Here is a 115,614-nt window from a genome sequence, read left to right on the forward strand (position 1 = left end):
GGTCCCACTGAGGAGCAGGTTTCTGAATAGGCAAGAAGGTCTGGTTAGGCCTTTCCAGAATCTGGTGGTCAATGGGTGCATGGAGACTCATAGACATTAAGGTCAGAAGGGACCCTTATGATCATCTAGTCTGACCTCCTGCACAATGCAGGCCACAGAATCTCACACACCCACTCCTGCAATAAACCTCTCACATATGTCTGAGCTACTGAAGTCCTCAAATCATGGTTTAAAGACTTCAAGGTGCAGAGAATCCTCCAGCAAGTGACCTGTGCCGCATGCTACAGAGGAAGGCAAAAAAACCCCAGGGCCTCTTCCAATCTGCCCTGGAGGAAAATTCCTTCCTGACCCCAAATATGGTGATCAACTGAACCCTGAGCAAGTGGGCAACATTCACCAGACAAATATCCAGGAAAGAATTCTCTGTAGTAGCTCAGATCCCACCCCATCTAACTTTCCGTCACAGGCCATTGGGCCTATTTACCATGCATAAAGATCAATTAATTGCCAAAATCATGTTATCCCATCATACCATCTCCCCCACAAACTTATCGAGTTTAATCTTGAAGTCAGATAGGTCTTTTGCCCCACTGCTTCCCTTGGAAGGCTATTCCAGAACTTCACTCCTCTGATAGTTAGAAACCTTCGTCTAATTTCAAGTCTAAACTTCCCGATGGCCAGTTTATATCCATTTGTTCTTGTGTCCACATTGGTACTGAGCATAAATAATTCCTCTCCCTCTTCGGTATTTATCCCTCAGATATATTTATAGAGAGCAATCATATCTCCCCTCAACCTTCTTTTGGTTAGGCTAAAGTAGCCAAGCTCCTTGAGTCTCCTTTCCTAAGACAGGTTTTCCATTCCTCAGATCATCCTAGTAGCACTTCTCTGTACCTGCTCCAGTTTGAATTCATCCTTCTTAAACATGGGAGACCAGAACTGCACACAGTATTCCAGGTGAGGTCTCACCAGTGCCTTGTATAATGGTACTAACACCTCATCTCTACTGGAAATACCTCGCCTGATGCATCCCAAGACCGCATCAGCTTTTTTCACGGCCACATCACATTGGCGGCTCAGTCATCCTGTGATCAACCAATACTCCAAGGTCCTTCTCCTCCTCCATTACTTCTAATTGATGCGTCCCCAGCTTATAACTAAAATTCTTGTTATTAATCCCTAAATGCATAACCTTACACTTCTCACTATTAAATTTCATCCTATTACTATTACTCCAGTTAACAAGGTCATCCAGATCTTCCTGTATGATATCCCGGTCTCTCTCTAAATTGGCTATACCTCCTAGCTTTGTATCATCTGCAAACTTTATTAGCACAATCCCACTTTTTGTGCCGAGGTCAGTAATAAAAAGATTAAATAAGATTGGTCCCAAAACCGATCCCTGAGGAACTCCACTGGTAACCTCCCTCCAGCCTGACAGTTCACCTTTCAGTATGACCCGCTGTAGTCTCCCTTTTAACCAATTCATTATCCACCTTTCAATTTTCATATTGATCCCCATCTTTTCCAATTTAACTAACAATTCCCCATGTGGCACCATATCAAACGCCTTACTGAAATCCAGGTAAATTAGATCCACTGTGTTTCCTTTGTCTAAAAAATCTGTTACTTTCTCAAAGAAGGAGATCAGGTTGGTTTGGCATCTTTTGTAAAATCATGTTGTATTTTGTCCCGTTTACCATTGACCTCAACATCCTTAACTACTTTCTCCTTCAAAATTTTGAAGTGCATTTTTTGCATTTTTCCACAGATGTCAAACTAACAGGCCTGTAGTTACCCAGATCACTTTTTTTTTTTCCTTTCTTAAAAATAGGAAATATGTTAGCAATTCTCCACTCATACGGTACAATCCCTGAGTTTACAGATTCATTAAAAATTCTTGCTAATGGGCTTGCAATTTCAGGTGCCAATTCCTTTAATATTCTTGAATGAAGATTATCTGGGCCCCCCAATTTAGTCCCAGTAAGCTGTTCGAGTTTCGCTTCTACCTCAGATATGGTAATATCTACCTCATTCCCATTTGCTACCATTATCCCCAAGATCCTCATTAGTCTTATTAAAGACTAAGGTAAAGTATTTCTTTAGATATTGGGCCATCCCTAGATTATCCTTAACGTCCACTCCATCCTCAGTGTTTAGCGGTCCCACTTCTTTGTTTTCTTCTTATTTATATGGCTATAGAACCTTTTATTATTGGTTTTAATTCCCTTTGCAAGGTCCAATTCCACTTCACTTTTAGCCTGTCTCACTTTATCCTTACATGTTCTGACCTCAATAAGGTAGCTTTCCTTGCCGATCCCTCCCATCTGCCACTCCTTGTAGGCATTCTGCTTTTTCTTAATCACCTCTCTGAAATGCTTGCTCATCCAGCTTGGTCTACAACGCCTGCCTATGTATTTTTTCCCCTTTCTCAGGATGCAGGCTTCCAATAGCTTCTGCAGCTTTGACTTGAAGTAATCCCAGGCCTCCTCTACCTTTAGATCTATAAGTTCTTCAGTCCAATCCACTTCGCTAACTAATTTCATTAATTTTTGAAAGTCGGCCCTTTTGAAACCAAAAACCCTAGTCACAGATCTATTTTTGTTTATCCTTCCGTTCAGTTTGAACTGAATTAGCTCATGATCACTTGAACCAAGGTGTCCCCTACAACCATTTCTTCTATGAGCTCCTCACTACTCACCAAAACCAAATCTAAAATGGCATCCCCTCTAGTTGGTTCAGCAACTACTTGATGAAGGAATCCATCAGCTATCGCATCTAGGAAAATCTGAGCCCTATTATTATTACTAGCACTTGTCCTCCAGTTTATATCTGGAAAGTTAGTCTCCCATGATCATGCAGTTTCCATTTGTATTTACTTCATTAAAAACATTAAAGAGGGCTCTATCCATATCCAAATTAGATCCTGGCGGTCTATAGCACACCCCAAGCACTATCACAGAAGCGGCTCTAGTAGTTTTTTTCCCCAATGTGATTTTTTGCCCAGACGGACTCTGTCTTATCCATTCCATCGCTTCTTATTTCTTTACATTCTACCTCATCATTGATATACAATGCTACTCCACCACCTTTACCTTTATTTCTGTCTTTCCTAAACAGCACATACCCTTCAACACTGTAGTCCAGTCATGACTACTATTCCACCATGTTTCTGTTATCCCTATAATATCTGGTTTCACTTCCTGCACCAGTAGCTCTAGTTCCTCCATTTTGTTACCTAGGCTCCTCGCATTGATGTACAAACACCTTAATTTTTGCTGTTTGGCCTCGCTCACATTCTTTACCCGATTAGGCACGGACATTCTATAGCCAGTATGACCTATTAGACTGGTATCCACATTGCCCTTCCTCTTTGTGTCCATTCTCCTACCCACAGCTGTATCCTTTCTTGCTTTGTTTTCTTCCCTCTCAATGCTAAAATCTGGCATGGAGATTACCTGGACATCTCCCAACCATCTCTCCCAAATTCCTAGTTTAAACCTCTCTTTATCAGTTGTGCCAGCCTCCATCCTAGAAGTCTATTTCCTTCCCTACTCAGATGAAATCCATCCCGAGAGAACTGTCCTCTGTCCATGAATGCCTCCCAGTGGCCATACATCCCAAAGCCCTCCTTATAGCACCACTGCCTAAGCCATCTATTGATAGTCATAATCTTGTCACACCTTTGTTGGCCTTCTCTAGGAACAGGCAGAATCCCACTGAAGATCACCTGAGCCTCCATTTCCATAAGTGTCTTCCCCAGCCTGGCATAGTCTCCCTTGATACGTTCCAGCGAGAATCTACCAGTATAATTTGTTCCCACATGAAGGGCAATCAGTGGATTCTCTCTCACCCCCTTCAGGATCCTTTTCAATCTCAGGTCCACATCCCATATCTGATCACCTGGAAGACAGCACACCCTTCTATTCTCTAGATCAGCTCTGGTTACAGGCCTGTTTATTCTTCTCAGTAAGGAGTCCCCTATCACATAGACCTGCCTTTTCCTGGTGACGGAGCGATTCTCCAGTCTATCCCCTGTTCCCTCTGGCTGCAAGTTCTTTCCATTCCTATTCTCCCTTGTAATCCTCTTCAATCCATCCTGTATTCTAGCAGACCTGAGAAAGTGGATGATATGCACTGATCGCTGCCAAATGGACTCAGAAGGAGCTGATGGACAGGCCTGATGCCTTCAGAGGAAAGATATAATGTACGATGAGAGGAATATCTGCAGTTTCTGGAAGAATGTGCCTTATGTCCCCAAGAAGAAAAGCGTCTCCTTTTAGCTAGATAATATCTTCTAGAAGAGTCCTTCCTATTACTAGACACGATGTCTCATACGGCTGTGGAGCATGAACATTCTAAGGACAATGCCCACCCAAAAACCAAGCCCTGAAGTGAAGCGGACATGGATTGGGGTGCTTGATCTTGCCTTTTAACTGGGTCAGGAGGTCAGGAAATGTTGGGAGGATGATTGGTACTCGAGACAATGTGTAGGAGGCTCAGAAACTAAAACTGTCTGGGCCAGTGTGGGGTGACCAGAATAACCCATGGCCTGTCCTGCCAGATTTTGCAAAGGACTTGTGGCAGGAGCAGTTGAACTATGCATTCCCTAGACTAATCGTCTGGCCAAGGAAGAAGTAGAGCATTGCCTTGGGGGTTGTGGCTTAGGGCTCTCTGTAGCAGTACGTGCTGCGTTTCCTGTTTGTTTGAGAGGCGAACAGATCCCTGATTGGGGTTCCCAATAGTGCAGAAATGTTGCACAATACTGAGGCATGGAGCTCCCACTTGTGGTCAACTGCAAAAAGTCTGCTGAGGGAGTCTCCAAGCATATTTTGTTTCCCTGGAAGGTAGACTGCAGGTAGGATGATTTGATTGCTGACACACCAGTTCCACAGCCCAATGGCTTCTGCACACAAGGGGACGGATCTCACTCCTCCCTGCTTGTTGATGTAGACGACAGTCAAAACATTGTCTGATATTATGAGGACATGGTGAGAGTGGCTGAATGGAAAAAAGGACTTGCATGCCTTCTGGACTGCTCGCAACTCCAGGCTATTGATGACGTGCACCCGGGACACTCAAGAGGTCCAGGTACCTTGTGCTATGTCACTGTTCACGTGGGCTCCCCAACCAAATAGGTATGCGTCTGTACTAATAGTCCTGTCTGGTGAGGAAGGGAGAAAGCGGACTCGTACGCGTACCTGACGAGGATTCATCCACCACAGCAGGGAGGAGACTACCTTGGTGGGAACTGTTACCATGAAATTCATAAGATAGCAGTTTGGAGAGCATACCAACTCTAGCCACATGCGAAGGAAACAAAGGTGGAGTCTTGTGAACAGGATGATGTAAGTGCATCACGCCATAGGATTTAAAAGAGACAGACATGTCTTGACTGGTACCCGGGGGTTGTCTGATGTGGATTAGGATATTGTTCATGGTCTAGAACCTGTCCTTGGGTAGGCTCAGGCTTCAGTCCTCCCTTCTGGGGTCATCTAGTAATTTTTGTTGTCAGAGGGAGGTCGCAGTGCAATGAAGTTTGGGAACCCCTGCCTTTGAGGAACTGGGGCCAAATTAACAGCATAATCACATTAAAAGCAAGACCTCTGACATGTTTCAGGCTGCAGTCAAAAATGCTAATGCAAACCTGGGATGCATAAATGGGGGAATCTTGAGTGGGAGTAGAGAGTTTATTGTACCTCTGCATTTGGCACTGGTGTGACCGCTGCTGGGGAATATTGTGTCCAGTTCTGGTGCCCACAATTCAGGAAGGACATTGATAAATTGGAGAGGGTTAAGAGAAGAGCCCCAGGAATGATTAGAGGACTAGAAAATATGCCTTATAGGGGTAGACTCAAAGAGCTCAATCTATTTAGTTTAACAAAGACAAGGTTAAGAGGTGACTTGATTCCAGTCTTTAAGTATCTACATGGGGAACAAATATTTAATAAATGGGCTTTTCAGTCTAGCAGAGAAAGGTTTAACATGATCCAATGGCTTGAAGTTAAAGCTAGACAACTCCAGATTGCAAATGAGGAGTACATTTTGTAACCGTGAGGGTAACTAACCCCTGGAATGATTTACCAAGGAGTATGGTGGATTCTCCAGCACTGACCATTTTTAAAACAAGATGGGGTGTTTTTCTAAAAGCTCTGCTCTAGGAATTAATCTGTGGAAGTTCTCTGCCCTGCATTGTACAGGAGGTCAGATGAGATGGTCACAGTCGTCCCTTGGAATCCAGCAGTTCTGCAAGGACTTTATGCCAATTTCAGTGGCAGAGTTGTCAAACAGTCTGTGGCAGCTGCAGCAGAGAGATTGTGCAGGCAGGATAGCCTTGCTATACTGACACATCGTCCTACTCTCCTCAATAATTGGTTACAACCTTGACTGTAAACAGGCTGGGATAGAGAGGGTTCCTTTTCCTGGGTATGCATGTGATTAACACTAATCCTTCATTGGTGTCCCTGGGTGGTATTGCAATCCCAATAAACCACAACAGAATGGGAAATAGGGCACCACTTCAGCTTGAGGCCATAACTGTACACTGCCTATATTTCCACACACATACAATGTCCTATATATTTCATATTTATTCATAAATGAGTGGATAACCGGACTATAAAAGCAAGCACCTGAGCATACAAATGATCTGCTAGAGGTGCCAACAAAAATCAAATCTTAACCCAGACCCAGCCACGCAACAACGTCAAAAGTCTGTAGACCATGGCCCAGCCTAAAATAATTCTAACCCTTACTGCTTTTGCTTGGCAAGTCATAATTTGGCTTGTTTGGGCTTTTTAAAGCATTTTTCTTCTGTGGTTGTCAGGTTCAATTCCAGACTAGTGTTTTTTCATCACTTTAAATTAAACTATAATTTTAATTATTTTAATTACATTGCTCAGTGGAGAAGGAAATAGTTTCCTAATATTTTCTGGCACAATATGGCAGATAGCATTTCTGAAATTGGCACCTGGCAGCCGCGTAGCCAACTAACTTTGATTGATAGATATTTGGTTGTTCTCTGGCAGCCAGAGAAAATAGGCAAGAACTTTCCAATCCTGCTCCTCCTCCCTCCTTTAATTAGGTAGGAGTCTTGAAGGGGCTGATCCAAAGACCATAGACATTCATAGAAAGACTCCCACTGAATTCAAGGGCTGTGGATCAGGCTTTAGGAGGGTTTGCAGAAAATGATGGAGAATTAGGCGGATTACCATCAATGGAACCTAGGGGATTTAAGGGGTGATAATAGCAGTAAGGTGCCTAACACCCTTTGAAAGTCATTGGGTAAAGTGATTTAGGAGGCAAAATACCATTTATTTTCAATTGACTTTAGGAGTCTATAGCATTTAGGCACTTTTGAAAATTTACCTATTGGGGTGTGAGCACCTAGCTCCCACAGGCCCTTTAAAAATCACAAGCTTCATCTTTTTGACATCTTCTGTCTACAGTAGGTAAAATATTGCTCCAAAGTTCTACAATTATACTGCGGTTTGAAATAATTTCTGGCATCCCCCGCCATTCAAAGTGCCGCATTACAAGGAGATTTGCTGCAAGGAGGTAGCCCCGAAGAAGGAGGCAGTTTCTAGGTACCCAAATTGTGCCTCAAATCCAATTGAAAGCCAGAGCAGAGCATCAAGCACAGGTGTAACATGCTCCTCTCCACTTAGTCCTCCTTACTCAGTAAATGTTCAGCACAAGCTGAAGTTTCCACATGGTCTTCAAATCACCAATCCAATATCACTGACTGAAAGGCCTTGATGACAGTTACGAAGTCCAGCACCTGAAAGCAAAGGTATCATCTGTCTATACAAAGGATATGCCATCTGCAGGGCCCCATGTATCCCATAGTTCTGCAGTAAGCGATATGCTATGGCTTGCACTGTTGTGTTCCAGAATAAATAAGGGTAGTCCCATGAAAATAGATGCAGTGTTGATTTCCTGAGTCCGCAAACAGCCCGAGATGATGGCTCAGAGATATGAACTCCACCATTCATCTCCAAGGCACCATCTAAAGGAATGGGTTCATAGCAGCTTGTTTAAGCAGCAGCACTCAACTGAAGCACTGATTCCATCATCTCTAGCTGCCTCCAAACCCTTTGTTCTCCACAAATGCCAAATTAGGGCCAAATTAAAATCAACTCTGCCCATCAGTGAGCTGCGAAGCAGGGTAGGCCAAGAATTCTGGGAGTGGGTTTTAAAGGTGGGGCCTGGCCCCAAGATCACCCAAAGCTGTGGTGTTGTTGATTTTGTTGTTTAGCAGAACAAGAAACCCATTGTCAGGTAGTCTTCTATGGATGGAAGAAAAGTGTGATCCTGTGGTTAAACTACAAGAGAGAGGAGTCAGCCGCTGGTATTTTTCAATGGGATTTGGGTTCCTAAATCTGGGTTCTTCATCCAGCTGTTACTCCTGATTTCTTGTAGGACACTGAGCAAGTCACTTAACCTTCATGTCTCAGCTTCCTTTTCTGGCAGATGGGGAATAATACTCAGCATACTTCACATACTTCATACTGCCCCCGGGTGTGGCAAGGCTGAAATGTTTGACACACAGATTGAGGTCCCCAACTGGAAGGTGCGAGCCAAGTACAAAGTATCATTGTAACAGGGCTTGGTCCACTGCCCTTCTAACAGCTGTACACTTCAGTTCTAGAAATATTCAGAACTCCTAGAGGCTGGGTTGGCAGCACACCCTCCCCAGTTGCACAAGTTACAAGAATTTGATGCACTTTAAGTACTTTAAGGACTTTAAGAAAAGCAAACAAATGCTTCCCAGAACCGTCGGGCTCTGTTAGTTCCAAAAGGGCCTGCCAATTCAAGGTTTTCAAACCTCAAACCACCAAGCTGGTAAATTTCCCTTGTTAAAGAACCACCCACCTGTTAAAATCCAAGCTGCTAGCTACATGGACAAAGTGTTGCATGACATATCAAAAATACACCCCTCCATTTGCACAGGGGTGATCTTTCCCTTTCATGCATTTTGGCTTTGTTTGTTTGAAAGGCAGTGTCCAGACTATGGTTTTAAATTCATAAAATCTTGGCTCCAAACCACTATTTTGTTCCCTCCCTGGAAAGGAACCAAATGAATATTGGTGCTAGGATTTACTATGCTTGATATCTAACTCTGATCTAACTTTGATTAGAAGTACATTTGATGCAGTGACCAAGGAATGGAAATATCGGGAAATCACATTAGTATTGTTATGAATTTGTATTGCGGTAGTGCTCAGGCTCCCAGCCAAGGACCACAACCTCATTGAGCTAGGTGCTGTACAAACACAGACCAGAGATTGGCTCCCTCCTGCTGCCCAGATAAGCTCACTGGAATACTCTTGGATGTTAAAAGGCTAATGTGGAAGATCGGGAGGTCTGGGGAAAACACTGGCAAAGAAAAGATCTGAACAGTAAAGCCCTCGAAGGGTGGGAGAATTCTGAGAAGCAGGCCTCTTGCTGATGCCCAAAGACTGACCCAACTTCATCAACCTACATGTTAATCAGGACACAGAATTCCACAGCCATAAGATACCCTAGCACAAGCCCCATTATGGGGGAAGACGTCTGGTTTCTAAGACTGCTCAGATCAACAGAGTAAGTGAGGGACAGCAAGGTAATTCACACACTTTGTTCTGGATGGGTAGAACAAATGAACATGTCCACATTTCCATCTCTCTTGGTACTCATGTGGCCCCCATTACAAGGGAAGGCATGGCTATTATCCCCATTGTAGAGATGGGAAACTGAGGCACAGAGACACTAAATAAAAGACCTGCATTACAGCTGGATCTGGCCTGGTTCAGATAACTCAGGCTCAGGGTTCTAAAATGACAGTGTAGACATTCAGGCTAGAGCCTAGGCTCTAAGACCCCCCAGGGAGGTGGGTCACCAAGCCCAGATTCCAACCTGAGTCCGCATATCTACGCTGCTATTTTTAGCCCTGCAGCTCCAGTCCTGTGAGCCCAAGTCAGCTGACCCAGGATGACTCGGTGGGTTTATTATTGTAGTGCAGACAGACCTTAAGGGACTTTCCCTGAATCACCTTGGAAGTCTGTGGCAAAGCCAGGAATTGAACCTGGGACTCCCAAATTCAAGACTAATACTTAAACCACTGGACCATCCTTCCTATCTGAAGGCCCAACTGCTTTGAAATGGGCCTGTTGTCATGAGGCAGAGCCGGCAGCATGTGGCAGTGGAGGACCTGCAGCGGTATTGTCATGAAGTCGAATAGTTTAGGAACTGCAAAACGTTCCAACTTGGAAGCGTTTTACTCCCCTTTATGTACATGGACATCTTCTATTGACAGAATTATCACTCTGCAACACAACTGCACTCGTTTAAAGGACTGAATTTAAAAGCTGGCCTAACAAGCATATTATTTATTTGCAATAAATATGGCTGTGAAAAATCACTTGACGCTCAGTGCCTCTGGCACGACCTGCAAGCTCTATGCCTATTTCACTGGAAGATGCGCACTCCATTCACCTATGGTTCCCTTGGAAACCATTAAAGTATTGAATTAGTGGCAGATCCTGAGCTGGTGTAAACTGGCATTGCTCCAATGGAGTGACACTATTTACATCAGTGAAGCCAATGGAACACTGTCTATTTACATGAGGGGAAGGTTTGGCCCTGCTTGCCTAAGGGACATCAGATGATGCCCTAACACACCTCTGGCCAAGTCTGCTGCCTTTGCAGGTCACAGCTTGCAACACAGAGGATTCGCCCCACCATTGAAACAAAGCTCAAACTGATACTTAATGGCAGAGTTGACAACGTAGGACCAACCGCTACAAGCCCGAGGGTCCTTTCTGACCTGGGCACTGTAGCATGGGGAATTAGACTCTACCTGATGAAAGCCATACAAACACATATAGATTGAATCCACGGCATGGCAGCCCCAGCCTGTCATTCTGCTATTTTCAGCATAACTAATCATAGCGTCCACCACCAGATTCTTGTGGGGCTGGTACAATATTTCTGGTGAACCCTGCTAGAGGCTTCCAGCATCATAGGATAGGGCTCACACCCAGCCAACGAGAAAATGTAGGGGAAGAGGCACTGTCTATAGAAAGGGCTGGTTCCACGTACCGATTAACCATATCCCTTGTGGGTTTTCCTGTACAGGCAGCAGAGAAAGGTCAGATACTCCATAATTAGGACATGGACCAAGATCCTCCTGTACCGAGTTAATGTTTTCATTATCTTCCTCAGGGCTGCATGCTCAGTCTTAGAGGAGTCATCCAAATCCTGGTTTCTCTCCTCGCCCCCTGCAGGCATTGCACAATGCTGTATCAATACGCAGGGTGGAAGGGCTGAAACTGCCTCGGCAGGGTCCATCAAAGGCTGTCATGTCTACTAACGTAACACCTGCCGAGGCATTGCTAACAGGACTGGCTCTGTGCAGACCCCTGGTACTCCAGAGCCATGGATTTCACACTTGAAGGTAGAATTGGCTCTAGCATCTCAGGCTTGTTGACTGACCCAAGAGATGGTGATTCAGGAGGTGGAGACAAGGCTTGACAGCCTGAGGGCAGTGACACAGTCAGCTGGACCTGAGCAGTTTTGGAAGGGAACAGGACAGCCAGGAACAACTCTCTGCCAGCAGAGCTCCACCAGGAGTCTAACTGCTCTAAAGTAGAGAATAGAGAGTGGGAGGCGAATGAATTGTACTGAGGTGCTCCACAGTGGTCTGAAAAGAACCTACCCGCTGACAGCATAATGTAAACTCGCTAGGCATCTCAGCAGAGGTGGTGCAATGCCCTCAGGTAGCACCACCAACTCTGAGCTTGGGGAGTTCTTTCCAGGCACTCTGACCCATCGGTGGGATCTGCATGTCATGACAGAACTCTTACACCCAAGACAAAAGAAATAGTACCCCATCTTCCCTTGCATAAATATTAGCACACGGGACAATATAGGCATATGATAGTCATATGGAACCCTAGTTTTACACTCAGTAGTATTCCTTCCTTACTGGACTTTATCCAAATGGTGAATCAGGCATTATTGCATCAACTTGTGTGTTAGCAATAATTCAAACACAGAGCATTGGGTCATGTGTTGTAAAGAACAGAGCTTCTAATGCTCTTTTTATACCTTCAGAATCGCCCCATTTCCTTTCCACTCCCACAAAAGCCCCACATCACTGCAGCCTGTTATTATGGTAATGGAGGCTTGGATAGAGGCCTAAAGGCAGTACACTTTTGTTCTATTTGGGCTAGGGAATGAATCATTCTATTTCTATTTCCCCTGGGGCTAAGAAAGTGGCCTCTGTAGTGGTCCCAACTCCAGAAGCTTCAGTCCCAAACTCAGATGCCTGCATGGAACAACGGTCACCAGACCCATCAGCTACTTAAAATATATATATTTTAATAAAATGTCCATATTTATCATATATAATGCTCTCAGACCTCATTATTAACTTTAGCGTTTATAGACATACCTATGCTAACTTTGCTCTAACTAGATCGAACAACAATAGCAATGAAGCAGAGGTGACAACATGGGCTAGCTGCTCCATTATATCCGCAGGGCCATACAGCCCATGCTGCTGCGGCTTCACTGCTGCTGTGATTCGGAGTGCATAGATGAAAGGTAGCTGAGGTATGTTTTTTTGTGCTGCAGTAACACCTCTGCTGCGTGGACGTTTCCTGAAAAGTCCTTTCAGGGGCTCAGCGCGGAAGCAGTGTTCTCACACAAATAAGAATTTACAACACACTTTTTCCAAACAAATGGATTTTAAAAAAACCCAGTCACTTATATTTCCAAAAAGGTAATTCAACTACTATTTTAAATGTGAACTTCACAATCCGAACATTCCACTTCATAAAAAAAATAGTTGATCATTTTTAATGATTTTTATATAAAAGAAAAATAATTTTATGATACAATTTGATATTCTACTTTGTACAAATTTTTGCTCACACAGTATATTTGTTAAGTTTTTCTACATAAACAGCCCTAGTCGTATTTACAGATTTATGCAAGGCTTACATATGACCCTGAAGAGCAACAGAACTTCTGATGGTGTATCATGTTGAGAGTGTATAATTAAGACTAACTTCCAAGTGCCAATCAACACAGGTGGCTTAGTTCTAGCATAAACAAAGACTTGTACCTAATCTTTTAGCTTAACATTTTTGACCGATTACAAAGAAAGGCCTTAACTCCAATGTATTAGAGGTCTTGGTAGTTTTTTCATAGAGCCTTTCCAAGGAAAGCAACATGGCATCCTACTCAAAGGGATTATTTTGCTTATTCCACACACAAACACATTTGAAGTGATATTTGTAATATTCCTTAAAGAATAAAAATTCTGCTCAGAAAACTGAACTGTGCTAAGATGTCACCCCAAAACTCTCATTAGTGATGAGCCTATCTAGAAAAAATGAGTAAAGAATCAATCATTTAAAGCCAGCAAGTGCATGCGCTCACAGTATAAGCCTTGTTCTACAATTTAGACTGATCAATTCAATTACAGCCTAGTCCAGAGATAACTGAAATGCTGCATTGAACCAGTTTTAAGTCCCCAATGCTTCTTTAAAATTCCTATCAACAGTGACATACCAAGGTTGAAAATGGAGATTCATCCATTCATCTCTCTCCTATAAAGAGCATCTAAAATTTTGTAGCTTTTGAGAAATGCGTCTCGAAAAGGTCAAGATGCCACATAGTGCAGGTTTTCTAACAAACAGACCAACATTTTCTAGTTTACACACAATAAAAAAATGGAACCGAAGAGGTATTTGTACATTATAAAACCTTGAAAGAATGGCCTAAACTTTGGAGGAAGCTAGAATTCTCTGTTTCACATTAAGTTTAGCTCAACGTACTTGTGCTAGAAGTCTGATCAGACCTAATTTTTAAGCAGAACCCAAGCCCATGAGCGTTGGTTTGTTTTCCAACCTGACCCTACTCCAGCTCTTGCCCCCGGACCTGAGTTGCCACTGCCCCTCCTGCCTCTGGGGTCGGCACTGCTCTTCCTGCTTGGGGTCAGTGCAACAACAGCGGCATGCCCTGCTCTTGCCATCCGCTGACCCTCCTCTGCTGTGTGCACCTGTGGAGAGAGAGGTCCTGCCACTCCTTAGCAGAGCACACTCATTCTGGACCGCATCAAGGTGGTGGCGGCCAGCGAGAGTGGGTACGTAGCCAACACTGCACCCATGAGCAGGAGTGGCGGAAAGCAGACCTGACCCTGGAACAGTCCAGTTTTCACACCCAACCCGGACCTGACATTTGTAGTTGGGTCCTGACCAGATGGCAGGGCACTAATTTGTGCCACATTTGAATATGCTTTTCAAATTCATGAACATGCAAGGCTGGACCCTTACACACAGTATGCTGGGGAGGTCAGAAGGAAAACACGGCAGCAGTTAACTAAAATCATTGGAATTATTCATATACAAAAAACGTACATGAACATGCATTTGGGAAGAAATTTGTACTTCAATGAATCCTTTCCAAATGAATGTATGCAATAAAAATGGAATTAACACCTGTGCATATAAAATACTTTAGATCCCTTCCATGGTGATTCTTGTACTAAATTTTATAGGCCCTTTAATAAAATTCCTTGAAAGCTATGGAAATATGACATCACCCTTGTGACGATATAAGGAGCCATATGATAAACAACGTTTAATTTTTTTTTAGGACTTGGAAGGTACTGCAGACCATTCTGATCTGTAGGGATTTCAGAACTTTCTGCAAAAAAGGTACTTAATACCATTTTTCATGACATCAGGGTAGCCCACTTTTGCCCAAAGGTAACCAAAATGGGTACACGGTAGGAAAAAAGGGGCAAGTTTGAAAAGCAGATAGTTATAAAAAGGGGTCAGGGAGGGCAAGTGGGTTACAAATAGCACATAACTGTATCATAGCAGCCTATGTCTAAAGACACTTAAAAGAGACACTTTAAAAGCTCTAGAAGATATCTGAATTCATGTAATTTGACGTGGATAATACCAACCTCACAAGTAAACTGAATGTAATGTGTATAAACTAATATGAAATATTATAGGTCATTGTTCTTAGGCGCTTTATTTGTACACAGTTTCTCTTCATTCTTTTCCCTTTTCTGTCTTTATTTGGTAAGAATATAAGTTCATCCTTCTTTTCACCTTCTCGTAGATAAGTTAATGTTAAGAACCATCTTCTGGATTTTTTCTTCTTTCTTTAAAATATTAGCCTTTACAGCACAAATCTTGTCTTGCTGGTCTTTAATCAACTGTTCCAACTCAGCCAGCTCTGCTTTTAAGGGGTCCACGGCGCTGTCTGTGATGCTGAAAGAGACAAGCAACACACTACATTTTAGGGGATTACTACATCGTTTTGCATCATTTATGCCTCCGAGACAGTACATGAAACACTTGGAATTTGCAAAGAATTGTTAAAAGAATCCACCCTTCCTGAAACAGACAGAATTAGTGAGACAGCTGAAGGGGTAATGAACACAGACACAGAAGTAGATTGTCCAAGAGCTACCCTGATGTTTTACCACACAATTCATGGGCTAATGATGGTTTCATAGCTAAAACTGCTCTCCTGCTAAACTTTGTTTACTTTATGGTTATTTCATCCTCCCAGCCCACCCTACCCTGTTTGTCTATTTCATCACCTCTTGCATCCTGTCTGACATGTAGATACAGAACTCTCTGGGGTTGAGATTATGATGCCTAGTGCAAGGAGGCTCCTATCCTCAGCTGGGATTCCTAGGCACTACCACAATACAAATAATGCATAATGATCACCCCCCACACAATGAACTTCTCAGGGGGAGAAGCCGGCTTGCACAGACTAGGACGTGGGGAGGTTGAAGCTATGCCAGAGGCTAAGACACAGTTCAGTGACAGGAAAGGAAAGTTCTCCTGGCAAGGACTGACAGTCTTTCCACTGGCAGCTAACCTTGGAAAGGAAAGAACTCAGGCAGTTGGGGACCACATGGCCTCTTTGTAACCTCAGCCCTGAATGTTCAATGCTACAAGGGGTCACTTGCACAGCTCTAGACCCATTTCCGAGAAGGCTCCTGAAGTTCAGTGGCACCAGATCACACATACAATAAATAGGAATATGCTGTCATGAGGCTCAAAGAATTGTAAACTATTAGCTGCAAACCCAGGCAGCGACTGCACATTGCAAAGGGACTTCTCTATTAACTAACTCACTCATGAGTAAGGGTGGGTTTTGTTTGTTTATATGAATTGAGATTTTATTTTAAAACAAATATGCACCCTTCCTAAATGCTTGACTTAAGGTCCTACAGTTAGGGCAGTGCTGGACTGAAGTGCTCTGTAGCAGTTCAGAATTACACAGGCACTCCCTAGAGTCGTCATTTAGAAGTCCATATTTCATAACTTTTTAATTCTCCTTCCCTTCCACAAATCACAAAAAATTATCAATGAAAATTGCACTCGGATTTCCCCAGTGGGACCCATTAATTATCTTCCACAGAAGTAAAGAAAACAACACTGTTCATCCAAGATATACTACATATGGGAAACATTGTCTTCTTCATGTCTGATGCGGAGTAATTTTTTCCTGAAAGATGTGAACTGCCATAAAGTTGATGATGATCTTATTAGGATTTCACAATGAATCTGGCAAAGAATGTATTGTTGCAGAGTTTTCGATTTTTTATTTCTTCTTTATGTGAAAACTGAATGGCTATTACGAGGAGATGTTAGTCTCTCCATTGTTAAAGTAGAAGCCAGCAGGGTGGATTGATTTAAACATAAGCAATTTAAGTCACAAATTTTAATTATGATTTAAATCAGCAAGCAGAAAACTTTGATTGAAATCTTCAGTTTTAGTTGTGTTTTGCATTTGTGCTTTTTATTTATTTTCCTAAAGAAAAAAAGCACTCATTAGCTGATAACCATTAAAACATGATTTACAACTAAATATAACCTATACACTAAATTTGGTGCTTCTTTTTGTTAACCAGGAATCCTCCAGTATATGCATACTATATTATATTTAAGCAATTTTACAGCTTAATTTACATTTATTCAAATTCCTAATTTCTAAATTTTTATTATGCTAGGAAATGGGTAATGATGCATTTCTTATTTACTTGAAGATTAATGTTTTACTTGTGATTTCTGTCAAGCTGTATTAGGATGGAAATTCAAATTCCATTTAAAATGCGGCAAAAACAGCTTTATTATATATATAATAAAGCTATTTTAAATGTGCTGAATACATAAGAAAAAAGTTTATCAAAAAGTTTATCACATCATGTTTTGAATTTAAAACCAATGGGTTTTAAACAAAGAAAGTATTATCTGTAGTTAGCGAAGTGAACTGATTGTTTCTAGTCACCATATGAACCAGTCATTGAATGAAGCTAGCTGAATAAAGGGAAATTAAGAAAATTTTCTCCCTTCACCTGCAGAAGAGGCTACCACTGTCAAAAGCTGGTTTATCATTTATATATACTCTGGTTCCAGATGCTTACCAGTAACTCAAATCACTAAAACTAGTGGAACTTTCTTTAAAACATGCACTGTTTAGTATTTATTTTAAATTTAATTTAAATGATTTTAATAGATGATAATAAAGTTTAGACCTTAATATAGGCAGACATTTTCTAATTTAATTTTGAACAGGATTATGTTTTAAGTAGGGCTGTCAAGCAATTTAAAAAATCACGTGATTAAGCGCCCTGTTAAATAATAGAATACCATTTATTTAAATATTTTTGGATGTTTTCTACATTTTCAAATATATTGATTTCAATTACAACACAGAATACAAAGAGTACAGTGTTCACTTCATATTTATTTTTGATTATAAATATTTGCACTGTAAAAAACAAAATAAATAGTATATTTCAATTCACCTAATATAAGTACTGCAGGGTAATCTCTATCATGAAAGCTGAACTTACAAACAGGGCTTTGGAGCAGAGCCTGGAGTTGGAGCACGGAGCAACTCCGGAGCAGTGGAGCTGCAGGATTTTGCCTGGAGCTGGAACGGAGCAGGAGCACAGCTCCAAAGCCCCGCTTACAAATGTAGAATTATGTACAAAAAAAACCCTACATTCAAAAATAAAACAATATAAAACTTTAGAGCTTACAAGTCCACTTAGTCCTACTTCAGCCAATCACTCAGACAAATAAGTTTGGTTACATTTGCAGCAGATAATACTGCTGTCCACTTCTTGTTTACATCATCAACTGAAAGTGAGAACAGGCATTCGCATGGCACCGTTGTAACCAGCATCGCAAGATATTTATGTGCCTGATGCACTAAAGATTCATATGTCCTTTCATCCTTCAACCAGCATTCCAAAGGACATGCGTCCATGCTGATGACAGGTTCTGCTCGATAACAATCCAAAGCAGTGTGGACTGACCCATGTTCATTTTCATCATCTAAGTCAGATGCCACTAGCAGAAGGTTGATTTTCTTTTTTGGTGGTTTGGGTTCTGTAGTTTCCACATCAAAATGTTTCTTTTTTTAAGACATCTGAAAGGATGCTCCACACCTTGTCCCTCTCCGATTTTGGAAGGCACTTCAGATTCTTAAACCTGGGGTCAAGTGCCATAGTTATTTTTAGAAAGCTCACATTGGTTCCTTCTTTGCGTTTTGTCAAATCTGCAGCGACACTGTTCGTAAATCAAACATGTGGTGGGTCATCATCCGAGGCTGCTATAACATATATGGCAGAATGCAGGTAAAACAGCAGTAGGCATACAACTCTCCCCCAAGGAGTTCAGTCACAAATTTAATTAACTCACTAGTTTTTTAACAATCATCGTCAGCATGGAAGCATGTCCTCCGGAACGGTGACTGAAGCATGAAGGGGCACATGAATATCTGGCACGTAAATACTTTGCAATGCCGGCTACAAAAGTGCAATGTGAATGCCTATTCTCACTTTCAGGTGATGTTGTAAATAAGAAGCAGGCAGCAGTTATCACCCGTAAACGTAAACAAACTTGTTTCTCTTAGCGACTGGCTGAACAAGAAGTAGGACTGACTGGACTTGTAGGCTCTAAAGTTCTACATTGTTTTGTTTTTGAGCGCAGTTATGTTTAAAAAAAAAATCTACGTTTGTAAGTTACACTTTCAGAATAGAGATTGCACTACAGTACTTGTTTGAGGTGAATTGAATAATACCTTTTGTTTATCATTTTTACAGTGCAAATATTTGTAATAAAAACTAATATAAAATGAGTATGTACACTTTGTATTCTGTGTTGTAATAGAAATCATATGTGAAAATGTAGAAAAACATCCAAAAATATTTAATAAATTTCAATTGGTAATCTATTAACAGTGTGATTAATCAAGATTTTTTTAATTGCAGTTAATTTTTTTGGAGTTAATCGTGTGTGTTAACTGTGATTAATAAACAGCCCTAGTTTTAACAATATAAACCTGTATTTAATTTAAATTTAAAATTTACTTTTTTAAAAATCATTGATTTTTATTGATCCTGAAAACAAGCTTTTCATCATAATGCCCAGTTTGGACACAAATCCACTGAAACAAAATCAATCCATCCAAAATGTAAAAGGCATAATCTTGTCTGGAGCATAATTTGTCTGGAAAGTTAAGAGGTACATAAGAGACCAGCGAGGAATGTACAGTGTACAGCTGTCCTGTGAGAGCACAATGAAGGTAGATGAGAGGCATGGCATGAGCAATATTCTTCCCCTAGCTAAGCACAGACTTGGGGAGTCCTGGGCCCGAGTTCCGTTGCTAGCTCTGTCTAATATTGTATGTAAGTTGGAGTGAGTCACTTAACCTCTGGGCCTCAGTTTCTCGATCCATAAAATATAGTTAATATCATTTCCCTACTCTTTACGGGAGTGATGTGTGATGTTGAAAAGTGTGCTGAGATTCTTGGATACTAGGTGCTCTGTAAATGCAAGATACTAACATCATTATACTTCACATACAAACCAAAGCCCTAACTTATTCCCATCTCAACCATTAAACGCCTATGCCAGATGTTAGAAATGTATAGTTTTAACCCTCTACTACATTGTGTGATGAGGCTTCTTGCACTCCAGAACATCCTAAAAAAATCAAGCCTTCCACTTAGGCTACATATATAGTGCCATGTAGCCTAACATGCATGTCCTGAAGGCAGCAGCTGTAGATAAAACAGTGCAAGCACAAGAGTTTAAAATGTCCCCAGCTATCCAGGTTTATGGCAATACCAGGAAGATACATATCTGTTTCTTGACTTAAACAATATCAAGGACAAGAAGCAATGGGCTTCATCTGTGGCAACGGAGATTTAGATTAGATATCTGAGAAAAACTTTCTAACTAAACGGGGAGTTAAGCTCTGGAATAGGCTTCCAAAGGAGGTGGAATCCCCATCACTGGAGATTTTTAAGAACAAAGTAGGACAAACACCTGTCAGGGATAGTCTAAGTTTACTTGGTCCTGATCAGCGCACTACCTGACCTCCAGAGGTCCCTTCTAGCTCCACATTTCTATTATTCTAACACAGGAATACACTTAGTAGTGGCTCACTGAAGGCAGACCATTTCAGCTTCCTTAATCCTGCATTTTCATAATTTGCTTTAGTTAATTGTAAGCATAACTTTACTCTCCTGCTTTTCCAACATTTTTTTTAAACTACACTGATAAAGTTGTTTTTTCTATTCAATTATTCTTATGTATTTAAAAGTTTCACTCCATTTAAACCCTTCCCCCCCCCATAAGTATTTATTAAGTGCAAAAGAAAATCCAGTTTTAATGTAGCGTAGAGGTTTCAAGCTCAAGCAGACGAGTGAGGATTAGTGTGTTAGGGTTTTATAGTTGAAACTGCTCTGCAGACTTAACTATTGTGGACATTACTATGAAGTACTCATTAAAATAACTGCTTTATGGACCTCTTAACCCAAAATAACATCTAATTTACACCACATAACTTTTATTTGCATTACATGGATATTCATGTAGGCTCTTGGAAAGGGTTTGGAAAATGGTCAGTATTTCAGAGGTACCACTATCTGCCATGTAACTCATTTAACATCATTTATTCACATAACAGAGAAGCTGAAAAGACTTTAAAATCTGGGTTAAACCAGAACCTTGATAGAACACGTGAAACTTTTACTATTTTTTTTTAAACAAAAGGTAATTAAAATTGTAGAGACAGCCATTTGTAATTCAGCCTGTTCTAGATGGCAAACCAGCCTTGCCCTGAGGACACTCTTCTTTAGGTCTTCTTACCTCTGCTCCTTCTGGAGAGCCTCTGCATGCTGTTTGTTCTCATGCTGCCACATTTGCAGTTCGTTCTTCATGGAGTCCATGTCCTCCTGAATATAGTCCATGATTTTCCCAAGAGGAAGCGCACTCCGACACAGTGTCTGAATAGATCCACGAAACTTCTCTATTTCTTTTGATACTAGGTCCTTCTCCTTTCTCCTTGCTGCTTCTGACAAAAGCGGCTTCTCCTAATTTAATTGATTAAAAAAAAACAGGAAAAAACATGAAGTCAAGGAAGGCCCTGAACATTTTTAAGAGGTGAACTAAAGAATTTTAAAAACAGGAAGTTGTGCATTGTAAAGCAGATGTTTGAGATCGACTGCAATGAAGCTATAAAGCCAAAGCAGTATTCTAGAAGAGGTCAGCAGCATCACCCCAGTTCATTGAAAAGTGCTGGTCACAGAACCACGTAGTATCAGTAGTAGCCACATTAAAACAGAATGATTTCCAGAGCATTCAAGAAAAAAGGGCAAGTTAAGTTACAAGTGCAAATTCCCTTTTGGCACAGCTTATATGACATCACACAAAGATGAAGATCAAAGGAAAAAAGGAGGTCTTGTTTAATCTGAATCTTCAACCTCCCTTAAAGAGGCAACATCGCTACTGAAGACACCATCTCTCCAGGACTCTCATTCCTGGCAGAGCTCCCCCAGTTCATAAAGATTTGTTTTGTAATCCTTGAGGGCAATGGTAACAGGTCAAGTACAAACCAGTCACACCACTGCAGAGTGTAATTGTTGCCCAAACATTCCAATCTGTTCCTTCAACTGAATGGGGGGCCATTTGCCCAGAAAGAAAAGCCCATTCAAAAGGATCAGTGGAATATCAAAAGTGTTCGAGAGAAAAATCTATAAAAAGGCTACTGTCAAATTCTGACAGAAGGTGAGTGAGATTCCTACAAGATGGTATCTTCAGGATCCATGTGGCTAGTCTTCTCTTTAGCCAGGACCCTCTCACCACCAGCTTCTCATGGGTAGGGTGTTAGACAGTGTAAGTGGCATTCTTGGGAAGGATTTGCTTGACTGCTTAAGACAAAGAAGCTGTGTGAGAAGTCTGCCACATGTCCTTAACCAGTGGGTCCAAAATAGGTACACGGCCATGGCATCCTTTACTGGACAAGAGTTGCTGGCTCAGGAACCTATCAACTGTGTCCTTGTAGGTTCCTGGTCCAGCTTCAACACGAAATCAGCTGACTTGGACAGCTTCTGTAAGAACTGAGGAAAGGTAGGTTCTCCTCCATGGAATCACTAAATGACTGTTCTGGTGGAAACGTATGTGGCATCAGAAGAATTCTTCAGCTCATCCTAGTTCAACTAACAGCCCTCCTCCACCTGATTGCTCACTCTATCCTCATTACAGTAGCTGCAATTATACATTAGGCTATACCTTAACTCCAGGAATGCAGGTGCAACTTACTCCTTCAAAGTGGAGGCTGCCCTCCTGAAAAGGATAATTCCAAATCATTCCAGTGTGTTTTATGATAAACATCCCCAGCTAAAGACGGACACAGGACTTGAACAACTAATAGGCTTTAGTAAATCTGAGGTGCAGAACATGAGAGGAAATTAGAACAGCAGCTGCTTGTAATATTGTCTATCTGCCACTAGTTGTAGCTCATCTTATTATAATCAGATTTTTAACTCTTAAAAATACTGATAGTTGCCAGCCAAAAAAACTGGAGAAGACACTTTCCAAAGAATTATGAAAAACTATCAAAGAAGTGAACTATAAAACCATAGCAGGAGAAGGCTGAACATTTACTGTATGAAAGCATTTTACTGTTCTAAAGAGGTTTACAAGAGAGGATACAGTGCTCCAGGAAGATCTCTAGAACATGAGATCTGATCATTAACTGTGATGGTGGGAAGCATGACCCCTGAGTATCATGTCTACTGAACACCACCATGAGACTCCATTGGGTACAACAACATGGTTAGTCAGTGTGGTTCAGCTAGATTGGCATTGGTAAGCCAGTGTGCCCAATGTGTCACTAACTCAACATGCTGATTTTTGGATAAGATTTTCACAGGCACAGATGGCAGTTTAGGTGTCCAACTAAGACTGACTTTTGATAGAGTTGGGCAACTCACTGCCATGTGTGTCTTTCAAATTTTTCCTCTTGATGATCCAAGTACAGTAACTGGGGAAGACCAGATTTAAAAAAAAATTAAAAAGGACAGTGGGTGGGATTTTCAAAGCATCCCAAGGGAGTTAGGCCCTCAGATCTGACTTTCAATGGAAGTTGGTTGCCTAACTCCCTTAGGCATCTTGGAAACTCCAAGCCCACAGCATTTAACTTGGAGTGACAGACTAGTATTTGCCAAAAGTGACTAAATCACAATGGCCAATCTGACCTTAGCTGACACATCATTAACATTCTGTAACAAACCTATTCCAGTGAGCCTTCCTTCAATGCACCATTTGCTGCAACAGAAATTTCCATCTCCACCTCACCCCCGAAGTCCCTCCTTTCTGGATTCATTTTTCTTTCTATTAAAAAAAAGCCAGCAGCCAGAGAGTTTGGTTTCCAAAACTGAGTTTCCTTTAGTGCAAAGATTGTGCATGTGGAAGTTGATGTAAATTCCTTTCAGCTATTCAATGGATGCAGGAAAACTAGAAAGGTCTTTATTTAACATCCTAGCCCCAAGACTGATCGGTTACTAAAAGCAGTTCCTACAGGCTATATAAATCCAGAGGTGGCAGCCAGGGTGTGCCTCACTGGGCCACAATCTACTATACTGTCCCCTATTGCCCCCCTACCTGATTGGACTTTCTTCCTACACAAGCTGTGGATTGTTTCCTCAGCTGCATCTACAGGCAGCAGGGACGTCTGCCAACCACATTTCAACAGTCTTTGGCTTACTGATGAACTCAGATATATATTTTAGAAAAATACTTCTAAGATTAAGGCAGATTTACTTACTTCTGATGCTTGTATTTTACCACACACACTGTGTATGAAAACTATGGGACTTCAGAGTTTTCAGGGACTTTAGAACTTCAGATTTGTTTAATTAGGAATCAGGTGAGGCAATGAACACTGGTGAACTTTGTGACCTTGGCTTCAAAAGTCAGTTCTTGAGTGTTGTGGGCTTATGGTTTGATGGTTAAAGAAATACTCCATTTAATTCTTCTGTTACTTGCCCATTACTTCTTTCTTCAAAGCAGGTGTTTCATTATACTGCACCACTGTATCGATTAAAGAGGACATTATTCAGGTATTTTGCTCTTATTTGTAATACAAACTTCAAAGCCTGTCTTTCTTGACCAGTTTTGTTCTTTGTGATCTGGTAAGCACTGACACTCCCAAAATACCAAGCTTCTTAGAGGGAGTGTTCCACAGAGAGCTGTGATGCTTCACCTCCTTGGCAATCTCTTGGGGGAGATAACCAAATTAATGCTGATTATGTCAGTAATAATTCCCATTTGTTCTGCAATCCACACCACTCCATACATTTATCACGATGCACCATTTCTCTCCTGAGATCCACAGAACTTCCCCCTGGATCTCAAGACACCCTTCGGTCTGGAGGGCCACAACCTCTTTCACATTGCCTTCCACCACACCATATCCACTGGAGGTATCATGGCAAACTTCATGGACACTCAGATTTTTCTATTAAATTTTTCCATTCTACTTTGGGTCTTGTATTGAACCTATCACCACAGTATCTCAGCACCTTATGCTCGCCCACATTTTATTTTTTAATTCCTTCACAGTGGAGGGTATAATCTCGCCCAAAGTAACACCCCAAGGCATCAAAACTGGTGTTTTGAGGTTGAGGGCTAAGATGCTGAGGATTCAGAGGCTGATGGTTTATGCCTTCGAATCCTAGGCCTCTTTCGCTGTGGCTCATAGTAACGCTGTGGTGGCAGGTACTGGAGTGGTCAGGATCCGTGGGATGGCTAAGAACTGAATTTTCTTTTCTGACCCGGTGTGTAGATCCCTAGCAAGCGCAGTGTGGCTTTGGAGTCCTTTAGAGAATGGAGTGATGCATCAGTCTTGTATGCCCTCAAAAAGGAGGTCCCTCAACTGCTGTCTGTACCTCCTTTAGCAGCCCTGAGAAATGTAACCATGAGGTCCATCGCATCACCACCACCATCGATACCAAGCGCACTGCTGTACCTGCGGCATCTATGTGGTCTGAAGTGCCATTCTCACTACTAACTGACCCTTGTGTAGGATTGCTCGAAATAGTTCTCATTGTGCTTCTGGTAAGTGGTCAATAAAGGCATTACGTTTAGCATAGTTCACGTGGTCATACTTCACCATTAAGGCTTGGTAGTTGGCAATACTGAATTGCAAGGTCGCTGAGGAATATGCCTGCCTACCAAATAAATCAAGTCTATTCCAGTCTCTCTCATAAGGAATGGATTTAGTATGATATTGTCAGCCCCAGGAATTCACAGCATCCACAACTATAGAAGTAAGTGAAGGAAGACAGAGACAGGGGTTCTGCATCCTTGGAGGGCACAGAGTACTTTTTAATCTGCCCTTTTACACGTTCGTGTGCTAGAGGTTGGCGTTTGCCAAATGATCTTAGCAGGATCTAGAAGCATCTTATTGACTGGGAGGACGATTCTTGAGGAAGAGGAGATATGCAGTATGCATATCTAGTAACTTGTGCTGAGTATCTTTCACCTCTTCGGGGGGAATTTGTAGCATCTGCCATCCTTTTTGAGATCCTAAAGCAGTTTAAAATAATTCGCCATGGATGGTGATAGGGGCATCACTTGCCTTGTCTGGGGAGGAGATATTCCTGTGTGGTGTAACCTCTTCTTCTAGTCTGGCCTCTTGCTCTTCAATAAAGTTTCCTCTTGCTGTTCTGGATACAGAGGCTGAAGGAGACCATCTTATGGATTCTCGGTAAGAGACGCTAGATGCCGGAGAAGTATGGTCATCTGGGGTCAGATGACTGTTTCAGAGCGCCTTCCATCAGGACTAGTTTCTACTTTAACTCCTGGTTCTTTGGGGATCTAGCATTCAATTGTTGGCACAAGATATACTTCTGCGGAATATGAGTCTCTCCGAGGCACAGGACGCAGCAAGCGTGTCCTTCCGTAACTAGTACTGCATTCCTGCAGGAAACGCACCATTTAAAACTGGGGGATCCAGGTATGCTCCTTATTGTGGTGATCCCCGGACCGGGGGGGGGGGGGAGGGAAGGGAGAAGGTATTTTTAAAAAAACATGGGGAAAAAAACTAAAGAAAACTCTATAAAGCTAAAAAAAACAAATGGAAACTCTAGCAGGAGCTAACAAAGTGAACTCAAACTCTGAGGTAAAGAGAAAAGCAGACTGCTATTTGCTGTGTCTCAGGCCAGGGGCAGCGGAGAAAGAACTGAGGGTGGGTCACCCGCACAGAGCTAGTTAGCCTCAAAGAAGAGCACAAGGGAGGGAGAGTGCATGTGCGGGCCAAATGGACACTGCTATCTAAAATCTCTCATCAGAGGTGCAGGGACGCAGACAAATGTATAGTAGAGCTACTATTTCTAAAGGGTAAATAAGTAAAACTTTGCAAGAATGCCCAGTGAGAAAGGCAGTTAATAAAAATGAAGAGTTCCTGATCTCACAGCTACATTTATGGGTTAAAATTTGCTTGGATCATTTCTCTTTAAATCCCTAAGAATTGTGGCAGATGGTGCATTACAACAAACAATGTGGGTGGTAAAATCCTACATGTCACCTTTGCTCATTTTGCACAAATATATAACAGGATATATTCCATTTTAAGAAAAATGCCAGAATCATTTAAGTTGGTCATACACTTCAAACAACCCACTCTCAATAAAATCCAAGAATCAATAAACTGTCTCCATATAAAAGGACTATTTCACTCTATAGGCCCAGTGTGCCTCCTTTTCTTCATGTTTTTTTATGACACCAAGATAAATGTTTATTTTGGATGCCTGGGGAAAAGGTCTACCTTTTCCCTTACCTTGTTCAGAATAGACTGCAATGTGGAACTGCAAGCAGGGATTTGCCAAATTAAAAGGTAGGAACATTCTCTTTTTTTTAATCAATGAGGGAAAATCTACCATTGATGCAGGAGGTGCGGGTGGGAGAGGGGAGGGATGGGAACCCAAAATAAATCACCAACCCAAAGGATTACTTTCATTTCATTCCACCTTTCTTAAGCAACTAACACAAGGTTATGGTGTGCATAGCTCTGCAGATGGTTTATCACAGAACACCCAGTTCTAATATTCCATTTTTTTCGGTAAATTTGAAGTGCCTGACATCCTAAAAAAGTTAGGAAAGAAGTGATATAAGTATTCACCATTTGGAAAGGGTATTTCTAGAGTCAGTATTTCAATGAATTATTTGATAATAGTTTTTTATTTTATGTTTATTACCACGTACAGTGCTTGTTATTTGAAAATGAACGGAAGAGAAATATGGATTAAATTACAAAACATGCACACTATAAATGGTTAACAGTTTCTACATGCCCTTTTACCAAAGTAGTACATCCTGCTATCAAAGTAGAACAAAACAGTCACACTTTTATTGAGCTACACCGTTTCCTCCTTTTTTCCTATAGCACAGGAAAGGGCAGAACACTAATTTTGGACAAGTTTGTTTTTTTTTTTTTTTAATCCATTTGATTCCAAAACCACAGTTTGGAATTTTTATAATACAAAATATTATGTGATCATAAATAGCATAGTTTCTGCATTTTAAACAGACTATCTACCTACTAAGGAGAAACCTTTTCACCAAGAAAAACCTTTTCACAGTAACCATTGGAAAACAGTAAAACAAATCATTTCTCAATTAACAGGATATTTTTTCTGCTTACACCAGGTATAAAGTTCAAAGTAGGAGACCAAGAAACAAGGACACAATGTTCTTTGCCGTGCAAATTATGAAAGTTAGTGTTACCAGCTTCTGAACTGGAACCCACAAAGGAAAAAAAAAATCAGGTTTCAAAAAGAGCAGGGATATTATTTTTTATTTATAACACAATTTAAAGTTCATATTTATACAGAGGAATAGAAATGCTGAAACAAACACAAGAAGAGCCACCTAGCCCAGCTCAGCTTCTAGTGATCATCTTACTCAACATCAATGAAAGTTCTGGAGAAGCATCAAAACTAAATACTTAGCAAGGGTTTGTTTAAGCAAAGTCCTAGGAGGTTTTGAAACCCAAACACATCCAAAAACAAATCTAATGATTAATTTTTATACATACAGGAAGTTAAGTGGAAAATACTAACTCAGCACTGATTTATAGAGGGCAGTATTTCTATACAGACATTGGTTCTTTCCGAATGACATCTCTAAGATCCAGCAGTTGCTTTCTGTCCATTCTGCTAAAGCTTGTTTACATCTTCATTATCTTCAGCCTTGCCTACGACAATCTCTCCTTTCTTTGCCTTTGCAGATACTTCACCCCACCGCCTCTGCATTTATATCCATTCAAAAGGATACTGAAAAAAATCATCTTCCTGTCTTGTCATTTACTGCATGACCCCTCTCTTGCATCCCTTCACTGGCAATTTCCGTGCCTCATCCATCGCAACACACACAAATAACTTGTCTTCATATTTAAGGCTCTTCATGGCTTAGCTCTCCCTACCTATCATCTCTCAGACTATTAAACTGTTGAATCCCCATCTCTCTGTCAGTGGTACCAGCCTTCATCAGCCATTAGTCTAAGGATATGTCTACGCTGCAACATAAGCCCAGGGCCAACCATGAGTTAGCAGACCAGGATTGTTAACCTAGGGTTTGAGAGTCTACACTCATTTGTAACCCCAGATTAGGAATTGTTGAACCCAGGATCCCAACCTAGGGCTCCAGTGTCTACACTACATTATGTAGGCCCAAGTCCAACCACCCATATGCCAGAATTACTAGCGTCCTCCCACACGTGGGTGCTTTAGCTCTTTGTTGGTGGTACAGTGTAGGAAATCTTGACAGTCCACTAAACTTGACTCTCCAATGAGCAAAGAAAGTCAGCCTGTGGGATACTTTTCGTGGACTCCCAGAGCCCAAGTCTGGTGGGGCTGCGTCAACACTGCAAAGCAATAGGGCTTGAACCCTGCGTTCCAGCTTGATTCAGGCTTGGACCCTGCACCCCCATGGGGTCCTGGGACTGAGCCATGAGAAAGTGCAATTTGTGTGCAGATGGAAGGGGGTAGACTTGAGCCCGAGTTCAAATCCTGGGCTTACATTTCAGTGTAAACATACCCTAATTTTCCTTTAGACAACTTCATGCTTTCTTTCAGGTCATGCATGGGAAGGACTCCCCACATAACTCCACAAAGACACATTGTTGTCCTCTTTCAAATTCCTTCTTGAAACTTGCTTCTGCCATGACACCTACAAAACACTTAATTAGGCAGCGGATGTGTTGTGACCCCTGGTAATTACAATAATCATAACTGTCTCACTGTGACCTTGTGCATACATTCTGCCCCCCCCCTCCGCCAATCTGTTTGCTGTATCCACCTGTTGTCTCATCTTACATTTACATTGTAAGCTCTTCAGTGCAGGGATCATCTCTTTTTTTGGGTGCATGGTGTACACATACAGTGTCTTGCACAACAGGCCCCGATTTCTAATTGGGGACTCCAGGCACTATTGGAACTCAAATAATAAATATTCACAAAATCCTGTTCATTATATGCAGCCATCTTTTGGTGACCTCAGGGTATTCCTGAGAGCTGTAGTCACAGTGATCTGAACCTGGGACTAGTATAAAAGACAAGATTGATTTGAGCATTCCATTAGCCTGTGCTAATTTTCCCTCAGTGAGGTTAAATGAAAGGTTCATCAGCCATATCCAGGCTCTACTGCAGGAGCCCTGAAATAGCATAGTTGTTTACTTGCAGAAACGTATTCATTATGCTAATATCAAAAGTTTCTCACTGTATTTTATTGCAGCTTTAAATAATCACTACATCACGACAAAGCACTGCTAATACAATTGGCTTCAGTATGGCCTTAGGGTACCTGCATTCTAATAGTTAAATCCCACTGTAAGCATTTCCTTGTGACACAAACTAGTAGGATACAGAGAAACTTGGGCTCCCAAAGAACAGACTGTGTCACAACACTTGATCTGAGGATAGTTTAAATAAACACAGCTAATTTAACTGTCAAATTACTACTACTGAGGTAACATCTTTTATTGAACTAACTTCTGCCGGTGAGAAAGACAAGCTTTTGAGCTACACAGAACGCTTCTTCAGCTATAAAAAAAATATTGCCTCACCATGTGTCTCTAATATCCTGGGACTGACATGACTACACCACTGCATACAAAAATGACTAACTGCATCCATGGGGGGGATCCACCATATCATATGGCTGATAGACTAGTGCAGAGTCTATGCTATTCTGACGATTTTACCAAAAATAATATCAACAATCAGCATGATTGGTTTGGTCTTAAAGTGATAAGATTTTTTTCTTTTTAAACCACTTGTGATAAAAGGTAACTTTATCCAGGTTATGGAACGATTTATTAAATTTGTTTCGAGCAAAAACCTTGCAGAATTACTTCTTTTTCAGAGCCAGTGAACTTTTTTGGTAGTACAAAGATGGGAATTTTTAGTAAGTGATCCCACGTAGCAAAAACTCTATTTCATAACCTGTCTACTTTTGCCATGCATCAAATAAATGAAGTGGAATACAAAACATAACATCTGTTTCTTTCTCTGACTGTTTAATATAGGGGTCAGGTTCTAACCAAATATATTTAGGAAGTCTTTTCAGGAATTTGTTAGGCTGAATGCAGCTAATCAAGACAGCAAAAACCTTGTGTATTTCCAAGGTGACCTCTTTGTTTGACCTGAAAAATTTGTATATTATTTTAAGTACTTTCACTACATAGCTTTTGCATTTGTAGATTTAACCTTCTTTTTCTAACACCAGTGTTTCAAGAAAGCATAGGTATGTTTGTGAGGGTGGGCATGGAAAGTATTTCATATGAAGCTATGAATAAATAAATGCTACATTGCAATCAGCAGTTAAAAGTTACAGTGTGTAATATCCTCTAGTCAAAACATAACACTGCTGAATTCTAAGCATTAATTTACCATCTTTACCCACTTTATAGATTGGATTTTTAAAATCAAACAGTATCTAATAATAAATTAATGCACATAAACAGCACTCAAAATACAGACAGACAATTGTTCTGATCTTTGCTAAGTAACAGCTTTAGGCTTTGAAGTCTAAAGAATTGAAGACGGAAAGAAGAAACATTCTTCTGCCAGCAGGATTAGTTTAGCAACATCAGGGAAGATATGTACTCTTACTTTTAGGGGGAAAAAACCCATCTTCATACTGCCAACTGCAACTAAGATTTTGCAATCATCAAGTTAATGAGACAGTTCAGCTATAGCTTGAGAGAGATGAGACCTCCCCCATTAGCTCCAATGCTACCACAGTGTGTCAGATACCCAGCTGCATCACCTTCAATATATGGACTTTGCAATTCCCCTGACAGTGCCTAAGTGAAAATATTTTTAATACTATTTCTTTTTGCACCATACATTCAGTTTCTTAATTCCTCAAATTAAGGCAAATGCTTTCCTGAAATCCAATACCCTCTCAATTATCACAGCTACCAAGCTCCTTTAATTTCCCCCTCAAACAGTTCTTCTCTATTGTTAGAAAAATAACAGCTTCTCTTTGGATCATAAAGATGTCTCTGATGTAATCTGAAAAGCAGTAGCGATACAGACCCAGTACAATAGCAGGCAGCTACTTAGAGTTCATGACTAAACGATAACAGAGGAGGGATACAACTGCCATGTGTGTTTGAAAAATGTGAATGGGCAGAAGGGAGCAGATTTGTTTGCTATGGTTTAAGGAGATTTAATTAGGAGAAATGGAATGAAATTATTCAAAGGGAGATTTGGGCTGATTACCAAAAAAAAGTCTCCTGACAGTGAAATCTATTGGGTGTTGTACAGCTTCTCACAGGAGATGGATGAAGTCCCACTGCTTACCTTGACAGGACAAAATACTTTACAGAACAATCCCGCCCAGGGAGAGGAATGAACTAAATGACCTGATAATTTTCCCCAAATCTAGTTTATCAGATTTGATGATTGAACAGCACCATCTAGTTACAGATCTAGGAATGGTAACGTGCACAGAAAAAAATCCAATACCAGTTCAGTGTACACTGCTGGTAACTAATTAAGCAATATTGCTGAGCAGAATGTCACTCACTCATCCCTTCCATTCTCTAAGCATTTGTATACAGACAGAGCTCATTCCTGCCAATGGATATTAAATTAACAGCCTTATTAGTTCAAGATGACTTATATACTTTGTATATAGGAACTTTCACTAAAAATTGTTGTAAACAATAGACTTTACTTTAAGAACCAGAGGGGGCTAGTATTTCTGTACATTTAGTATTGGGCTAGATCGGGGTAGTCTATTTTTTGTCAAGCTCCAAATTTCTTGGTCAAGGTGTAGTCAAGGTCCAGACTGTAGAGAAACATTTTTCACACCGCAAGTGCCCCTGTTCAACAAACTCATACAAGCTGTGCATTAGTAATATACCCCATTGCTTATATTTTTAATGCATTACATGAAAAATAAAATCAAACCGCTGTATAAATTAAACATAGTGGTCAAGCCTCTGTTGTGATGCTGTGCAAAATAAAACAGTAAGTATTAGTTCACTCTTCCTGAAATGAAGAGAGTTTGGTATCAACTTTACTTTTTTTTTGGTGCCATGTTTAAACACAAAGCCATTAAACGTTGAAAGTACCAGAAGCAGGACTACAGCTTTCAACAGTGTAAATGAGCCTCTGAGCATGAAATCATTTTTTAAAAAGGAACATACAGTTTTTTATTGGCAGAAATGATGATAGCTCAAATTAAGCAAATAAAGAATTAAGGAGAACCAGTCAATCATTAATTCACTGTACAATGTATTGGAGATTGCACTGTGAGAAAATGAGAGGGTAAAAATTTTAAAACCAACAATAATGATCATCAGTAAATAAAAAGATTTTGCAGTCTGTTCAAACATGTCTTTCGGTCCAGATTTGATCTGTGGTCTGCCTTTTGACTATTCCAGTCTAGATAATACTTAGTCCTGCCTTGAGTGCAGGGGACTGGACTAGAAGACCTCTTGAGGTTCCTTCCAGTCCTACACTTCTATGCTCTATGATTTGTAATGCAATGTATTTTAAAGTAGAATAAAGAGGAGTTTGACACAGCAAAGTCTTCTGATAATGGGTTGCCATTTGGAAAAATCTCATGGGTTTTCTTGTTTGAGGAGGTATTCACTGTATTGTTTGACCTCACTTTTCCTCTGCCACGTTGTGGGACTCTCCCCCGGCCAAGGAAGGCTGACTGGACACAGCCTCCCGCATCACTCAGAAAGATGCTCCTTCCCTCTGAGGAACTGCACTCATCCTGGACAGTCCCAACATGGGGAGGAAGGAAAGTAAATCCTGATTCCTATGCCCTAGATCCATAAAGAGATTTAGGCGCCTCAACTGCTTGCCTCTCCCCATTCATTGTATAGGAAGAACATGGCCTAATTCAGGCTTTGTGGATTTCAGTGATTTTCAGGTGCCTACAAGTTAGACATTGCAACCCCTATGTCTATTTGTGGATCCAGGTCTTTCTGACAACAATCTACTGCCTCCAGACAGCAAGGCAAAACTGTGTTTATTTTTTAAGACTAGATATACCAATCTCAGGTTTTAATATGGACAAACTGAAGATTACACTTCGAAGGGTTCAGGTTAACACTAACACTTTTGGCACAGAAACTAGAGGCCACTATTGAGCCATAATAACTTTTCATAAGGTCAGTTCTTCAGGTGTCTGTTTTTCAGTCATCTAGAGATATTTATACTCTCTAATGAATTTTGTTCCTGATCCACCAAGATGCCAGCAGCCAGCCTTGTTGCATCAAATTAAAAAAAAAAAGATATGTGACTAGAATGGGACTATAGTATTCAAAAGCTTCCCAAGATACTTGTCTACAACAATGAATCAACCACAAAGTCATCAGACTGCCTTCATGACTCAAGGTATCTTTGGGACTAATATTAAAACTATAGCCATACAGTCTGCCACTAAGTGTGAAATTATTTACTCTGATATGACAAAAGAAACCCAATGGCCAAGGTCCTCAAAACTGACTACTGATTTTGAGTGCCCAACCTGAGGCACCTTAATAGGGACAAGATTTTCAGAAGATGAGTGCTCAGCACCTTTTTTCAAGTTGGGCACCCAATATTTGAGGCACATAAAATCCCAGGTCACTACTGAAGTTCTTGCCCAATGAAAACAGCTATGAATAAAGATTAAGGATAAACTGAAGTAAAAATATGTTTGTGGACTTTCCAGGTGAGATTTGATGATAATTGGGAGTTACAAGTGCCTTCTTGTAAGCACATGAAAGTCTACCTGTCTAGGTTCTTATATTGGCACTCGCCAACATATATTTTAATGACTCCCAAGGTCTTTCTCCAGCTCATCAAGTTGGTCCACTAATTTACTAGCCTTCTCAATGGCTGGTTGATCAGGAAAATCAATCAAACATTATTGTGCACTCTAATAGGCATTTGCAACAAGATCTTGACAAGGCACAAACAGTAAAAGATTTTCAGTAATAAAGACTAAAGACATATACTACATTAATTACACTTCAGTACTGACTGGAATCAAGATAGCTTTGGAGACATGAAGCAGTATCAGAGAACCAACATCTGATTATACTTTATAAGATTAATAGTGCTCTACAAATGCCCAAAGGGCAACTAAGACTGGAATCAAAACATTACAGCTATTCAAACACACAAAGCATTCCTCATATAGTTCCCAACTGAAGCAGTATTACAACTACAGCAGCTTGAAATTAATAAAACTCATTGGCTTCTGTTGCTGCAAAGATGCTTTCTTGATAAATTCAAGCGACTTCAATTATAGACCAGAATATGAGGGTTCAGTGACATTTGATAAGTAGCAAAATGAGAGATGTCACTATCTTCTGAGACTCGCTTACTTTCCTCATTCTCTGTCCTGTATTTTTTCCATTTTCCAGCTAACGATGAAAATAAAGGACATGAAAAAGGAGTTATGGTAACAAATACAAAAACAGAATGAAAAAAGGGAGAAAGGCAGAGACTGATATGGAAAGCTTGACATAATTTGAGAAGCACAAAGATAAATTTAAGAAATCAAGGATAATAACTAGATAAGTGAGGAAAAGAAAACTGGGAAGATAAAAACAATGCATGGACGAAAGGGAGGTCACTACTGAAACATTTGTGAATGACAAGTCTTAGGAGCCCATTATCAAATTACCTTCTCTGTAGACTTTGACTGTTGCGATGTCTCATAATCTCTCTTTGTTTCCAAGATTCTTTTTACAAGACCACCTGTTGAAGACCAATGTTTCTCTTAGTGCTGGTTACTGACACTAAAACACTGTTGTAAATAATCTGAAAACTAATCTAAAACCTGATCACTTAATTCTGTTAAATGAAAACTGATTTTAGACCAGCTTTAACTGTATTCTAGTAAATTAGTCTATCTATCCTATCTCTATATGATGTCAAGATGGTGTAGTGGCAAGTACATTACACAGCACAACCAGAGAGGAGATGGGGAGAGGAAAGAAATCAAGTCAGGTCATAGAATCATAATAGAGGCCTACTAGACTTCGTTCATCTTCCTGAGGCACATACCAAGGTCAGTCTTTTGCTCCTCTCAGTTGAACTGCCAAAGAGGCAGCATCTAAACTGGTAGTCAAAGCAAGGATAAAGGCTTTACGGGAGAAGCCACATCCAAATCTGCTTGGCTGGAGGGTAATGGATAGGAGAAGGATAAATGGGAACAGCCCAAAGGACACTATCCCCAAACGAACTACTTCTGTCAAAGAGACTACCTCATGTTATAACAGTATATTTAAAAGACTATTATTCTAGCCTTTGAACTGCTGACCTAAAGGCAACCTGAACCAGCCAAAGTAGGTTAAAATAAACCTTTCTTTTGCAAAAATATCAAAGATTAAATGTGGTTTTAATTTTTATTTAAATACATTTAAAAAATTAACACAAAATTTTGTGAAAGTTTAGTTCACTAAAGGTATAGAGCCACACTCTTGACTTATATGTTATCATAACAATCTCAGACATTTATATAGCATTTTTCATTCAGAAAAATTAGCCAAATGCTGTACAGACTACATACAGAGATCATCTAATCTCTATGCCCTTTCTTTACAAAGTGCAAAATTTACATGTGGACATTTAGGAAAACACCGTTCTCAAATAAACCAGGTCCAATAAAATTACAATGGATTCTAGGTTTTGAGAAGCTAAATAAATGAGATTTGGGATAAAGAATAAGCCTAATGATCATAGAATCATAGAATATCAGGGTTGGAAGGGACCCCAGAAGGTCATCTAGTCCAAACCCCCTGCTCAAAGCAGGACCAAGTCCCAGTTAAATCATCCTAGCCAGGGCTTTGTCAAGCCTGACCTTAAAAACCTCTAAGGAAGGAGATTCTACCACCTCCCTAGGTAACGCATTCCAGTGTTTCACCACCCTCTTAGTGAAAAAGTTTTTCCTAATATCCAATCTAAACCTCCCCCATTGCAACTTGAGACCATTACTCCTCGTTCTGTCATCTGCTACCATTGAGAACAGTCTAGAGCCATCCTCTTTGAAACCCCCTTTCAGGTAGTTGAAAGCAGCTATCAAATCCCCCCTCATTCTTCTCTTCTGAGATATTTGTACTGGGGCAGCTACACTGATGCAAAACTCCACTGTAGATGCACTGTCTCAATATAAAATGGGAATTGACTCCTGGGCGGCTTACCACAATCACAAAACCACAGTCCCTGATAGGCAGAGACAGAGAGAAGTTAAGTGACTCACTCAAGGCCACAAAATGGGTCAGTGGTAGAGCTCAGATTAGAACTCATATCTAGATAATTGATTTTCAGGAGACACTTCTCAGAAGTTAAGTTTCTATTCAGCATTATTATAATTTAAAACAGGGGTAGACAACCTATGGCACACATTCTAAAGGCAGCACGTGACCTGATTTTCAGTGGCACTCACGCTGCCCAGGTCCTGGCCAACAGTCCCGGGGGCTCCACTGCCGGCCTAGGGTACCATCCGCCAGCCCTCTGCCAGTGAAGGTTCTGTCTACCGGCCCCGCTCAGCCTGCTGCTGGCCCCGGGTCAGGGCCACCGGTCCCGGGGGCTCCGCTGCTGGCCTGGGGTTCCGTCTGCCGGCCCACTGCCAGCTAGGGTTCCGTCTGACGGCACTCTCAGCCCGCTACCGGGCCCAGTTTCCGGCCACTGGTCCGGGGGCTCCACTGCCGGCCTGAGGTTCCAGCCGCCATCCCTTCTCAGCCCACTGCCAGCCCCGGGTCCTGGCCATTGGCCCGGGGGTCTCTGCAGCCGCCCCCAGCTGTGCCCCTCTGGCCCCAGCCTGGGGCAGTGAGGGGTGCAGACAGGGCCAAGAGGGGGCACGGCTCAATATGGATTGCATGGATTCTTATTACTAGCATGCAAAACCTTAAATTAGAGTGAATAAATGAAGACTCAGCACACCACTTCTGAAAGGCTCCCAACCCCTGATTTAAAAGGACAAAAAGTTTAGTTCCTGATAATATGTGCTGCTTATTATATAGTTCCTGATAGTCACTATCCTGTGACCTGATAGTTCCGACCACACTCAAAAGGAAGTCTATATGGGCTGTATAATAATACCAAACTTAGCTCCTTCTTGGGCTTTGCTTTACTGGTAACTCAGTCACCACTACAAAACAAAACTAATTAAGTCTAGGTGCCTGGTGGATTGATTTAAATCTCAAATTTTAAATAGGAAACCATGATTTAAATCTTCAATTTTAATACTGTTTTGCATTTGTACTTTTTAGTTATCTTCCTAAAAAGAAAGGTCGAGTCTAATTGGTTGGTAACCATTAAAACATGTTGATTTGCAACTAAATATAGCCATTATCCTAACTTTGGTGCTTATTTTGCTAACCAGGAGGATATACTATATTATACAGATTTATTTAAGCAATTATATAGTTTAACTTATATGTATTTAGATTAAGTTTTATATTTTATTAGTTAGAAAGTGGTGAATGTGAATGATGGATTTCTTATTTGCTAGATGAATATATATATATTTTTTTAAAACTTACAATGTGTGTCAAATCTCTATTTGGATGGAAATGCAAGTTCAGTTAAAAATGTACAAAAACCGCATTTTATTTATTAAATAACACTACTTTAAATGTGCTGATATGTAAGAAAAAATGTCTATCGAAGACGTTTTGCATTTAAAACTAAATTTAATAAACAAAGGGACGTATTATCTGTAATTAATGAAAAGAACTAATTGTTTCTGGTCACTATGTCCTTCAAGATTTTAGAACCAGTAGATCTTATCCTTTAATCCACAGTTTTTATTCATAGATTAGGGAAGGAAAACAAACTTCCCTGCTTTTTCAACTATGAATGAACTGTCATTGAATTGAACCAGCTGAATAAACTGAAACGAAGAAAATATTATTTCTGCACCTGAAGCTATTGCTGTAAAAAGCTGGTTGAGCATGTCAACAAACTTTGGTTCACGGTGCTTAGTCAGTGACTTCTGCCAGTTCAGTGGTTTGATCTTCTTTAAAACTTGGGAGCAAACACATACTGATACCACAGTTTAGTTTCACTTTGATCTGATAATATGCTGGTTCTCCGTGGACTTTACCAGCGGTACCTACCACAGTAAGTTAACAGAATTTACTCAGCAGGGTTCTAAACTCTTGTTAACAGAATGCATTAACAAATCTATTAGAGCATAAGCTTTCGTGAGCTACAGATCACTTCGCTTATGCTCTAATAAATTTGTTAGTCTCTAAGGTGCCACAAGTACTCCTTTTCTTTTTGCGAATACAGACTAACACGGCTGCTACTCTGAAACCTGTCATTAACAAATCTGTATCCCTACCTGGATTGTAGATTCTGCTACCCTGTTACAAAAAGAACAGATTGCTTTTGCTAAATAGCTTGTTTCTATATTTTTGTTTTTTAAAGTTATTGCATAAATTAGAAGTACATACCCTCAAGATGCAAGATCAAAATATGATTAAGAAATGTTATTCCCATTATCTATTTAAGATTCTTTTACATCCTGTGCAGAGTATGAATCACAGATGAACAGAGAAGAGCCAGAGAAACTTACCATGCTTCTCATCACCATCCAGCTCCACTATTGGCTCCTACATAAGAAAAAGAAAAAGCTTTTAGTTATTAGGAAGCTTACACTGCTGTGAGCTAAAGAAGGCACGCATCTCAGATAAGAAACTGCTCAAATAAAAAAAAAAATTGGACAGCATTAAAGGAGCTATGAACACACATTTGAACAAAAATGCTCGGTTTAGTTATATTAACAGACCATTTCCATTTCTGGCATTTCAGGTGGCTGTGGTGCTGCCTCCACCATAAACTGATCATCCTCATCGTCAGAATTCTGTTTGTCTATGATCACATTTGAAACGGCTTTACCGCTGCCATTCCTGAAAGAAAGACCATGGAAATTTAAATTGTAGATATTTTGACCAAAAGTTGTCTATACCTGAAGAGAGCACACCTCTCCCTCTCAATCTCTCTAATACAAGTATCAGGGGGTAGCTGTGTTAGTCTGTATCCACAAAAACAACAAGGAGTCCGGTGTCACCTTAAAGACTTACAGATTTATTTGGGCATAAGCTTTCATGGATAAAAAATCTTCAGATGCATGGAGTGAAAATTACAGATGCAGGCATTATATACTGACAAATGAAGAGAAGGGAGTTACCTCACAAGTGGAGGACCAGAACTAAAATTCATTTGCAAATTTAACACCATTAATTTGGGCTTGAACAGGGACTGGGAGTGGCTGGCTCATTAAAAAAGCAGCTTTGCCCGTCCTGGAATTGACGCCTCCTCATCAGTTATTGGGAGTGGACTACATCCACCGTGATCAAATTGGCCCTGTCAATACTGGTTCTCCACTTGTGAGGTAACTCCCTTCTCTTTGTGTGTCAGTATATAATGCCTGCATCCGTAATTTTCACTCCACGCATCTGAAGAAGTGGGTTTTATAGCCATGAAAGCTTATGCCCAAATAAATGTTAGTCTTTAAGAAGCCACCGGGCTCCTTGTTCTCTCTAATACAGCAGAACCTCTGAAATGTTTGTGACTCTGAACAAAGCGCTAGAGTTGTTCTTTCAAAAGTTTACAACTGAACATTGACTTAATAGTTTTGAAACTTTGCTATGCAGAAGAAAAAACACTGATTTTAACCACCTTAATTTAAATGAAGCAAGCACAGAAACAGTTTCCTTGGCTAGTCAACTTTCCCTTTTTTTTTTTTTAGTAGTTTATGTTTAGCACAGTACTATACTGTATTTGCTTTTTTTTTTTTGTCTCTGCTGCTGCCTGATTGCATACTTCTGGTTCCAAATGAGGTGTGTGGTTGACTGGTCTGTTCATAACTCTGGTGTTTGTAATTCTGAGGTTCCACTGTATAGGAGAATCACTTCCTAATCTAATTTATTCCATTTTCCAATTGTAGCCCAACTTTAATTTGCAGTCTATAAGTATCTCCACAGGGAACAAATATTTAATACCAGGCTCTTCAATCTAGCAGAGAAAGATCCAATAGCTGGAAGCTGAAGCTAGATAAATATAGACTGGCAGTATTAAGGTGAAAATTCTTAATGGTGAGAGTAATTAACCACTGGAACAATTGACCAAGAGTTGTGGTGAATTCTCCATCGCTGATGATTTTTAAATCAGGACTGGATGTTTTTCTAAAAAGATATGCTCTAAGACTGTTTTGGGAAATTCTATGGCCTGTTTTATACAGTGTTGTAGTAGCCACATTGGTCCCAGGATATCAGAGAGACAAGGTGGGTGAAGTAATATCTTTTATTGAACCAACTTCTCTTGGTGAGAGACAAGCTTTCCAATTTACAGAGAGCTCTTCCTCAGGTTTGGGAAACTTACTCAGAATCTTGGAATACATGAATCTATGAAGACAGAAGTACTGGCCAGGCATTCAAGTTCTTCTTCGAGTGGTTAAAGACATTCCTTTCAGGAATGCACAGATCACAGAAGTTAGAGAATTTTGCCTTGCAGTCACTGCAGGGGCAGCACTTATGCCCTTTTTGTCAGTGCCCCTCCCATGACTATGTAAGGGCAGTGACACCCCCCCTTAGTTCCTTCCTACCTTCAGCAGCTAGCACTTACTGTGACCTTACCTCACACTTGCCTTCACTGTCTTCTGTGATCTTTTTTGTATATATAGTAAAACCTGCCTTAGCAACCACCTCTGAAGAGAGACCACCAAATGTTTTTCCCCCTATAATTTAACTGTGAAGAAAATGTGAAAAGCAACAACCCATCATCTGCAACCAGCGACCACATTTTCTTACTCCTATCTATAAAAACAAACCTGTAGAAGAAACCAATCTTCCTTACCTCCAGCAGCTGCCGCTCTCCGGTGTGCAAACCTTTTAAGAGAGACACCTCTTACAAGCGACCACTTTTCCGAACTCCCATGAGTGGTCATTCTTGGCAGGTTTTACTGTAGTTAGTAATAGTACCTTTTAGTTTGTAGTAGTTAGGTAGGTAGTTTTTCCCGGTGGGATGCTCTCCCGGAGTTTAAAGATTGTCCTTTTGTAACACCGACACTTTTCTGCCTCAGAGAAGGGCACATGAAGAAAAGGTGCTTCACCTGTAACTCCTTTAAGAAGAAGTCAGGTGGCTAGAGACTTCAGATTAAAGCAGCAACTTCTTGAGCAGGTCATGAGTCTTGCCTCAGTAACAGGAACAATCCAGGAGTGTCCAGCTCCTAAAAAAGGACCTGACTTCTTGATAGAGCTCAGATTCCTTGCCCAGAAAGAAAAGGGAATGCTCTCCTTCATCAGGTCCCCCAAGAAAAAGAACCCAGAAAATGGACCGGGGGAATTCCAGAGTATACGGAGATTCATCTTCTCTGTGTAGGGAAAGTACCAACTAGCACCATGAGTCTGCAGGTATGTGGGATAGAGCTCGGCTGTCAACCCTCTCAACAGTTCCATTGCAGGACCAGAGGTACTCCATACTGTGAACTCTGGTACTGCCTTGGGGACATCTGAGGAATCCAGTACTAAGGAGCATTGTCTGTTTCCACACCAACTGCATACCAGACAGCCTATTTGCTGTGCCTGCCTGTCCTAACTTGCTGCTTATTCAGGAACAATTGACTGCAGTAGTGTTATCTATGGTGTCCTCAGTTCCACCTGGACCAGGGGCAGACGTATAGTTATTTACAGCAATGTCCTCCACCCTGCAGTTTACCTGCAGTCCAGGCGTGCAGCTGTCTTCTTCATTGGCACTGAGGGTGTCGTTAATGGGGACAGAATCTTTGTTGCAGACAACGATTACAATGTAGTCTGCATCTGGCAGGCCTGAGACCAGCTTCAATGGCTGCTCCAGGGCCAAATATGAGTGTGAGGCTGGTACTAGCAGTCAAGAAGCCGTTGACTGTTCCTCCTGCACCAATGACATCATCAGGTTGGAACACAGATGATGCAGGGTATTTGGTGGCCCCATCAGGAGCAGCTCCCCTGCCACCATCAGATTACCAGGAAGGGTCCTCAAAGTGCAGTTTGGAGGCATCTCCCTCTGGCTCCTCCTATTGCTTTCAATTTTGAAGGTCATTGAGACAATGGGAATCATGGTCAGTTCTGGGATTGGTACAATTATCACCACAGAGACAAGTGCTCCTGCTCATTTGGCTGTGATCTTAGTTTTCCATCCTACCATACAAGGAAAGTCGGTATTCTCAAACTCCATGATAGTGAGTTTTTGTGGTTTTTTTAAGGGTATTATTCTCCTTTTTCTACCAGTGAAGGAAATGGTGCAATTTTGGGACCTTAATAGGGGGGCTGGCGGTGCTAAAGCATCTGCAGCTCGAGCAGATAGCAACATGTTTATTGGCTATCTTCTCACATTCGCAAGATGAGTGAGCAAGATACAAGCCTTAGTGGCAGATACTTGTACACTCAATTCTTCAAGAACAAGGTGGTTTTAAGACCACATCTAAATTTTTTGTCTGAAGTGGTATCTCCATTTCACTTTAATCAGGTTATTTACTTACCTATATTTTTTTCCAAATCACATTCAAGTGCAGATGAGCAACATCTATATCCCTTAAATGTCAGGAGGTGCTTAGCATTCTATTTAGAAAGGACTAAACAGTTTTATACATCATCTCGACTATTCGTACCCTATGTGAGCAGATGAAAAACAACTGGTCTCCACTCAGACCATTTCCAAGTGGATAACTGCTTGTATTACCTAAACTCATGAAGTTGCTCAGATGATATCCCCTCAATCACTATGGGCTCATTCAATGAGAGATCAAGTGACATCAATTGGATTTCTTAGCAATATCTCAATACTGGATATCTTCAGGCCAGTGACATGGTCTTCTGTACATACTTTTGCTAATCATCATGCTATCACTACAGCATCGAGATCGGATGAAAACTTTGGAACGACAGTTCTGCAGTCACTGTTTAAATAGACTCCCAACCTCCTGCTCAAACTGCTTGAGAGTCACCTGAATGGAATACATGTCTGCAACTACTTGAAGAAGAAAAGACGGTTACTTACCGGTATCGTAACTGTTCTTCGAGATGGGAGTGCAGACAAATTCCACAGTCCACCATCTGATCCCTCAGCACTAGAGTCTCCAACCTGGGGTTTCAGTGCAGTGCAAAGAAAGGGAAGGGAGGTCGGGGCGGCACTGTCATATAGCCATGGGAGGGACTATGAAGGAAAAGGCATGAGTGCCACTTCTACATGTAGTACTAGGCGCACACAGACCTGAGTGGAATACATGTCTGCACTCACATTTCAAAGAACAGTTACAATACAGGTAAGTAACTGTCTTATTTGGCCACAGAAATAATTTTTTTTTCTTTTAACCACCAACTTGCTTTTCTGGATTAGAGGAAGTTAGCAGTTATCAGATGCTTATCATTTTGGTAATTAGAAATAGTTTCAAAAGGCACCTTCAGCATTTGAGGCCATGGTCTAATTCACTGCATTCTTGACAGGTCTTTTCTAGGCCTATCTTAGATTAGCATTATCAGATTTATTGTTCCAGAGTTTGCAACAGCCGACAATTTTATCTGCTTTTCAAAGCTTCTGACACCACAGATCAGTTTCACTTTGTTCTCAGAATATACTGATTCTGCAGAAACAGTAAGACCAGCATATGAAATCTTTAAATTTTCTAAGCTGAGACCATGGGAGCGTGTATATTTTAGTATCATTGTTATGGGCACACTACAAAATGATGCATTGGGATAACTAGGAATGTTTCTTCTGCATCACACACCCACACATACCTCTTCCCTTACCTCTCTGGAAGTAAAACCTCTGTACTTTCTTGTCGTTTTATCCGGGGGGGAGCTGGCCTTGCACTATTGGGACGTGGTGGTCTTCTACAATAAACAAAAAGATTTTTCCATTTATAGCTACAAAACAAACTACTAAGTACTACTAACGAACTGTCCATGGAAGTTACTAGTTTATAGTAGAGCTGTTGATTAATCACAGGTAACTCGCACGATTAACGCAAAAAAAAAAGATCGTGATTAAAAAAATTAATCATGATTAATCGCAGTTTCAATCACACTGTTAAACAATAGAATACCGATTGAAATGTATTAAATATTTTGGACGTTTTTCTACATTTTCATATATATTGTATTGTGTTGTAATTGAAATCAAAGTGTATTATTTTTCCATTACAAATATTTGCATTTTAAAAACAAAAGAAAGAGTATTTTTTTAGTTCACCTCATTCAAGTACTGTAATGCAATCTTTGTCGTGAAAGTACAACTTACAAATGTAGATTTTTTTTGTTACATAACTGCACTCCAAAACAAAACAATGTAAAACTTTAGAGTCTACAAATCCACTCAGTCCTACTTCTTCTTCAGCCAATAGCTAAGACAAAAAGTTTGTTTACATTTACAGGAGATAATGCTGCATTCTTCTTACTTACAATGCCACCAAAATGTGAAAACAGGCATTTGCATGGCACTTTTGTCACTGGCATTGCAAGGTATTTACATGCCAGATATACTAAACATTTGTATGCCCCTTCATGCTTTGGCCACAATTCCAGAAGACATGCTTCCATGCTGATGATGCTCGTTAAAAAAAATGTGTTAATTAAATTTGTGACTGAACTTGAGAGAGAACTGTATGCCTCCTGCTCTGTTTTACCAGCATTCTGCCATATATTTCATGTTACAGCAGTCTCGGCTGATGACTCACCACGTTATTTGTTTTAAGAACACTTTCACTGCAGATTTGACAAAACACAAAGAAGGTACCAATGTGAGATTTCTAAATATAACTACAGCACTCGACCCAAGGTTTAACAATCTGAAGTGCCTTCCAAAATCTGAGAGGGACGAGGTGTGGAACATGCTTTGAAAAGTCTTAAAAGAGCAACACTCTGATGCAGAAACTACAGAACCTGAACTACCAAAAAAGAAAATCAACCTTCTGCTGGTGGCATCTGACTCAGACGATGAAAATGAACATGCGTTGGTCCACACTGCTTTGGATTGTTATTGAGCAGAACCCGTCATCAGCATGGACCCAATGGTGGTTGAAGCATGAAGTGACATATGACTCTTTAGCACATCTAGCACGTAAATATCTTGTGACACCAGCTACAACATGCCATGAGAATGTCTGTGCTCACTTTCAGGTTACATTGTAAACAATGAGAAAAGGAGGACTTGTGGCACCTTAGAGACTAACAAATTTATTAGAGCATAAGCTTTCGTGAGCTACAGCTCACTTCATCGGATGCATTTGGTGGAAAAAACAGAGGAGAGATTGATATACACACAGAGAGAACATGAAACAATGGGTTTATCATACACACTGTAAGGAGAGTGATCACTTAAGATGAGCCATCACCAGCAGCGGGGGGGGGGGGGGGAGGAGGGAGGAAAACCTTTCATGGTGACAAGCAAGGTAGGCTATTTCCAGCAGTTAACAAGAACATCTGAGGAACAGTGGGGGGTGGGGGGGGGAAGAAATAACATGGGGAAATAGTTTTACTTTGTGTAATGAAAACTATTTCCCCATGTTATTTCTCCCCCCCACCCCACCCCCCACTGTTCCTCAGATGTTCTTGTTAACTGCTGGAAATAGCCTACCTTGCTTGTCACCATGAAAGGTTTTCCTCCTTTCCCCCCCCCCTGCTGCTGGTGATGGCTTATCTTAAGTGATCACTCTCCTTACAGTGTGTATGATAAAACCCATTGTTTCATGTTCTCTGTGTGTATATAAATCTCCCCTCTGTATTTTCCACCAAATGCATCCGATGAAGTGAGCTGTAGCTCACGAAAGCTTATGCTCAAATAAATTTGTTAGTCTCTAAGGTGCCACAAGTACTCCTTTTCTTTTTGCGAATACGGACTAAAACAGCTGCTACTCTGAAATTGTAAACAATAAGTGGGCAGCATTATCTCTGGCAAATGTAACCAGACTTGTTTGTCTGAGCAACTGGCTGAACAAGAAGTAGGACTGAGTGGACGTGCAGGCTGCAAAATTTTACATTGTTTTGTTTTTGAATCCAGGGGTTTTTTTTGTACACAATTCTACATTTGTAAGTTCAACTTTCATGATAAAAGAGATTGCACTAAAGTACTTGCATTAGGTGAATTGTAAAATACTATTTCTTTTGTTTTTTTACAGTGCAAATACTTGTAATCAAAAATAAATATAAAGTGAGCACTGTACACTTTGTATTCTGTGTTGTAATTGAAATCAATATATTTGAAAATGTAGAAAACAAAAATATTTAAATAAATGGTATTGTTTTATTCGTTTTTTTTAATCGCTTGACAGCGCTTAAAGGAAAACACAAACTGAATTTTACAAATATTAAGTGTTGTGCGTATAAAACAACTCATCTCCCAATATCATAACAGTAGTAAGCATTGTGATCATACTATGAAGCAATGCAGAGAATGCATTCCATAAATCAATACACAGTGATCCTTTGCACAGTAACCTTTTGCATCTCAAGGCAAACCAAATCTTTTGCACCAGCTGAACGTCTTGCGCTCCCTGTTAATAACATAGCTATGATCTGCTGCACTATGTTTAGCTTAAACAACAAGGAGTCCGGTGGCACCTTAAAGACTAAGGGATTTATTTGGGCATATGTTTAGCTTGACTTTGAACTGCAGCAGCTGCATCAAATTCAGTATTAACAATAGAAATCTTAATGTAAAAGGGAAAGTTTGGTTTTAGCTCCAACTATAAGAAAAGAGTTACTAACTGTCAAATATAAAGGGAAGGGTAAACACCTTTACAATTCCTCCTGGCCAGAGGAAAAGCCCTTTCACCTCTAAAGGGTTAAGAAGCTAGGATAACCTCGGTGGCACCTGACCACAATGACCAATGAGGAAACAAGATACTTTCAAAGCTGGAGGGGGGGGAAAACAAAGGGCCTGGGGCTGTCTGGGTGATGCTTTTGCTGGGGACAGAACAGGAATGGAATCCTAGAACTTAGTAAATAATCTAGCTAGATATGCGTTAGATTCTGATTTCTTTAAATGGCTGAGAAAATAAGCTGTGCTGAATGGAATGGATATTCCTGTCTTTGTGTCTTTTTGTAACTTAAGGTTTTGCCTAGAGGGATTCTCTATGCTTTGAATCTAATTACCCTGTAAGATATTTACCATCCTGATTTTATAGAGGTGATTCTTTTTACTTTTTCTTCTATTAAAATTCTTCTTGTAAGAAACTGAATGTTCTTTTCATTGTTCTTAAGATCCAAGGGTTTGGGTCTGTGGTCACCTATGCAAATTGGTGAGGATTTTTATCAAACCTTCCCCAGGAAGGGGGGTGCAAGGTTTTGGTGAGGATTTTGGGGGAAAAGACGTTTCCAAACAACTCTTTCCCAATAATAAACCTGGTTAGACGTTTAGTGGTGGGAGCAAAAGTCCAAGGGCAAAAGGTAAAATAGTTTGTACCTTGGGGAAGTTTTAACCTAAGCTGGTAAAAGTAAGCTTAGGAGGTTTTCATGCAGGTCCCCACATCTGTATCCTAGAGTTCAGAGTGGGGAAGGAACCTTGACACTAACTTATTTCACAATTGCTTTTCTTCAAGATGTGTTCCGCATGTCCATTCCATTCTTGGTGTGTGTGTGCCCCAAGCACAGCTGTCAGAAATTTTCCCTTCAGTGGTACATCAGGGCAGCCCAAGGGCCCTCTGCTGCTGCATGCCACTGCATGTAGGTATAAAGGGCAGACCTGCACTGATCCTTCTCAGTTCCTTCTGGCCAGAAAAATTCTGAAGGAGAGGAAAAGAAGGATGGGTCATGGAATGGACATATGAAACATCTTGAAGAACAACAGTTATGGAACAGGTAAATAACCGTTTTTCCTTTTTCCAGTGATTGCACAAGTGCATTCCAGTTTTGGTAGCATCAGAGCCTATCTGAACAACAACTGAAGGACGAGCTTCGTCTCTTGATTGCTGAGTGATGGCATAATGGGAAATACACATGTGCAACAAAGACCAAGATGCTGCCTACAAATTTCTAGGACAGCCAGGAAAGTTGCAGAAGCCTCTTGCAATCTTGTCAAATGTGCTGCCGCTCTGCTTGGGGGATAACATTAGCCAAACTGTAGCACAAGAGAATACGCAAGGCTATCCAAGGTGTTATTCTCTAAGAAGAAATTGGGAGCCCCTTCATTCTCTCTGAGACCACCACAAAGAGCTGGGAATACAGACAGAACTGTTTGGAACTGTCAAGGGAGAATGCTAATGTTCTTCAGACATCCAAAGAATAGAGCCTTTTCCCCATCTTTATTCAAGTGTGGTCTCGAGGAAAAAAAAATGAAGGTAGGTAAATCGCTTGGTTGATATGGAAGCTAGATACTGCTGTTAAGACAAACTTTGGATGAAAATGAAGGTACATTTTGTCTTTAAAGAAAAACAATATAAGGAGGGCCAGACATCAGGCAGGGCCTGCAGCTCACCTAACAACCTACCTAGCAGAAGTCAAGGCCACCAAAAAACGTTACCTTCATTGAAATATGCAGTGAAGAGCAGGTAGCTAAAGGCTCAAAAGGACAATTTCAAATTTAGATCCCATTAGGGAACAGGATCTTGTTCCTGAGGATACATCTTTCCAAGGCTTTCAAACATCTTCTTGACATTCTATTAGAAAAGACAGAGCAGTTATCCACCTGAGAGTGGAAGGCCAAAATAGTCCCATCAAGGTCTACTTAGCAGCTAACAAAACAAACCTTGCTGTTTCAGAGACTGGTTTGGCATCCTCGATTCCACCACCAAAACGGTTGCTTAACAACCCCAGGATGCTTAGATGGACCAGGAAATTCTGAAGCAGCAGCACTAGCCAGTTTGCATGTAAAACTCCTATTCATTTTCCTCTATATAGCCTGACAAGGTGCAGAAGTGGGGTAGCTGTGGGACAGCTGAGGACAAAAGTGCTTCCTAGACTTCAGAGTCATCTTGGAATCCTTTAAGCTGTGAAGTTTATCATCAGTCTGAGATGAAAAGAGGGATGACCTTCAAATAGCAGGTCCTACAGAGTCTGCTGAATCTTCTGGGGCAACTCCAAAGACTGTAGACATGAGCACCTGCATATGGTGATGGCAGAGGCAATGGTCCTAGCAGCTGAATCAGCCATGTTCAAACCAGCCTGAAGCGATGTTCTTAACATTCACTTCCCTTCATCTATCAGTGAAAGGAAGTCCTGCTTAGAATCCTCAGCCAACTTGTTTTAGGATCCCAAAAAGGGAAGTCAGGGCCTAGGGTCAGAGCAGGGGCAAACCTGAGGCTAGAAGTAGCAGAGGAGTTTGGAGTCAGGGCCAGGCCAGGGTTGAAAACAAGGGTCAGAGTCTGAATCAGGAGGCAAAGTCCATATCAAGCCAAGGTTAAGCGAGGAATTCAAGACCAAGGAGCAGGAATGGTTATGGCAGCTACAGAAGGTCCATGCTGTTGCCTGGACACTTCCTGGAACTCCCTTGGAATTTATATCGGGCAGGGAGCCAATTGGGAGATATGGGGCTGCCGTTTGTAAAACCTTTGAGGCGGAACTTCCCATGGTCTGTGTCCATGGTGGTTCATGGGAAGCAGAGTGCAAGTTGATTGCAGCTGCCGCTGGGTGCTAGCCTGGAAATGTCAGCTGCCCGGTAGCTCTACAGGCCCAGGTTCTAGACCCATGAGGCCTTACAACTTGTTTTTAAATTTTAGAATGGTGTTCCAGATATTAAAGTCATATCGCCTTAATAAAGCCTTCTGGTTAGCGAGTCTAAGCTGTAACCCTGCCATAGAATAATTTCTTCTACCGAACAACTCCAGCTTTTTAGCACCCCTTGATTTAGGGGTAGATGTCAGTTGCCCCGGAGCTCCCTCTCATCATCAGCTGAGACTAGTGACCCCAGAGGGGGATGAGAATAAAAGTGCTCAAAACCTCAGAGGGTTCATAATATTTATGCTCCACTCATTTAGAAGTGGGAAAGAGTGAGGAGGAAGTTTGCCAGAGATACTTGATAGGTTCTAAAGTTTTCTCATTAAATTGGCAGTGCCACCAAGATGGAGTGGCAGAGGCCAAAATATCAATGAGACAGGGAGAAGATTCCCTGACCTCCTCTACTTGAATGTCCAATGTCCACCCTTTTTAAGAGCTGCTGGTGGACCCTCTAGTCATCAGAAGGGGGGCAAAGGCAACCCTAAGGAAACTGCCTCACCTGGCGAGGAGAAAGATGAACCCAGCACAAGCTGGGGCTGTGCGTCCTCTGTTCATTGTCCTGCCAAATGTTCATGAACACCTTCTTCCTGCTCTGTATTGGACCCAATAATGAGCTTGATGAGCTGACTCATCACGTTTAGCTGAGGAAACTGATCTTTGGGAGGGTGATCTGGAAACAGGGGGAACCCCCATGGGTTCCAGAAGGGCAACTGAAAGAGCGCTGGACCCCAACATCTTGCAGGTCACGTGTCCATGTCAGCACCACTCACAGGGTCTCACAAGTGTACTCTGGGTGGTAAGGTTTAGGAGGGAGGAACAGCAAGACACACACTGCAGCTGGGAAACACAAGAGCAAAGGTCTGAGTCAGCAGAAGAGTCACCTTCTCCTGACCAAGGAGGGGCCAATCCAGTCACTGCCAGAGACTGGTGCCAAGAGTCCGGGGAAGAGTGAAGGATAAGAGCTCCAAGACTTCACTTCAGTACTGGGCAAATTGGTTGAAACCATCATAAAGAACAAAATTGTCAGACACATAGATGAACATAATTTGTAGGGAAATAGTTAACATGGCTTTTGTAAAGAGAAATCATCCCTCACCAATCTACTAGAATTCTTTGGGGGGGGGGGGGTCAACAAGCATGCGGACAAAGGAGATCCAGTGGATATAGTGTATTTAAATTTAACAAGGTCCCTCACCAAAGGCTCTTAAGCAAAATAAGCAGTCATGGGATTAGAGGGAAGGTTCTCTCATGAATTGGTAACTGGTTAAAAGATAGGAAACAAAGGGTAGGAATAAATGGTCAGTTTTCAGAATGGAGAGAGGTAAATAGTGGTGTCCCCCTGGGATCTGTACTGGGCCCAGTCCTATTTAACATATTTATAAATGATCTGGAAAAAGGGGTAAACAATGTGGTGGCAAAATTTGCAGATGATACAAAACTACTCAAGATAGTTAAGTCCCAGGCAGACTGTGAAGACCAACAAAAAGATCTCACAAAACTGGGTGACTGGGCAATAAAATGGCAGATGAAATTTAATGTTGATAAATGCAAAGTAATGCACATTGGAAAACATAATCCTAACTATACATATACAATGATGGGGTCTAAATTAGCTGTTACCACTTAAAGAGATCTTGGAGTCATTGTGGATAGTTCTCTGAAATCATCCACTCAATGTGCAGCAGCAGTCAAAAAAGCGAACAGAACGTTGGGAATCATCAAGAAAGGGAAAGACAAGACAGAAAATATATTGCCTCTATATAAATCCATGGTATGCCCACACCTTGAATACAGCGTGCAGATGTGGTCACCCCATCTCAAGATATATTGGAATTGGAAAAGGTTCAGAAAAGGGCAACAAAAATGATTGGGGTACAGAACGACTTCCATATGAGGAGAGATTAATAAAACTGGGACTTTTCAGCTTGGAAAAGAGGCGACTAAGGAGGGATATGATAGAGGTCTATAAAATCATGAGTGGTATAGAGAAAGTAAATAAGGAAGTGTTATTTACTCCTTCTCATAACTCAAGAACTAGGGGTCACCAAATGAAATTAATAAGCAGCAGGTTTAAAAACAAACAAAGTATTTTTTCACACAATGCACTGTCAACCTCTGGAATTCCTTGCCAGAGGGTGTTGTGAAGACCAATACCATAACGGGGTTCAAAAGGGAGCTAGATAGGTCCATCAATGGCTATTAGTCAGGATGGGCAAGAATGGTGTCCCTAGTCTGTTTGCCAGAAGCTGGGATTGGGTGACAAGACATGGATCACTTGATGATAACCTGTTTCTTCATTCCCTTTGGAGCACCTGCCATTGGCCACCGTCAGAGGACAGGATACTGGGCTTGATGGATCTTTGGTCTGACCTTGTATGGCCGTTCTTATGTTCTAAGACATAGGAGATTGACTCAGTGCTGAAAACTGCACTGAGGAGCTGGCACCAAGTGGTCAATCGATACCATATAAGCAATCTGCACGGCTGGGAAAGCAGCCCTGATAAGCTCAGCAAGTCCATTGCAGCTTGAAACATCTCTGGAGTAGATGTACTAGGATAGTCTTTGACAGATGTGCAAGAGGCATAGACAGTGTTGGAACTGATGAAGATGCTTCTTCAGGCCCCAGACTTGACAGTCCCTGCCCCAGCGCCAGAGTCAATGGTGCTGATATAGCTGATGATGAGTGGAGGAGTGCTTCAGTTTTGACTGCACTCTACTCTACACTGTCCCCTTTCTTGGCTGACTTAGGGACTGGGGATCTGCATCTCCCAGCAGAGTCCTTGGAAGCCTTCTGCTTCTTCCTGGGCAAAGGAAAGAGAGGGCAGTGCCAGGACTCAGTCAGTATCAGAGCCTCACTTCTTCAGAAGCTGAATTGCTCAGTATCATCTCCAATTGAGACAGCTCTGAAGGTAGCTCAGAACAGTCTCTATCAAAAGAAACTTCAGTCTGGTCTCTAGATCTTTCTTGGTTCTAGACTTGAAGTCCTTGCAAATCTGGTACCAATCCTTATATGAAACTCACTCAAGCATTTCAAACAACTAAAGTGAGGGTCACCCACAGGCAAAGGCTTCAGTCATGCCAGGCAAGGCTTGAAGCCCAGTGACTGAAGCATTCCTCAGTACTTCTAACAGATCCCCAACCTTGGGGAACCAAGAAATAACTAACACCAACTATCCCTAATAACTGTACAAACATGTAACTATATACAAGAAAAAACATGCTGAGAGCACTTGCTAACGCAAGACCAACAGATTTGAACCATCATCATGCTAACTAAGAAGAAACTGAGGCGAGGGAGGTTTCAAGGGCAGCTTTGAACTATCTGCATGCAGTGGCATGCAGTAGCAGAGGGCACTCAAGCTGCCCCAAAGGGTACCACTAAGGAAAAAATCTCCGACAACTATACCTAGAGGGTGCACCCACCAAGAGCGGAACACACATGTGCAATCCCTCAAAGAACCACCTTTGCTGTCTTGCCTGGACATACAGAGGAAATGTAAATTTGGATTTGAAAAGACTGAAAAAAATAAGGTAATTGAAAAGGAGAATTCTGCACCTCAGTAGTATCGAACTTGGGAAATGCATTAATGTAATGTACATCTCATCATTTCATTCTCAATCTGCGTACTGTAATTTAAAATAGTACCATTTACATCAAAGCATGATATAAACTAAAACAATGCCAACGTTTTTATGGCTGACTTAGAACAACGCTGCCTCAGCTCTCATCCCCTAATGCCTCTACTTTACTTGCGCTACACTGATGACATCTTCATCATCTGGACCCATGGAAAAGAAGCCCTTGAGGAATTCCACCATGATTTCAACAATTTCCATCCCACCATCAACCTCAGTCTGGACCAGTCCACACAAGAGATCCACTTCCTGGACACTACGGTGCTAATACGCGATGGTCACATAAACACCACCCTATATCGGAAACCTACTGACTGCTATTCCTACCTATATGCCTACAGCTTTCATCCAGATCATACCACAAGATCCATTGTCTACAGCCAAGCTCTACGATATAACCGCATTTGCTCCAACCCCTCAGACAGAGACAAACACCTACAAGATCTCTATCAAGCATTCTTACAACTACAATACCCACCTGTTGAAGTGAAGAAACAGATGGACAGAGCCAGAAGAGTACCCAGAAGTCACCTACTACAGGACAGGCCCAACAAAGAAAATAACAGAACGCCACTAGCCATCACCTTCAGCCCTCAACTAAAACCTCTCCAACGCATCATCAAGGATCTACAACCTATCCTGAAGGATGACCCATCACTCTCACAGATCTTGGGAGACAGGACAGTCCTTGCTTACAGACAGCCCTCCAACCTGAAGCAAATACTCACCAGCAACCACACACCACACAACAGAACCACTAACCCAGGAACCTATCCTTTAAACAAAGCCTGCTGCCAACTCTGTCCACATATCTATTCAGGGGACACTATCATAGGGCCTAATCACTTCAGCCACACTATCAGAGGCTCGTTCACCTGCACATCTACCAATGTGATATATGCCATCATGTGCCAGCAATGCCCCTCTGCCATGTACATTGGCCAAACTGGACAGTCTCTACGTAAAAGAATAAATGGACACAAATCAGACGTCAAGAATTATAACATTCAAAAACCAGTCGGAGAACACTTCAATCTCTCCGGTCACTCGATTACAGACCTGAGGGTGGCTATCCTTCAACAAAAAAACTTCAAAAACAGACTCCAATGAGAGACTGCTGAATTGGAATTAATTTGCAAACTGGATACAATTAACTTAGGCTTGAATAGAGACTGGGAATGGATGAGTCATTATACAAAGTAAAACTATTTCCCCATGTTATTTCTCCCCCCCACCCCACCCCACCCCCCACTGTTCCTCAGATGTTCTTGTTAACTGCTGGAAATGGCCTACCTTGCTTGTCACCATGAAAGGTTTTCCTCCTTCCCCCCCCTGCTGCTGGTGATGGCTCATCTTAAGTGATCACTCTCCTTACAGTGTGTATGATAAAACCCATTGTTTCATGTTCTCTGTGTATGTATATAAATCTCCCCTCTGTATTTTCCACCAAATGCATCCGATGAAGTGAGCTGTAGCTCACGAAAGCTTATGCTCAAATTAATTTCTTAGTCTCTAAGGTGCCACAAGTACTCCTTTTCTTTTTGTGAATACAGACTAACATGGCTGCTACTCTGAAACCTGTCAAACTAAAACAATAACACTTAATTCAACAAAAATTACAAACAGGAAATAACTGTTCATTAAGACAATGAAGTCAACCATATCTAGAAGTACTGGGTTGAATCATCTGATACATCTTCTTAATGCAGACTATCATTAGCAGCAATTTCTTGCTAAAAGTGTCCTTATCTGCTCTCAAGTCAATTGCCTTCTTAAGATCTGTTACAGTTAGGTTAGAAAGGAACAGAGAGATAGGAACGGACCTTTGGGTGACGTGAGGTGGAAGATCATTAGATACTTCGCCATTCTCGGACACCATTGGCTTCTCAGAGGCACGGTTTCCAGCTTCTCCTTCTATTAAAAGGAAACACCACCACAGCTTAGTCATAATTACAAGTTTGAAATGTAAATCTAAGATTTTGTACTGCATTATTTTACATTTTATCAAAGCTCATCAGTGTGTGCCAGTTAACTAAATCCACTACAAAAGAAACACTGAGTTTATTTTTTAAAGTTTATTTGTAACCAAAACCTTTTAAGCCTGAAACTATTTAAATATTGAACTTACAGTTCAAATGGATATTGAGAAATACTACTATACTCCAGTATGGTTCGAGTCTGGGGCCTGAAGAATCATCTTCATCAGTTCCAACACTGTCTATACTCCAACTCTTCACAGTCGTTCACAATACTGTGACCTTTTCCGTTTGGAAAAAGATGGCTACTTACCTGTAGCATAATTGTTGTTCTTTGAAATGTGGGTGCAGACATGTGTTCCACTCAGGTGTGTCATGCCCAGACACCAAAGCCGAAGAACTCTGCCCAGTAATACATGCAAGGGCAGAGCTAGTGCCCTTTCCCTCAGAGGCCCTACCATGGCTATATAAGGGCAACACCACCCCAACCCTCCCTTTGTTCCTTTGCACGAAAACTGAGGATGGAAACTCTGATGCAGAGGGGATGAGAAAAAGGAAAGGTTACTCACCCTGGAACTGTAATTCTTCAAGTTGTGTCCCCCAATGGGGTGCTCCACTTCGGGTGCAGATGCACCTCTCAGCAGAGATTTTCATTAGCAGTCCGTTGGGCTATTGTGGAAGCATTTGTGATTAATGTTCTGGTTGGTGGAAGAAAGGCAAAAGGGATCCCTTTGAAACACTCTGCTGTGCTCTATCCATGATTGTAGTGAGTCCAGTAGCTCTGGGGACACTCAGATAAGGGTGTCCAATGACTAGCAACTTAGGTGACGGACCAACCTCAGACACAACTGAAGAGGGCAAGGAGCCTCTCCTGCTGTGCCTTGGAAATACATGAGGCCATATGGCCCAGTAATCTAAGGCATACACAGATCATGGTTGAAGGATGCAATTGGAGAGCCAGACAAAGGCGCCAAATTGTCTGGAATTGTTCTTACCAGAGAAAGACTTGACTTTGTAAAGTCTAATAGGGCCCCAATTAATTCAATTTTTTGAGCTGGCATTAGAGTTTATTTTCCTTTGCTCAGGATCAGACCCAGCTAACCGAAAAGGTACAACTGAACTGGACATGAATGAGGACCTGCTCCCTGGATGTGCCTTTCACCAGCCAATTGTCCAAGTACAGAAAGACATGAACTCCTCTCCTCTCCTGAGAAAGGCTGCCACCACCATCATGGTCACCCAATCTGGTAAAGACCCACAGGACTGAAGATAGGCCAAAGGGGAGAACTGTGTACCGGTAGTGTTGGCCAGCAACAAGAAATCTCAGAAGTTGTGTGTGGCCTGGGAAGATTCCCCATTTGAAAATAAGCATATTGGAGACCGACATCAGCAAACCAGACATTATGATTCAGTGCAGGAAGAACAGTAGTCAGGGTAATCACAGAGATCAAGGATAGGTCTCTCCTTCCTTGGATTTGGGGATCAGGAAGTACTGGGAGTAGAATCCTTTTCCATGAAGATAAGGAGGAAGCTCCTCTATGACCCCCATAGCACACAGGGTTTGCACCTGCTGAGTAAACAATGACAGGAGGGAGACTGGATATGAACTGAATAGCATAATCCAATCACATAGTGCTAAGGACCTACCTGTCTGTAATTATAGCCTCCCAAGTACTATAGAAGCAGGACAACCTGTCCCGGAACAGAAAGGATGGGAAAGTGATGTTCCAAGCTGGAGCCCTGCTATTGAGACTCAAGTCAAATAGGCTGTCAAGTCCAAGAAACAAGAAGATGGGCCGTTTGGCTAGAGTTAGAAAGTCTTCTCTGAAATTTGTGCCCCTTTCTGGAGAAATCCCGCTAGCTCATAGAGTAGGGGACTGATGGAGATATCGCTGAGGAGGATATTGCTGCTGCTGGCTACCAAAGCCAAGTCTCCTTGGGGCCTGCACACAAATCCTCAAGGAGCACAGGGAGTTTTGAAGATCTTTAAAGGAATGTAATGTCTCATCATTTCTCTCAGTAATGATGAGGTGACCAAAAACAGCAAGTCCTCTATGCTCTGCTAGATTTCACAAGCTATGTCAGGGTTTTGCAACCATATAAGATCCTCCTCATTGTAAAGACTGAAGCCATTAGCCTGGATGAAGCATCCAGTATATATCCAGAGCTGACTGTAATGATGTTTTGGTCACTAAACGGCCTTCTGCAACAAAAGCCTTGAATTCCTCCCTGAAGGATTCTGGTAACTTATCCACAAATTTGGACATGTGGTCCCAGTTCACAAAGTCATTTTTATACAATAGCACATGCTGGTGCTCCAGAATGGTCCCCAGTGCCGAGGCAGAGCTCAGGGCCTGCTTGAGAAGATGCTGCTTTAATCTTAAGTCTCAAGCCACCTGTGTCCTCTTTTTTAAAAAGCTTACAGATAGAGTACCTTTCTCTAATATGCCCTTCTCCCAGACATCATAAACTTCAAGTGTGACGGACGTTATTGGGGACAGCTACCCTACACAAAGGACAAGTATAGAATCACAGAATATCAGGGTTGGAAGGGACCTCAGGAGGTCACCTAGTCCAACCCCCTGCTCAAAGCAGGACCAATCCCCAACTAAACTATCCCAGCCAGGGCTTTGTCAAGCCTGACCTTAAAAACCTCTAAGGAAGAAGATTCCACCATCTCCCTAGGTAACCCATTCCAGTGATTCACCACCCTCCTAGTGAAAAAGTTTTTCTTAACATCCAACCTAAACCTCTCCCACTGCACCTTGAGACCATTACTCCTTGTTCTGTCATCTGCTACCACTGAGAACAGTCTAGATCCATCCTCTTTGGAACCCCCTTTCAGGTAGTTGAAAGCAGCTATCAAATCCCCCCTCACTCTTCTCTTCCGCAGACTAAACAATCCCAGTTCCTTCAGCCTCTCCTCATAAGTCATGTGTTCCAGTCTCCTAATCATTTTTGTTGCCCTCCACTGGATGCTTTCCAATTTTTCCACCTCCTTCTTGTAGTGTGGGGCCCAAAACTGGACACAGTACTCCAGATGAGGCCTCACCAATGTCAAATAGAGGGGAACAATCACATCCCTTGATCTGCTGGCAATGCCCCTACTTATACATCCCAAAATGCTGTTAGCATTTCCAATTAGTTAGTGTTTCCAATTCTTGTTTAGTTATAGTTACATGATTATGATCTCAGTACTGTTGATGCCACATATTATAAAGATTACTCTAATAAAATACAACTGATCCCCCACCCCCACCCTTGAATGGAATACAAAACTAGTTTGGTCAAAGGGAATCTCAACATTTCCTCATGCTAAACTTATGAAGATTGTCTTCTGAATCTGTCTTTTTCATTCCGAGTTTAAATAGACATAAGAACGGCCCTACGGGTCAGACCAAAGGTCCATCTAGACCAGCATTGTGTCTTCCAACAGTGGCAGATGCCAGGTCCTCCAGAGGGAATGAGCAGAACAGGTAATCATCAAGTGATCCATTCCCAGCTACTGTCAAACAGAGGCTCGGGACTCCATCCCTGCCCATCCTGGCTAATAGCCATTGATGGACCTTTCCTCCATGAATTTATCTATTTCTTTTTCTATTTTCTCTGACAAATAACTGTGCAGGTTAGCAGGATATAAACAATTCCTCAGGCTTTGCAACCGTATTTCTGTGGATATTTTTTTATAAGTAAACATAAAAATTTAGAAAAAACAATATTAGAGACAGAAAGCATTCAATACCCTTACAACCAATCTTAAAAATTTGTATAAACAGATATTTAATGACTTTTCCTATTTAGTTTTGATTTGTTCAGATAGTGCTCTAAGAGAAGACTAACCCTCTATAAGAAGTTTGTCTTCTGCCCCCATAAACTTTAGTTCTGATACCTCCGAAGAATGGCTCCATCCTAGTAAACCAGGCTCTGAGTCATCAAGGTATTTATGCATATGCCTAACTTTGAGCATGTGTGCCACCATTGCAGTCAATGGGCTACTCACATGTTTAAGTACTTCGCTGACTGGGATATCATTTGTTCAGTTTTCTTACATTTTTTATTTTTACCCAGACCCCTGAACAATTCATTTATTACCAGTAAGACATCCCCTTTCTTTTTTAATTGACAAATAAGATAGTAAGGATTTTTTAAAGTTAATTTTAACTTAATGCAGCACCCAGGCATTTTGAATACATAGTCTACTGACTCTGTACATAATTTACTTTGTTAGAGTAAAAGAATAGGCATGAACACATTTAATGTACAAAAATGCTACTTTAACATTAAAGTTGATAGTACAAACTAATAAATAAAGAAATTAGGAGTTAACAAGCCATATCACCCTTAAGGAAGGGAGGACAGATAGCTTAAATGTTAACTCACTGAACTAAGAACCAGGTTTTCTGATTCTCATTGCTGACTCTGTGACGGGCTTTGTGTGGCCCTCGCAAATCATGTAAGCCTTCCCGTTTCTCAGTTTCCTCATATATAAAATAGGCATAATATTTTTCTATCCCATACGAATGAAGAACACCACATGTTGCTTATAAAAGTAGGAAGTAATTTCTTAGTAAAGCACATGACAGTATGCATTAAGATCCACTGATTGAGAGACTGCGCATATGCACAATGCTAAGCTACTTAGAGACTACAGTGATGGAGCTTTAGAGAAGATTTAGATTAAATGAGATTGAATTAAGGACTATTTAGCAGCCTTAACTCAGAGTGCTTTGTTATGATTAGTGTGAAGGTCAGGCTTTTTTCTTTTTAATGATAGATTTCAGAGTAGCAGCCATGTTAGTCTGTATTCACAAAAAGAAAAGGAGTACTTGTGGCACCTTGGAGACTAACAAATTTATTTGAGCATAAGCTTTCGTGAACTACAGCTCACTTCATCGGATGCATTCAGTGGAAAATACAGTGAGGAGATTTATATACATGGAGAACATGAAACAATGGGTGTTACCATACACACTATAACAAGAGAGAGTGATCACTTAAGGTGAGCTATTACCAGCAGGAGAGTGGGGTAATTGTAATGATAATCAAGGTGGGCCATTTCCAGCAGTTGACAAGAACATCTGAGGAACAGTGGGAGGTGGAGGGGGAATAAACATGGGGAAATAGTTTTACTTTGTGTAATGACCCATCCACTCCCAGTCTCTATTCAAGCCTAAGTTAATTGTATCCAGTTTCCAAATTAATTCCAATTCAGCAGTCTCTCGTTGGAGTCTGTTTTTGAAGCTTTTTTTTTGTTGAAGAATTGCAACTTTTAGGTCTGTAATCGAGTGACCAAAGAGACTGAAGTGTTCTCTGACTGGTTTTTGAATGTCCTAATTCTTGACATCTGATTTGTGTCCATTTATTCTTTTACATAGAGACTGTTCAGTTTGACCAATGTACATGGCAGAGGGGCATTGCTGGCACATGATGGCATATATCACATTGGTAGATGCGCAGGTGAACGAGCCTCTGATAGTGTGGCTGATGTGATTAGGCCCTATGATGGTATCCCCTGAATAGATATGTGGACAGAGTTGGCAACGGGCTTTGTTGCAAGGATAGGTTCCTGGGTTAGTGGTTCTGTTGTGTGGTTGCTGGTGAGTATTTGCTTCAGGTTGGGGGGCTGTCTGTAAGCAAGGACTGGCCTGTCTCCCAAGATCTGAGAGAGTGATGGGTCAGCCTTCAGAATAGGTTGTAGATCCTTGATGGTGATGTGTTGGAGAGGTTTTAGTTGGGGGCTGAAGGTGATGGCTAGTGGCGTTCTGTTTTCTTCTTTGTTGGGCCTGTCCTGTAGTAGGTGACTTCTGGGTACTTTTCTGGCTCTGTCAATCTGTTTCTTCACTTCAGCAGGTGGGTATTGTAGTTGTAGGAATGCATGATAGAGATCTTGTAGGTGTTTGTCTCTGTCTGAGGGGTTGGAGCAAATGCGGTTGTATCGCAGAGCTTGGCTGTAGACAATGGATCGTGTGGTGTGGTCTGGATGAAAGCTGTAGGCATATAGGTAGGAATAGCGGTCAGTAGGTTTCTGGTATAGGGTGGTGTTTATGTGACCATCGCTTATTAGCACTGTAGTATCCAGGAAGTGGATCTCTTGTGTGGACTGGTCCAGGCTGAGGTTGATGGTGGGATGGAAATTGTTAAAATCATGGTGGAATTCCTCAAGGGCTTCTTTTCCATGGGTCCAGATGACAAAGATGTCATCAGTGTAGCACAAGTAGAGTAGGGGAATTAGGGGACGAGAGCTGAGGAAGCGTTGTTCTAAGTCAGCCATAAAAAAGTTGGCATACCGTGGGGCCATGCGGGTACCCATAGCAGTGCTCCTGATCTGAAGGTACACATTGTCCCCAAATGGGAAATAATTATGGGTGAGGACAAAGTCACAAAGATCAGCCACCAGGTTTGCCGTGACATTATCGGGGATACTGTTCCTGACGGCTTGTAGTCCATCTTTATGTGGAATGTTAGTGTAGAGGGCTTCTACATCCATAGTGGCCAGGATGGTGTTTTCAGGAAGATCACCGATGGATTGTAGTTTCCTCAGGAAGTCACTGGCATCTCGAAGATAGCTGGAAGTGCTGGGAGTGTAGGGCCTGCGGAGGGAGTCTATATAGCCAGTCAATCCTGCTGTCAGGGTGCCAATGTGCCACAAGTACTCCTTTTCTTTTTAATGTGTTCTATTTGGTTTATTAATGGCACAGTTTTACTATTCACACTGTAAAGCCATCACTTGGCATCATGATTTTTTTCTAACTTTGGGGGAGAAGTGTGTGCATGGTTTTTCCTTGCCTCCAAGCACACCCAACTCCCATTAAAAAGTTCCCTGCAAGACTTTAAAATTAAGCAAGGAGTGCAGGCTGCTAACTGAATTTAGCCTTTAAAACGAAAATCAGCTGTACTCAAGTTAGCAACAGAAGGAAACCAGATCTCTCAAAATGCATCCCTCTTTGATATAACAGCTACCAATAAACTCTGCTGGAGTACAGAGTTGGCCTAAAAGTAGCCAGGAAAATGGCATGGCTATTATATGGAGCAATTACAGAGTCTTTAAAATATTATTTAACCTGGGAGATGAAAACCGTATTACATATAAAACTTCACTTTAGTGAACTCTTCTGGGTTCCTAAGTACAACAGGGGGAAATGGTAGCTGCAACATCACAGCATAACAGACTGTGGAACATCACAGCAAAATACCAATGACTTTAAAGAGTTGGTATATTTCATTTGTCTAAAAGGCATATTTACAGTCAGTTACTAGCAGAATTATCCATCCCATGCTATTTGGGGAAGTAAATTTTGCAGATCACCTTTAACATAAATTGAAGCCATAAACACATAAATGGGGGTGGGGGAGAGGAGAGAGACCAATGTCTTTCTAAACTTGTACTGACATTAGGAAAGTGGAAGATGGAAATGCCACTGAAGTAGATGGTGAAATAACTACCTACAGTATTTTGCAAGGCAAGTTCCATGCAGTGTCTGCTTATTCTCAAAATAAAATAAATAAAGCAGTTGTAATTTAAAAAAATAAACATACAGAAACACCACTTAGCCCTAAATACAGACCAACTCCTAGAGTAACTTTTTATTATTTTTGACTTAGAACTACTTGAATAAAAAATTTAAGTGTGAAAACAGAAATTTTATATTTCATTTTTGTTTATAAATTAAACGTTATTTAATGTATACTGGTGTAAGCATAAAAAATACACTTAAAACTATAAAAATTATGTAATACTACTACGACGAATTTAATTTTAACTGTGGATAGGTATTTTGAGAGTGCTATTTATATCTCAATGTAATCCTTACCATACCTGCATCACTGGCAGATTCTCCTGAAAAAATAAAACATTTATCAATCTTCAGATAAGAGATTCTATATCTTGCTAGAGAAAATAATGATCAAGTTAGACATCTAGCACTAAAACAGAACTACAGAAAACTACAACCCACAAAGGGATTGAATCATTACCACGAAGAGCAAATAATATAGTGGAGTACTCCAGGTATAGAATCACAGTCTATCCTATAGTATGCCAACATTTTTATGGCTGACTTAGAACAACGCTTCCTCAGCTCTCGTCTCCTAATGCCCCTACTCTACTTGCGCTACATTGATGACATCTTCATCATCTGGACCCATGGAAAAAAAGCCCTTGAGCAATTCCACCATGATTTCAACAGTTTCCATCCCACCATCAACCTCAGTCCACACAAGAGATCCACTTCCTGGACACTATGGTGCTAATAAGCGATGGTCACATAAACACCACCCTATATCGGAAACCTACTGACCGCTATTCCTACCTACATGCCTCTAGCTTTCATCCAGATCATACCACTCGATCCATTGTCTACAGCCAAGCTCTACGATATAACCGCATTTGCTCCAACCCCTCAGACAGAGACAAACACCTACAAGATCTCTAGCATGCAACTACAACTACAATACCCACCTGCTGAAGTGAAGAAACAGATTGACAGAGCCAGAAGAGTACCCAGAAGTCACCTACTACAGGACAGGCCCAACAAAGAAAATAACAGAACGCCACTAGCCATCACCTTCAGCCCTCAACTAAAACCTCTCCAACACATCATCAAGGATCTACAACCTATCCTGAAGGACGACCCATCACTCTCCCAGATCTTGGGAGACAGACCAGTCCTTGCTTACAGACAGCCCCCCCAATCTGAAGCAAATACTCACCAGCAACCACACACCACACAACAGAACCACTAACCCAGGAACCTATCCTTGCAACAAAGCCCGTTGCCAACTCTGTCCACATATCTATTCAGGGGACACCATCATAGGGCCTAATCACATCAGCCACACTATCAGAGGCTCGTTCACCTGCGCATCTACCAATGTGATATATGCCAACATGTGCCAGCAATGCCCCTCTGCCATGTACATTGGGCAAACTGGACAGTCTCTACATAAAAGAATGAATGGACACAAATCAGACCAGTTGGAGAACACTTCAATCTCTCTGGTCACTCGATTACAGACCTAAGAGTGGCTATCCTTCAACAAAAAAGCTTCAAAAACAGACTCCAACGAGAGACTGCTGAATTGGAATTAATTTGCAAACTGGATACAATTAACTTAGGCTTGAATAGAGACTGGGAATGGATGAGTCATTACACAAAGTAAAACTATTTCCCCATGTTATCTCCCCCCCACCCCACCCCCCACTGTTCCTCAGATATTCTTGTTAACTGCAGGAAATAGCCTACCTTGCTTGTCACCATGAAAGGTTTTCCTCCTTTCCCCCCGCTACTGCTGGTGATGGCTTATCTTAAGTGATCACTCTCCTTACAGTGTGTATGATAAACCCATTGTTTCATGTTCTCTGTGTGTGTACATCAATCTCCCCTCTGTTTTTTCCACCAAATGCATCCGATGAAGTGAGCTGTAGCTCACGAAAGCTTATGCTCTAATAAATTTGTTAGTCTCTAAGATGCCACAAGTACTCCTTTTCTTTTTGCGAATACAGACCAACATGGCTGCTACTCTGAAACCAGTCTATCCTATGATGCTGTAGTTATTATGCAGAACACATATTAGTGTCTTAATCATGGGCTGAAACAATTTTAATGAAAAACAAGAAACTCCTGAAGCTTTCAGCTGACCAGACTATACGGAGTTGCCTCACTTCGACATAAATGTAGCATAATCCACAATTACACTAACAAATGAAAGATGCAAAGAAAAATTCAGAGATTAGAATATTTAGAAGCAGTCATCACAAGCACCCTATAAACCCTTTAAAGCACTACATATATTATAAGGAAAGCTATGTTCAATTCTTATAAACTGTTGCTGCAAATGTGAATGCCTGCAAAGACACTGTATGGAGATCTGAAGGGGGCCTAATGCAGTGACACAGACATCTGCCTTGAATTCCACTGTGATTATCTGGGTGGAATAGATTAATGATCTCTGAATGGTAACTCCTAAAGAATTTCTAAAGTAAACTGAAAAGGTACTGAATATCCCATGTGACCATACATCTAAGCCAACCTATCGCCAATTAGCAAAATTTAAGAAACTAACCATTGCCATCAAAGGGATCATTTAACCTAAACTCCCTTTACAACAATAGAAATTTCTCTCAGTAGAGCTCAAGTAAGATTTCCTATTAGATATTGGCTAAGTAGGCAATTCTAGTGGAGAACTTCCTATGATTGAGTAGGACTTCTTGGACAGCCGCAGAGCGCTGCTGCTCCTCTTCATTCAGCCATGTAGCAGCACAACTAAGGTGCAGGGAGCTGATCACATGATGGATCCCATGGTCCTGAGCAAGCAGACTGGGACAGAGAGGAATTGATATCAACTGGCAGAGCAAGGAGGTATGAGAACCAGCACTGTTGCTCCAGCATGGCTGAGAAGAGTATGAGCTTGGCCTGATCCACCTGGAGTTTGAGGATGACCTGTTGGATGACCAGAATGGAGGGGGGGGAGCATAAAGAGCCAACTGCCAGCTGCAGTGGAAGGCATCAGAGAGGGAGCCCAGACTGAGGCCACCCTGGGAGTAGAATAGGCGACACTTTGTTTCCCCTCATTGCAAACAGTCGATTACAGGGGTGCCACATGTTGCAAAGATGACCCAGAGAACACTCTCCTCCAGGGACCACTTATGGCTCAGGGGAAAAACTCTACTGAGATGGTTCTCAAGAGGATTTTTCACCCCCGACAACTGGGCTGTTGTTCTAGTGATGTCTTCCTTGATGCAAAACTGTCACAAATTGATCGCTTCCAGATAGAGTAAACTGGAATGCTCCCCCCTTGCTTATTCACATAGTACATCGTGGTGGTATGGTCCGAGTATGTGAACCACTGAATGTCTGATGCAGGTCTGCAAGGATCAACATGCTTTGTGGTAAGTCCAAAGTTCCAGCACATTGATATGGATGAAGGCTTCCTATTCTGACAGCAGGCCCTACACCCGCAATGAGTCCTAATGCGCACCCCAACCCAGAAGGGACGTGTCAGTAACCACTGACTTGGTCAGAGGGCTGAGCAAAGGGGACCCCGGCACACATTGTGTGGGGACTCCCACCAGTGAAGGGAATCTAGGACTGGTGGAGGGAGGTGAACCAACCTGTCCAGAGGATGCAAGGACAGAGCAGTAAACTCTCCTAAGCCATATCTGAAAGGGGCAGAAGGTGCAACCTGGCGAACTGGGCCACCTGTGTGCAGGCAGACATGTGGCGCAACAAGCTCAGGCACATGCAAACTGTTGTGGACGGCTGGGATTGCAGACTGAAGCAGACATTGAATTGCTTGGAAGAGGTCGGTCAGCAGGAATGCTCTCAACCTCGTGGAGTCTAACATGGTCATAATAAACTCGACTTTTTGAGTAGGAGCCATGATTGATTCTGCGGTGTCTAAAATGAGTCCCAGACGGTCAAGCAAATGCAACATGATATTGATGTGGGCGAAAACATCTGGAGCCACCCTTCAACCACCAGTTGTTGAGATACAAGAAGATGTGGATTCCCTTCCTCCTGATATATTCCATGACCACCACCAGACATTTGGTGAAGACTTAGGGGGGCAAAAGAAAGGCTGAACAGGAGAACCGTATGTTGAAAGTAGCATTTTCCTACTACGAAACACAGAAACTTCCTGTGGCTCAACAGAATGCCCACAAGAAAGTACCCATTCTGAAAGTCCAGACCAACAAACTAGTCATTCTGAGACTAGCACAGGGAGGACAGCCGATAGAGTGACCACGTGGAGTCTCATGTACTTGATGAATTTGTTGAGGCCACGAAGGTCAAGACTAGGTTTTATCCCACCTGTGGTCTCCTTTCTCTTGTGGGATCTATCCCTCTCTTTCTAGGCCAGTCCCATTGTTTCAGGGGCAAAGGCTGCGCAAAGGAACGTTGCGGGCGATATTGCACAACCCTTAGGGCATCTTTGTGCCGACGGCATGAACACTCCCAAGGACCACAAAGTATCCCTGGAATCCTTGAAGAAGTGCAAAGTGTCATCCGACCTGTTCGAAAACAAGTCTCAGCTGTCAAAGGGCTAGTCCTTTATGGCTTGCTGGACATTTAGAGCGATCTCAGAGTTTTGTGACCAAGAAGCCCTCCTCATGGTTACTGCTAAAGTCATGGCCCTGACCCCAGTAACTGCATCATCAATGGAGGATTTCAGAGATGTTGTGGCAACTAAACAGTCCTCTGAAACAAATGCCTAGAACTTCTCACACGAGGCCTCGGGCACCTGCTCCTCGAATTTAGCCATGGCTGATCAATTAAGGAAACCATACATGGCCAGTAATGCTTGTTGACATCTATAGGGACGATGAGGTACGGTTTCCCCCTGAGTATCTACAGGCTTTTAGCCTGCATTCTTGATTTGTTTCTAAATTTTAATTTGGTTACAGTATCTACTTACCCTTTTAATTAGGTATTCTTATATTGTAATCCTCAGGAACTAAGTGAATTTTTAAAATGGTGAAACAAGGATGAGGAGATGGAATTTGCTCTAAAATCTTGTACAGGGTTAGCAGGCTGCAATAGTCTGTAGATATGCAGGAGGAAACCCAACCACTTGAACAAATGGGGACATCCTGCAATCACTCAATTCTGGGATGGGAACAGTCATCAAGACGGGGTGCAGCTGGCCTGTCTCTCCTCGGACATAAGGGAGCATGCTGATTGCTTCTTTTGACAGTTCTGTCTGCATTAGAGTGCAAGTGCAACAACAATGTAGTCTGTTACCATACTTCCCTCTCCCTTTCAGCATTGTTTGTATCCCCCTCACAGCATGCCAGCAACAAAGTTTAGTTTGTGGGGAGAAAAACAATAGTTGCTTGGTCACCATAGGAAGGACACATATAATAAAAATAGACCAGAAAATAAAGCTTTAGGATGTCTAACAAGGGTCTCAAATCTATTTTTGCATTATTCATGAATACAACTAGATAATAGATGTGGAGTGGCTCATCTCTACCACTCATTAGAGTACCATCACCTATCTTCAAGTTTTGACTTGAAAGGCATTGTGTTTCAGTAGGGAGTAAAGACCTTACTAGGAGAGGTATGATTTCTGAACTATGAAGTTCACTAATAGTTACAGGGTGAGATTAAATTATAGGGTAGCATCTAAATTAGGCAGAACACACCACAATTTAACTTCTTAGATGTACTTAGAAGCATGGACCCAAATAAGGAATTCTGAGGTAATGAACAAGGTTTTATTCTTCTTACCTTGGTGTTTTATTGCAGGTCTGGGTTCAGCTTTTGCATGCAATATGCTAGCTGCTTTTTCATCTGAAACGCTATCTGCAGGACTATTCGTTTCCACTATTCCTAGCGTAAAAGAATTTACAAGAAGAAGAAATTAGTGATATAATAAAAGTTTAGAATAAATTGCTGTGCTAAATATTTAATCCACTTAATTACCTGTTTAAAGATTACTCTGGTTTAATGAATTATCTTGAGTGCAAATAAGGAAAGTTACAAATTTACAATGGCTTTTCACATAATTAATGAAGTACAAAAAAAAAACAACCCACCACAGCAAGTTTTTCATCCCAAGAAGCAAAAGACTGAACTATGTAAGTTACAAACACAAGAAAGTTTATTCTATTCAGGAGCAGTTTCCAAATATATAGTATTATTTACTAGCAGGGTAAGTAGTTAAATGAAACTGTATTTACCTAGTAAAACCTAAGCAGTTACTAAAGTATGCTTTCTGAATTATATGGCAAATAACTGACTGATTCAGTTCCAATAACTTTCCATTACACAGTATTCAGTAATAAAATTGTAAGTGTTATCAAGTAACTACTTCCAAAATATGCAATATGTTCACTGTACAATTTGAAATTAATCACTTAACAAAATGCCTAAATCCATGGTTATTGTCCAACTTTTTAATGCTACGTAGAAGTACAATTATTTTGGTACAGTCCATGCTAAAACAATGGAAGAGATTTCATATGCCCACTACCTTAAACTATTTTCCTAGGTGTATGTATAATGAAAGGACACTTAACAAATGCAAGATAATTCATATCAGAAAGAATAATATGAACTACTCATGCACATTGCTGGGTGCTAAATTAACTGTAACCATTTTGAAAAACGAGGTAGGGCATCACTGTGGCCAGCTCAATGAAACCTCTGCGCATTGAGCATCCATGGTCAAAAAAGCAAACCAACTGTTAGGACATATAAAAAATAGGACAGAAAATAATACTAGAAGTATTATAATACCATTATATAAATTAATGGTATGCCTTCGCTGGAATAATGTGTTCAGTTGTCACCCTTGCCCCAAAAACTACAGCAGAAGTAGAATGGGTCCAGAGATAGGCGATGAAAAAGATTAAAAACATGGAAAGACTAGTGTAAGGAGAGATTGGAAAGACTAGGACTGTTTAGAGGAGAAACAAGAGGGGACACAATAGAGGTACACAATGTAATGAATAGTAGAGAGAAGGTAAATCAGGTGCTCTTATTTAGCTTTGCTCATCAGAAAAAAAAAGACAGGGACATTCACAGAAAAGGAAAGGCAACAAATTTAAAACTGTTACAAATTTGGACCACCACAATCGCTGACATAAGCTATCCATGAGGCCAAGAGCTTAGTAAGAATCAAAAACGGAATAGACATTTGTATGGATGGTGAAAACATCCAGGTATATTAGAAAAGAATATTTACACGCACAAAGGATATGAACCCTCATACATCAGAGTATAAGCCAACCAATAATGGTTTTAGGAATAAATATATCTCGTTGACAGGTTAGTTCATAATTGTCCACTAGAGGATTTCTAGCACATTCCTTTGAAGCATCTGCTAGTAACAACTGTCAGAAACAGAATACTGGACTATATGGACCACTGAGCTAATCTGGTATAGTAATTCCTATATTACATCAACTAGCTAGAAAGGTAGACAATGAAGACACTGCTATTGCAGGAGTGTTTAATAAAACGTTATTAAACCCTATTCAGCTATGACATACCAAGCACGGTTTTCTCTTACCTGGCTCTTGCATTGTAGTGACTGACTCAGGTTTCTCTTTTAATATACTAGCTGCTTTCTCAACCAAGACACTAGTGGCAGTTTTACTAGCTTCCTTTCTTCCTGACATAAAATAGTTTACAATGAGATATGTACTACACACATCAGGGACATAATCCCAAACATTTCAAAATCAGTTGCTGCATTATGTAATGTGTTCACAAGCTACCCAGCACGCATCTTGGTTGTCAAGAGCATCCTACCATACGTTTATTCTTCAGATTTACAAATCACAAAGGTGGAGTGCTTTTGCTGCCTTCTGGGTAGGCAAGATGACACTCTAGATGATCATGCAGATATGGCTGTGGATCCACTGACATTTCACAAATGTTTTTAATGTAAAATTCACAAGCTTTCCTCTTTCCTGCTCTCCCAATATAAAGCATGCATTTCTATATTATTTTATAAACATTTTACTTTTGACATGGATACACAGGCAAAGAGGCTTTAAATCTTGTAAGTAATCTACTCCTAACACTTGCACAAAAATTAATATTTTCTTTACAGAAGGACTAAATGCTTTAGTGAAATAATGTTATAAAACAAACATATTCATTCTTTTAAAAGGAAAGCTGTTCACATGCTCTGTTAAAGACAATTATAGACCAAAAATCACAACTGATTTAATGGCAGGAGTTATTTAAAAATCACTGACAACTTCAACATATAATTTACGGATTAACGTAATATTTGCATTGCTATACAATTAGTTTTACTACAAGACATGCCACAACAGTGAAAATAGCTCAACACCAACTTGAATGACAGTAGATTTAATGTTTAACTACACAGGATAATTAAAAAAATTTAAAATGGCAATATTGAAAAATTATTCTTAATAATAAGGATGGGCAAATATGGTATCATCGGTTATAATTAGAGAGTATTCATTAAGCTGGAAAGGTTTCTGTAGTTTCCATTTCAGTTTTATTAACACGACTACATTTGCAGGTCTATTTGTAGTGCAAGCATCTTTTCTTCCCGGCATTATTTCTTTTAGATTTAACATTCAAAGCACTGAGCCCCCTGACAAACTTCCAACAGCCACAAAAGAATTTGCAACAGGCATTAACACAGGAAATGAATGGGTCTAAGGCACGTGGGCACTTTTGGAAATCCTACCAGGTGCCTAAGTACTTTTCAGAATTGTACCCATGATCTGATTTAACATATTAGCTTTTCACCTGACACACCTTGGAACCAAACTAGCTTGGGATCAGTTTCTGAACATAGGGGATTTGAGTCCTGTACACAAAGTGGTTTGAATGGTACACTATGATTAGCAATCTGCACAAAAGCTGGAATAGCAGGAATGTTCCAGGCTAAGACTAAGGGATGTGGAGAACTAAACATCTCATTTGCCTAAACTGTAAGTCTTTCTCAGCAGTATTTCTTACCTTTTTAAAAACCAGGTAGAGGAAGAAAGTGAAAATTCACCTTTTAAAAATCAGCGCAAGTGTCTAAATTAATGTAAAAATCAGAATTATTGCTGCTGCAACCAATGTGAATAGTGTTAAATCTTTAAAGTGTTCAAAAATGAGAAAAGTATGATCCATATTAAACAGCTAAAATGAACAAAGTAAAGGGGGGAAAAGCATAGAATATGGAAACGCCAACTAAAGTACCAAAACATGAGACATGGTTAATGGACAGGTTTGCTTCTTACCTAGCTGTTTCACTATAGTGTCCTTCCTGGCTTTCATATATGAAGGGCTAAGCTTTTTTTCAGTTGACACACTAGCTGCACTGTTTTTAGATTCCTTTCTTCCTGACATGAAAGTTATGAGATAAGCATTTAGGATATTTTAAAAGAAATGTTATAGATTCAATTGGTGCACAAATACCGTATCTAATGCACTTACTAACTACAGGTGATGACCTAATCAGCTGGAATGAAGAACCTTAAAAGATAAACAAGATACGTTACATTTTTGCAAAGTATAGGACAGCTGTTCCTAGGCGTAGCTAGAATTAACTAAAGACTAAAATCTTCACTTAAACATGGTCAAAGATGATAAAGAGAAATTCTTAGAAGGAGAATGTGGCAACAGAGATGAAGAGTTGGTATCAGGCTCAAGTCTGCTATGGTCTGTAGAAATTCAAAGGGATCTCCATCCAATAACTTAAATTGCCTATTCATATGAATACATCGGTGGTCTCAGTCCACTTCCTAATGGGCAAGTGTGGCCATCACAGAACCATTGCCACAACTGATAACTTGGACAGTCTCAGGACAAAGGCCAAGGACTGAAACTTGGGAGACAACTACATCTTTACTTACTGATCTTTTCAAATACAGTCGTGGTATGCTGGCAGGGTGGCAAGAAAAAGGCTTACGTTGCTGCTTGCCCCATCTGTATCTGTCCTACAGATGCCTTCAGTTTGCATGCTGTCAAAGTAGACACTTTTCATTTGTACTCATTTTTTTTCTCGTTAACAAGTTAAGTATGAACCCAAATCATAGCAAAAGTTTGATTAGCTACACTTGATCCCAACATTACACTAAAGCAGGAAACTCAGGAGAGTCTCTTAGAAGATTTTCTTCTTGATTTATCCATGGGGCTTTTTTTGTTTTTGGAGATGGCACAGAAGTAATTTTCTAATATTGATAGGAACCTAGTTTTCTTTTTTCCATATGATTCACCTTGGTATACACAGTTAATTTTCAGTCATTATGGTACTACATTTCACTTAAAAATCATGTTTGAAATGAGATAAAGGTGGAATATCAAATGTCTCAATAAGCGTACAGTTGTTTGCTACAGCTTCCTTTCCTTCACAGCACTGTGACTCTCCATGTAACACTCAGAAGATGACAATGTGAACACAACCATTCAAGCATGTATGCTAAGAATCTGATGGTGTACTAATACTCTTTCCTAATGCTGGTGCCCACTTCTGCAGTAATGGATGTGCCTTAAACAATGTGATTTATTTTCAAAGTAAGAGTATTTCTTAGGTTTTTCTAAGATCACAGCATTAAACTGATCATTGAATACTGTGATTTCAGAGCACAAAAGTTCTGACAGAGAAGACATTTGACATCCATGACAACAGCCACTTTGGGAACAAGAACCGGCAAAAATGAGGAAAGGAACAGAAACGAGAAATACATGGCTTTCTAAACTTCGGTTTAAACTGGTTTAGTATAGGTCAAGCGTCTGTGACACCGAGATCTAGCTTCTTCCTGCATATGCCACAACAGCACGGCCTATCCACGCTAGCAACGTGAAAATTTTTTGATTCAGATTAGATGTGTTTCTGAATACTGGCCATTTGCTAGTATTTGTATTTAATCAAATGACAAAATAATACACAAATGTCAAAAATATGATGGTATCCATTGAAGCTCTACTTCAATTCCACTAAAACTGGGAAACTCCAGATAGCACCTTGCTTCTGAGCATAATGCATGCAGAGATATTAAAACCAAGGAAAGCCCAAGGTGCAGTCAATGGTGCAACAGCATTCTCCATAATCCTGCCACAATTCCAAACCACATCCCGTTGCTGCTGTACTCCCCTCACTCCTTCTCATCTTCTCAGGGAAATGGACAGCTGCCAGGCACAGAATTGCCTCAGATTGACCTGCTTGTTCCTTTCTGATCATTTCCAGAGAGTAAATAAGCGACTAGCTCCTCCTAATCAGAGGTTCACAGAAGTGGTATCCCACAATGTTCAGTACCATCCCACTTTTTATTCCTCAACTTCTAGGTGAAGCCATTATGGGAAACAATAGGGGCTACAAAGTCAGCAGTGTACTGACAACACCTAGCACCCTATCCTTCTCCAACTCAGACCCCCTAGACAAGCCCCAAGGCAGGATGAAAAAAAGATAGCTGAAACTCAATCTGGACAAGCCTGGTTTTATGCAGAGAGTTTGAGGAAGCACTTTGAGCACCTATCTAAAGGTATCCATTCCAATAATTGGGAGCATCTTCCCTAATCAACCTCATCTGCAGTCTAGTGATCCTATTTGACTCCTCAATATTGCTAGACTTGCAGATTACATTGATCCCCATCCTGTCAGATATGGGTTGTGTTACAGTCACCAATGCTTCTGCACCTCTCAGAACTGAAATTGTAAGCAAAAGCCACCGCAAAAATCCTATCTAGTCCAGAATTCATCCAACCATCTTCTGAATCTGGTGAACTCATAAAAGCATATCAAACCTGTCTTCTACTTTCTGGGCTGTCTATCAAATTACTGCAAGGTGAAATTAAGTTATTGGCTTCTATGGATTATGCTCAATTCATTTTATGAACCGCCTTGTCATTGCCAAAAAAGCACCTAACTAATTTCCATGCACAAATCTGGAACTCCATGTTCTGGAAGTGAAAACTTGTAGGTATTGGAGAAAGGACACTCTTAACTGCAGGCCCACACTTCTGGAATTTGCTCTCTCCCAAAATAAATGTAAATATGACCCTGGGTGCTCTCAGAAAGAGTTTTAAGATACATTTCTATGCCTAGGTCTTACCAACTGATAAAATTATGAAATGCTGGGTTCCTAGTCAAGTGATCAGTTTAAAAGTTGCAGGGAAGCATCGTGTTTTGTCTCATTATTGAGATCTTTGCAAAGGCACTCAGATACCATGGTGAAGGGCATCCTATAATTTTTCAAGTATTTCAAGTTTAAGTCTTTCAAAATCTTTTGCCCTCAAGCATTTCATATTGAAAGGGAAATTCTAGATACTTAGCTATACATACAAGCTGTCCATTTTTCAGCAATGCCATAGCATGTGCACACCCCACACATACACTTATACAGAGTTTTAAAGGAAATATTTGTCTAGTCCTGATAGCTTATGGAGCATCAAGCAGCATCCTTTGTGACAGAAAAAAATAAAAAGTTTCCAGACTTCCTAGAGATCATAGGTCATGATCTAATAAACCATACCAAACTTTCAACCTCAGCCCCTAAGTCTGTGCCTTCAATTTTGCATGCACAGCTTTTCTGGGGGGTTTGTTTTGGGTGTTTTTGTTTTGCATGCTAAATTGGGTAGATATATCTACTCACTCAATCTATGCAAAAATTGCCATTTGGATTTATAAATACATGTTTTGTGCATAAAATAGTAAACAAAAATACTTTATAAATTTATGATATTCTTATTTATCTCTCAAGCATATTTAATATACAAAGAAAAATGCTTTACAGTTACCTTCTGCTCCAGGTTTGACTCGTTGCCTGGGTCCCTTTGTTAAAGACTGCCTTGGTATTCTTGCAGGACTTTCACTCTTAAAAAAACAAAAAACAAAAACAAAAAAACCACCCCACATTAATGCAAGTTAGATTTCATTCATATAGACAGATCCACATACATATATTAATAAAATAAGGGCTAGCAAGCAGGAAACTTTCGTAGATTAATGCAATTTCTTACTTTTTTTGTTTTAAAGCAAATTAAGTTTTTAGCCTTCACGGTTTTGAGAGATAACCTCACAAATGTGAGCTAAGCGTACCCAATGCAGAAAGGTCTCCCCAGTCTGCAGAAAGACTGTTCCAGTGTCACTGCTGGTCTTGGAGTGATAGGAGTGCTGATTATCACTGCTGTTAAGGCAACCTGGGGGAAGTGAGCCACTGTAGGAGTGGGTGCCCTAGGGGCCTCCTACTCCCACTGCTGCAGCAGATACACTAGATGGGGCTCAACTGCCCCAAAGAAGGTCTCTGTACATGGGGTATAAGGTAGTTTCCTTCCACTCTAGCAGAAGATTCAGGCAGGGGAGGGGAGATCATACCATATAAAAATTCACTCCAAAGCCAAATGTGGGATAGAGTGGAAAAAGACAGGTCTTCAGACAAGTACTATTTTGTCATATCCCCCGCTCAAAAAAAAAAAAGCTGTCTTTGAATTTGCTGAGAAGACTTCTGCTCATTTGCAGGTTGAATGATGAGCCCAATGATGGAGATTAGCTCGTCATTTAACCATTGCTCCCTTGTTCTTATAGCATGGCACAGAGGGAACAGAACACCCAGTAGCTTTCACTAAACCATTCATTATTAATGTCATCCACCATACCTCTAATCAGTTTCAGTGCCCTTTTACAGAACTTTCCTATTTTGTCTACATCATTTTTAAGATGTAGTGACCAAAATTGAACAGTATGAGGTGAGAGCATACTAGTTATTTATAGAATGCAGTTTTATTTTTCCCATATTCCAGGGGTCCTCAAACTGGGGATTGGGACCCCTCGGGGGTTGTGAGGTTATTACATGGGGGTCGCGAGCTGTCAGCCTCCACCCCAAACACTGCTTCGCCTTCAGCATTTATAATGGTGTTAAGTATATTAAAAAGTGGTTTTTAATTTATAAGGTGGGGGGTTGCACTCAGAGGCTTGCTATGTGAAAGGGGTCACCAGTACAAAAGTTTGAGAACCACTGCTATATTCGCTGTCCCTTTATATATCTCAGCATCTTTGTCCAAATCCTGAAATATGTTTAGCACCTCTCAGGATTTCCTCCCCATCTGATTTTTGAATGCTTCTATGAATTAACAACCCATGTGTTTTACATCCAAGAATAACTGCCAACCCTACTGACAATGCATATTCTCATAATATGAATGAGACTCGTATCTTGATCATTTCTATATGGTTATTAAAAAATCCTTCAATATGCCCTCAAATCTGAACATTGCTCTAAGCTAAACAGCACACAACAATATTTCTTACATCTGTGATAACTTAAATACATGGCTATAGAACCCCTACCCATGCGTTAAGGAAAACACTTACCATAAAAGACATATATGAAGTAAAATGAAATATAGAAGAAAGGAAAAGTATGCTTACCAAACTACTGTATATTCCTATTCACAACAATGCTAGAATCAATTTCTAAGAAAGCACGGAGACAGTGCACACCTTTGATAATAATTTGAGACACTGTTAATATTAAGAAGGCAAAGACTACAGGCTAGAGGAGGGTCTGTAAATTTGCATTTAGAGGGTATATTTTCCCCATTATGTGCTAGTAATGTTCATGAGCACAATGGGAGTTAAGAATACAGACAGTAGAGAGAACTTACTGATTTTGTCCTAAACACAAAACTGAAAAATAATTATTTTTAAATGGTGGTTGCAATTATGTGATTGTTTCACCTCTTTCCAGGAGCCATTAGTCCCTACAGGCATCCTATGGACAAGCAAGCAATCTACGGGCAAGTCAGATTTAACAACTAGTTTGAGCCACTCAAAAATAGTAAGGTGCATACCTCTGCCTTCAGAATTTCAGAAGACTTGAAATAAAACAAGAACATACAGATATTACAGTCAGAAAAGTCAATACAAAATGAACAACAGGTGATATTGAATAAAGCAACTGGTTTTGATAAACATTTATTCAATTAGATTTTTGCAGTTATTTTACCTATAGCAAGATAGGAAATGTTTTGGTTTCACCCTTTAGGAAGTATTGAATTTTACTGCAAAAGGAAACTACTACAAACAAAAGTGAAGGTAATAATGAAGTAGTTTATTTTAATTACTACCATCTTTTTACATTCATAACATTATGCAAGAGGCAAAATAAAACCCAGCATTCCAGCAAAATCTGGGTTGAGAGCCTTTGGGGCACATCTGGTCTGGCCAAGCATTCTTGTGACTTTTGGTGATGCACTTATTAGCACAGGTGGGGAAGAAGTTGAGAATAGGTGGAGAGGCTTCTAACAGAGCTGGTTTAGTGATTTATTTGTGTCAGGTAGGGACTGAAAGCATGGTTTTACATTTTTGTACAACACATGCACCATGGCAACAGATGCAAAATAATAGCTAATTTTTATCTCTATGGTAATATACAAAAACAGAAAGACCACATATTTACAATCTGACTTTTTCCAAAGGGAGATTTAAAAAAAAAAAAGTATGTTAATTCTGTTCTCTTACAAATTCAGAGGCTCTGAGACCTTAAAGAGCAGTCAATAATGGAGTCATTACAACAGTTTTTACTTTATAGTCAATTTGAAACTAGTCTGGAAAAATTAATTTAAGACTTCGCCCAAGTAGTAAGTACAAATACTTGCAAATTTTGTGAGGTCTTACTTGTATTTGTTTGGGAAGGTTAAAAAAGGTGTGTGCTACATCTAAATCTACTACTCAGGCCTTATCAGCAGCTACACCCCTTCGATAGCTGTATATATGTGGTAAGAGGCACAAAAGTAATGCTGATCGTTGGAAATCTAGCAGATAAAGAGGAGAATATGCTCCGGAGAGATTGCCACTTTTGCTTTTAAATCCCTCTTCTGATCCACATGGGCAATGCTGTTCAACCACTGCATTAACAAGACATTTAATGCAGACACATTATGAAAATCCTTTGTCAATGTCCACAGCCCTTCCGCTGAGCTCCACTGCCCTCACAAGTCACCATGACATACAAAAGACTCATGCCAAAAGTAATGGCATGGCAGAGGTTAGAACACTGCTGGACACAAGATGTGTTCAAGATCCAATCACTGGCTCAGTGATTTTATACTCAGGTGGTCTGAAGGCTAAGTAGTTAACTGGGAACTCAAGGACAAAAGTAACATACTGAGAATATGCCTTTATAACCTGGGAGGAAGAGAAGTTAGTGTTTGCACCCTAGTATTCAGGGTCTCATGGGGATATAAATTGGACCAATGTCTATTAACTGGACTTCTCATATTTCTCACTGGACATTATGGTAAAATGCATCTCCGACTCAACAGAAAGGGTATACAACTCATACATGTATTGTAAGGTATCAGCAGTTTGTTATACCCTTCTCTCTCTATCAATCATCAAGTCCAATAGACTGGGCACTACATTAAAAAAAACAACCCTTCAGCATTCCTATTCTTGGGAGTAATTCTAATTCACCCATTACCCTAGAATCCTCCAAAGGGTATTGCTACCCTAATTAGAACAACATTGCTATGCTTGTTTTTTAAATATAGACCCAGGCTTTGCTCATGTCTGCATATCAATATAAAGCATTTGGCACATTCTCTCAATGAAGGTACTGCTGTGTTAAGTGAACAGTAAACACTTGAAATAAGCTCATTTCCAATGCACTGAGAGCTACTATCTCCCTTGGAGAGTTCCCTGAATCTCTCTCCAACCTTTTATATTCCCATTATTTGCTTCTAAAACAGTTGTCATTATTCTGAATCAAAGTTTTGTTTAATAACAGCCACCATTTACTGACCATTTGAGATGCATGACAGCAACAGACAAAGATCTATATTTGTCAAGGTCCTTACAACTTGTGTGATTTTGATGGTATGACTTACTTGGAAATATCAATCTCTTATTTGTTCCTACTAACCTGAGGCCTGTAGTCTGTAAAGAAATGTCCCAACAACTTTGGCTAATGCTAGCTAACCCCTTCAGCCACAAAGGAATGTCCTAGGACAGAGAATTTTGGCTGGTAAATTGTATACTTTAATGTATGACTTTCATTATATGAATGGAGCATGAAAAGTGACATCAAAAGATAGGCTTCAGAGTAGCAGCCATGTTAGTCTGTATTCGCAAAAAGAAAAGGAGAACTTGTGGCACCTTAGAGACCAACAAATTTATTTGAGCATAAGCTTTCATGAGCTACAGCTCACTTCATCGGATGCATTTTCCACTGAATGCATCCAATGAAGTGAGCTGTAGCTCACGAAAGCTTATGCTCAAATAAATTTGTTAGTCTCTAAGGTGCCACAAGTCATCAAAAGATAATCTTTTGGAACTTTAATATTTATGGAAAACTCCCAAAGCTTTGTGGAACTACTGCCTTTGTCTCTCAGAGCAGCTATGCTTTCTTTGATTCAGTAAAACTGTTTTAATATATATTCCAGAACATCTCCAAGTAGAAATTCTCCTCTGAAAGAACATTATTAGATGCGACTTAAAGGATGATCCAAATGATCAGTTCCAGAGCAACATAGCTTGTGCAGCAATAAACAACAGACGCTATAAATGTGGCCAAAAATGAGAGGATATTTGAAAATGCTACTGCCAAAAGTTTCAACAGTCATCTGTAAACCAGGACAGACTTTTCAATGTGTTTTGCCTTACGGTTAACTGACATACCTATCCATCTTCTGTAGTCACTTTCCCCATAAACAGCACCATATGCTTCAGAAGGTCTGCCTAAGGCCTGAGTCCCCCGCTTTTGTCACAAGTCTCCAAATTGTCTTTATGATCTAAAAAGTCAGTCATGCTATGGAAAGGCCCACTTGAGAACAAAACTACTCACTTAGTCTGGACCAAGAGCATACAAAACACAATTTTACTTTCTCTGATCACAAGCAAGGTGATAAGCAATAACCAGCAGGCATCCATCTTCCAATAGACACTGAAGATTGCCTGCTAGATATTATCCAAATGCTTCCTGTTTGTTTCTGCTCAGACTAGATTTACTTTCATTTTAGAAAATGTATTATGGATTCCAGGACATCACCACTTGCTGGCGACAGAACAGATTTTCACTAATAAAGAATACGCAAGAATTTGAAGGAATTTGCCCAGTACTCAGACTTCTGGGGATAAACAGCAAGAGGAATATTAAAATTCTGAAAAGAGAGAAGCACACACAAAATCTAGTCTAGAACTCTAATCTCAAACAAGCACGGTTAACAAATTGAGGCCTAAGTGACAGCTTTAATATACATTAAATGTGTTAAGACAGACTTCTAAAATGAACAAAGCTTTCTTAAATGTAGTATTCAAACCATTCAGTTTGAAACACTGCAGGCATCAGAACGGAGAGCAGGGAGCCTGTCTCTCCTGCACTTTCATTACCCCTCAGCTGGTGCTCAGTCAGAAAGGAACAGGAAGGTGCCTGACTTGAATGCCATGGGACAGGAGCCAGACCACATAAAGGGAAAGGAGTAGATTGGGACAAGAAGCCTGGTAAAACTCAGACTAACGGTGGGAGGGGAAAGAGAAAATGACTGGGAGCCAGGAGTGGAAACAGATCTGGAGTGTGGGGAGAGAAAACAGGGACTGGCTGGGCAAAGAGATTGGGACGATGAGCCAGGGGTGTGGTGGGGTAGACCGGGGCGCAGCGCGGTGTTGGAATAGGTAGGCACTAGCCTGCCTTAGCTGGGTAGTACCGCCGATGGGACTTTTGACGACCCGATCGGTGCTGCTGACCAGAGCAAGGCGACCCAGTGCCTTACATGCCGCGACCCATGGTTTGAAAAACACTGCCTTAATATACCTGATTTAGCATCCTGCAACTTTATACTAACCTAAACCAATTTTTTTTTTTTTTTTAAAATCACAGCAATCCTCAGATGACAGACTCCCATAAGTGCTGGAACTAGGGCCCCCTGCCTTAAAGTGGTTTCCATTATATACAGAGTTTACACTTTGGTTCAATGGCTCTCAGCCCCCACACTGTAAAAATTGTTCCAGTTCCACTGCAGACTCCCGGAGCTCAATATGAGTTAATATATTCTAAAATGTGACACTTTAAATAGCCAGCTTGATAGAGCTTTTGTATCGCTTTGCAATACTTACCTCTTTATCTGGCTCAGTCTTGGTGTCTTTAGATCTCTCTGTTTTCTTAGTTAAAGTATCCTCAGCTCCTGTGGACTGAAGAGACACAGCTGCTATATATACACAACCACTGAGATACTTAATATAAATGAATGACCTACATTAAGCCACCTTACAGACATGTACCTGTAAATTATCTTCTCACACACAAAAATTAACCTGTCCTCACACTTCAGATGTCCCCTAATCTGGAGTCACTACTGGCAAATGGCAAGCAGCAGAAGAGAAACAGAAGCTAGGAAAGATTTAGAGAAAGTTAGCAGGACCCAGCATCCAGAAAGCCACAGCTTGAGTGATGAAGTGAAAGACAATGACGAGATGGATCTTAAGACAGTTACGAGTTCTAGACAAGAGAAGACTACATACAGGGAGTAATGACTGGTTTCAGAGTAGCAGCCATGTTGGTCTGTATTCGCAAAAAGAAAAGGAGTACTTGTGGCACCTTAGAGACTAACAAATTTATTTGAGCATAAGCTTTCGTGAACTACAGCTCACTTCATCGGATGCATTCGGTGCAAATTTTTCCACCGAATGCATCCGATGAAGCGAGCTGTAGCTCACGAAAGCTTATGCTCAAATAAATTTGTTAGTCTCTAAGGTGCCACAAGTACTCCTTTTCTTTTTAGGGAGTAATGACTGGGAATATGTCCCTTGTCTGAGAGAGAATTAACAAGCGTGTGATCCATTACAGATTCAGAGATTCCAAGGCCAAATATGACCACTGTGATCACCTGAGCTCTTATAGAAGACAGGCCAGAGGATTTCCCCGAATTAATTCCTAGAGCAGATTTTTTAGAAAAAAAAAACTAATCTTGATTTAAAAGTTGCCACTGAGGAAGAATCCACCACGACCCTTGATAAATTGTTCCAATGGTTAGTTACCCTCATTGTTAAATATGTGCACCTTATTTCCAGTCTGAATTTGTCTAGCTTCAACTTCCATTCACTGGATCATATTATACCTTTCTCTGCTAGATTGAAGAGTCCATTTTTAAATATTTGTTCCCATGTAGGTACTTATAGACTGTAATCAAGTCACCTCTTAACCGTCTCTTTGTTAAGTGCTAAATAGATTGATCTTATCACTATGAGGTATGTTTTCTAATCTTTTAATTAGGGCTGTCAAGTGATTAAACAAATTAATCGCAATTAATCACACTGTTAAACAATAACAGAATACCATTTATTTAAATATTTGTGGATGTTTTCTACGTTTTCAAATATATTGATTTCAATTACAACACAGAATACAAAGTGTACAGCAATTTATACAGTTCACTTTATTTTTGATTAAAGTATTTGAACTGTAAAAAACAAAAGAAATAGTATTTCTTTAATTCACCTAATGCAAGTACTGTAGTGCAATCTCTTTATCATGAAAGTGGAACTTACAAATGTTGAATTATGTACCAAAGTAACTGCATTCAAAAATAAAACAATGTAAAATTTTAGAGCCTGCAAGTCCACTCAGTCGTACTTCTTGTTCAATCAATGGCTCAGATAAACACGTTTGTTTATATTTGCAGGAGAAAATGCTGCACACTTCTTGTTTGCCAGTTCTCACTTTCAGGTGACATTGTATTCTCATAGCACTGTTGTAGCTGGTGTTGCAAGATATTTATGTGTCAGATGCGCTAAAGATTCATATGCCCCTTCCTTCTTCAACCACCATTCCAGGGGACATGCACCCATGCTGATCATGGGTTCTGCTCAATAACCATCCAAAGCAGCTTTCTTTTTTGGTGGTTTGGGTTCTCTAGTTTTCGCATCAGAGTATTGCTCTTTTAAGACTTCTGAGAGCATGCTCCACATGTCATGCCTCTCAGATTTTGGAAGGCACTTCAGATTCCTAAACCTTGGGTCAAGTGCTATAACTATCTTTAGAAATCTCACATTGGTACCTTCTTTGCATTTTGTGAAATCTGCAGTGAAAGTGTTCTTAAAATGAACACCACGTGCTGAGTCATCATCTGAGGCTCCTATAACATGAAATATATGGCAGAATGCGAGTAAAATAGAACAGGGGACATTGAACTCCTTGGGGGAGAATTGTATCACAAATTGAATTAACACTTTTTTTTTTAACAAGCATCACCAGCATGGAAGCATGTCCTCTGGAATGGTGGCTGAAGCATAAAGAGGCATACGAATGTTTAGCACATCAGGCACGTAAATACCTTGCAATGCCAGCTACAAAAGCGCCATGCAAATGCCTGTTCTCACTTTCTGCTGACATTGTAAATAAGAAGAGGGCAGCATTATCTCCTGTAAATGTGAACAAACCTGTTTGTCTTGGCTGAACAAGAAGTAAGACTGAGTGGACTTGGAGGGTCTAAAGTTTTACATTGTTTTGTTTTTGAGCGCAGGTATGTAACAAAAAAAAAAAAATCTACATTTGTAAGTTACACTTTCACAACAGAGATTGCACTACAGTACTTGTATGAGGTGAACTGAAAAAATACTATTTTATCATTTTTACAGTGCAAATATTTGTAATAAAAACCTAACATAAAATGAGTACTGTACACTTTGTATTCTGTGTTGTAATAGAAATCAATATACTTGAAAATGTAGAAAAACATCCAAAAATATTTAATAGATTTCAATTGGTAATCTATTGTTTAACCGTGTGATTAATTGCAATTTGAGTTAATCGTGTGAGTTAACTGCGATTAATAGACAGCCATAGTTTTAAGAATATAAACCTCTATTTAATTTAAATTTAATTTTTTTTTAAATCATTGATTTTTATTGATCCTGAAAACAAGCTTTTCATTATAATGCCCAGTTTGGACTGAGTGGACTTGTAGGCTCTGAAGTTTTACATTGTTTTGTTTATGAGTGCAGTTATGTAACAAAAACATTGCTACATTTGTAAGTTGCACTTTCACGAGAAAGATTGCACACTGCAATACTTGTATGAGGTGAATTGAAAAATACTATTTCTTATTTCTAATTTTTACAGTGCAAATATTTAGAATCAAAAATAATATACACTGATTTCAATTACAACACAGAATACAATACATATGAAAATGTAGAAAAACATCCAAAATATTTAATACATTTCAATTGGTATTCTATTGTTTAACAGTGTGATTAAAACTGCGATTAATCGCGATTTTTTTAATCACGATGAATTTGTTTGAGTTAAATTGCATGAGTTAGCTGCGATTAATCGACAGCCCTACTTTTAATCAATCATTCTTGTGGCCCTTCTTTGAACCTTCTTACATTTATCAACACCCTTCTTGAATTGTGGACATCAGAACTGGACACAGTATTCCAGCAGCAGCTGCACCATTGCCAATATAGCAGTAAAATAACCTTTCTACCCCTAATAGAGATTCCTCCGTTTATGCATCCAAGGATTGCACTAGCCCTTTTGTCCGCAGCATCAGACTGGAAGCTCATCATTAACCACCATCCCGAAATCTTTTTCAGAGTCACTGCTTCCCAGAATAGAGTCCCTCATCTTATTAGCATGGCCTGCATTCTTTGTTCCTAGATGTATACATTCACATTTAGCCATATTAAAATGACATACTGTTTGTTTGCACCCAGGTTAACAAGCGATCCAGATCAATCTGTATCAGTGACCTATCCTCACGATTATTTACCACTCCTCAATTTTTGTGTCATCTGCAAACTTTATCAATGATGATTTAATACAGATATAAAATATCATAGCGCTGAGAACCAATTCATCTGGGACACCATTAAAAACGCACATATTGGATGATGATTCCCCATTTTGAGACCTATCAGTTAGCTTTTAAGCACTTTAATGTGTATCATGTTGACTTCATGTCGTTCTAATTTTTAAATCAAAATGTCATGTGTTACAAGTCAGATGACTTACAGAAGTCTATTATATCAACACTATTACTTTTCATCAACCAAACTTGTAATCTGATCAAAAAGATCCATCAAGTTAGCTTGACAGGATCTGTTTTCCATAAACCCATGTTGATTGGAATCTAGTAATGGATCAATACTATTGTTAGGATTCTTTTTGTTCCTAATATACTTTAAAAAACCTCTTTATTGTCCTCAACTCTGCTGACCATAGATTTCTCCTTGTATCCCATGGCACCCCATATAAATTTTCCACAATTCTGTATTTATATTCATTGGTATATAGACAATTAAATAATTTATTCTTTTCATGTCCTTTGGTTTCTTTTGTCCTGATGGACATAACACCCCCCGCAGGAGGGAAATGGCTTGATGCTGGTAGGCTTCCTTTCAAGAAGCAAGAACAAAGCTGGAACCAAGCGAACAAGTCTAAAGACAGCCAGTCACAAGAAAGGCAGGCCAAAGAGGCCAAACTTGTACACTAACTGCCCTACTGCCATTCAGAAAAGCAATGCCAATTTGATCATCAGGAAGTACAATACAGAACAAAATGGCTCAAATTAAGATATCATGGAGGGAGGTGGGATTTCCACAAAGGCCTGATGTTAACAAGGCTTTCTAGCACCTAGTAGTATTCAGTTGATTTTACCACTAGGTGATTTAACTGCAAACAGGCCCATATGTCAGTGTTTCTCAAACAAGGGGTCTCTACCTGTAAGTGGGTCGTGGGAAGGTTGTACATGGGTCACAGGGCCCTAAGCAAATATACACTTCTCCCCGCTCCAAGCACTGCAACCTGACACGTGGTGTAACCATTGGATGATGAAGCCAACCCCATGAGATAGGAGCCATCTCTGCAGGCTGAGTGCAGGGTAGGCTCATTATCCATCCCCAACCTCCTCCAGGGCTTCCCTCCATACCAGGCCAGATCAGGGTTGCAGTGTTGGGATGGGAGGTGCATATATGTAATGGTGGGTGACAAAAGACAAAATCCAGCTGATGGGTCACATCAGTAAAAAATGTGAGAATTAATGCTGTGTGTTATTCCTCCTGGAGAAACTTAAAAACTTCAGAGGGAACATTTCCAATAATGGCACTCAAAGAGGGTGTTGGTGTGATTGGAGATTTAAAATTATTATACCATTACTCCACTCTCTTCATAAATTTTGTTTTTTCACAGAAGACATCAGGATATCTACCACTAGCAATTACATGGACTGATTTATTGGTGAGAAGAGTTCCTCAGCTCAAGAGAGTCAGGCCTGTAAAGACAGTCACCTGCATAGAAGCAACCTGGAGTACATTCTTGTCCCTGACACAGTAGTAGCAGGTGAAAGACTTCTTGACTGAAGACTAGAAGTAGACAATCTAGAATGGGCAATAGCTTCCCAGAGAAAAATTACGTTATAAATCAAAGGCAGCAGCTATTGGTTTGTGTTTTGCGGTTTAATAATGAGAGCCCTTCCCCCTCAGCAATCATTTTACATAAAAGGGAAAGTAGTCCCCTCCTTCTGCATATCTGAACTGTTGCAGGACTGTTTCTTTACAGAGACTCTGCAGCTACTGTCTACAAGGACTCCAATATACCACAAGAATATTTTCAACAGATGCCATTTGTAGGGAGGATGCTGGTTATGCGGTCACTTCCAGGACTCAGATGCCCAAGATCCTCTTTGCTAGAGCACACAATACTTCAAATGAGATGCAAGGGGTTCCACTACCTTCAAGGTTTTGATATGCTCCAAGATTCTCTTTGCTGGATGCCATTTACAAAAGCTGTGAAAAGGCTAGTTCAAAGGACACAGCATCAACAAAAAGAAAAGGAAAAGGAGTACTTGTGGCACCTTAGAGACTAACAAATTTATTAGAGCATAAGCTTTCGTGAGCTACAGCTCACTTCATCGGATGCATTTCCACCAAATGCATCCGATGAAGTGAGCTGTAGCTCACGAAAGCTTATGCTCTAATAAATTTGTTAGTCTCTAAGGTGCCACAAGTACTCCTTTTCTTTTTGAGAATACAGACTAACACGGCTGCTACTCTGAAACCTGTGAAAAAAAGAAAAGGAGTACTTGTGGCACCTTAGAGACTAACAAATTTATTTGGGCATAAGCTTTCGTGAGCTACAACTCACTTCATCGGATGCATTGGATGTAAAATGCATCCGATGAAGTGAGCTGTAACTCACGAAAGCTTATGCCCAAATAAATGTGTTAGTCTCTAAGGTGCCACAAGTACTCCTTTTCTTTTTGCGAATACAGACTAACACGGCTGCTACTCTGAAACCTGTGATTATGCAAAGCATCAACAAACAGGATCATGGAGCACACTACAGCCCCTGGAGCTGCCTCTGCAAAGCAGTATTCAGCTGAAGGTATAGAGTGTGTATGTGTTCATACAATCGCAGTCCATGTTTAGTACTACAAAAAAAGAAGGGAGAGGGGAAAGGGATTCTGATGATAGGAAAGAGTGTCCATTACTTTTAAATTAATGAAGCAAGCAGGTTTCTGCTAAGTGAAAACAAAGGCACTTAAGAATCATTAAATTAACCACAGACAACCAAAAATGCCAGATGAAGATATGTGCAAACGTGATATAAAGACACAGACTCAACATTAATACCACAGGGCTCAGAGCACATGTTAGTAAGGACCTTTTTTCCAAAAAGCGTTTGTTTTACCTTTTTTTCTGCTTTAACCGTTCCTTGTTCTTTCGAGCGTTCCCCGACTTTGCCTCGATCCCTTCGTCTGTCTCTCTCTCTGTCTTTTCCCCTATCTCTGTCTTTCTCACGGTCTTTGTCCCTGCCCTTCTCTTTTTCCCTTTCTCTCAATTTTTCCTTTTCTTTTCCTCCTTCATTTTTTCTTTCCTTCTCCCATCCTTTATCACGTTCCAGATCTTTTTCTCGTTCCAGATCTCCTTTGTCTTTGTCTCTGCTTTTTTCTGTTTCTCTTCCTTGTTTGGATGTTCTGTTCTTGCTTTTCTCTCTTTCATGTTTTTCACCTTCTCTAAAATTGTCTTCTTCAAGGTCTTTATGCCTGTTCTCATTTTCTTTATGCTTGTCTCTTTCCTTTTCTCTTTGCTTCTTCTCTTCTTCTTTCAACTCTTCTCTAGGTTTTCTGTCTCGGCTTGTACTTCTGTCTTTTATTTCATTGTCTCCTCTGCCCTAAAAATAGAGTAGAAGGTAATATTAAAACTACAGCACAAGCCAGTTCCATTACACAGTATTTTTCACCCCAAAATATTTCTAGTTGTAGTCCATTTCCCCCCAGAAAAGCAGCAAAGCCCACCTCTTTATCCTTATGGCTTTTTTGTTCTTCTGCCCTGGATTCTCTGTTTTCTTTATCTTGAGATTTAGAAGTAGATGGAGGCTTTCCTTTGATATCCACTTTCTCCCCAGCAAGTACCCTCTTCACAGCATCATCACTGGACAACTGCAGAGAAGATTAAATCCAATGAAAATTAGTTTGTGTTACTTTATTAAATGCAATCTGCATTTCTAATTCTGTAGTTCCCAGGATGATTTTTATGAAATCATGTATGTTTTATGCTACTCCTCTCATTCAAAGACAATTCACCAATTTAAGTCAACTGCTTTCTTGTGCCTCTTTTTTAATTTGACTCTAGCCACCAAAACTATCCATATATGTTGTGATTTTTTTCTATTACTATTACATGTTTCCAATGCTAATGATTCTCAGTGCGTCGTCTTTTACCTTCTCTGTAATAGTAACATGGATTATTTTGGAAGTATCTACCCTATTATGACTGCTACACTAAATATTCCAAAACCTACAATGCTGCATTTAGATATACTCTGATGTGACTCCATTTTATCCAACAAACTGTTTCATTTTAAAAGATGCATTTTTTAAAAAATGCTAGGAAACTTGTGCTGAGGAGCACTTCCAACAGAATTTAGCGACCATGTTAAAAGAAGCTCTCAAGTGTCCAGTTCAATTTGATCCAGCTTTGAAAAACTACTAAGCAAATAATTTTTACCAGTCCATTTGGGTGGCAGCTAAAGTCAGGTCTCAGCTTCTGCACAACAGTGACCATGAATTCTATTATACCAAGATTTGAGTATATATACTGAGGTTACCATACCCTTAGGAATTTTTCTACTCAACCTTGCTCTTCCTGAAAGAGAACTGGATAGTTACAGTCACTGGAACTGATTTTGCCCCTCATAACAACTCAGAGAGAAGTCAGGCATCTGAGCTACTCTGATTCTCTCTTGGTATACAATTGGAGAAGGATGACTTTTTGTGGGTTTTCACATTCAGTCACTAGCATCTGAACATCATTAGTGACATTTGCCTCACTTACAGAAACACTAAAGAGCATCAGATTGGCATGAAAAGTCTTAATTTAAACAGTCCTGGGACCAGAGGATCCTTTGCACACAACAGACTGTGACGGGGCAAGGCCAGATGGCTATGGAAAAGTAGTGGGAGATGGATATATTAGCTCCAGGCTAAACAAATCCCTGGTACCAGGATAAGTGAAATGGCAGCTGCTCCAGGTCAATTAAGACACCTGGGGCCAATTAAGAACTTTCCAGAAGGCAGGGAGAAGGCTAGGTTGATTCAGACACCTGAAGCCAATCAGGGGCTGGCTGAAACTAGTTCAAAGCCTCCCAGTTAGTCAGGTGGGTGTGCATGTCAGAAGCTGTGGGAGGAAGTTGCGCTGTTGGAGAGGCTGAGTAGTACACACCATATCAGGCACAAGGAAGGAGGCCCTGAGGTAAGGGTGAAGTGGAACTTGAAGTGAGGGCTGCTGTGGGGGAAGTAGTCCAGGGAATTGTACATGTTATGAGAGAGAAGGGTTACGTGGAGGGTCACAGTGAGCCTCTGAGGCTAGCGAAATCCACCAGGAAACACGGGACCAACAGAGGCAAGGACAGAGCTTTGTCACAAGACCAAGTCTTATATTTTCACAATCATAAAAATAAATAGGATAATTATCTCAATCCCATACCCAGGTGACTGAGACTACTTTCAGGATACTGGATCTTGTCAAAAATTCCCAAGGAAATTCGGGGTCAAGATCATTATCTAAGCAATCCAAAGCCTGTTTCCTAGATTCTCCCTCCCTAATTTCAAACAAGAAAGAATCTAACACGATTTATTGAAAAGCTATGGGAAGGGCTTGCATGCAATATGAACTTCAAAAACTACTGGATTACCAAAAAATCAATTTGAATGATCCTCAGGTACAATCCTTAAACACTACAGTATTTTATAATAATGTCCTTAAAGACTTCACTATCATTACCCCAAGTGTTTTGGACCATTAATATAGTATTTTCTTTTATGAAAGGGAAGGACTCTGCAGGAGATTAGAGCCTGTCCATCTGTTCTTGTTCAGATCAATGATCAGACTGAGGCTATGATCAAGGAGGGCAACAGTGGATAAAGAGCTCAAGAAGATTAGTCTTATTTCAAAAGCTCCACAGTAACTATAAGCAAAAGACAGGAATACAACAAGCTATATTAAAGGCAACAGCTGTTTTAAAACCCATGAGTTTTCAAGGTTACTAAGACGAGAGATCCAATTCTCCATTGTTGCTTTTTTGTACACTTGGAAGAAAGAGTGGCTTCTCTACAGTAAACACCTCCATTTGTGATGTTAAAAGGTTGAAAGATTTTGAAAAGTAAGTGCCTAAAGATATGCTCATCAACTCATTTAGGAATATTCAAGTACACTGAAAATCTGGAAATTCCTACTGAGAAAATGCTTGTGGATTCTGTTGTAATTAAATCAAAGACTATTCCATGTTCACCTAATATGGTGATGATACAGCCAAAGTTCATGGGCCAGATCCTCAATTTATGTAAAAAGCTCCACTGATTTCCATGGAGTTACACTGCTTTACATCAGTTAAAGAATCAGGCCATCTTTACTTTTAGTTATGTTATACTGCAGTTAACACAACACCACAATTCATATATTGAGTAAATAAAAATAGTGGATAAGTTTCCATATAGTTTGTCATGTCCATGAATCAGTTTAAACTAAATGGAAGGATAAACAATTGGGGTCCTTGATATCAAAAGGGCAAGCTAAAAAAAAAAAAATTAAGGGACTTAGTTACAGAAGAGGACTACACTGACTAACCCAAGGATCTGAATATAGAAGAGGCTTGGATTCACTTTAACTCAAACTTGCAGGAACTATCTGGAGCACACCTCCTGAGCGAAAGTGGGGGGAGGAATCATATGAAGGGTTGCAGACCAAACTGGATGGAAAAACATCTCAAACCGGTTATTAAGAGAAAGCAGACAGCCTGCCTATGCGGAATAGAAGGGACGGATCCGCAAGGAAAGATACCTCCTGGAAGTCAGAAAGTAGGGGGGAAAAGAAAGAATTGCCAGAAGCCAAGCAGAATTGGAACTTGCAAGGGAAATTAAAACCAATAGTAAAAGGTTCTTTAGCTATGTAAAGAAAAAGAAAACAAGAAACAAGAAGTGTGACTGCTTAACACTGAGGATGGGGTGGAGATTACAGCCAATCGAGGAATGGCCTAACACAAACCAATATGTTACCTCAGTTTTGGGTGAGACCAATGAGGAGCTTGGGGACAGTGGCAGGATCAGTAACGGAAATGAGGATGTGGAAGTAGAAATCACGATATTGGGGGTGGAAGTTAAATTCAAACAGCTTAACGGGACCATATCCAGGGGGCCTGGATAATCTCCATCCAAGATTTTTAAAGGAACAGGAACATGAAATTGCAAGCCTAATAGCAAGGATTTTTAATGAATCCGTAAACTCGGGGTTCGTACGCTATGACTGAAGAATTGCTCATATAGTATGGATATTTAAGAAAGGGAGAAAAGGCAATCCAGGAAACGAGAAACCATTAGTTTGACCTCAATTGTCAAGATCTTAGAACAAATTTTGAAAGAGAAAGCAGTTAAGGGCATACAGGTAAGTGGTAATTGGAATAAAATACAACATGGTTTTACAAAGGGTTGAACATGCCAGACCAACCTGATAAGATAATTGATTCTCTAGACAAAGGAAATGCAGTAGATCTAATCTACCTGAATTTCAGTAAGGTATTGATACAGTTCCATATGAGAAATAAGTTAAATTAAATTAAAGAAGATGGGGCTTAATACAGGAATCAGACTGGTTAATAGGAGACCATAACCCATCATCCTGAAAGATGACCTGTCAGACTTGAGGGAAGTTACTAGTAGAATTCCTCAGGAATAAGTCTTGGGAACAGTCTTATTTAACATGTTTATTAATGACCTTGGCACAACAAGTAGGAGTGTGCTAATAAAATTTGCAGATGACACAAAGTTGGGAGGTATTGCCAATAAAAAGGAGGACTGGAATATCAGACAAGAAGATCTGGAGGACCTTGAAAACTGGAGAAATAGAAATGGGATGAAATTTAATCATGCCAAGTGAAAGGTATGCACTTAGGGACTAATAACCAGAATTTTTGCTATAAGCTGGGGATTTATCAGTTGGAAGCAACAGAAGAGGAGAAAGACGGAGGTATATTAGTCAATCACAGGATAACTATGAGCCACCAATATGATGCAGCTGTGAAAAAGGCTAATGCAATCCTAGGATGCACTTGGCAAGGTATTTCCAGTAGAGATAGAGAAGTGTCATTGGCATTACACCAGGCATTGGTGAGACCTCTTTTGGAATACAGTGTGCAATTCTGGTCTCCCGTGTTTAAGAACGGTGAATTCAAATTGGACCAGGTGCAGAGAAGAGCTACTAGGATGATCTGAGGAATGGAAAACCTACCTTATGAGGAAACTTAAGGACCTTGAACTGGTTTACCCTAACCAAATGAAGGCTGAGGGGAGATATGATTGCTCTCTATAAATACATCAGAGAGTTAAGTACCAGGGAGGAAGAGAAGTTATTTAAGTTAAGGGACAATGCTGTGATAAGAACAAATGGATATAAACTGGCCACCAACAAGTTTAGGCTTGAAATTATACAAAGATTTCTAATCATCAGAGGAGTGAAGTTCTGGAACAGCGTTTCAAGCGAAACAGTGGGGGGCAAAAAACAATTTGTTTCAAGACTGAGCTTGGTAAGTTTATGGAGGAGATGGTATGATGAGATTGCCTAGAATGGCATCTGGCCTGTCCACGACTGCTATTAGCATTTATATCCTACAACCATAGATGGAACACTAGATAATAAGGGCTCTGAGTTACTACAGATAATTCTTTCCAGGAGTCTGGTTGGTGGGTCTCGCCAATATGCTCAGTGTCACTAACTGATCGCCATATTTGGGGTTGGAAATGAATTTTCTCCCAGGGCAGATTGGCAGAGACCCAGGTTTTTTTGGCCTTCCTCTGCAGCATAGGTGACTGGCTGGTTTGAACTGGTGGATTCTCTGTATTTTTAAGTCTCTAAACCATGATTTGAGGATGTCAGTAACTCAGCCAGAAGTTAAGGGTCTTTTACAGAAGTGGGTAGGTGAGGTTCCATGGCCTGTGCTGTGCAGGAGGTCAGACTAAATCAAACTTATTGAACTTCCAACCCACATATGACAATCTTCAGAAGTTCGAGAGCTGGGGAGTGCCTGCTGGGGCTTAGGGCTTCAGCCCCATGGGAGGTACCTGCTGGGGCTTCCGCCCTGCAGGGAAGGGGGTCTCAAGGCTTCAGCCCTGCGGGAGGCACCTGCCCAAGCTCAGGGGTTCAGCCCTGCAGAAAAAGGGGTCTCAGAGGTTCAGCCCCAAGGAAGGCGCTTGTCCCACTCCTGCTGTGAAGCCCCGAGCCATGGCATGTACACCCCATGGGGCTGAAGCCCTGGCAGGCGCTTCCCGCAGGGCTGAAGCCCTGAGACCGACCCACTGGGCAGAAGCCAGAGGCAACGTGGGAGGGAGACACATGGGGTCACATCCTCCCCCCCACAATTTTTGCCAGGGTTGCTGATCCCGCTCGGTCACATGGTGCTGCCGGGCCCCCTCCCTATACGGTAGCTGCTGGAGCCAGCAAGCTGGGACCTGTGCCTTGGGTAGAGGCAGCAGCCAGCAGCTGAGAACACCAGGGAGAGCCACTCCAAGGAGGGGAAGAGAGAGGATGTGTCTGGGGGGGTATGACTCAAGCTGTTGTGAGGGGGAAAACCTTTACATTGTGTGCCCCCACTCTCAGCAGGCACCAGTCGTCTCTGGCAGAAGTCCTAGCCCCACCACAGGGCAGAAGCCCTGAGCTCCCCCCACCACAGTCTGGTAGATAAAGAATGGAGGGTTGTGGGGGGCTCCAGGAGCCTCTCTAACTGTAAAAGAGCCACATGTGGCTCACTAGTCACCATGATGGTCTCTTCTGGTCTTGAAGTCTATGAATCACATATTGGTTATGTTTAACAAGACACACCCACAGGACTGAAAAGGTTGGGAACCATTCATGTGAACCACTGACAGTATGATCATACCTTATTGAGACAGCATTTTCCAATTGCTTGGAGAAACTCATTGGTTCTTTCAGGTTCATGTCCAGCTACAATACGTGCTGGCTTCACTAACAATGGCTCCCCTGTTACCATTATGACAACATCAATAGCCTTCTGGAGGAAGCCGATTTTGGCATCTTTATCCTGGGAAAAAAATTAATGTTATACTTTATTAAAAGTCTATTTATCCTCTGATTTGTAGCATATTTACAGAAACTTTCCTATATGAAATTATCCATTATTATTACAAATCATTTTCATTTTAGAAATAAGCATTTTGATAGTTATTGTAATCCAAAATTAAAATTAAAAAGAAGTTCCAATTTTTTTTTAAATTACAATCACTTTTTATGAGAGAGATAAAGTGGGTGAAGTAATAAATGTTATTGGACCAACTTCACTTGGTGGAAGGGAGAAGCTTTTGAGCTTCACAGAGTCTTCCTCAGGTCTGGAGAAAATAAACAGAGTGTCACAGCTAACGAAGTGGAGCAGATTGTTAAGCATAAAAGGTTCACACATATTGTAGGAGATTGCTTAAAATGAAGAGGGCAGTTCAGCCTGGATACTCTATTTACCTTCTCCTAACCTGAGGAAGCTCAAAAGCTTGTGCCTTCCACCAACAGAAGTTGGTTCAACAGATGATACTACCCGCACCCATTTTGTCTCTCGTATCCTGAGACCAACACTGCAACAGCAACACTGCAAATCATTGTTCATCTCATATACTTAATATTACGTTATATTGATGTGCAGACATTGAGTTCTATTTTCTTGAGCAACATATTAAACAGATTAATTTAAAAAAAATGTATAGATAAGTATCTTTCCAACAATTTTGTTTTGTATTGTGCCTGGCACAGTAGAGTTCTGATCAGTGACTGGGCACTACCACAATACAAATATCACCACAACACTTTAAAAAAGGCAGCATTTGAGACTAGTCCTTGACAATATTAGCTTTAGAAGAGTGTAGGTTTGTCATAGTAAATAGAATTCAGTGACACATGAATAAGTGACAGTACCTGATGGCAAGTTATAAAGAATTTCAACATGAAATAAGGAAATGTCATACCCACCTTAACATTATCAGATCTCATCTCAAAATCTGTGTAAAGCCCATTCATAAAACCGGTCACTCTGATTACCTTCAAAGCAAAGGAAATTCAGTAAATTACTAAAAAATATTGAAAAGCTTCTGAAAAAAACTTTTATGAGCTTCCTGCAATTATTTAGAGAGATGCTATTTCATCCTGAATTATTTTGGGGGCAGTTTTAAAGATCTTCTCTATTTCAATGATCACTTCTGTAATGTGTTTCAATAAGCCATTCAAAATCTTGTCAATTATTACAACTCTGCAGTATGGAAGATTTGTGCATCCACTTTTTTTTTAAAAAATAGGAAATTAAGGTTCATGGACCCACAAGGCTCTATGCTTTTAACTACAATCTTGATTTATTCTGTTTCTGCCTAACTTGGTGGTGGTTGATTTCTTTGTGGACATGCACAGACTATGAGTTCAGAGAATTTCAAATTTTCTAGCGAGTAATCCATTTTTCTTTCAAGAAAGGTAAAAAAAACAAACTCTGTGAACATCTTCCAGTATAGGACTGCTTACCTCCTTTTATTAAATCTGTCAGAAGAGAATATAGTAGACGTTCATTAGTAGCAACATATCTGTGCCTTTTGCTACGTTGCTCCAGTGGGTGTTGTGGATGCTCAGAAGGACAGCCTGGGGGCGCTGTGGATGCACGGGGGGGAGGGGAGCAGCACATGGCCCAGGACCCCTGCTGGTGCTGGGGGTGGGAGATTGGTGAGGCTGGTAGGTTCCTACCCAGTTCCTCGCAGCTCCCCAGAAGTGGTAACATGTCCCTCCCTCAGCTCCTAGCTCCGCATGCTGCCCATGCCCCAAGCGCTGGCTCTGCAGCTCCCATTAGCTGGGAAATGTGGGCAACTGGAGCTGCTGGGGCAGTGCCTGCGGGAAGAGGCAGCGCGTAGAGCTAAGAGCTGAGGGAGGAACATGTCTCTGCTTCTGGGAAGTCTCCCAAGGTAAGCGCCACCCAGAGCCTTCACACCCTCCCCAACCCCCTGCACCCAAACTTCTGCTGCTGCTGGGGAAGGAGAGGGCCTGACACTGCCCCAGCAGGAGCCGGTGTGGCTGGGTCAAGGACTGCCCAAGCCCCTCAGGCAGCCCGCGGGCCAGCCGCACCGGCTGCTGCAGAACCACAGAATCTGTGACTTCCATGACAAACTCGCAGCCTTACTCATAAGCAGCGAGAAAAGCAGTACTTGTGGCACCTTAGAGACTAACAAATTTATTAGAGCATAAGCTTTCGTGAGCTACAGCTCACTTCATCCGATGCATTTGGTGGAAAAAAGTTTTTTTTAAATGTGTGAGTCTCCAAGGTGCCACAAGTCCTCCTTTTCTTTTTGCGAATACAGACTAACACGGCTGCTACTCTGAAACCTGTCATAAGCAGTGGTTGCTCTTACGAGGTTTGCTGCAAACAAGCATCTCCTGTAGTCTTAAAGGCCAACTGGAATTCTAAAGACCGAAAACGCTTCCGATTGTGGCATTATCTTTCATCTGTGGCTGTTAATAAGTTTGATGAAGATGGGCAAGAACTCTTACCTCCCCCCATTGGAAAAGGGAGGCAAAAGCATGGCACCGCAGGGAGGGAGGGGGTTTCTCCTTGCTGTAACAAATCCCACCGCAGGGCAGCAGGTAGCTAGCTACAATTCTTCTGCCAACCTAGCTGCGTCCACAGGAGGGGTCAGGTCGCCCTAACTCCGTTGCACAGGGTGTGAAATGGTTCACAGCCCTGAGCCCTGCCGCTAGGCTGCCCAGAGGGGCAGGTGTCTTAGCCCAGGCCCAGGGGACCGGCCGATGGCCCCAGTGCAGGGGCAGTAGGGGAACTAAACCCAGGCCCCTGATGCAGCCGCCAGGTAAGCGGCCGCCCCTCAGTTGCGGGCCCCCCCCCCGGGGCCGCGCTCCAGTCACACGCCCCCTGCCTTGGCCTCGGCAGCCTGGAGCCAGACTCTCGAGACAGCCGGGCTGAGGCGGCCGGTAGGGGAGACGGGGGGGGGGGGCAGCGCACACTCGGGGGGGGGGCCTCCCTCGGGCGCTGCCCTCAGGGGTCTCCGCCCCGCGGCGCCTAGCAACCGGGGGACGCGCAGCCCGGGGCCGGGGCCGGGGCCGCCCCGCCTCACCTCGCCGATCACGTCGTGCAGGTAGCGGAAGGGCGGCTTGCTGAGCAGCCGCTCGGTGAGGGGCGGCTTGCGAATCACCCGCCCCAGCAACTCCTGCGTGCGCCGCACCACGGCCCCGTTCATGGCGGCACCGGCCGGGCCGCCCCGGGCTCCGACCCCTCCCGGCATGCAGCGCGCCGCCCTCCACTGCGCAGGCGCAGCGGCCGAGACAGCTGTTACTACCCTCATTGCGGCCCTAGCAACAGGGCGGAACAGCCCTGATGGGCCCCGCCCACCCCTCTCTTGGAGCAGCCCCGCCCCTCCGTGCCGGGGGCGGGGCAGGGCCCGATCCGAGCACCAATGGGGTCAACGGGGGAAGAGGGGCACCAATAAGGGAACGGGCTGGGGGCATCCGTAGGGCAGAGGGGCACGGATGGTGCCAAGAAGGGGGGGGGATACAAATGGGGGGATGTGAAACTAGGGTTGCCGAAAAAGAAAAGGAGGACTTGTGGCACCTTAGAGTAAACACACAAATAAATAAATAAACACATTTATTGGAGCATCAGCCTCCGTGAGCTACAGCTCGCTTCATCGGATGCCTTTGGCGGAAAATACAGAGGAGAGATTGATACACACACACACAGAGAACATGAAACAATGGGTTTATCATACACACTGTAAGGAGAGTGATCACTTAAGATAAGCCATCACCAGCAGCGGGGGGGGGGGGGGAAGGAGGAAAACCTTCCATGGTGACAAGCAAGGTAGGCTAATTCCAGCAGTTAACAAGAATATCAGAGGAACAGTGGGGGGTGGGGTGGGAGGGAGAAATACCATGGGGAAATATTTCAGAGTAGCAGCCGTGTTAGTCTGTATTCGCAAAAAGAAAAGGAGTACTTGTGGCACCTTGGAGACTAACAAATTTATTAGAGCATAAGCTTTCGTGAGCTACAGCTCGCTTCATCGGATGCATGAAGTGAGCTGTAGCTCACGAAAGCTTATGCTCTAATAAATTTGTTAGTCTCTAAGGTGCCACAAGTACTCCTTTTCTTCATGGGGAAATAGTTTTACTTTGTGTAATGATTCATCCATTCCCAGTCTCTATTCAAGCCTAAGTTAATTGTATCCAGTTTGCAAATTAATTCCAATTCAGCAGTCTCTCGTTGGAGTCTGTTTTTGAAGCTTTTTTGTTGAAGGATAGCCACCCTCAGGTCTGTGATCGAGTGACCAGAGACATTGAAGTTTCTCCAACTGGTTTTTGAATGTTATAATTCTTGACGTCTGATTTGTGTCCATTCATTCTTTTACGTAGAGACTGTCCAGTTTGACCAATGTACATGGCAGAGGGGCATTGCTGGCACATGATGGCATATATCACATTGGTAGATGCGCAGATGAACGAGCCTCTGATAGTGTGGCTGATGTGATTAGGCCCTATGATGGTATCCCCTGAATAGATATGTGGACAGAGTTGGCAACGGGCTTTGTTGCAAGGATAGGTTCCTGGGTTAGTGGTTCTGTTGTGTGGTGTGTGGTTGCTGGTGAGTATTTGCTTCAGATTGGGGGGCTGTCTGTAAGCAAGGACTGGTCTGTCTCCCAAGATCTGTGAGAGTGATGGCTCGTCCTTCAGGATAGGTTGTAGATCCTTGATGATGCGTTGGAGAGGTTTTAGTTGGGGGCTGAAGGGGATGGTTAGTGGCGTTCTGTTGTTTTCTTTGTTGGGCCTGTCCTGTAGTAGGTGACTTCTGGGTACTCTTCTGGCTCTGTCAATCTGTTTCTTCACTTCAGCAGGTGGGTATTGTAGTTGTAGGAATGCATGATAGAGATCTTGTAGGTGTTTGTCTCTGTCTGAGGGGTTGGAGCAAATGCGCTTATATCGTAGAGCTTGGCTGTAGACAATGGATCGAGTGGTATGATCTGGATGAAAGCTGGAGGCATGTAGGTAGGAATTGCAGTGAGTAGGTTTCCGATATAGGGTGGTGTTTACAAACCCAAACACCTTAGCCCTGCCCCTTCCCTAGGCCCCGCCCCCAATCACTACATTCCCCCCTCCCCCAGTGTCTTGCTTTCCCCGACCCTCACTCACTTTCACTGGGCTGGGGCTGGGGGTTGGGGTGCAGGAAGGGAGTGTGGGCTCTAACTGGCTCCGGGGTGGGGCTAGAAATGAGGGGTTCAGGGTACAGGAGGGGTCTCCACACTGGAGCAGGGAGTTGGGGTGGGGGAGGGCTCTAGGTTGGGAATGCAGGCTCTGGAGTGGGGATGGGGACAAGGGGTTTGGGGTGCAGGAGGGTCTCCTGGCTGGGGGTTGGGGCCAAAGGATTCAGTGTGCAGGAGGGGGCTGAGGGTTGAGGCAGGAGGTTGGGGTGCAAGAGTCGGCGAGGGCTCTGGGGTGGGGCCAGGGATGAGGGGTTCAGGGTGTGGGAGGGGGCTCTGAGGTAGGGCAGGGGTGCAGGAGAAGAGTATGGGCTCTGGGCTAAGGGTGAAGACTCTGGGATGGTGCTGGGGATGAGGGCCTTGGGGTGCAGGAGGGGGCTCTGGGTTTGGGGGGGCTAGGGCTGGGGCAGGGGTGCGGGTTTACCGTGGGGTGGCTCCCAATCAGCAGCACAGTGCGGGGGGGGGGGAGGGCTAAGGCAGGATGCCTGGTTGTCCTGGCACTGCGCTGCATGTGCCCCAGAAACAGCTAGCAGGTCCAGGTCCTAGGCCGGGGGGCCAAGGGGCTCCACGCACCACTGTTGCCCGCAAGCACTGCTCCCTCCCCTCCCGCACAGTGCGGAGCCGGTGCTCAGAGCGGGGGCACTGTGTGGAGCCCCATGGCCCCCCCGCGTAGGAGCCAGACCTGCTGGCCGCTTCCGGGGCGCAGCACGGTGCCAGCCAGGACAGGTAGGGATTAGCCTGCCTTAGTGCCACAGCACCGCCGATTGGAACCGCCACCGTTTCTAAAACTGGACACCTGGTCATCCTATGTGAAACCACAGTGCAGTTTTTCTCACCCATAAGCCCCAAAGACCAGCAGTGCAGCCCCTTCCCACTCTTGATCTCACCACAGTGATACAAACACTAAGGTGCCTGCGGGCCCAGCCCCTGGCTGCTGTGCCACCCCTATACAAGAGACTCCCCCAAGCCCTCTCTCCTGGAGACGCAAGCTGGTTTGGCTCCCATTGCAGCAGGCTCCCATTCCCTGCAGTTCCCGCTAGGCTGGTGACTTAACGAGAGGCTGGGAGCCTTGTGGTCTGTGTGGATCTCTGTGTGACAGAGACTGGTAAAGCCTTGGGATTTCCTATTCTGGGAAAGTCTGATCCCAGCACATATGGGTGGGAGAGACTGACCCCAAACCCTGGCTCAGACCCCCAGAGATGGCAAGGAGACACAAAGCCCAGCAACTTCTGTTGCACAGAGATGTAGACTCTTCAAAAGTCTTTGGAACAATCCCTGAACCCATTTGCACTCTCCCCATAGGAGCCAGAACAAAGCCCTGAGGGGAAAGAAAAGAGGCTCCAGAACCCCAGCACTGTCATGAAGTCAGGTGTGAACATCCCACCATGCATCCCCCCATTTCCTCTGGCTGTGCAGGGGTTACACCTGCCCCATTGCTACCCTCATCACAGCCCTTCCAATGATTCCCTGCTGCCAGTTCAAGGCACTCCCCAGTGCAGCTGTCACATGTGTGTCCTAAAGGAAGACCTGGCCCTGTTTTACTCACACTGCCACTAATACAACAAGGAGTCCGGTGGCACCTTAAAGACTAACTGATTTATCTGAGCATAAGCCTTCGTGGGTAAAAAACCCCACTTCTTCAGATGCATGGAGTGAAAATTATATTTCACTCCATGCATCTGAAGATGTGGGGTTTTTTACCCACGAAGGCTTATGTTCAGATAAATCTGTTAGTCTTTAAGGCGCCACTGGACTCCTTGTTGTTTTTTTGGATACAGACTAACACAGCTACCCCCTGATTCTTGACTCCCACTAATGTTTGGAATTAAAATGTTGATATGCCTATGAAAAATCAGGTTTCTCGTGCTGCATTATGACTGCATACGCCTTTATCAGCCCAACCTCCCAGCTCAGCTGCTCTGCTAAAGAACACCCTTGAGCAGCAAAAAATTGGGAATTATTACCCCTCTCAACTTTCCTTTCCGAAACTATTGTATTTCCTCAGACAAAATCAAATTCAAGTGCTGCGGGGTAATGAAAAGTCTGAGTGAGAATGTGACTGAATAGGACTCTCAGAATCTGCTTCAGTCCAGGCAAGAGAGGGTGCCAAGCAGCAGGAGAGTTTGCCGCTGAGCTCATGAGAGCAGGTACTTCAGCACAGAGAGCTTGGAGGGAAGTAGTTTGTCTCTTTTTTCTCCATTTGAAACAATCTGAAACTGATGAGATTCCCAGACCAACTCTGCCTCAGAGGACCTCAGGCGCCTGGGAAGAGTAGGAAGTGCTGGCAGTTTCCTACATCCAAGGGCTTTGGAAGGAGTCTCATAGGAATCCAGAAGAGTGGGAAGAAGAAACGGGAGGAGGAACTATGTTTATTTTGGAACTGTCTGGTTTATTTGGACTTCTGCCACTGGCTCTCCATGGAGTGTCTGCAATGCATGAGAAGGACTGAGAGGAAGAGTCCTCAGGGGTTCTGTTAAATGTAAACTTTAGTGTTTATTTGGATGGCGAGGTGGTACCCTGAGAAAGGGTGGGTTGGTTTAGCTGGAGAGTCAGAGGCTAACAAGCCACAAAGACTGTGTAATTCCCTCTGGACCCAAAGAGAAGCACTTGGAATTGAAGGCCATGTCCTGGAGCAATGACACGGAGAAGGCTTGAGGCTTGGACTTGGTCTCTATTTCCTTTTTGGGGCCAACGGCTAGAACTGTCGCTGGTTGGGAGGTTCATTCAATCCCACCATATTAGGATGGGAACTTGTGATGTGGTGTCAGCGGTGGGATCTGTGAAAAGGAGAGAAATATGCAGGCTAGAGAGCTCTTATCAGTGGGGTAGAGAGCTGAGTGAAGTATTTCCATTCAAGTTCTGGGAGCACCCTAATAGAAGCAGAAAATGTGGAAATAGAACACAACAACTGGGGGAGTGGTAAATAATGAAGAGGACCGGTCACTGATACAGAGTGATCTGGATTGTTTGCTAAGCTGGGCACAAGCCGACACACATGCATTTTAATATGTCTAAATAGATATGTCTAGGAACAAAGAACGTAGGCCAGAAGGATGGGGGCCTCTATCCTGGGAAGCAGTGACTCTGGAAAAGATGTGGGGATCATGGTGGCTAATCAGCTGAGGATGAGCTCCAAGTGCAACACTGTTCCCCAAACACTAACAGTGGAGCATTCTGTTTACAGCATATATTGAAAACCCAAAAACAAGCACCTGATAGCTGTGCACAATACACTGTGGGGTCTCAGAAAACCCTACAGTGTGGAATTTTTAAAAAGCTTACACTAAAAATCATTTGCCTTCGAAACAACCACCCAATGCCAGGCAAGTCAAAATCAAGAGAAGTAACCAGAAAACTTAGAACTAGAAGAGAATTGCCATGTGCTAGTGAACAGACTTTCTGGAACATTCTTTTGAACTTTCCACCCCTTATATTCAATGTTTTAAAAATAATTATTACTCCTCAAGGGCCAAAATTTGCCCATAGAACGAGGATGCACATAACTATTTTAAAGAAGCCTTACTGAGGGCACAGGAACAAATCATCTTGATGTGCAGAAAGAATAGCAAATATGGCAGGTAACCATCTTGACTTAACAGAGAAATCTTTGGTGAGCTTAAACATAAAAAGGAAGCTTACAAGAAGTGAAAACTTGAACAGATGAGTAGGGAGGAGTATAAAAATATTGCTTGAGCATGCAGGGGTGTAATCAGGAAGGCCAAAGCACAATTGGAGTTGCAGCTAGCAAGGGATTTGAAGAGTAACAAGAAGAGTTTCTACAGGTATGTTAGCACTAAGAAGAAGGTCAAGGAAAGTGTGGGACCCTTAATGAATGGGGAAGGCAACCTAGTGACAGAGGATGTGGAAAAAGCTAATGTACTCAATGCTTTTTTTGCCTCTGTCTTCACAGACAAGGTCAGGTCCCAGACTGCTGCACTGGGCAGCACAGTATGGGGAGGAGACGAGCAGCCCTGACTGGTGAAAGAACAGGTTAAGGACTATTTAGAAAAGCTGGATGAGTACAAGTCCATGGGGCCAGATGCACTGCATCCAAGAGTGCTGAGGGAGCTGGCTGATGTGATTGCAGAGCCATTGGCCATTATCTTTGAAAATTCGTGGCAATTGGGGGAGATCCCGGACGATTGGAAAAAGGCAAATATAGTGCCCATCTTTAAAAAAGGGAAGAAGGAGGATCTGGAGAAATACAGTCCCATGAAAAATCATGGAGCAGGTTCTCAAGGAATCCATTTTGAAGCATTTGGAGGAGAGGAAGATGATCAGGAGCAGTCAACATGGATTCACCAAGGGCAAATCATGCCTGAACAACCTGATTGCCTTCTATGATGAGATAATTGGCTCTGTGGAAATGGGGAAGCAGTGGATGTGATATACCTTGACTTTAGCAAAGCTTTTGATACAGTCTCCAACAATATTCTTGCCAGCAAGTTAAAGAAATATGGATTGGATGAATGGAGTATAAGGTGGATAGAAAGCTGGCTACATCACTGGGCTCCATGGGTAGTGATCAACAGCTCGATGTCCAGCCGGTATCAAGCGGAGTGCCCCAGGGGTTGGTCTTGGGGCTGGTTTTGTTCAACATCTTCATTAATGGTCTGGATGATGGAATGGATTGCACCCTCAGCAAGTTCGCAAATGACACTAAGCTCGGGGGAAGAGGTAGATATGCTGGAGGGTAGGGATAGGGTCCAGAGTGACCTAGACAAATTGGAGGATTGGGCTAAAAGAAATCTAATGAGGTTCAACAAGGACGGAAGAATCCCATGCACTGCTACAGGCTGGGGACAGACTGGCTAAGCAGCAGAAAAGGAGCTGGGGATTACTGTGGACGAGAAGCTGGATATGAGTCAACAGTGTGCCCTTGTTCCAAGAAAGCTAATGGCATATTAGCCATAGAGGAGAGGCTGAGGGAACTGGATTTATTTAGTCTGCAGAAGAGAAGAGTGAGGGAAGATTTGATAGCAGCCTTCAATACCTGAAGAGGGGTTTCAAAGAGGATGAAGCTAGGCTGTTCTCAGTGGTGGCAGATGACAGAACAAGAAGCAATGGCCTCAAGTTGCAGTGTGGGAGGTCTAGGTTGGCTATTAGCAAACACTATTTCACTAGGAGGGTGGTGAAGCACTGGGATGGGTTACCTAGGGAGGTGGTGGAATCTCCATCCATAGAGGTTTTTAAGGTCAGGCTTGACAAAGCTCTGGCGGGGATGATTTAGTTGGTGTTGGTCCTGCTTTGAGCAGGGGGTTGGACTAGATGACCTCCTGAGGTCCCTTCCAACCCTAATCTTCTATGATTCTATGAACTGCTACTCAGTGTGTAACTTGGACTTTATTCAGTTATTTTAAAGAACATATATTGTGGCTCTGCACACACACAATGTATTTGTTTAGCACAGGGGTGGCAAACTACAGCTCACAGGCTGGATCCGGCCTGTCAGGGCTTTGGATCCGGCCTGTGGGATTGCCACCCCTCTGGCGCTGCAGGACCCGCACTGCTCCAGGAAGCAGCCGGCACCACATATCTGTGGCCCCTGGGGGCAGAGGGCTCCATGCGCTGCCCCCAGCAGCTCCCATTGGCCAGGAACGGGGAACCGTGGCCAATGGGAGCTTCAGGGGAGGTACCTACAGGTGAGGGCAGCACGCGGAGCCTTCTGTCCCCCCTCCCCCAGGGGCCGCAGGGACATGGTGCCAGCCGCTTCCGGAAGCAGCGCGGCGTGGGGCCATGGCAGAAAGGGAGCCTGCCTTAGCCCTGCTGCGCACCGCTGCTATCCCAGAGCCGCTCCAGGTAAGTGGTGCCGGGCCAGAGCCCACACCCCAAACGCCTCCTGCACCCGAACCGCCTGCCACACACCGCACCCCTCCTGCACCCCAATCTCCTGCCCTGAGCCCCCTACCATACCCCTCCTGCATCCCAACCCCCTGCCCTGAGCCCCCTGGTACACCAGCCTCCTCTGACCCAACCGCTTGCCCTAAGTCCCTTCTTGCACACTACATCCCCGCCCTCACACCGCACTCCCTCCTGCACCCCAACTCCCTGCCCTAGCCCTACATTCATGGCCCTGCATGCAATTTCCCCTACCTTTCTCAGGCCAAAAAGTTTGCCCACCCCTGGTTTAGCAGATCCCGCCCAAGGCTTTGTTTAATCAATCTTTCAGTTGTTGAGAGGCCAGACCCCAAATTATCATTTTCATTTAAGCTTTTAATTTCAAAGACAGTTTAAGGTTTTCAGTGAAAAAACGTTCTTTACATATATTTCCAGTCTTCTCTACCAGTTAATTAAGGCTGCTTGTCTCCACTGCCCCTAGTCTTGAAAACCTAGTGTGAAAACCAGTCTAGCTAGTGTGCTAGCTCGAGCCCCTGCTAGTTTGAATCTGTCTACCTGGATCTGGAGACTCGTACCCGGCTGCAGAGTCGAAATAGCCATCAATATTTGTGGGTTTTCTGCTCCTATTTGGGCACCTCAAATGAAGTGCTCAGCAGCCTGGATGAAAACAATAAGCTGTCGTGGGCCAAGCACATTTGAAAATCTGGATTAGGGTAAAACACATTATAGCAAGACAGCTAGAAAGAATAAGTGGTTTAGTTTTAAGCATTTCAGTGAATAGATGCAACAAGCAGTTGTAAGTACAGTTTAAAACTAGCTTTAGTATTTAAAGACGGGGCCAGATTCAATGGAGCTGCATACACCATCTCAGGATCTGGCCCACAAGGCTTAATTAGTGTCATCAGAAGTGACCTTCCATATCTATCATGAGACCTATACGGGACTTGGAGACTTAGTCACGCTGTTTTGACACTATTTTGTTTCTTTTTTGGCTATTGGCAGTTCCTGTAAGATTTCAGCTCCACAATGGCTCCATTTCTCAACTGCTGTACCCAGCAATGGTCTGGCTAGTGAAATGTGTCCCAGAACCACAACTGCTTCTTTGGCTTTTTCCACTTAGAAGCAAAGCTGATTTTTCCCTCCTCTTCTCCCATAAGCATGATAAAAAAAAGCTATTGCCTCTGTTTTGCTCTAGGCGGAAACCAAGAAAGAGATTGAGTTGCCTGTATGGGTTGTTTTTCAGATCTGAAAGCTTCTAATTAGTCACCCTGCAAACACACTTTAAAATACTATGGCAGCAAATACACTGTGCTCAGAAATAATGCTTAGAAGTGTAGGGCTTTTTCATTTCCAGGATAAACACTTCCTGTTCCTTTTGATCACTTACATTCAATTTCTGTGCCAATATTTAAAAGCATTTTGTTTCTCTTTTACGTTTATCTGCTCAAGCTATTGATTAGGGGGACCAGTCTGATCCCTTGAACAAATCTGTCTGGCTTATCTATGTTTGGTTTCTCAGAATAAGACCCAAACTATGATAATCAGCCTTCATATTGTAACACGTATACACCATTGAATGTTAATAGAAAATCTTGTTTGTTTTATTCTATTGAATCAAATAAAATGGACTTTGTAACTAATGGGTATAGATGAAACAAACCTGCTTGCACAATCAGGAGAAGTGATTCCCATTGTGTCTAGTGAAGTAACATGTTACAACAAGACTCCAGGTATTGCCATTCTCTGAATCTGTTCTCTCTCCATTGAGAGACAAGGTGGGCAAGGTAATATCTTTTATTGGATCAACTTCTCTTGGTGGAAGAGACAAGTTTTCGAGTTTACACAGAGCCCTTCATCAGTTCTGGGAAATGTGCTCAGAATGTCACAGCTAAATACAAGGTGGAACAGATTGTTAAGCATAAGGAGTTAACACATGTTGCAAGAGACTATTCAAGGTGACGTGAGCAGTTAATGCCTCTGCAGTCACAGAACAAAGGAGGGTTAATGGGGTACAGATTGTTGTAATGAACCATAAATCTGGTGTCTTTACTGAGCTGATTATTTTTAGTGTCCAGTCAAGTTATAAATTCAAGTTCCTTGGCTCATCTTTTGAAGGTGTCATGCAGGTTTCCTTTGAGGAATGAGGATTAAAAAGTCAGATATGGAGTGATCGCTTTGTAAGATGCAGTTAATATGGTGTTTTAGTCTTTCATCATTTTTCTGTGTGAGTTCCTTTGAGAGCATAGTGATTGTCTGGTTTCACCCACATAATTGTTCTTGAGGCATTTAGTGCACTGGATGAGGTACACCACATGCCTTTTGAAACCTTGAATGGTCTCTTGCAACATGTGTTAACTCTTTATGCTTTACAATCTGTTCCACCTTGTATTTAGCTGTGGCACTCTGAGTACCATCCGTAGACCTGAAGAAGAGCTCTGTATAGCTCAAAACCATGTCTCTTTCACCAACAGAATCCAATAAAAGATATTCCCTCACCCACCTTGTCTCTCCCATATCCTGGGACCAACACAGCTACAACAACACTGCAAACTCTCTCTGTTGAAGAAAAGGAGTACTTGTGGCACCTTAGAGACTAACAAACTTATTAGAGCATAAGCTTTCGTGAGCTACAGCTCACTGCATCCGATGAAGTGAGCTGTAGCTCACGAAAGCTTATGCTCTAATAAATTTGTTAGTCTCTAAGGTGCCACAAGTACTCCTTTTCTTTTTAAGAATATCAGAGGAACAGTGGGGGGTGGGGTGGCGGGGAGAAATAACATGGGGAAATAGTTTTACTTTGTGTAATGACTCATCCATTCCCAGTCTCTAATCAAGCCTAAGTTAATTGTATCCAGTTTGCAAATTAATTCCAATTCAGCAGTCTCTCGTTGGAGTCTGTTTTTGAAGCTTTTTTGTTGAAGTATAGCCACTCTTAGGTCTGTGATCGAGTGACCAGAGAGATTGAAGTGTTCTCCAACTGGTTTTTGAACGTTATAATTCTTGACGTCTGATTTGTGTCCATTCATTCTTTTACGTAGAGACTGTCCAGTTTGGCCAATGTACATGGCAGAGGGGCATTGCTGGCACATGATGGCATATATCACATTGGTAGATGCGCAGGTGAACGAGCCTCTGATAGTGTGGCTGATGTGATTAGGCCCTATGATGGTATCCCCTGAATAGATATGTGGACAGAGTTGGCAACGGGCTTTGTTGCAAGGATAGGTTCCTGGGTTAGTGGTTCTGTTGTGTGGTGTGTGGTTGCTGGTGAGTATTTGCTTCAGATTGGGGGGCTGTCTGTAAGCAAGGACTGGTCTGTCACATCAGCCACACTATCAGAGGCTCATTCACCTGCGCATCTACCAATGTGATATATGCCATCATGTGCCAGCAATGCCCCTCTGCCATGTACATTGGCCAAACTGGACAGTCTCTACGTAAAAGAATGAATGGACACAAATCAGACGTCAAGAATTATAACGTTCAAAAACCAGTTGGAGAACACTTCAATCTCTCTGGTCACTCGATCACAGACCTAAGAGTGGCTATACTTCAACAAAAAAGCCTCAAAAACAGACTCCAGCGAGAGACTGCTGAATTGGAATTAATTTGCAAACTGGATACAATTAACTTAGGCTTGAATAGAGACTGGGAATGGATGAGTCATTACACAAAGTAAAACTATTTCCCCATGGTATTTCTCCCTCCCACCTCACCCCCCACTGTTCCTCTGATATTCTTGTTAACTGCTGGAAATAGCCTACCTTGCTTGTCACCATGAAAGGTTTTCCTCCTTTCCCCCCCCCACCCCGCTGCTGGTGATGGCTTATCTTAAGTGATCACTCTCCTTACAGTGTGTATGATAAACCCATTGTTTCATGTTCTCTGTGTGTGTGTATATAAATCTCTCCTCTGTTTTTTCCACCAAATGCATCCGATGAAGTGAGCTGTAGCTCACGAAAGCTTATGCTCTAATAAATTTGTTAGTCTCTAAGGTGCCACAAGTACTCCTTTTCTTTTTGCGAATACAGACTAACACGGCTGCTACTCTGAAATCTCTCTATTGAGGTGAAGTAGCTGAAATTGGATACAGTAATCTATCCAAGAGTGGGCACTTGCTCTAGTGTAATTTAATTCTTTGGATTATTTATTCCATTTTACCATTCATCCTCTGGCTCAACTCCTCCAAGATGTTTAAAAATCCTGCTGGAATTTCACCTTCATTTTTCCTAACCAAAACATGATATCTGCACACTTCAACAGCTTGCTCTCCACCTTCATCCTCACCCCAAGTCATTAATATATTTAAGATCATTGGATGTAGTGGAGTGTAAGATTAAATACACTTTAAAAATATAGGAGACACCACACCTGTCAATTACTACATTTCACCCAATCAGTGATGCTGGCAAGGTAAAGAGCTGGAGGAGGTTGAGGACACCACTGCTGGGTATCTGAAAGAAGAGAGCAGTAGAGGGGAATGGAGGATAGTTGAAAAATGAGAGAGGTCAGCTGTGAAGATCATGGATGCAGGACTTTGATTCACTCTTTGTGTAGTGACCCCTGTATTTTCTGTTTGTTTTGTGTCACCAAAAAGGCTAGTAGCGATTGGACATCTAACATAGTGAAAGCAAGCTTAACTTCAGCACCCAGAAAGATAATGGAGCAAATAATTAAGAAATCAGTTTGTACACATGTAGAAGAAGATAATAAGGTGATAAGTAACAGCATGGATTTGTAAATAAATTGTGTCAAACCAACTTAATAGCTTTCTTTGACAGGGTAACAAGCCTTGTGGATGGGGGGGAAGAGGTAGATGTGGTATATCTTGACTTTAGTAAGGCTTTTGATACAGTCTCACATGACCTTCTCACAAACAAATAGGGAAATACAACCTAGATAGAACATATCTGGTTGGAAATTGTTCCCAGAGAGTAGATATCAGTAGTTCACATATGATATGCTGGAAGGGCATATCAAGTGAGGTCCTGCAGGCATAGACGCTGACTTATTTTTCCCAGGGGGTGCTCCAGCCCCGCTCTGCCCTGAGGCCCCACCCCCACACCAACCCTTTCCCCAAGGTCTTGCCCTCGCTCTGTTTCTTCCTGCCTTGCTCTGCCCCCACTCCTGAGACCTGGCCCTTGTTCCACCCCCTCCTCAAGGCCCTGTCCTCCAGTCACTGCTCTCCGCCCTCCCCCAAGCCACACCCCCAGCTGTTTGGCAGCACTGCCGATTAGCTGATCCAGGCAGCCACCAAACAGCTGATCGGTGGTGCCACAAACAGCTGTAGCTGAAGCACCCACAGAATTGGTGCATATGCCTGCAGAGATCAGTTTTGGATCTGGTTCTGTTCAATATCTTCATCAATGATTTAGCTAATGGCATCAAGAGTACACTTGTACACATGTGCCAGCAATGCCCCTCTGCCATGTACATTGGCCAAACCAGACAGTCTCTATACAAAAGAATAAATGGACACAAATCTGACATCAGGAATCGTAACATTCAAAAACCGGTAGGAGAACACTTCAACCTCTCTGGTCACTCAGTAACAGACTTAAAGGTGGCAATTTTGCAACAGAGAAGCTTCAAAAAAGATTCCAACGAGAAACTGCTGAGCTTGAATTAATATGCAAACTAGATACCATTAACTTGAGTTTGAATAGAGACTGGGAGTGGCTGGGTCATTACACATATTGAATCTATTTCCCCATGTTAGGTATCCTCACACCTTCTTGTCAACTGTCTAAATAGGCCATCTTGATTATCACTACAAATGTTTTTTCTCCTGCTGATAATAGCTCATCTTAATTAATTAGCCTCTTACAGTTGGTAAGGCTACTTCCATCTTTTCATGTTCTCTGTATGTACATATCTTCTACTATATGTTCCATTCTATGCATCCGATGAAGTGGGCTGTAGCCCACGAAAGCTTATGCTCAAATAAATTTGTTAGTCTCTAAGGTGCCACAAGTATTCCTAATCTTCTTGTAAAGTTTGTGGACAATACCAAGCAGGGAGGGGTTGCAAGTGCTTTGGAGGATAGGATTATAATTCAAAATGATCTGGACAAACTGGAGAAATGGTTTGAAGTAAATAGGATGAAATTCAATATGGACAAATGCAAAATACTACACTTAGGAAGGAGTACTGCAGAAAGAGATCTGGGGGTCACAGTGGATCACAAGCTAAATATGAGTAAACAGTGTAACGCTGTTGCAAAAAAAGCATACATCATTCTGGGATGTATTAGCAGGAGTGGTGTAAGCAAGACATGAGAAGTAATTCTTCTGCTCTACTCCGTGCTGATTAGGCCTCAACTGGAGTATTGTGTCCAGTTCTGGGTCCCACATTTCAAGAAAGATGTGGACAAATTGGAGAAAGTCCAGAGAAGAGCAAAAGAAATGATTAAAAACAACGAGGCGTCCTTGTGGCACCTTAGAGACTAACAAATGTATTTGGGCATAAGCTTTCGTGGCCTAAAACCCATTTCATCATGCATCTGATATAAACTAACACAGCTACCCCTCTGAAACCTGTCAGAAATTATTAAAGGTCTAGAAAATATGACCTATGAGGGAAGATTGAAAATATTGGGTTTGTTTAGTCTGGAGAAGAGAAGACTGAGAGGGGACATGATAACAGTTTTCAAGTACATAAAAGGTTACAAGGAGGAGGGAGAAAAATTGTTCTCAATCTTTGAGGCTAGAACAAGAAGCAACGGCTTAAATTACAGCAAGGGCGGTTTACGTTGGACATTAGGAAAAACTTCCTGTCACGGTGGTAAAGCACTAGAATAAATTGCCTAGGGAGGTTGTGGAATCTCTGTCATTGGAGATTTTGAAGAGCTGGTCAGACAAACACCTGCCAGGGATGGTCTAAGTAATGGGTTTTGTCTACACTAGCACTTTTGTCGATAAAACTTTTGTCGGTCACAGCCAGGGGTGTGAAAAAACACCCCTGACCAACATACATTTCACCAACAAAAGTGCTGGTGTGGACAGCACTATGTCAGCAACAACACCGCTTGCTGGGGGTGGTTTAATTATGCCAGCCGGAGAGCTCTCTCCTGCCGGCAAAGAGCGGCTACACGGGAGACCTTACAGCAACACAGCTGTATTGGTACAACTGTGGCACTGTAAGGTCCATGGCGTAGACATAGCCAGGTCCTGCCATGAGGGCAGGGGAGTGGACTAGGTGACCTCTCTAGGTCTCTTCCAGGTCTACATTCTATGATTCGGGCTGCCTAACAATTTCAGTTATACAGTTTTTAATATATTTCATCCAAAATACTACATTAAAAGAAAATGATTGAGGTTGCAAAGTCAAGCACTCCAAAATTAGGAAATGTCAGATTTACAGTTGCCTTTGTAACCATCATTTGGCCCCCTTGTTTATCCATCCGGTGCACTGACTGAGGAAAAAAAAAAAAGCATGTTTGCATGTAATTAAAGACTGTTTCACAATGCACTTATTAGATGGATGGGCTCTGAGTTACTACAGAAAATTCTTTCCTGGGTATCTGGCTGGTGAATCTTGCCCATATGCTCAGGGTTTAGCTGATCGCCATATTTGGGGTCGGGAAGGAATTTTCCTCCAGGGCAGATTGGAGAGGCCCTGGAGATTTTTCGCCTTCCTCTGTAGCATGGGGCTTGGTTGACTTGAGGGAGGCTTCTCTGCTCCTTGAAGTCTTTAAACCATGATTTAAGGACTTCAATAGCTCAGACATGGGTGAGGTTTTTCATTTTAGGAGTGGGTGGGTGAGATTCTGTGGCCTGCGCTGTGCAGGAGGTCGGACTAGATGATCAGAATGGTCCCTTCTGACCTTAGTATCTATGAATCTATAAAAAATATTGTTTTAAAGAACAAGGCTATAATCCCCTGTGGGGGGTTGGAAGACTCCCTTGGCCATGGTTTATGACAGGCATGGCCAAACTGCAGCTCGTGAGCCACATGTGGTTCGTTTACAGTTAAAATGTGCCCTGAGGAGTGTCCTCCCCCCACCCCCCGCTTCTCCCCCACCAGACTGAGCTGACAAGGTGTGGGGGAGAAGCTCGGGGCTTCTGCCTTGCAGCAGGGTGATGGGACTAGGGTTTTCTGTCCTGCGGGGGGAGGAGGGGAGGGTCAGGCACCACCCTGCAGGGCAGGTTGTGCGTGTCTTGCAGCTCTCGAACTTCTGAAGATTATCCATCTCTTCTAAAGCACCTTAAACTAAAGATGTTTGTAAATGAAAGAACATTGTGGGCATGGACACTTGGTCTAATGGGTTACACTGGATGTCAAGAGAGAGGCCAGATGCTTTCCATGCACTATCCTTACAATCTTTAGTAGCTGTGAGAGTTTACTGACACAGCCAACCAGGCTGATGCAGAGAGTTAACCATTCTACCGTAATTCAATCCTGTGTGGCTGAAG

General features: G+C 41.8%; 1 protein-coding gene across 8 annotated transcripts; it reads right to left on the minus strand.

The window, feature by feature from the left end:
• Positions 1–12,836: 12,836 nt before the first annotated feature.
• TRAF3IP1 (TRAF3 interacting protein 1) lies at positions 12,837–99,472 on the minus strand. 8 transcript variants are annotated; one of them, XM_038421612.2, is made up of 16 exons: positions 99,230–99,472; positions 97,098–97,166; positions 96,004–96,165; positions 89,873–90,016; positions 89,266–89,748; positions 82,689–82,763; positions 76,376–76,451; positions 69,386–69,487; positions 63,973–63,993; positions 56,004–56,094; positions 44,644–44,727; positions 39,642–39,762; positions 39,429–39,465; positions 35,529–35,602; positions 21,192–21,415; positions 12,837–15,275 (listed from the first exon to the last, which is right to left on the minus strand). In XM_038421612.2, exons 1-16 carry the CDS (start codon positions 99,455–99,457, stop codon positions 15,110–15,112), a joined length of 2,157 nt encoding a protein of 718 aa, XP_038277540.1. In that variant the 5' UTR covers positions 99,458–99,472; the 3' UTR covers positions 12,837–15,109. The 8 variants fall into 8 exon arrangements, with proteins under 8 accessions (XP_038277540.1, XP_043361697.1, XP_038277541.1 ...); XM_043505762.1 differs by lacking the exon at positions 99,230–99,472 and adding an exon at positions 97,638–97,694; XM_038421613.2 differs by lacking the exon at positions 63,973–63,993.
• Between the last annotated feature and the right edge of the window lie 16,142 nt (positions 99,473–115,614).

This window comes from Dermochelys coriacea, chromosome 11 (genome assembly GCF_009764565.3).
Source record: "Dermochelys coriacea isolate rDerCor1 chromosome 11, rDerCor1.pri.v4, whole genome shotgun sequence".
NCBI classification, from domain to species: Eukaryota; Metazoa; Chordata; order Testudines; family Dermochelyidae; genus Dermochelys; species Dermochelys coriacea.

Excerpts from the sequence above, each read along its gene's own strand:
- TRAF3IP1 (XM_038421612.2), bottom strand. The coding sequence starts at position 99,457 with ATGAGGGTAGTAACAGCTGTCTCGGCCGCTGCGCCTGCGCAGTGGAGG. Across the intron at positions 39,763-44,643 it reads GAGGTTTTACTTCCAGAGAG|GAATGGCAGCGGTAAAGCCG; the intron begins GTAAGGGAAGAG and ends TCTTTCTTTCAG. Across the intron at positions 15,276-21,191 it reads GCTCTCCAGAAGGAGCAGAG|CATCACAGACAGCGCCGTGG; the intron begins GTAAGAAGACCT and ends TGTCTCTTTCAG.